Source organism: Leptosomus discolor, chromosome 9 (genome assembly GCF_034619465.1).
Source record: "Leptosomus discolor isolate bLepDis1 chromosome 9, bLepDis1.hap2, whole genome shotgun sequence".
Lineage (NCBI taxonomy): Eukaryota > Metazoa > Chordata > Aves > Leptosomiformes > Leptosomidae > Leptosomus > Leptosomus discolor.
In genome coordinates this window covers 8,190,546-8,317,399 of record NC_141399.1, presented here as the reverse complement: position 1 = coordinate 8,317,399, position 126,854 = coordinate 8,190,546, and the positions used below count along the sequence as shown (strand labels likewise).

Sequence of the window (126,854 nt, the reverse complement as noted above, 5' to 3'; positions counted from 1 at the left end):
GTCCTGGTTTGTGGCCGTCAAACGCTTGCTGTTAATTGCAGAATACCTCCCAGTCAGCTGGAGGCTGTACCCCCACTTTCTGCCCATCCGGGCTCTCTGTAGTCATGCTGAGCTCCCCGTTTCGTGCGTTTTCTGGTTATTTCAGCTCTTTGGCACCCATCCATTCTGCTGTTGGGTGGCTGGATCTCACCCTCACTGTGTATTTTCTGGTCATAGCCATCCTTGGTCGGATGCCATTTAGACTCCGGTCCAACTCATCAAACAACTTGCTTTCCGGCTCAAGGCCTTGGACTTCGCTCAAGTTAACCTCTGAGAAACCCTCTTGTCTTCAGTTTGATGCAGGAAGTGTTTGTTTTGTTCTGGCTTCTTTTCTCAGTATTATCTTTTCATTAATATATATAGAGAGTGTATACTTATGTATATATATAAGGTGTCTTAGATACACATATATATACACATATATATATATGTATGCACACTATTTATAGTTATATATATAGCTATATATGCACACTATACTGTCTATGTGTAATCACACACACATGCATTAGTTTATCTGTCTATAGGTATTGTATATCATAAAGCTTGCAGGAGTCTTGCATTCTTTTCGTCTCAGAGCTTTCTTCTCCTGGAGTTTTCACTGAGCCGTATTTTTCTGGTTTGCCCCATTTTGCCCTTTAAAATCCATTTTCCAAGAACATCTAAAATTACTAAACTGTTTATTCAATTGACTTTTAATGTCTAGAATCTTTGCACGGAAACATTCCTGGAGCAGCTATTTTCAGCTACCTTTTTCATACCTACTTGTGTTTTGTGCTACTTTCCTTGTAGTTTCCATGACAATTATCCCCAGAGTTAGAGGCAGCCTTGTCCTCGGTTGCTGTTTTGCAAAGCTGCCCTTGCTCTTGCCCATCTGAGACTGCAGAAGTTTGTGCTCAATTCAGTTTTTTATTTTCATACCTCCTGGATGTCCCACTAGCACTATACGGGTGCTGCAGGCTACCATCATATAGATTGCATTCCACTTATTGCCGTGGAAATGATTTGGAGTGAGTTGCCATCTCATCCTTGAAAGGAGCAGCATATTCTGGCTATGGAAGAGGACACATCACCCACAGAAGGACTCCCACAAAGGTTTAACTTCGCCTGGTGCAAGGTAACCCACTGCCCAACACCGATTCCCAACAGCGCAGTGGAGCCGGGTTTAGCACCCACTAGAACAAACGAGGAGGGTGGAAAGAGCAGGTTTGGGCTACCTGTGGGTGCTGGTTTGCGCAGAGCCTGAGCCCTGGCTGGCTCCTGCCCCGCCGCACCCCAGCACCAGCTCCCCGCTGGGCACAGCCTCTGCCCAGCCACATCCTCCCTCCTGGGCACGTTGCTTGGCTGCCACTCTCTTACCGCAGAGTTGTCCGGACATGAAAAGAAGTATTTTGAATATTTTGAGCCGTATATTTACTGTTTCAACATCTTTTAATATTTTTAACATCTCCTTGGTGTTTTCCTCTCGCTCATTCCCCTTTTCCTGGTTTCTTCATCCCGCCTCTAGTGACTCACAGCCGTTCCTGAATTACCGGGCAGCAATCCTTGGATACATTATCCTTATGTATTTCCTTATTATTATCTATTCAGTTTGATACATGTACCTCTGAGCTTTCTGTATGATCCACTTTCAGTCCTTCCAGTACCTCCTCACCCTTTCTGTGCATTGTTTTTTTCTTTAGTTGACTTTTTCCTTCCATTTTTCCACGCGCTGCCTCCTTTCGTTCTTACCTACTTGCGTTCTTCCTTCCCGCCACCCCCAACTTCCTCTCCTGAATCCACTTAAATGTAATCTAAAACATACTGCATGAAAGTGGAAGCCCAGAGAAATATTTGCTCTGGCTCTCGCTAGCAACTCGCGATGCCAGCGAGCTCTGAGACAGTGGATTCTCAACCCTGCAGTAAAATGAGCCTTTCCCGTAAGTCTAAAATTTGAGTCTTTCTCACAAACAGCAGTCAAAGTGATTGTCAGCTCAAAAAGCGCCTTTTAACTAAATTCAAAGGAACACATTCAGAGCAGATTTTTGCATTTCCACCAGGATAAAACTAATTACAATTACCAGCCCGTTACTGAAACAGAAAACATCCAGAATGCCACAATATTTGAAGTTATATTTTAAGGAACAAACATACCAGATCAGAGAAAAAAGCTTCAAAGTCCAAAGCGATCATCTTCTTAAACAATCTTAATTGCTTGTGAGACAAATGGGAATGAAGAACTACGGGAAAGAGAGACCCTTGCAGATAATCCACATGGAGGATGTGATCTGCGATAGCAAACGAGCTGTGGGTGATCCAGTACTGAATCGTCCCAAATAACCAACCCACCTGCCCAAATGCCACCACCTACCGACTGACTGACTTGGCTCCTAGTGTGCAAGGGAGACCGAGAGGTCCCATTTCAGGTGGTTATGGGATAATGACCGAGAGCAGCTCTTCAAAGCTCCTTAAGTGTTTGTTCGTCCTTGTAGTTGCTCTTACTCATCTTGTCCTTAGTCAGATGCAACGCAGAGTTTTGCAGCCGTGCTGGGTGACTCGCTGTGCCCTGTGGGAACAAATTATCCCAGTTCTGGGAAAACCTTTGAGAGCTTGCCAGTGGTGTGTGGCCTTCCTTGAGCGGGGAGGGACAGCTTGGTGATGTGAGATCGAGCTGCTCTCTGCAGTTTTTTCCAGTTAGCGTGAAAAGTCCACTTCTCCCTCTGGAAGGCTCTTTTTCTAGAAATAAGTTGTTTTTAAATAACGGGCTGATTAGAGCCTTGACTTGTTCCACTCTCTGCTGGAGGTGATCTCCATGGGTGCACTTTGCTAGTCTGATCCTTGCAATGTGTATTGTTCACCGTCAGGTCCAGCCCAGCCACAGGGTGGTTTGGGGTGATGTTCTTTATCCAACATGTCTCACTAGGACCTGGAGCCTCCCCATTGTAGGTATCTCTGGCAGCAAGAGGTGAACCCCACTTTCCCCAGGGTCGCTAGTGTTTGATGCTCTCCTGTCCTCGTGCTCTGCTCTGTATCCAACCCCAACACCGTGGGACAAGCCTCGGAAAGAGCTGCATTTCCAAAATGCCATGTGCTTAGGGCTGTACCCAGCAGCACAGCAGTTGGTTGTGCCAAGATGCCTGGTTGGGCTCCACCGCGTGCAGTGGCCAGTTGCCTGATTTGCACAGTGCCTATCTGCACCTCTTCCCGGGCCAGCGCGGGTGGTGGGATGGGCTGTGGAGAAGTCCAAGGGGTGGCAGGAGAAATTAGAGGAATGGAGGCGTTGGAGGACCACCCCCTACATTCACCACCCCCCGCCCCATGCACTGCAGCTTTGTCTCAAAGCGTTAGCCAAGAGCGGGGCTGAGCGTGGGACCCCTAAAACCAGGAATGGGCTGAGTGGTGGGGAGCCAGAAAGAGAAGGGGAAAGTGGCTGGGCTGGTGAGATGGGCCTGGTGATTGCAGCTGGAGCTGGAACTCCCAAACTGTGTCTTTCCACATGTGGTTGGACCTGCCGTGGTGCCCCGGGATGTGGATTTTGGGAGCAGTCATGGCTCGCTTCTTCTCGAGCTGTGGTGTTTATGGCTGGCTGTGGTTTTGACTCACGGGTCCTGTTTCAGTTTCTCCTCAGATGCAAGGTTTGGGTATGACCATTCCCTGCAGCACAGGGGTCTGTCCCCAAGGTCCGTGGGCTGGGAGGGCATTGTCACCAGTGGCTTCCCCAGGATTCCTTTCCAGTGATGATGGAGCTGTGGTGTGGCTGCTCTGCAGTGCCCTTCTGTCGTTACAAGGCAGCTGATCTTTTATTCCAAGTTAGACTAACCATGAAAAATGCGCTGGACACCGGAAAGAGATGTCTTGAGAACACAAAGCAGCTTACAAGCCTGAGAAGAGAGGAGGGAATTTTTCATTTGGCAGAATGACATGCATAGTGAGCGCTCTTGTTTTTAATAAGCTCACAAAGCTTTCTGGAAAGCCAGGGATTTTTTTTTTTTTTCCATCCTGAACACATGAGGTATTTTCATTTCATAATGAATGTATGTTATGTCCAACTTCCAGAAAGCCTTTCACATGAAAAAAGTAGCAAAGACTTTTTCAGATGCTGAAGTGAACAGGGTGGAAGTAATCATGAAACAAAGTGCTGGAATATTTTCTCTGTGCTCAGAGATTGTGTGGTATCTTCTATTGTCTGAAACAGCACCAGATAATAATCATACGTGCAAATCTCTCAGACTGGGGCAACAGGGAGAGGAGCCAATCTCTATGTCTCCATAGAGCTGGAAGAAATCTCAGATATTTCTGTTTGTCTGCAGAACAGCTGGGGACTTCTCAGACATGAATCTAATTAAGCATATTCCTTCCCACAAACACTTCAAGTCCTATTTCTGAGATCCAAATGTCTTTCCAAAATGAAGCCTTAGGAATATTGCTTTCATGCGGCGTGCTTTTGGTTTTGTTTTTTTTTTTTCTTGGTCTGGGAAAAATTAAATTACAGTTATAGGTTCAGCGCAAAGTTTACCAAAGTCAATAATATTGATTGATATCTGAGTATCAGCAGAATGCCATGCATTAATAATAGATGGATTTAATCCACAGGCCCAAGGGGGCTCCTGGCAGTGATGTGGGTATTGGAAATGGCCAGACTGGGGTGACATTTGAAACACCTGGTCCCCTCTGCCCAGCAATGAGTGTCCTCCCTGCCACAGGTACCGGAGCCCCATCCCTGCCTCCTGCCCTGCTCTGGGTCTGCAGGTGGTCAGGTTAGGACCAAAAACTCAAATACTAGCGTTTTTTTCTCTGCTCACCATATCCCAAGATTTAAAATGGAGCTTTTATTATTATTATTATTGGTAGAGAAAAGGGCTTGATGCAGCAAAGGGCTTAACTGATGCCTTGTCATTCTGCCCAGGGTGCGGAGCAGTGCAAGCCCGGGGTGCAGTGCGAGCGGCCAGGCTCCAGCCCGCAGCACATCCCTGCTCCCTCCGGCACTGGGCATACTGAGCTCCTTCAGCTGGTTTCGTGGCACCAATCCCCTCCGCGAGGCTCTGCAGGCCAGCTGCCGAGCGGGCACCCGTGCCCAGATCAGCCCCTCTGCCCCCTCGCCAAGACCCTGCGGGAGCCCCAGCCCCACCACAGCTCTGCAAACCACTAATTTCCAGTCTTGCAACCACTTTGTTTTAAATCCTGGGTTTTGGATCAACCCAAACAAGAAAGAGCTTGTTTCATTCTCCTTGTTTTGTGGCACAGGATTGGCACCGACCTCTCTGCTGCGTGTGAAAGTCCTCTCTGCATTCTTGCAGGTTTGGAGGAATCTTTTCCTGCTGATACTGCAGGGAATAAAGTAATCTGAGGAAAATCCCAGTATCGCTGCACTACACTTTTCATCCATATGCTTTTTCTTCCTGCTGTCTTTAATTCCACTCTTAATCCAGCTGATGCCAAGCATAAGGCTTGCAGGAGGCTGGTCCTAGGCGTCAGGTCCTGCTTTCTGATGGAGTTAAAGTACAGCCATGGCAAGGCTTGTCGGCAAAGCCACATACCCTAAGACCATCTAATACAACTGGAAAAAACAGATAAGCTTTCGGTCACAGGTCTCTTATATGCAACATTACTTGTCTGTGCTCCTCAGATAGTCTGATTATTTTCATTTACATATACCAAGTATAGCAAAACCCAGTGAATTCTCCTGATATGTTTTCACTCTCGTAAGAAACATGATGGGAAGTGGAAGATACGATCATCTCTCTCCCTAGTGGCATCAGTAAGTATCACACATATCAGATTAAACCCTTGACATTTTTCCAACAGTGTGAAATTTGCTTGAAGATGTTGGAAAATGAGTTATAGATGTGAAAGCAAGGCTTGGAATATGAATGCAGACACATTAACCCTAAACCTGATGTAGTTTGCTTTCCCTGATATCCTGGCGCATGCAGCTGGAGGGGCTGTGGGGGAGAGCTCCCACCACGGTGGCAGAGACTGGGGGTGAGTAGGATGTGGGCCATGAAACAGAAATGCCTTTTGGCTCTTGAATAGTGATGGATGGCTAAATCCTGCCCAGTGATCCTCAGGGATGCACCCCAGCAGTGAGGTGGGACATCACCCGCTCCAGCAGGTGCCTGGGTGGTGTCAGGTGTATTCCTGCCCCAAGGTTGGGATGCAAACCTCTCCTGCGGCAGCGCGGCCTCCGGGGAGAGCTGCCCAACAGCTTGTGCATGAAAAATACACTTTTCACTTAGCTGGAAAGACAAAATCCCTCAGGGGTTACCACAGCACCGTCACCCACCTGCAAAAAAACCTCAGGAAAGGCGAAGGTTGGGGATTTGAGGTGGCGTTGTGGGCAGGACTGAGTTTTTGACCTAGAAGTTAAGGTCAGGACTCTCATACGTCTTATGATGAAGCTGGATTTAGTTTTTTACTGCAGAAATTCTCCATCAGGTTTTCAGGTGCTTCTCCTCCCTCCAGTATGCCACAGTTGATAAGCGCACTAGGTTAACAACGCTGGATTTTCCATGCTTGAGTTTGGGATCTTCCATGTCCTGCTGGTGAAACCCAGTCCTGGTACAGTGAGCCCGTCTGAGCGTGGCACATCCCGCTTGCTCCCCTTTGGCCTCCTCCATGGTTGTGTGCAGGGCATCAGTGAGGAGAAGTAACAGAGCAAAACATGAAACAGAAAAAACATTGTGCATTTTAAGAAACAGACTCATTTAAATCCAGAGGAATTGTTGTGGCGGTGGCACTATTTGGAGCGGTTTCGATGCTCTTATTAATTTCTTCTGCATTATCCTCTTGCCCCCGTGGAGATGACCAAGACAGAACTTGATCGCAGCTGCTGCTTGTGAGTGTGGCAGTTCCTTCTGAGCCATGAGAGGAGCAGCAGCCGCTGGAGTTGCCATGGAGATGCCAAGGCTGATTGTAGGCCACCAGCGCCGGCTCGTCCCTCCTTGGGGACACGGTGACACAGCCCGACACTTGGGTGGGAGGGAACAGTACCCCCAGACTAGGCAACATTGCTGCTGGGAGAGATCGTTGTTGAAACCAGAGCATGGACCAGGTGCTGGGTGGTTTGAGAGGGACCTACGCACCGGAGTGGTGGAGCTGTTGGGGTCAATGAAGATGAGCCTGAGACCTGCGTCTGCGAATGGAGATGGGCTAACAGGAGGAGTTCACCATGCCAAATCTCTGTCCCAGATATCCTGGGTCCAGTCTTTTGTGGATGCTCTAAGGTTGGCTTCGCTGACCTGGCCGAGAGCCGCTCTGAGGGAGCTGTGGCCGTCTCTGGGTTTATGCCCCCAGCAGAGGAGGAGGAGGTGGCTCTTTGTGGGGTTCCGTTGTAGCATTGAGAAATCTGGTCTTCCAGAGTTTGGCAAGCGTGGTGTAACTTGAAATACCATATGAGCATAAATTAGCTGAGAACCCATTGATCTGTGGCAGAGCAAAGGTTGCTGTTTGGCAGCAGGTGGGTTGCTTTTATGCAACAGATATTCTGTCTTCACTTAATAAGCATCTATCAGATAAAAAGGTGAAGCAGTTGACACACAGCTCATCTATTCTTAGATCTGGCGTTTGGGAACATGGTGTCACCACTCAGATCTGACTGGAAGCAAGTACCATTTCACAGGCAGGAAGGTTCTTCACTGTTAATAAGTGTTGACTCTGTTTTAAATGCAAGATGAGCGTACGTCCTCTCTGCCCTGGCTTGAGGCTGCAGCGTGTGCATGGCCACCGCCTGCATTTTATATGCTTAGGTTTGCTCAGAAAAATCACTTGTACCCACCACTGCTCCGGGGTGTGGGGAGCCCTCTCTTCTCAGGGTCCAATGTAGGGAGAGCCCATTGGACCACCAAGGCAGTGAGTGGGGCGTATCTGCTCTATGGACACCATTCCTTTATATATATCCCACTTTATAGATATATAAAATACATGTATGTCTCCTACTTTATAGATATCCTACTCTGACACTGCAATTGTCCCCCTTGAAATACAAAGTTAGAGCAGTTCTTACAGATTTCAGTAATCTGAGTGAAGGTCAAGAATCCTTTTTCTTTCTTCTTTTGAGAACGGTAATGGAAAAAATATTGCCAGATATGGAAACAGGGTCAGAAAGTTGCGGATAAATGGGACAGAGCTTCGAATAAAGTGACAGGAGACCTAATTATGGGATTGAAGTTATGGGATGAAATAGGTAAAAATCTCACAGGAACTTGTATCTCCTTGTATTTTTGCAAGAACTTGAAATGCTTTCCTCTTCTCATCTGAGCCTTTTAGAAATGAGTCCATTTTTAGCTGAAATTTGGAGACAAGGACCAAACGGCCTTGGCATTAACCAGCACATTTCAGTTGTCCAAGAATAGCTCAAGAGGTGTTCACGTTTCCCTCCTCACATTCAGGATTGGGTGGCTGACCTTGGAAATGGGGGTGAAGTCAAGGGAAACAGTTGGGCTTTTTTCCCACTTTTTCAAATCGGAGTTTGTAATCACCACCACCACATGTCCAGTTGTACTTTCACCATCTACCCACCTCGTGTGCTTAATTTAGAAGGAGAAAATTACGTAGTACTGAGATACTATATCATGATTACAGCAATCAATTCATCCTAGCTGCTTGCCCTGCCTGGGTGGGATGGGCCACGTTTGCAAAGTCGTATTTGCACACCCGGGAGTGAGGGTTTGTGTTGCTGCTCAAGTGCTTGCCCATCCCAAAGTTCAAACTTGCTTGTGCAGATGGCATTTGGCAGGATGGATGGGTCAGCCACCCATAAACCTCAGAAATTCAGGCTTCTGAAAGGCTGAAATACAGAAACCCACAATCTGAGGGAGGAAATCGGGAATCGGGTTGAGGTTGTGTTGAGCAAATGTCCCCATGCCTCGTGCTGTGCTCTGTGAGAAGTGTAAGGAGCGTGTGCTCTGCAGGTGAGCGGAGGGCTTGGGATGCTGCTGGGCAGCGTGCTGCTGCTGCCTGGCAATTCATTTGCTCACTCCTTTCCTGGGAAAGGAACGGTAATGCATGAGTGAGAGGGAAACATTAGTTTGGGGGTATGTAGTCCACTCCCACTGTTCATGAGGCTTTTCCTTTCCCAAGGTGCTATGAATAAATAAGGCAGTAGGAAAATGAAGGCAATGTGGTTATCAGGGCTATTAGACGAAAGCACATCAGGAGCTGATATAGATCTGGATATTCTGCCTACAGTTTAATGTAGTGGCTGTTGAAGAAATCGCTTCTCTGGAAGACCATGTGTGCCGGTGGGGAGAGGGTATCTCACTGGTCCTGGGACGTGCTTATCTTTAGGAAAGAGTGTTGTGGAATCTCGCTTCACGTTGCTGAAACTTGATTACTGCCTTATCATTCAGAGCTCGAGGGATATATTCACGCTGTTATTATAATATGTTATTTCCTCACAGTTCCTCATACAAATGATGGAGGCTGTAGTGCAGAACTCTGTGTGTGCAGGAGAGGGAGAGCCTTGTGCCTCTGTAAATGAAAATCCGTCTGCTTTCTGTGCTGGAGGCAGATGCTCAGTGCAGAGCAAGTGCTGTTTGCTTTGGCTTTTGCAGAGAGCAGTGGTCAGTGAAGGTGTACAAGCTGCGTGCACCGGGAACGGAAAGCTTGCAATAACAGTTTGAGGACAGATGTGGCTCCTCTGGCAGCCCCCCCAGATCCTAAAGCTGCCCAAAGCAGCAGCTTAGGGTCCCTGGGAGATTCCCTCTCCTGCAGCAGTGCTCGTTGCTGGTTCTGTGGGGAGTGGACAGAGGTGGGAACAAACCAGAGCCATGCTGGAGGGCTCACACAGCCTGGCTGTTGCTGGTTCACCGGGACTCCCTGCCAGGACTCCTGGCAGCCCGCTCCCACTGGCTCATGGAGGGACACTGGTCCCAGGCCAGAACCTTAAACAGCTTTTTTGTTCCCAGCAAACCCAGGGACTTGAACCCCACTTTTATGCAAACAGCTGGGAACCTGCTGCTGGTGCTGGAGGAGATCCCAAGCAGTGCCGGCAGCAGAAGGAAAATAAAAATTAAAGCTTCATTGAAAGAAAAAATGGTTTTGAACAGTTTTCATTTTACTCTTCATGTCTTTAAATTGCTTCAGTATTCTAGTAATAATTCTGGGTTGTTTTGAGCTGAAAGAATCAAAGTATTTCTTTTCTGACAAGGCTGACAGGTGCTTTGACTGATGCTATCGAAAATCAGGTCTTTCAGTCTAAGAAATGTTACAACATCATTTGCATACAAACAGGGACTTAGACAAGTGCTTGAAAATTTCTTGCACTTGCAAAGCCTGACACTTGAGAGGAATAAAAGGAATTTTACTCCCTGAGCCCAGCAGATGCTCAGCAATAATGACATTCTCGTCAACATCAGTTTGAAACCCCAAACTATGAAAGTGATACTGGGAGATTTTTGCCTTTCTTCCCCTACAGACAGGCTCTCCCGGCACTCTCCTGGTCATTAACAAGCCAGGAGCATTAAAGGCAGCGATCTCTGGGGCTGCAATACAGCCTCCATGGGGAGCGGTGCTTGTTTGCTCCAGTTCTCTGTGCATCCAAAATCAACTTCGTCTCTTTGTACCTTTTGCCATAAATTACTATGTTCATAAATATGCGAAGATTTGCTTCCTCTGGGAAAAACCCTCCACCGTCACAACTGGGCCAACTGGTGAAGCCAGGCGCGCTTACTCCCATCATCGCAAATGCCGAAATAAACTGCTGGAAGCCCATGTGTCAGGAGAGGCGGCTGCGGAACAGGGCACGCTCCTCCTGCGGGAGATGCTCTGCTGCCCCTGCCCTGGGGGGCTGCCAGCGGCACTGCTGTGTACCCAGTGCTGGGGAGGGCTTCTCCCCCTTTCCCTTTCCCTTTCCCTTTCCCTTTCCCTTTCCCTTTCCCTTTCCCTTTCCCTTTCCCTTTCCCTTTCCCTTTCCCTTTCCCTTTCCCTTTCTCTTTTTTCCCCCTTGCATTTTTTCCTTTTTCACTTTTTCTTTCTGTTTTCCCCTTTCCCTTTCTCCCTTTTCCCTTTCTCCCTTTCCCCTTTCTCCGTTTTCCCTTTCTCCGTTTTCCCTTTCTCCTTTTTCCCTTTCTCCTTTTTCCCTTTTCCTTTCCCTTTCCCTTTCTCTTTCCTTTTCCCTCTCCCTCTCCCTCTCCCTCTCCCTCTCCCTCTCCCTCTCCCTCTCCCTCTCCCTCTCCCTCTCCCTCTCCCTCTCCCTCTCCCTTTCCCTTTCTTCCTTTTTCCCTTTTCCCTTTTTCTTTTTTTCCTTTTCCTTTCCCATTTCTTCCTTTCCCTTTTCCCTTTCTCTTTCCCCCTTTCCCTTTCCCTTTTCCTCCTTCCAGGCTGCCAGTGAGACACCCCCCCCAGGATGGGGCCATACCAGCACCCCTGGAGGTCTCACCAAGGTCCCCCCCCACTCGCAGACGCTGCCACCATGCTGGGGTCTGGCCTCCCCTGGCACATAAACCGCTGCCATTTCACCCGGGGCTTACCCAAGGACGAGCTTTTAATTCAACCCCTCAGTGGTGGGCGAGCAGAGGGGTGTGGAGGGTGGGGGCGGGGGGCATAGGGCAGCATTGCATCTGCTGGCCCGAAATCTTGCAGATTTTGGCCCAAGCCGTGAAGATTTTGCAGCAGCTCTCCCCAGCTCCCCTTTCCTCCCCTGCAGCCGTGTGAACAGTGTGCGCTGTGATATGCAAATATTTCACTCAGCATTTTAAAACTGTTTTTTACAAGAGTCTATGAATTTAGTAGAACTTCCTAAACAGTCATGAGCTGCTCACCAGCCACAGGAGCTGATGAAGGATGGAGCAGGCTTGGGGAGGGGGGGGAGAATTTACTATTTTGAAGAGTCATCACATAAATTATGCAGCAGCCCTAATCTGACCAGCTGCATTTGCTGTCGTGGGCCGAGAGCTCCAGAGGCTGCTGCCTCCCAGTGCTGACCAGAACCTTCCCTGCTTTGGCTTTTGGCGGGGAGTCAAGGTGAGACCTGGCCCAGGCAGACAGGGCAGGAGGACGGGGGGGGGGGCTCAGCTGGAAGCATCCACCCCGACAGCAAGAAATCTCCACTGGGCCAATATGCTAAAGGCCTTTCCTACAGGCACGCTGTGGAGCCCTTGTGTGCTGCAAATGAGCAGTAATAATTACAGAATTGAAGCATCTCCAGATGTTTTGTATACGTTTCAGTCTTCATTTATTTGTTTTCTGTGCCGAGTTACTTGGGATACTGAAAAATGTAAATAATGAATATGTGATGAGCAGCAAGAATAGATCTCTGCCCTGCCTCACTCTTCCAAAAAAGCTAATTAAACTGAGTACCAAAATAAAACCTACTTGAGTCTGCTCCAGCATCAGCCATAAAAGAAGAGTACTCATGAGCAAATAATTGACAATTAAAGCCTGACTTACAGAAAAGAAGGAAAAAAACCCCCTAATTTTGTATACAGCTGAAGAAAGCCCTTTTAAGCAGCAAGGATCTAAGCGAGGGTTGTGCTGATAGAAATGAGCTGTGGCTGGGGCGGGGGCTCGAGTGTGCTCACACCCAGGTGCCAACAAAATTGGCACAAACCCTGACCCAGAGCCACTTGTTTGAATTTTGATTTTGAAATTGAACTGTTTTGGCAGCCTCCCTTGTCCAAGGTTTTTAAGCTCCTTGTTGATGGTGGAGGTTTGGAGATGGGGAAACTGAGGCACGGCAGACAGGCAGGGCTGGCAGCTGGAGGGATCACTGCAGCTGGGGTGGGAGCGGATTGCCCAGCTGGGTTTGTTAAATATCGGGACGTGTGGTAATAAATATATACATTGCCTAATATACACATAGCCTGGCTCAGGGCTAGCTTTCTCCTGGGGGTGAAGCTGATATGGGATCCCGGTCCAGAGGACTGTGTATGAATTATATGTGTGTGTGTGTATATATATATATATATATATATATATATACACACACACACACACACACATATATATGTGTGTGTATGTATATACTGTGATCTGATGCACACTCTTCAGAGTTTAATGCTGTATTTAGACTGAATTAACTTGCTTCACAGGGCTTTGTTTATCCATTTTAATAAATCAGCTCTTTCAGCTAAATCTTGCCTTAAGAGCTGATCATATCCAGAACCTCTAAGAGAGCAGCAGATGTAAATATTTGCTTCTACAATGGGAAAACTCTCCGGAGAATGCTTTAGCGAATGACTGGGTTTGCCTAAAACAAGGAAGCTGGTAATTTGCTGAGTTATTAATAAGAAGTGAAGAAACAGAAAGGTGGAGCTGTAGATAAGGGGTTGTTGGTCACCGAGCTAAGGGACAGTGTGCCATCAGGGGGGTTAAGCCTGCGAGCTGGCTTCCTCTGCTCCTCCAGGTGACAGTGAAGCCTGGAGGCAGATGAAGCTGATGCTGTTACATGGAGGGAGCCACACAGCACAACGCTGGAGTCCAGGGCCAATGGACAGAGGCAGCAGACTCAAATAATTTAAACTTTCTCCTTTTTTTTTTTTTTTTTTTTTTCCTACTCAGAGGCCCAGACAGGCATTCTTGGCACTGAAGTGTCTATAATAGTGTCTTGCTAACAAATGAAATGTCAGTATCTAGCAGTACCTGCCTGGTAAGGAAAGCTTTTTATTTATTTTTTTCCTTTCTTTCTTTCAATATTATAAAATACTGAAATAGCTGTGGCAAACAGGAAGGTCTCTCCTAGGGGAGACTCAGGTAGGTGCCAGTGGGACTCTCCAAGGGAAGAATACCCGTATGGGAAGCCCTCCGGCTGCAGCGCTGACACCCTTCAACTGGTCAGTGTTTCCAATTTAAAAAGGAGTGGAAAGGTGTGACCTCGCACTCAGAAAAGCAAAGGGAGCTGATCAAACCGTGCTGATGTAACTCAGAAAACGGATACTGAGAGGGTCTGGGCTGGTGAAGTCGGGTGCGGTGATGGCAGGGTGGGAAAGGGCCAGCTCTCGGCCGTGGTTGCTCTGGCTCTCCCAGCAGGGCAGTGGGCTTGGCAGCACCTCCTGGGAGATGGGAGAGGTGAAACCTGGCTAACAAGACTCCCACTTCAGAGGCTGAATTAAGTTCCAAACCTTATTAAAAAAAAAAAAGTTATTATTTGGTACAGTTTATATATTTACTGATACGTCACGACTTGTGGATGCTTTTGGAAAAGGGACCCAGCTCTCCAGTGACTTGTTCATGGCCCTTAGCATCCTTGGCCACCGACTCCCCTTTGTACTCAAACAGGAGCTGAATTCCTGAATAGTTTTAAGGATCTGGGTTGAAAATGTGTTGCATAAAAGAAAAAAAAACCTTTTCAGAGAGGCCTCTGAAATTGCTCTTTGCTAATGAACTTCCCTTGGCCATGGAGGGTGGTCATCTACCAGGTGGCAGCTAATGTCTGGGAGAATGGGGACAGCCTAGATTTCAAGAATAGCGTAATTGTGTGTGAATGCAAGAACAGGGATCTTATTTTTTTTAGCCTGAAAGCACAAAGTTCATCAGATAACATGGCAGCTCCCAGCCCAGGAGCCCAGCTTAGCTCACGCTGGGGAGGGGGCTGGGGAGCAGGGACAGCGGTGGCAGAGCAGTGCCAGGTTTGGTGCTGCCAGCCCCGTGCTGCACGGGCAGGTCTTTTTAGGGTGTTGAATTGTGATGCTAAATGCATGCCCAATTCTCAGCAGCCCCCAGCCTTCGTCTGCCTGCTCTCGTTAATCAAACTGCCACCCAGTGCTGCTGTCTTTAAGCTGCACATAGGCACCTCTTCCTGAGCAACTGGGTTTTTCAAAGCCACCGAGCACTTGGGGCTCGTACACACGCCGGGAGCGCAGGCTGCTCGCACCCTCGCTTGCTCCTGCGAGCTTGGCAGTGGCTGTGGAGCCAGAGCCGCTTGCAAATATGGGATTATCTGCACATAACAGTTTCCAGACCAGGGTGCTGCTGATTATTTCTAACCTCACACTTCCTATCTCTGCATCTTTCCGCAGAGGCTCTGCTCATCCGATTATCATTTAGCTGCGCAGGTTCAAGGCTGTGAGGCTTTTGGCTTCCCGAAAAACAAGCCTCAATGTGCTGGAAGCTTCTCTGCACAGCTCCAGTGGCTTTTGGGCCAACACACTGCCCATACTGGAGTGTTTTGGGTGGTGCAGGAGCTTTACTGAGCCCCCCCCCAGCCTGCTGGGGAGAGCGGCCATGAAGGACGATGTGCTCCCGCTGCCGCCCGAGCTGCGGCCAAGCGGGCAATTGTGGATGTTGGTTTTGCAATGGAGGTAAGAGCTGCTGAAGGGAGGGGGTGTGTATCTGTGTGCTCAGGACCAGCTCGTGGGAGGCAATGCGTGCTCTGAGCCCGATTGCTGAAGGCAGCCTACACGTGGCTACGCTGGGGTGGCCGGGGTAGCCCTGAAGCAAGCCCATCCCCTGGGGTCACACCGGGTGAGCTTTGCCAAAGACTTTTTGAGGAAAAAAAAAAAAAAAAAAAAATTTTTTTTAATTGAAGAAGATTGTGTCAGCAATAGACCTGATCAGATTTTATTATTATCTTTTAAGCAACATTGACAGTGCGCCAGGCTGACTCTGGTAACGCAGCTGTCCAGGGCACCAGCAAAAAGCTTCCCACTCCCTCAGCCCCAGCACTGCGACCGATTGTCCCCTCCCGGGAAACTGGACCCTCTGACACTCATCCGGAGCTTCGAGTGGTGTCACCTTTACTCAGTTCTCGGAGACGTGAGAGAAAATGGCTGTACGTGCCCCCCGCTCCCATGGGGCGCTGGCACCCGTGCGCAGCGTGCACAGAGAGGTAAACCAGCGGGGCCAGATGGCAACGGAGCAAAATTTTACAGGCTTGTAGCTCCATCCCTCAAGCTCAGTGGGTTTGTCAGAAATGGTTAATCATACTCCAAATGGGCTAAGAAAAAAAGCTTTTTTTCTTTTTTTTTTTCCCTCCTCCCATGTGTCTCAAAGTGTATGGGACTTCTGGAGCCCATACGAAAAATAAAGGTCTGGAAGCTTGTGTTTGCACTTATATTGCTAAAATTTGTACCAAGTCAGTATTTGCCAGCGCTGTCTTTCTTATAAAATGTGACCCAAGACCTTTCTGTTGTGCTCGTGAAGGGCCTGGAGGAGTGCAGCATCACCCCAGATATTCTTATCTCCCCAATTTGTTGCCCATCTCTTCTGATTCCCATGTTGCATTAAAGCTGGGTTGCACATCAGCAGGCTGCAGGGATGCAGAGATGCTCTCCGGAGAGAAAACGATTCTGAAGAGCTGCTTCCAGCAGCCAGTGTCCCGTGCATGGGGGCACCACGATTTTGGTACAGAATTGCATGGGAAAAGGTGTTGCAATCCTGCTGCAGGGAGTCTTTAAAGCTTATTATGTTCCCCCTGGGGAGAGGCAGCAAGCAGTTAAAGGGGAAAGGCTGGGGATTAGTTTTTTACCATTTGCCTGCTGTACAAAGAGCAGCTCAGCTGTACCGGAGCTGACAGACAACATTCACTGGGCTTTTAATCACTGACAATGAATTAAATTGTACATATTAAACACCAATTATATAATAACCTGTAGTTACAGTGTCATACTTGTCGCTGAAAGCAATACCCCATCCCAACTTACCAGGTCTGTTTTGGAAAACATGGAAAAATATGTGAACTTTCTAAGAAAAAGGCTGTTATTTATAAATTACAGGTTGAAGTCTCCCCCAGTGTAAGCCAGAGGCGCACCAGGGATTTCGTCTGAGCTGCGCTGACTTACACCAGGTGAAGACTTGGCTTTTTTAACACTAAAAAAACGGGTCGGGTCACCAACCCTGGGAAAGGTGCAGGAGATGCTCCTCTGTTGGCTTTCCCTGCCCGCTGAAGCCACACCAGGGATGGGGCTGAGCTTTGTGCTTTTATGGCAAGACCAGCTGAATGAAAATCAAGTTTTCTACTCACAATTAACCAACACTCCTTAAGAGCAAAAAACATACACGTGAGACTCTTCCCTTTGGATGAATACTTCCATTTATTCCAACTGGAAAAAACATTTTTTTTTTTAAATATACTTAAGTGTCATTTCTTTTTTTTTTTTTGTTTGTTTGTTTGTTTTTCTTTTTAAAGGAATAATAATTATCACATCGTCCTTTACAAACAACAAAAAAATTCCTAGCAATAGTCTGTGGTATGGAGACATCCATCTTCAAGATTTTTCTGCATCTGCTGCTTTGAGTAGGTGCCGGGGGGCCGGCGCCAGCCCTGCAGCGGGACCCTCCTCCCAGGGTCAGGGCAGGGGCCGGCTCGGCGGAGGCGCAGGGGCACCCCGAGATGCCGGCAGTGCGTGGGGCGAGGGCGATGCAGCCGGTTAAGCCTCTCAGCCCTCCTGCGGCTCAAAGCCCAGCTTTCTCTTAACACCCTCAGGCACTAACCCACATCTTTGGGTGCCAAGAGCCCCTTTGGTCAACCCGCTCCTTCCCGGGAAGCACCGGGACAACGAGCGTTGGTTCGCAGACCCGCCGGGACGTGCCGCACCGCGCCGGCGGTACCCCAAGGGTTTAAGCACACAGAGAACAAACTCACATCCACCATAACACAATACAGCTGAGCCCTATGTAGAGAACGCTCTGCCACGGCGAGGCTGCTGTCCGAGAAGGAGCTGAGCCCACCTGGGGGATGAGCCCCACTGGTCAAAATGGCCTCAGAAGGGCGAGGGTGTCTCTCCGGGGCAGGATTAGGCCCGCGGGGAGCAGTGGGCAGTCGTTCTCTTACGTGTTAGGCAGTAGGCAATATTGAGACTTCCACTTGGTAATGAACAGCAGTTAACATAACCCAGGAGACTAGAGCACCATAAGACAAGTCTATATTCAAAACAACGTCATGCTGACATCACACAATTGCACCATTTACACTTTTATTTACTCCAAATAATAGTTCAACGTTTAGTAACTTCAGCATTCTCTACAGAGGTGTAAAATTCCTTCTCCAGCTTTGGTCATTTACAATGTTGCAGACATTTGGTAGTTCTGTTCTTTCCTATTTAATAATAATTAAAAAAAAAAAAAAAAGTCCCTTTTGCAGCTGTCAGGATTCCTGTATTGGACTGATGGAGCGTACCTGAAAATCACAGGCGTAAGCAGACTTCAAAATGCCACCAAGGCCTCTTCAGGATTTAATGAATTAGAAAATGTTCTCTTTATTTACCAGGATCAAAACAAATGAACAGAAAAAACGACTGAAAAAAAAAAAAACAACTTCTCAAAACAGATGACAACTCAAAGTCTCACTGATATACTTAAGAAATCTGATGATGAAATGGAAAGAGGGGTCCAAAGTACTGTTTGGTTAGCTCTGGCTGAAAACAATTCTGAATGTGCATGCATTTTCCCAGTGACTCCTAAGATATAGAAATTCCTCTGATATTACAAAATACAAAAATATTTTCTCCAAACTCTCATTTACATTGCATTTACAACAATCATGGAAATAAGTTAGGCTCCCACACTGTCTGAGAGACAAATTACCTACCAACATGGCTAATGGAAAACAAAAATGTGGTGGAAAGGAAAAGCTACCGGCAAACTGATGCTGAGAGTCAACAGTGGCAACCAAAACGTATGGACAAACAGAACTCAAAGGGTGGCAGTATTTGGGAGAAAGAGAAGAAACTACTGGGTAAATATTACAGGCTAAAGTGAACTTTTTTGTTGTTTTTTTATTTTCCTCCAAAGTAAGATGTGCAAAATATATTCACTGTGCCCAGGATTATGACTATTTATAGAAGCGTCTACAACCTTCTTACAGATCCCTACTCTTCGGGTCTTTTTTGTTACAATAAAAGCGCTTACATGAGCTAAAACAGTGCAAGTTTGTGAGTTAATTTACATTCTCCCAAGGTGCCTGGCAAGGATGCCATTAGGATATGATACAGTTTTTGCTCTTCTGTCTTTTCCGGCTGTGCAACTGTCCCCTGGCACCCAGCGTGGAAGACTTGGGCATGCTGTACGAGCCGTACTTGTGCAGGAGCTCCTCGCTGGTCACGTACCGCAGCCGGGCGGGTTGGGGAATTGGCTCCCCGAGGAAATAACCCTCGTTGTCAGACTCCGAAGAGGAGGAGCAGGTCGAGCACCAGTCGTATTCGGCGAAGTAGGGCCCCCATCTCTCGCCCAAGTGGTTCTGCAAGGCGAGATCCGACACCGTCCGTGGACAGTGGCCGTAGACGTCCCTGCGGGGACCCTGCTCCACCGTCTCTCTGCAGCTCCTCTGGGGCATGAACTGGTCGTAGTCTTCCCTGGCTCGCAGCGAGGGTCTCTCCTTCAGCCGGCAGCACTGCTCGCTGGCCAGGTGCAGGGCGTTATCCGACCGGGAACGGCGAGACCTCCGGGGCCGGTGCGGGCGGTAATGCCGGTCATCCTCCCGCAGGTTAGTTCGCCGGCGCGTGCGCTCGCTCATGGGGGCATGCCTCGAGCCCTCCTGCGCCCCCAGCTTGCCCCCGGGCACCACGCTGCCGTAGTCGAAGCTCTGGTGCAGCCGCCCATGCGACGACCGCTCCCGGTAGCCGAGGGGGCTGGCGAGGTTGTGCAGGTTTGGCTCCATGTCCTGGTACTGCTGCACCGACAGCAGGCTGCGGACGGACTCGGCGCTTCGAAATTGCACGGAGGAGTTCAGGGTCCCCATGTTGCTCATCTTCTCCGAGACGTTCATGCCCGAGTCTTTGCTCAGGTCAGGCATCGAGAACCTGGAGAGATGCTCCTGGCGCTTGGCTCCACCATCTGCCGAGAGGCCTTTGCAGGGAAAGGGGAAAGGAAGGAAAAAAAGAAAGTTAAGAAGGAGGATTTTCTATCAGCAGAGATGCAGGGAGAAGGCCGGGTTTGGCCCGAGACTTTCGCTTTAAAAAATAACTCGGTGGTTTAGATGCTGTCCTGAAGAGCCCTTCAAGAGGATGATTTTCTTTTTATTTTTTATTAAAAGATCAGGCAGTTCCTCCTTTGGGGAAATCACACCAATTTAAAGTGTTTTTAGTTGGACTCCAAGTTGCTTTTCACGACTTCCTTCCCCATATGTCTACGCTGTCTGTGACTTGATAGGAATAACTAGTGATGCCAGTGAGAAATTATGCGTCAGAGGTAACCTGAGGCCTCCTGCACGCTGAGATAAGTAGGGTGCCATGATCCTGCACCCACACCTTGCGCAACAATGACATGTTTTGAAGGACTGAACAATCTCAGGGGGCAGCTGAAAACGGGGCGACTAATTCAGGCTTGTCACCATGCTGTACCGCACGGGTTCCCTGAATGACACCTGTGGGGGGACCGAAGGGGCCGCCTTGGCCACGTGCATGCAGTCGAGTCTCCCAGGAGGTGAGGAAACACCCGAGCCCAAGAGGGTCTGCTAGAGCTCCCCATAAGCAGCAGGACAGTGGGGGGGTCAGGCTGTCCCTGCAGATACCCAAGGAGCTGCACATGGGCAGGAGCCAGGAACATCAGCTCCAGCTTGATGGGCTGCCCTGCTCGGGAAGGTGGCCCCACCAGGTCTCTCCCACGTGCCAGCCAGCCCTGGGCTCCTGCAAGGCGCTTTCCCAGCCCTGAGCTTCCACGAGGTGCATTCCTGCAGCCCAGAAAGCCTTCACCCGGCAGCCGAGAAGTGGTGTGTCTGCTCAGCACCAGCCCATCAACGAGAAACTCAACGCACCTCACCTCACCCTAGTCCTTGGCCTGTTTTCTGGGTGTTTTCTATCTATTTTCTGACTATCTCCACGTTGGCTTGACAACTGGCAGCAGTCAGCGCTTGCATTGCAAGCTCAGGACAACATGTTTCTCAAGCTATTTCAAAGGAAATCCATTTTATCCCAAATCAAACGCAGAGTGTTTGCTTTGGCGCTCTTCTCCCTGTCCCTCTCTGACAGCCTCCCCGTGCAGACCAAATGCGGAGAGCTGTGCACCATCAGCAGGATTTTCAACATGACGCACAGCCCTTATGCAATCACCGAGAATTTACGACTTTGTAAATTAATTAAAAAAAACAACAACCCAGCCCACAATTCAAGAATAAACTTCTTTTTCCCTTAACAAAAGCTGCTTACATTTCATCGAGAGCTCAGCTCCTTCAGCATTAGCTGCTGCCTGCCAAACCTGAACGAGAACAAGGGCTGCTGTCACTAACCCTGCTCATGAGCTGCTTCAGGGTTTCTTTGCACTCGGCCTTAAAAAGATCAACAGATGCTGCAAAGACGGGCAAGTTTTTCCAAATCCTCCCCTCCGCGGCAGAGAGGGAGAGGGAGAGCTTTAGCACTTGAGCACAAGCTGCCGCTGGGTCTTGCATGATTTGGCTTTGCTTCCCGAGTCCCAGCCGCTGCAGCCATTTCTCTCCGCTCCTTTGCTTTTCTGGTGTTAGTGGGGATGTTTCTGGAGTTTACGATTACAGAGGAAGGGAGAGTGGTGATCCCTCATCCCTCAACACCACAGGAAAAGGGAGAGGCTGGGTTAAAAAAAAAAGTTAAAGCCACATTTTGTTTCGAAAAGGACACGCTTTTCAAGCCAGCTTCGCGGGTTTTTTTCCTAAGCCACGCTGATCTCGAGTGAGCTAACCCAAGCCTGCTGACCACCCCTCTGGAAACAGTCCCGCACGCACTCCCTGTCCCCTCCGAGGACCTGCCCGCCCATGCTCCCCACTCCCGTCATGGGAGTGAGCGATTCCCGGCACACACCACCTCCCCGCTGCAGCCGTGATCTTCTGCCTTTGATCCCAGTGATGCCGTTTGTCACATCAGGCACCGCTCCCCGTGTCCCTCCTGTGCCACCGTGGAGAAGCCCAGCAGCCCCCCCGGTAACAGGCACAAAGACCTCCCGAATAGCCAGAATAACAGTGGGATTGCCGGCAGAGCTGATCTGAACATGAATCACGGCTGCTGACAGCCGAATGTGGCCTTAATCAGATCTGTCAGACAATAGCTGACGCCAAAGAAAATGAGCCCTCAGTGACATTTATGCAACCCTTCGTTACAAGAGCCAGTGCAGCTCCGCAATAAGAATGAGCCACGGCAGCGCTGTGCAGGAACAGAGCTCCGAACGCCGCGGGATGTTTCTGCGGCGTCAGCAGATTGATTTTGGCAGCATCGTTTGAAAGGGGCCGACCTCGTCCCGCCTCGCAGGGGCACGGGGTGAGCTGGTGCTTTGCTCCCAGTGCACAGCCAGCCGCATGGGACAGCACCCACCGGTCTCAGCTCCCCTGCCACGGCCATCTCTCTCCTCCGGTCCTGTATCCAGCGAGAATAAAAACGAGCATCTGGGGAGAGGCTCCTGGAAAGGCAGAGCCAGTGCTTCACAGGTTTAGTTTATGCAGGATGGGGTTCTCCACCCCCTTGCACACACCTCCAGCAGACGCTGTGATTGCTTTGTCTTTTCCTCTTCAAAGCGTTGGTCAGCAGAGAGGGAAGCAATTTCAGACGAGGAACCTGCGATACACGTACGGCTCGTGCTTGGAGCGCAAGGTTTAATCAGTGATTATTAGGTCCAAGGGATGTTTCTGGCTGTTCATCCAGACAGCCTGATTATAATTAAGCATACACATTTTAAGACTGTGAATCACTGGGAAAATGTGGATTGTAAGAGGAATCCAGCACAGAGCACATACGCTACTGTCGCCAGCACACGGAGCTCAGGGCGCGATGGAGCCCGTGCTCAGGAGGCTGCAGCAAAGCCACCCCAAGACCCAACGGCTTCATTTCTCCATGCGACAAGAGTGGGAAATGCTCCTTGCTGAGGGCCAAATCCATCTTCCCGGGTAGGTCTTGCAAACTGCACATGCACAGGCCTTTTTTTTGTGAGCCACAGCAGCAAGTGACCCAGCACGGACCGCAGCGGGGGGCCAGGGAAACTGTTTTATCTACTCAGTGGCAGCGAAGGATTTCTTCCACTCACTCAGGAGGAAAGCTGAGCTTTTACAGCATCACTGAAGGCACCGAGAGCTCCACATGGCTCTTAGAGTGCCCAGAGTAGTACCAGGTCGAGGATGCAACTCCTAACCCATGTGAAACCCAAAGGTGCCTCCAGGCTTAACTTCACCGTTACACCAATGCAAAGTGTAAAGCATCATGAGCTGGGCTTAGGCCTGGATTAGTCTTCCAAAGCTCCCTCAACGATCCTGCCCCTCTCTGCGGAGCCACAGAGCCTCAGCAAGGCATAGCGGGAGCAAGCCAGGAGCGCTCTAGTCTGACCGCAGCAAGCTCAGAGGACAGCCATAACCATTTGTCTAAAAAATTTCATCAAGAAAATATAACCTAGGAATAAAGTTTGAAAGAGCAGGGGTTGTTTAGTCTACAGAAGAGGAGCTGAAGGGGATGTAATAACAGCCTTCAAACACGGAAAAAAATGCTTGCAAAGAGGAGGGGAATACATTATTCTCCAGGTCTGCTGAACTCCTGCAAAGAAAATTTCAGCTCGGAGAAGAAGAAAACTCTTCCCGTGCAATCAAAGCAGAAGATGGCTGGGGCAGGCTCTGGCACCGGAGGTTTCCCACGCACCCGAAGGCAGTGGATGCCCAAGCACACGCAGGGAGGCTCCGGGTCTCCGGCACTGCACTGCTGTGGACGGGGCAAAGGCGGCACCCATCCTTCCCTCCTGTGGTCATTTGCCATTTCAGAGCTACACCAGTGCATTGAGGCCCAAACTTCTTGAATTACCAGTATTTATTTACAGCTGCTGCAGCTCCCACTTAATGAAGTGTTTCATCTGGGAACACAGCTAATAACCCGAGCGAGCCCTAACCTGGAAGAAAGAGTGCATGAGGGGAGACCCCACCACGCAGCCACGATTTTTTTCTAACAAGGAAACCTGAGAATCTGTTTTCCGAGGCCATCCAGGGGAGCGGGAACCCTGCTCCGGCCCGCGGTGCAGGAAGGTCATTGCCGCATCACCAAGCCCTTTCCAAAAGTGCAAACCCAGGGGTGACGTGCTGAGCCCCCACCGGACTTTTCCTTCAGCAAAATGATGCTCTGAGACACCGAGGCGCGTCCGTCGGCAGCTGCCCCAGAGGCTCTTGCAGTGGAAGAGGAGAGACGGCACCCACCGCCGCCAGCACGGTCCGGCAGCTGTCCCACGGCCAGACTGGAGCCAGCACCGCGGCGCACGCGGACACAGCGGGTTATTTTGCTGCCGTTCTCCGCTGCATGGGGCTGCCAGGCTCAATATTTCACCCCGGAGCCATGGAAACGCACGCCTTTCGGATGAGCACAAGTGAAAGCTGTAGCTCGTCTGCGGGTGTTCAATATAAAACTCGAGCTGGCTACAGTGCCGGGAACACAAAGCAGGTTTCTGGTTAACATTAAGGTTTGTTAAGAACACGCTGTACGATCCCCTCTGAACTGCTTCCCCACCCCTGTCAAGAACCACGTTTATCCCACAAAAGATCGCCAAGGGAAATAACAACCGAGTAAGCAAAGCGATGGCACAAAGGTATTCCTTGTGAGCATCACCTCTACAACCTTGCCGCAACAAAGCCCTCGGAGGTGCTTAAATCACACTGTGCGCTTTGCTAAACCAGGGCTGCAAGTTGCATTCATTCTGAATTATTAAACCACTCGGCAAACGACAGCAGAGGGGCCGCAGAGAACACGTACGCTGGGTGTGAGGCTGGGAATGAAGCTCCCCATGAGGGGAAGCAGCTCCCAGCCCCCATTAAATTAAACTCCCTGTGAAGCTGGGCTAACATGGGGTGATGCCCTGTCGCAGGCAGCATCCCACTGCAGACACAGCATCATCTGCTTCCCCCCAGCAGGGGAATGCAAAATGCCCTGACTTAGGATATTGCCAACAAACAGGGCTATGCTGACGCTTGCTTCTTGCCTTTACATTTATCAGAGCGTACATATATACCTGTGCATCGCAGCCCTCACCACCTGAGCCCCATATAGCGCCTGCTTGCACCAAAACACTGCGCCCAGGCCAGCCAGCCCGTGTTTAAATGCAGCTAGAGAGGCACAGGAGGGGATGGTGTGGCGCCTCTCGTGTCCAGCCCCCCGCGTCAGAGCCTTCTCTCTCCCACAGCACCAGGCAGGCACATCCTCACCACCCTGGGAACAGGGTTTATTTCAAGTTCAACCCCGAGAACTTAAAAAGAACTCAAGGAGAAACAGCCTGCCCAGGGCTTTGTTTATAGCTCAGCCTTGTCTCACTTCTGAATGACCTCGGGGTGTGCAGAAATAAAGCAGAACCCTTATGTAAGTGGAAATCGTGGAAAGTAAACAATTTGGGGGAAAGCAGAGCGCTCAGCCAAGCGGGTCGCAGTCCCAGCAGCCTCCCACAGCGTGCCCCCGTATGCCACCCCAAGGGCGTCAGGGCATATTGCCCACCCCATCAGTCCCTCTGTCCAGCTCACTGAAGGAAGTCCCTACACTGGTGCTGCCTGGGAAAGGGGTTGGATTTCAACCCAGAAGCACCCCTGTAACCCCTCTCGTCGGCACCACCAGCTCCTACGCCCTCCCCAGACAAGGCAGCATGGCCACCACCCCAGGTCAGGGACGATGTGCTATTGCTTTCCCTGACAACGCCTCCTTCCAGCAGTCCGTTTCAGTTCTCCCTCTGGTTTGGTTGTTACCCCATGTGCTTCGGCACGTCCGTGTGCAACACCGCAAGGGTGAAGGCGTGCACGTGGCTGGCCCCCGCAGTAAGCACGCCAAACCTCCCACTGCTGAGCGGCAAAAGGTGGGTGAGGGGGAGAAGAAATGTTCCTGGCAGTTTTATAACGTTTCGGCATTGGCCCTTTGGGATGGAAAACCTGTATCTTCACATGTTGGGTTTCAAAATGACCTGGCTTGGATTGGGGTGTGTTATACCTGGGTCTCAAAACTGCAACAAAACCCCCCAGGGATCCGATCTTTTGACTGGGAAGCAGTTTTACGCTGCCCGTGTCTGAGGGAAAGAGGGTGGGTAGGAGCATGCTGGAGAGCTGGGAGCCTCCTTTTTCTTAGAAGAAGTCAGGAACAGGCAATGTGTCATTTTCTGGCTTGCATAACTCAGCTGAAGTGCCCGAGGCAGCCGCCTTCTCCTGCCCAGGGGGTAGAGAAGCACCCGTGGGATGCAGTGCCACTGAGGATACAGGGATGGGGACCAGACCCCAGGCCCCGAGCCCCTCACTCCCATCCTTGAGGGTGTTCAGGAGCTGCTCCCAAGCCCTCGGTGCAGGAGAGGCTGGGCCATTGAATGCTTCTCTGGGAAATACAACTCTAGCCCTGAGAAACAGGGCTTTTTCTTCCCCCCAACACCCCGCTCCCTTTCAGCTCCGCCTCAGAAAGAGGAAGAAGAGGGGGGACTGGAGACAGATGATGCTGTCAGCTCACTCCGCAACTCAGATGCGCAGGGATCAGCGCTGACCCACGTGCACGTTCATATGTTTTTTCTCTCCGCTTCCTGGGTATATCACAGTTGTTGTTTAGTCCTGGAAAAACAAGCTATTTGGGGCCTTCGGGCATCTCACAACACAGATGACAGGAAAAATGTGTGCCATACATGTGAAATCACATGCCACCCTGTAACAGCACCAGTTTAACATCTTTTTTTTTGCTGGATTTATGCCTGTGACAGATGAAGCTGTTACCCTCACCCAAACTCATTTTCTCAAGGAATACTTAAAATCTATTTCTCCTTTTGCATACAACTGTCACCGTTCAACACGGCTCCTACCTCCAAAGCACTGCTGCTCTCTGCAAGCTGCACACAAAGAGACTGTTCCCAAAGAATAACATTTGGCCTGCAGGTACGTTCTTAAGTGGGCTATTTGACCAGCTGCCATTTTGTGGAAATGACTGCTTGGAATCAGCAGAGATCAGCTCTCGATTTCTAATTCAGCTGCTAGGCACATCGAGCACCTGGAAAACCTTTTTTAGAGGGCAATGCAAGCACAAGCAGAGCAAGGCAGAGCACAAGCACTGGGAGCAGGGCTGTGATGGACTTCTGGGAAGTGATTAACCTCTGGTAGGATCAGGCTTCTCCTCATGAGAAATGCTTCCTGGACAAACTCCATCCTAGCATTGTCCTGATTGCTTAATGAAGGGAGTTATAGGGTAAACACTGCTAAAGCATCAACTGTTTTGTATTGTTGCTAATGCCATAAAAAGAAAAAAAAAAAAAAAAAAGCAAAAGCAGCCAAAGGAAATAAAATATAAAAGATGATATAAAGTCAGCAAAAATGAGCTCTTTTCTGGAAAATGTACTGGGAAACATTTTTTGCTGTTTGCCTCTCCATCTAATGGCCATGTTGGGCAGGAGGACCCAGTCTTCAAGAAGCTGTAGCGGATCAGAGTCTGTCATAGCCTTTAGTTGATGGCAGAAAAGGGATTTTCAAACAGAAACGTGGAAGGAAAGGAGAGGTGCCCTCCACCGGCAGGAAACTCTGCCCTTTGCCAGTGGGCACGTTTAAATCACTTCAGCCTTTGTGGCAATTACACAAGCGCAAACCAGAGGCCAGCAGAGACACTCCCAGCTAATTCAAACCCTGAAACGGCACAAGGAGGGTCACAGCCACCTCTGCAACTCAAGTGTCTGCTGGTGCACTACTACCCACAGTGAGACAGCAGAGCACAATCGAGCACGTTAAGGGCAAGTGCCCAGGATTAACATGGTGTCAAACCTCTTTACTAAACCATGAGGAACTAGCTTTAAAGTGATTAAGCAGAGCCTGGTTGGAAAGGTGAAAACCTGAGATCTTGCAGGAGACTTGGGGTCACATAAATCACCCAATGGGTGACCCCTGGTCTGGCACTGAATGCATGACAAATATTATAGCGACAACATCTGTTCACAGGAGGCAGCCTTCTGGCCAGAGGACAGGGACTACTGCTGCACACCCTGTGAGTTATCTGCTTTTACTGACGTCTCCAGCTAATTAGTAGTTAAGGCTAATAGAAACATCACAGCAGAATCTGCTGCCAGGGAGGGACCAGCTTTTAATGTGTGCTCTGCAGGTCAGGGACTGTTTGCCCTTCAGCCTCCTATAAAAAAAAAAAAACGTTTTCAGCGATGCCATAAAATGTTAGATGGATGCAGTGTTAATTTCACTTTATAAGGTGGAGCAACTGTGCAGCATGAGAAGCTCAAAGGGATCTTGTACGTGGATGCCCGGGAGTTTCTTGCAAAGCAGAGCTGGGACATGCAGGGTGGAGGGCACGGGGTGAGCGAGACCCCCCGGGCTGTGCTGGGGGGAGCTTCGTGGGGGTGCTTGCTGGGCAGCTTGCTTGGCCGTGGCGGGGAGTGCAGGGACAGGAAAAGCCAGGCAGTGGGGTGCTCTGCCCTGACACCCCCCTGCCCAAAAACCTGCTCTCCCACAGACCTCAGCCAGGTCACCAAATCCCCCGGCCCTCAAAATGTTGCCAATTAAATGGGATGATAATTGTGTCCTCCATCATTGCACACATGGCCCTGGGGGAGCTGCCTGTTACTGCCACAGTGCCTCCAGCTCGAGCTGAGCCAGGTCCCAGAGCAAGGAAAATTATTAGAATCTTACACATTAATAAAAATGTTATCACCTCACTCTGCAGAGGAACTGCTTAAATTCGTTGCAAGCCCCATCACGCTGCACATCTGCTCCAGAAAGCAGGGAAGAAGCGAGTCGTTAAGGCAGACAGTGCCCGTAAGAAAATTCATACTAGGGCTATGTACGGAGCACGGATACCTTTGGAAGGTCTCCCTCCTAGCAGTTTAAAAAGGCATTTCTAAAATGAAAGACAGAATGATTTTCACTGTAATACGAAGGCCTCACCACGTTTTCAGTTTCTTGACCTGTATCCCCGGTAACTCCTTACACTTCAGCTCCAAACATGCAACAACCCCTCCAACACTCAGGGATTGCTCATCTGAAGTCAGTGTTGCTCAAGACCTTTTGTACTGACGGGGTTTACAAAATATGAGTTTTCAGAAACACAAACCGCTCTGGAAACGTGGAGCTTTGCTTAGAGAAACCTTGTTTTGGAGAGCAATTCCCAGCTCCCTTGCCATTTCACATCTATTTTTCCTCCATGTACATTTGAGGCTGTTTGAGCAAAACCCTCTCCAGCTCGCTAGCTTCTCCTCTCCCTGCTCTGCTTTACCACTTGCTGTTTAGGGAGATCCTGGCTGAGCACAGAGATCATTTCACACCTCGGCACAGAGCTGGCAACTTCCCTAAACAAACACACCGAAACCCAGGAGTGGGGTGAGGAGGCACGGGCGTAGCAGAGCAAACCTGTCTGTCCAGGCAGGGCAGGGCACAGAGCTCGGCTTCAGCAGTGTTCAGCTCTCCGGGGGCCCGGTGATGCTCGCCAGTGCATCCCCACCACCCGGTGCCAGCACCCCGTGGGGGACCCTCGGGACCGGGTACCAACCACCCCGCAAGGCTGCTCGCTGCCAGCGACAGCAGGACAGGCAGGCTCCATTTTCCAGGGGGGCAGGCACCTGCCCGAATCCAAGCAACGCTTGGCTGGAACAGAGAAAAGCCGGGTGAGCCACAAAGAAAAAGCAAGGCAGTACCTCTGGCGAGCAACCCAGGCTCAGTGTTTCGTTCTCGGGTAAGTTTTCTGCTGAGGGACTCGGAAGCGAGCGATAGCTGTGCCAGATGAGCGCAGCCGTCCCATCATGCAAACCACATCAGGCTGCAGAAGGACGGCGTGCACAGGGGGCTGAGCCTCCCCAGCACCGAGCTGCGGGCCACAGCCCCACCGCAGACGCGTCCGTGCACGCACACCCATCCCCGCGGCCACAAAATGAAACCCAGACACGTTTGGGGTGAGAGGACCGAGAAATATTACCCTGGGATGCGCTCATGAGAAACGGGCTCAGCCTGACGGGACAAGCATCTCGCCTGGATTTTCCCCGCAGTTTCTACCAGAGGATTGGGGAAGAGGAGAAAAAGAGCTGTGCATAGAGGGAGAGGAATTTCTTTTAACCAGCCATGTGTTCGAGGACTGCGTAACATGCAAAAGGGGTTAACCGGGCCTATTTCAAAGCATTTAAAAATATTTTTAGCCCCCCAAGGGCAGCTGACAGCAGTCCTTCAAGCTCTAAAGGCTGGAATCTGCCTCTGTGTTAGCAGCTGGCCTTGATTTTTTTACCCCCTCTTCACAAAAGAGAGGATTAAAGAGCTTGAAAACATTTGCTTTGAGCTACACGGGAAGGCCAGCCATCTCTAAAGCCCTGCATTTGCTAAGCACGCAAGCAGAGACAGAGGGGGCTGCCAGGCACACTGGGGCCAGGGAGGCACCGAGCAGTGGTCCACGAGCTGCCAGTCGCCCCCGTTAACGGGAAGACACCCGCCGTGGCACTGACCTGGAGCACAAGGGACCCCATCGCACGGAGGAGGTCCTGGGGCGGCTGCAGGGTGACAGGAGCAGGGGTGATGTACCTGTTGCGTTGGAGAGCGCGAGGGACTCCATGGAGCCGCGGGGAGTCTGCTCGGTGGGCGTCAGGTCCTCTGTGAACTTGAGGGCGTTGATGGGGTGCCGGGTGCGGCATTGCGGCGTCGGCATCCTGCCTTCCTCTTCCTCTTCGTACTTGGGGACTTTGAGACTTCCTCTGGTCTCGGGAAAGCTCTGGTTGGACATGTCGCTGTAGCTCTCCTGCGAGCGAAGCCTCCCCGAGTAGTAGTCCTCTCTGCAGTCCTGGACGAAGCTGCCGCCGTGGCTCTTCATCGCCAGCGAGGAGCTCCTCTTTGGGTTGCTGAAATGTTTCGCCCATAAATCCGGCTGCGAGCCCGGGACCTGGCTGGGGTTATAGGAGGTCCTTACGTTGCACTGACTGAGAAGCTGCAAAGGGCTTTGGGACTGACTTTGCTCCATTTTGCTCCCATAGTGATAGAGCTCATCCCGGCTCCTCCACAAGTGCTCCCTGTTGAGGCTCGGCGTCTGGCTGGCCAGGCTCAGCAAATCCATCTGCAGGGACAGCGGGTCCACGTCGGTGGAGAGGCGGTTGGAGGTGACCTGCAGCTGGTTGCATGGGCTGCGCGCCCCCTCCTCGCCTTTCCCCTTGTTCTTGCCGATCTTGGCGCTGCGGCGGGACTCCTTGGCTCGAGCGCTCTGGAAAGCCGAGTCGGAGGAGTCGGAGCCGTTGGGGTCGTCGCCGACGCTGCAAGCTCTGGAGCAGAAGATCTGCCCCTGCTTGGGCAGGAAGGGCCGTCCCAGCAGGGACTTCTTGCACTGCGCGCAGCAGAAGCAGGTCTCGGTGGCGTGCCAGTGCTGGCCGTCGTACGTCATCTGGCCCTGGTCGATACCTTGAGGGGAAGATGCACAGCGTCAGGGTTAGCCCACGGGCATCACTTCACACTGCGCTTAACGTGTGCGTGCCCGACGAGTGACACGCACCCAGGCCCGCTCTCGAAAGCCCTTCAGCAGGGTTTCTCCGAGGCGTGAAGTTAAGCCCATTTCTAATTCCTTGCAGGCTGCAGGCCTTTGCTTGGGAGTTACTCAATGCTGGGAGAAAGGCAGCAGAACCGAGCCTCAAGCTACTTCATATTAAATGGTGATATTTCCGATCATAAAGCAAAGGAATGCAAGAACTTCTCCATAAAGCCCTTGAAGTCAAAGCAATAATATGCTGCCTATTTAAAAAACCAAAAAGCCTCCAACTGAATCATAATGAGGAATTTGTGCTGCCTTGGTTAAGTATGTAACAGAGCAGATGACATCCCTGTCCCTCGCTGCTACCATGGCCCCATCCTAACTTTATTTTGGCTACTGGGGCTCCTTCTCCAGAAGGGAGCGGAAAGAGCTGGCCCCAGGGATCTGAGTGCACACCCTTGCCTTACAGCCAGCCCCCCTTGGGTTAAGTAAAAGAACTGATGCAGTGAATCTGTCCCCCGCCAGCAAAACTCGGAGGAGCACACGCCTGCCGCATGCACATCGCTCATAGCTCTTGGTCAGAGCCGTGAGCAAAGCTCCCGAGGTCTCAATTATAACGTTTATTCACTTGTTTAAGCTGCTGTTCATGGCAAAAGCCGCTGTTACCCAAGAACTGCCACGCACAGCGTAGGCTGGCCGGCACAGCGGGGTGCTGCACCGCACGTGTGCCCAGCACGTGCTTGCACACCCACCGCAGCCGTGTCGCTGGGGGTGCTGGATGCTGCCGAAGAATTTACACATGAACAGTAGGTTAACAGTCTGTTTTATTACAAGCTAAATTTGGTTTCGTGTAATTGGGGTTTTTTCCTTCCCTTATAATGAGCGAAATCCTTTTAGATAGAGCGGAGTGCTACACTTGTGGACAAAAGAGACACAAGATGGTGAGTGGGATTTTATCAGCTCCTTTTCCAATGCCCTGAAGCCATCTCGCAGAGGAAGAGCACAGCCTCCTTACTCTAAGCCTCGGCTGTCCAACCCAAGCCTTGCAAGTCTTAAGCACACACTTACCTCTGATTTATGTGGCTCCTACGCACAACACTCAGTGACTACTATGAGCAACTTGCAGCAAAATGGCTGCAGTCCCTCCTTGGCTAGAAATGTGCAGATACACACCAAAACAGGCATTTTGCCCCAAAAACCTGACAGTCGGCAGGCTCCGGACGGATGGACAGAGGGGAGGACAGCAGATGGGGGAAGCACGAGAGAAGGGAGTATGCAAGAAGCATTAACAGCTGCTTCTTCACCGCTCCGCAGCTGAGCTTTCGGGAAGGATGTGCTGCAGGTCACAGCAAACACGTCCTCCAAGTGCTTCGCTGAAACCCTGAGTTTTCACCCCCACCCCCTCCCTGTGCCATCTGGCCACTGCACAAGAGCAAAACGGTTGGGTTTTTTTTCGGCAGCCAATGAAATATTTGAACATGTGAGCTCACCTCCACGGACAAAGAAAGGGCTGCCTGCCTGCCCGCCCGCGAGCGCGTGCAAATGCTCAGCCAAGTGGCAAACAGGATCGGGGAGAGCAGCGAAGCGGCTTCCCAGCCCGCCCAGCTTACCACCCCCGAGTGCTGGGGGGACAGCTAGCCCCCAGAATAAAGTATATTTTAAATCACTGTTCTAGAAACATAGATTTGACTTTGATGCGTTATTTCTTTCCGTCTCAGATCATCTACCTGCAGGTTGATTAAAAAAGGCAAACAGAAACAATAATGATGCCTAATGAACAACCACCTTTCCTGTCAGCAGCTCATTAACTCATGCAATCCTTTGGCAAGCTTGGCTGCGAAAAAAAATCTGAGAGTTGAAGAGCCAGGCTTGTTTACAGGAAAATGAGATTGAAACGAAAAAATGTGTGCATTCGATTAGGCCAGAGAAAGCTTTCACTAGCTGCAATAGCTCCTGAGCTTGCTCTCTGATAGTCCTCCCCTCTCCGACCACAAAAAGGGATAAGCAGTGGTTTAACCAAACAAATGACCATGCAAGCTGCTTGGCGAGATGCGAGAGGGGCACAAGCCTCTTTGGATGCGGCAGGGCTGACCCCAGCCACAGGCAGTCCTGCCTGCAGCCCCGAGTCGTTGTCAAAGACCTAAAGCAACAGCTCTTGCTGCCTGAAACAACCTTCCAGGACGAGGTTTGCCCCGCACCGCGCTCGCTCGGGGTGGCACGTACCGATGTGCTGGGCGCAGGTGTCGCAGTACTCGGCGTAGAGGGACTCGAAGCAGCTGCAGCAGTAGGGCCTGCCGTCCTTCATGATGTACCTCTGCCCCCCCAGCACCGTCTCGCATTCAAAGCAGCAGAAGTGCTTCATGTGCCAGTGCCGCCCTTCGGCCTCGGTGCATTCGTCGGCAAAAATGATCTGGCGGGGAGGGGAAACACAAACGTGGAGCAGAGTCGGTCAGAGAAGGGACCTGGGAGGCAGGCACCAAGCTTCACGTCTCCTGCCCGGGCACGGCAGCTGTGCCCCTTTGTTCATACAGCCTCCAAATTTCACAGCTAACCCCACCATCCTGCGTGGGAAACTCCCGTGGTTTGGATGCAGCAGGGGCACCCATCGCTTCCTGAGGAAATCCATTAACATGCAAATGCCTCAGGACCGTGTTAGGCATGGACTACGAAGTGTTAAGGCAGAGCTCGCAGTAACATGCTTGTAAGGCCATCTGTCAGCAGGAGGGGTCGATCAGGGTAATAAACACGCTTATATACAACTTATCGATCTGGTGGACTTCTGAAGAACAGAGCAGCCGCTTACTGAAACACATTTACCCGTCTCTGAAACAGGGACCTGAGTACAAAGGATGAGTGAAAACACAAGGACAAGTGGCAGCTCTCTGGAGGGGAAAGAAGACGGATCTACCTGGCTTCTGACCATCGCCTCTTCCCCAGCCTGCGTGCTTATAAAGATGCTAACAGTCATTATACCAGTGGGGAAACTGAGGCATGAAGCACTGTTAAAGAGTGGGTTGGTGAAACAGCCATCTGAAATGGTTCCAGAAGATGCTTTCTTGCTGTCTCTACTTCCCATCCCTACCCCATCTCAAATCCCAAAGCCAAGATGTGGGACCAAGCAGTGTCCCAGCTCTGCTCCTTGGCTCTCCACCCCGGCACAGGTCACACCAAAAGCTTTACCCCTGCAGTTCCTCTTACTCCTGAGTTCCTCTTTCTCACAGTTAGCAATGGATGTTTCAGGGAAAGAAGGAGCTGAAGGAAAGACTTGTACGAGAATTTGCAAGGATAAAAAGTACATGAAAAAAATTACCCAGCCTAAGCCACAAGGAAATAGGGCCAGTCGAATGGTTAGGAGTTGTTTTTTTACTGGTAACGTTACAAATTTAATTGGATACATACGTCAATGTTCTTTATATTTGAAGAGCATATAGCCTTGGATATTTACTATTACACGCTTGCATAGATGGGACGTGGTATTTTATAGTACATATGGTTTTCCACACTATGGTTTTTATAACTTTAAAAGCCAGAACAATTTCCTTCCCCAGCCTTTTAAACAGAGATTGACACTTGAGAAATGCTCAGAGGCGACTCTGTACGGTTTCCTATATTCGTTTTGTATTCCATTTGTTCAGCTTCCTACAGCCTGTTAATCGCCTCTCTTAAAGCCTATTTCAGCTTGGCGTGTACTCAAACATTACTGTCCTGTAGGAAACACAGCACTCATCCCACCAGAGCCTTCTTCTGTGGAGACAGAGGAGAAGGGAGGACCACGACACACAGCTGGGCTAAAATCACACAGCATGGGGGCTGTGCTGTCACTGGAAATGCTCAAGGAAAGCCATCCTGGCTCCCTGCATTTAGACAAAGACCTCTCTCAGAACAGCCCTAGGCAGACTGCAACTAAAAATCCTCACCTGAAACCCCAGGAAAAGCTTGCCCGAACCCTTGGCAAAGGCAAACCATTGTATTTCGTGTGCACGCCTCCGTGTAGAGGCTCCCCATGCTAACGCACCCACCGCCGCCAGGGTGGATGGAGGGGAAATACCCTCCAGTTGGCAAGGGGAACGCCTCTGATGCCATCCCCACAAGCAGCATCCGTGGAAGGACGTATCTTTGAAGTGGAGAGAAGCTGAGGCGAGCTGGCTCTTACCTCATCACATGCCGCGCAGCGGGGCTTGAGGCACTCGGCATGGTGCCGGCCGCAGTAGATCTTCCCATCTTGGTAGAAGTAGATCAGGTCGACCAGCAGCTCGTTGCAGACGCTGCAGATGAAGCAGGGAGGGTGCCAGCAAACACCATGCCCTGCTCGTGAGGCGAAGACGGCCATGTCCCCTCCGTTGATCTGGCCGCCGCACTGTCAGAAAAGCCGGGGTTTAACGGCGAGCCCGGTGCCACCCATCGCCAACCAGCTGCTTTCACAGCCGTGGCAGAAGAAGGTGCTAATTCACAGCTCCTTCCTGGTATCTCTTAATCTCTTTTCATCCCTGTTTTGTGGCCAGAATATCAACAGCTTCCCCCCCTGCATGAGGCCAGGAGCTGGCATGACTGCTCCACATCAAATATTGCGACATGCTCTTGGCACACGCCCCGACGGACCCCAGTGCTCGTAGCTTGCGGGGGGCACAGGATGAGTGCTGCTCCTGCGGGCTTCACTTAACTTTGGTGATTAAAAAGCCACCCCGCATACACAAATTCATCAGCCACTACCCACCTGCTCGCAGATGGCTCCTGTCATGGTTACAGGGAACGGCCGGACATTGCCTCTTCCTAAATTTTCCCTCTTCCTTTGGTTGCTGAAGAGTTTGAGCTCCCTCTTCTCCTCCTCATCCAATGAATTGCAATAGCGAACCTAAAAAACACAAGCAACGCTCGGTGTTAGGGGTGTCCCTGGCTCCCCGGCCAGCGAGGCGGAGTCTCACGGGCTCTGCAAACCTCTGCACAGGGGTTGCACAAACAAACTTGGTCCTGGGCTTAGGGGAGGCTGGAGAAACACAGCTGTCTGGGCTTCAGTCATCCCAGGGTTCAGCTGAAATTTCAAGAGGTAGAGATGAGAAGGAAAGGCAGGAGGAAGAGATTGCTCTTTGGTGCTAGGTTTGTAGGAGAGTCCTAAAAGTTGGGTGCTCTGAGTCCCACCCAGACCCAGCAATCAGACTGATGGTCTTCCCGCTTTGTCCCTATGGCAGAGGTCTCACAGCAGCTTCAAAATGTTTTATTGGCATTTCAAGAGCGCAGCCCATTTTCCCTGTGTAAAGGACCAAGTTTCAGCTAGCTGGGAATTCCAACTACGCTTCCAGCGTAGGGTCAAGTTTGCACATATGCAAAACCTCCGCGTTGGAAAGTAATAGGGAAATAAGTGAAATAAAAGGAAACAAACAATGAACGATGCAATTTCCCTGAAGCTTATAAAACTCTGAGGTTTGCCTAGCTATTTTCATCCTGCAGGCTTAGCTCTTGGCTGATTGCATCTCAACGGAGAACACAACTGAAAAGCCAAGGTGGCCATGTGTAGCACCACTGCCAAATCCAGCCTCCGTCACTTTGGAGAGCAGGCTTGTGGAGCCAAGCAGGATTTTTCACGTGAGCAACCAACACACCTTGAATTTTCAAAGGAAGAAAACCGAGCATGAGGGGAAAACGGATGCAAAATCTGCCAATTTGCAGAAAACACATGCAGGCTCGTGCCTCCAGCTTGCAGCAGCACGGGCTGCAGCAGCAGCGCGCGTTCCTGCATACTTATTCCTGTGTTCTTCGGCTCTCGGAGGCTGCGGGTTTTCAGTGGCTGCCAGGGAAGGCAGGAGGGCAGGTTGGGGCCCGAGGGCGTAAGGGAGGAAGCCCCTGCCTGGTGCCTGGAGCTCCCCCGGCACTGGCAGCGCTGTGCTGTGCCTGTGGCACCCAGCCACGCGCAGGCAAACTCGTTAAAATCTGCCCTAGATGAAACAAGTTACCTGCATGTATTTTCCAGAGTGGCTTCTTCAGAAAGCAGCATGAAAATAATTTTTTTTTTTTGTTTACAACAGGAAATGTTGTGGGCTACCAGAAGCCAATGCTCTTGCTGGAGAGAACAGGACCCTTTTTGCTGCTTCACATCTTTCTTGCGAGACATAAGGAGGTTTATTTTGCTCTGACTGGTCTTGACCCAACCTCCTGCTTGCCAGGCTCTCCCAGCTCGCGAGGCTCAGCCCGAGTGAAACCCCTCCTCGGCACACGCGCTTCCACTCCCAAGGTGAGTCGGAAGCAGCACTTGGGAAAAGGCTTTTGCAACTTCGGACCTGGCTCTAGCTGATCTCAACAGCATTTCAAGGCACTTTCAACGTGGCTTTGGCCTCTGAGGGCTGAGGAAGTGCTTTTATTTCAGAGAACCGAAGAAAGATGACTTAAAAAATTTTAACTTTAGAAACAAACAACTCCCTCCCCACCTTCAACACAATCCAAGCAGGGAGCAAATATGACACTTAAACAGCAACACGACCAAACTCCAAGCAAATCCCCCCGGAAAAGCAGAAAGGGCTGAGAAAGGAGCAGCCATGCTTCCAACAAGAGCAACCCCAGGAGGTGCGTCCCCTCCCTACCCCCAGCCCTGACGGACGTCCGAGGACACTTTTCGGTTACTAACCTCATTGTCATGCGGCGGCAGCTGGTGCAAAAGCTGCTTTATGCGAGATTTTTCTCCCGGGCTGTTGACGTAGGGGACCTTGTCCTCCGGCAGGCAGCTGTAGTACTGGTGCACCTACGGAGCAAGAGAGGGGACTGCAGTGGGGCTCCCCGGCCAAATCCGTGCCCGGCCAGCAGCCACCCCCTGAGCCAACAGGCATCGGATCTTCCCAACGATTTCGAGCGGGGGAAACGCAGCCAAGCACCGCTCCGGTTTTATTGCCTTTTCTCCACCGAGAAAGAGGGGTGGCAGCCCCGGTGAGGCAGCGGAGCTCGTTACCGTTTGCTCGGTCAGCCTCCATAGCGTTAGCATGTTTCGCCGGCTGCGGGGATGTGTCGGCACCTGCCTCGGCAGGGGAGGTTAAAAAGGCTGCGCCCCGGCAGCCTCCGTGTTGCCGGCTATCTCAGCCTCCACCTCCATCAAAACCCTCCAGGCTTTTTTCTGCAGCAATTTGTGGAAATAAACAGCAGATAAAATCTGTTGGAAGGCTTGGTTTTTCTCTTTCGTCTCGGAGCGTATAATTAAAATCAACTATTAAAAAAGCAGCGTGGTGGGGCTCGGCGTGCCCCAGCACTGGAGGAGCCCGGTGGCAGCCCAGAGAGGAAGCACAGCCTGAACCCCAGCGTCTCACCTCCGACTGCCACACCTGGGACGTGCACTCTAGGGCCGGGCCAGGCACCGGGATGGGACTCACTGGCTGAGGATCAGCTCCGAAATGGCCACGGTGACATTCAATGGCTTGGGAAGATCCAGGAGAAGGTAAAGGTAAGGGAAAGCTCAGCTGAGATCGGGAGTCTCTGAAGCCCCAGGTGCCTCCGGATGCTCGGGCAGGAGCAGAGGGCTGCACGGCTTCCTTAAATCTGTGCTTGGCTGGAGAGACGCAAACTGTTTTCCTGGTGCATACAGCTTTCTGTCTTTGTCGTGCTGGGATCAACCCCCTGAGATGCTCCCTCGGCTCTCAGGCACTGCAGCGATTCATTTCAGAGCGGCTGCACTGCCTGCAGCTTTCGCAGGGCTTTTCCCAAATGACACTCGCTTTGCAGTGACTTCTGATCAGCTTTTTCCCTCGTTGTATGTTTTGGGCTTTAGCCTAGAAAGCATCACCTGGGCTGGCTTTCCCTAGAGAAGTCCCCTCTGCCCACACAACCCCACAGCATCTGCGGAATGACAAGCTACCATGGGTCACTGGGAGCGATGGGGACACAGAGGCAGGTCACACAGGGCTGGCTGGCAGGGGAGCTCGCCCACGGGCTTGCAGGCTGCAGGAGTGGCTCATACAAGGAGTTACCTTCCACAGGAAGAAATCACTTTTTATTCCGAAATAAATACTCAAAGGCATTACTCAGGAAGAATTACTCTGCATTCTGCTCACTCTCTGGTCTCATTCAGAGCTACCTGTGAGCAAAGCTGCTCCAGTGCTTGCAATCGCTTTTCTTAACTTATGGTTCCTCCCCAAATCGACCCTAACATCCACCTTTCCCCATCATCAGGATTCGCAGAAAGGAAGATCTTCTAGCAGATTTCCACCTGTAACTCTGTAGTGCTGACGACAAGGGAACTGCTCAGGTCATGAAGCTGAGGAACACGCTGAGCATATGCCCTGAGAAACCTTAAATTTGTTTTGCTAAGGCACAGCAGAAACAGACCCACCAGCTACAGAAACCGTGGAAGAAAGAAAGGCTGCTAAATATTTTGTTATGTTAAAAAGAAAACAAACTACGTGCATCAGAATACTTACTTTGCATTTATAGAGCATCCTTCATCCAGGGACACCAAAGCACATTAAAAACACTTAAATTCTTATGACATGGTACACAAGGTAGCAAATACACGCACTGGAAAGGACTATTTGCAGCATAATGATGTTAAATGAGCTCCCTGAGTTCATGCAGCTAGTCCGTAGCAAAGCTTGCAGCTGAAAATCTTCCAGCGATGCCCCGGCTGCCATACCTTTTACCGGGCTGCCAGGCTACCGTGCTGCCACACTGCACCTTCCTGGCCGGTACGGACGCCTGCTGACTTCTCTTGCCAAATTCCCCACGTGCGGACAGCCTGCTCGCTTTCCCCTGCGCTCAGGTTGGTTAGTTTGTGGTTTTATTTCTTGCAACGAAGTTTTTTTGCTCGCTGAGACCTTGAAGTTGGCAGAGTCCAGAAATGACTTTTTTTTTTTTTTTTTTTTGAAGAGCTGCCAAATTCCATCAGGCTGCTCTGGTCCCCAAAGAGATGAGCTGCAAGACGCTCACCCTGGGCGAAAAGCAGGGATGACAGTTCTTCCTTCGGCAGCCTGGGCGCTGCCTTCCCGGAGCCCGACGCGGCGGCACGTACGTGCCCAGCTCCGCTCCTGCTTCCGCTGGGAAGTTTTCCATTTAGTCTCAGCAGGTCCTCGGGAACTGGCTCCCATCACATCAGCAACATAGCTCAGCAGGGATGGGCAATTTGGTTTGAAAAGCAAAACAAAATAAATATAACAGGCTCCAACCTGTGTTCTGTTGCCTGAAATAACCCAAAGGGTTTGCTTTGGATCCACATCAGCCAAGCGGACCTTCTGCAGGGGTGCTCGTGGAGCGGATGGAGAGGAGGCAGCTGCCAGTCCTTGCCCAGTGCCCACAGGACATCTCATGGGGAGAAAACACTTTGCTTACATCTGTCAACAGCTTCCTCCGCTGTTGCCTTTACTCCCACCATCCTTCCTGGGGACCAACCTGGACCAGGGGGACGCACAGATCCTTTCACCTGGCGCATCACTCTTATCCTGAGAGGTCTGGCCAGAGCACGGACTAAGAGCAGAGAAGGACACCCCTTGCCCAGGCTGATGTTAACCCAGGCTTGTGCAAATTCACTCTCTCATCCATCACCCATTCCCCATGGGATGCACCCAGCTCCCTGGATGGGAGAGCCAAGCCCCGGAGGGACGGGGTCACAGACTGCCAGCGTCCCCTGCCTCTGTGCTCAGCTGGCTGCCGACAGCATTTCTGACCCTGCGAGTGAGCGGCTGGCAGTTGGGCTGGCACAACCCAGTGGTGATGCTCAAGAATAAGGAAAAACAAAGAAGGAAAGGGGGGATGCTCAGATCAATCTGGCTTTTCAGGGAAAAGGCCTGCAGAAAATGTTAACTTGCTGGAAAACTAAAACTGCTCAGTCTGCACTTCGCTTTTGTACAAAAGGTCACTGTTTTCCATTAAAATAACTCCTCCTCCGTCCGGCTCCGGTTCAGAGCACGCACGAGCCTTTGTAGCTAGTAAGCCCTGCAGGGCCACTGCGGCCAAAGGGCCTGATTCGGACCCCCCAAGCACCAGCAGACGGCTCCTCACTGACCTTACAGGCTCTGCAACATGAGCTGCACCCAGATAAGGAAAACAGTGTGGGCCAATGACCCAGGATGGATAACGTATCCCTTTTAAATCATTTGGTATCTTTAACTGTTTTATTATTAAATACTTCTGCTGTACAACACAGCAGTTCCACATCCTGTTATTTCCCCTCGCAACAGATCTGCTCTGGCCATGATTATCCTAACAAGCATCATTAACACACAGGAGCCATGTGTGAGGCCAGGCTAGGTTTCATCCTCAGTTTCCCCACTTGCCCCTCTTCACTGTGACCTCTGCTCCCATCTGGATGGGAGAAACCCCGGAGGAATTTGCAGAACATCAAGCTGAGTTAAAGTAAGGCTTCAGACAATGTCACGAGGCCCTGATGCCACGGGGCCGGGCTGGCCAGCGCGCTGGAAGCCAGGCTGGCTGTGGGTACTGGGTGCTATGGCACATTGACTGGCTGGGCAAGCCCTGTCCTGCCCTGGGGAGGTCTCCCAGGCACTCGGACGGGCTCAGTGCTGCGAGAACCTGGCGCAGCAGATATGCATCTTCCCAGGGTGTTATTCTCACCTTCAAAAGGAAAATGTCCAAACGCCAAGGTTTGCAAACAAAAACTGATACACGATCTGGAAATTAACAGCTGCTTGGAACTACAAGGGGAGGGCATGGGGGGAAGATAGAAATTAAAAAAGAAAGAAACCAGGAGAAAGGAAAGAACATAATGTAGAACAAGGGTAGGAAAAAGCCTTTAAAGTGGAGCCAACTTTATTCAAAGGCACTGCGGAAAGTAATTACAGTAGTTTACAAATGCCTTTGTGTTCTGCAGTCTTCCTAGGTTTGGGGTGTGTTTCCAGTTTAACTTTGACAGTTTACAAACCTACCCCGGCCCTGCTAAATAAAGGCAGGACTGCAGCTTCTCCTGGCAGTCCTAGGGGTGTCCAAAGACAAAACCCATGCCGGCACCTTTGTGGGCAAAGTCTTACACCTTCTCCTAGAAGGAAAAGTTTGCAAACAACCTGTGATTTAAGCCATTGATGAAGGATCCCTTTGATCAATGAATTAAAAGAGGCGGAGGGGAAATACCATGCTTCTTATGCCATGAATTGCTGTTGGGAAGTAACATTCGGTTGTACTCGCCCCGAGTACAACACCCCTACCAAAAGCACCCACCCAACCGGGCTGTTTGGGATGACTGTACCACTGGGATGGACTACAAAGGAGCACGCGGTGTCCCGGTGCGGCTCAGCTGATGGGTGCCGACTTGCTCAGCCATAACAGCTCCGGCACATCCAGCCGGGCAATCCTGCCTGGCTTTCATGAAACCAAACAAACTGCAAAACCAGCTGCAAGGCTTCTGCGAAGAGCCCTGCGAGGGCTGTACGTGCTGGCCTGTGTGCAGCAGAGTGCCCGAACACAGATGTCCCCCAAAAAGGGGACCTTAGTGGGTCAGCCACCACTCAGGCACAGTAAATCATCACAGAATCTGTTCAAAATCCAGGCATGCCGATATTCTCCGACATCCCCCTGTGCTCAGGAGAGCATCGTTCCCCCTGGGACCACGCCAGGGGTCCCACAGCCCTGCCAGCCCACCCCGCGCCACCCAGGGATGTACACCGCCGGGCGCAGGGAGCTGCCTGTGCAATGATGCGTGGAGCAGTGGCTGCCGGCGCATGTGTGTGTGGACACTCGCTTGTGGCCCTGTCCCCTGGCTCGCTGTGTGCGAGCTCCCACGAGCTCTGTCTGCAGTGGGAGGAAGGCGGCCAGCGGCTCCAACAAGCCTGTGCTGGCCCGGGCGAGCAGGGCTGCTCCTGCGGCTTGCCCGCTCCTCCCCAGTGCTGGCTTTTGAACGGCATGTCAGGCTTTAAATGATCTTTTACACCGAGCACTTAAAATTGACAAAGAAATTAATCTGATGATGTCTTCAGTATTTCTTTCATTCCTGCTGGCTTCCTTTGGAAAAACAAAGGGGAAAAAAACCCTAAACAGGCCACACGCAAATAACCCTTTCAATGTGTCTGCAAAACACTGCAAGTGCTCGCACACACAGGCTCACACATGAGCTCCACAGATGATAGCACGTGTGAAACTGGAAAGCGGGTTCAGTGTGCTTTGGCCCAAGTCTGGCACGTCCTCCTTTTCCGTGGCTGTTAGGATACAAGGCACTTATTTATTTCTTGAAGCAAAACAATCCTTGCAGCACGGCCAGATGCTCCGAAAGAGAGAGGAGAGTGGGAACTGCTGGCTGGGTCTGCTGAGCACAGGGATGCAACCAGGCACGCACTCCAGGAGGGAGCCAGGGTCCCCCCCGAGACCCTGCAGGGAGTAGACAGTTAGCCCCCCCAGATCCGTGAACGTGCCCTGTGTGCTGGCATGTGGCGGCGGGAGGCGGATGCAATCCCCGGCGCCAAGCGGTCCGGTGCCCCACAATGCTGGGTTTGCTCTCAGCAACCCGCTCCTGAGTCCCAGGGACAAAGGCAGGGAACAAAGGAAAAATCGTTTTCCTAAGTGCTATTTGCTCTGGCACGCTTTGTGGCTCTCCGCGCGGTTCTCTCCCACGGCTAACGGCAGCCGAGTCGTTGGAGAGCCGCTGCTCACCAGTTGAGAACGACATCCACTCCTGCCAAGCCTTTGGAGCCGTTCTCGGTCTGTGAGAGATCCCGCGGAAACATTGCTTCCTGCTGGCATCAAAGAAGAACATTTGAGTGAAGGCCGTGTATCCACAAGTTTTAGACTTCTCAAAGCACATGCCGTGATTTTTCTTGTTTAAGTAGAAATCAAATTTGGACTAAAAGGAGCCAGAAACGGCACTTTCAAAAGCATCTGCGAGTGGTCTTTGTGCTGTGACGCCCTGACCAGCCGAGCCGCTCTCACACCGCCCAGAGTCCCCTGGAGCACCAGCAATTATGATGATCATCTGCAGCACTGACCATAGCTGATAATTCCCCTGGGTACGCCACTTAAAATGCTCTTGTATTTATAAGGAACAGGGTAGCCTACTAGAATAACACCGCAACAAGGAAAAGCTGCAATTGTATGCTGGAATAAAGCTCCAGGACAAGTTTATACTATGTAGTCCGGGGTTTTTCTGTTTCCTTTCCCACTCCCTGCTTTTCCCCTGCCTCTTACCTCTGCTGACCACCACACGGCTACTTCAAATTTAAGAACTGAGCAAACCACGCCAGATGAGTGGTTTTGTTTCCGCAGCCCACCAAAAGAAGCTGATTCTCTCCCTGATAGTAAGATTGCTCAAGGACTAAATAATTTTAACAGCTTCCATCAGCTCACCAAACAAACCAAACACCCCAGGACACAGAATTGGAGCAAAAACCCAGACGTGTGGTTCTGCCATGGTTTGTTGTTTTTTTTTTTTTTGCAGCACAGGATGCTCTGCTCGAGGGCAGAGGGAATAGCTCCAGGATCTCCTAACCCTCCCCAGCTGCCCCCAAGTCACACAGCACTGGCATGGCACACGGAAAAAGCATTTCATGTGCGGGATTGCTGCTCTGTCCAGCTGGGAAGCATTCGGCACGGTCCGATGCCTGAAGGCTGGATTTAGACAGCTCCAGCCTTGAAAAGAGCCGCTAACTGCCAGGCTATTTAGATACTGAAGGAGTTCACTGGGGAGATGATGGACTTACTGCTACCTCAAAGTGAAATTAGAGAGCTTTTAAAAATGTGCTGAAATGCAGCTTTTGGGTAAAATACTACAGTGTGCACGTGTGCAAGGGGGCAGAGCGAGAGGCGATTGCTTCTGGCACCGGCTCTGCTCTGAGGATCCACCATGCTCTACTCTGAGATCAGGATCTATCAAGGAAGGCAGAGCTCTTCATGGGGATTCTATCCTTCCTCTAGTTGGCCATAAATTAGCTTAGCTGCTCCCCATTACTACGCAGGCTCGGGGCATAGGGTTGCTTTGGTCTGTCTTGTTCCTTCCTTGCTGCACGCAAAACTTTAGTCTCTTGAGGAGTGAAACAGTTTGCTGAACTTATAGCGCTCAAGAGAGGACGAGAAGGTAAAATGCATTTGACCGTGACAACAGGCACAAGTGAGGCACATGTCCCCCAGAGATGACTAGCCCAGATAATGTACCTTTTACCACACCAAGGTGGTGAAAGTGAGTATCTTTAGGTACGGTGTAAATGCATGTTCAATGTAGGTTCATCTCCACTCTTCTTTCCTCATTTCGTGACCTGAACAGCAACTGATGAAGCCTGGAGGTTTTCCAACTCAAGACCGTGCTATAGGTCTTGCAAAAGATCCAGAACAGGAATCAACACGTACGTTAGCCCCTGAATAAATTCCCCGTGACAGCTACGAGTTTCACACCACACTGCAAAGCTCTCAAGGTCCAAGCTCTAATGGCTGTCTTAAAGGAAAACGGTCCCCTGAACCTTCATGCTACTAATTTTAGCTCAGATGAGATTTTCTGTGCTGACAGCAAGAGGGAATTAAGTTCTTACGGCACATACAAGGGTCTTGAATGTTGGCATGCCGGAGCCACACAGACAGCCGCACCGCAGCTGAAGCAGAGCCCCATCTTTTGTTTAATTGGAAATCCGCGCCCATAACCAGCTGCTCCTATTATTGAGACACAATAAAGACAGAAATCCTCAAAAATCCCTTGCATTCAGAAATTCAAGTTGGCATGTCATAACCCCTTTGGATTTCTCCAAACCACAGGCCCAAGGAATTCAAGGCTGTGCATTCACGTGTATTGACACATGCCTTGCCTAAAAATGTGAAAAACACATCATAAAAGTACTTATTTTTAAGCATCTGCCCTCAAACTTATGTCAGTGCAAGGAGAATCAGCTGTCGGACTGCCAACCCCAGCAGACAAACTGGCTCCTGAAATTGCCTTCCCCTGTCTTTGCAGCCAGGCCCGGTCTGGGATTTTCCTTTGCCGAGGACATGTTTCTATCGGTGTCTGCCCATTTCAAGGCTTTTCACACTTATTTCTTCATCCAACCATCGAACGGCAGGCAGGAAAAAGAGCATTTCTCCAAGCCCACATCCCGAGCTTCTGCCTCACCTCCTGTACAGCCACCTCTCCTGTTCCTGTCTGCATCCATATCTTCCAGAAGAGAAGTCCCTCCTCTGCTGTAAGACAACTTCTCATTGAGGTCCAACCCAAGAGGGATTAGAGCCCACAGGAGCCTTTTGGCCATCCTGTGTAGCCGACTGCCATTACAAGAAACCACATTTTCTAATCACGTTGTAATTTATGGAGCTCAGTCTTGGTTTTTTACTCATCGCTCTCCCTGTTGGCAGGTTGCCGCTGAGCCTTACACCTCTGATGGTTTGAAACCTCTTCCAATTTCCTGCCTGAATGCATTTGGACCCAGTTTACATCTAGGTTCTTGTGCCAAAGTTGGAGCTTGAATAAGTGCACTTCCTCCTCTAATGCATAGGGAGTGATCATAACCCTTTGATTTGCTAGGCTGAACAAACCAAGCTCTTCTAGGCTCCTCAACAAAATAACATTTCCCGTCTGCTTCCAGTTTATACCCCTCTTTCTTGAGCAGAGATGTCACAAATCTTAGCCAGTTTTCCAGATGAATTTTTACCATACTTTAGGCAGTGGTATTGTAACAATTTTTATATTACTATCTTCATCTCTGTGTTATATTTAGAAATATATAATATTTATGGCTGTAGCGTAAAGCACTATGTAGTCCTGCACACTGATAAGCCATAATATAAGGGATAACTTTCAGCTCCACTCTTCAATGCAATGCCTGGATCATTATCTGTGAACACTGGACAAATGCTTTGTTTCTCTTCAGTAGCGGGCATTAAGTAACCAACATGATTTCCACACAGTTGACATGTACCACAGACCAGCTGATGCCTGAATCAGTGTCCAGGAATCCAGTGAGACCTTGTAGGTTTGAGCTGATTCCCCTTTAGATTATACTTAATAATTTAAGCTATGGATTGAAGGGAGCCTCCAAATTCTGAAATGACCTGTGGAAACTGCCAAAAACCAATGTCATGTTTGTTGGCCAACTTCCCCCTCGCCCCCAAAATCCTGCAAATTGCTGCGCTGAGTGAGACATGAGCACTGTCTCCCAAGAACAGTGAGGTAGGAAGGCTGTCGTCCAAGTATAATAAGAAAACTGCGTTAGTCTTTCAGGGGACCACTTACCTCCCCAGCTCATATGCTGCGTAGAGATTTTAATAAAGTAGAATATTGCAGAAAAAGTTGTTTCATTTCATCTGTTTCTTGTCAAAGAAACAAGACAGTGCGGAAGGCAGAGAAAAATTCACAGCCTGCAAATCTGTATTTTCATCCCAGCCTGACAGCAATGCCCTCAGCCAGAGCAGAGCCCACCAGCTGCTCCACGGCAGACATCAGCCTTCCAGAGGCTCTACATCATGTGCGCACACCTGACGCATCGACCAGAAAGCCACATGGCTCTCTGCAGCCTTGCACAGCTCCAGCAAGTTGCTGCAGAGGTACCTCCTTCCCTGGCGGGAGGCAAAGGGCACCCTCCTGCACCCCAGGGCACCTCCCAGCCCTGCAACATCCCGGGCACATGGTAACTCCCAGAGAAATTCAGCGTGCTGCTCTTCACCCAGGGACAACCCCCAACCCTGCATCATGGTTCTTTCACAGCCCAGAGAAGTCACACCTTGCTTTTGCCTCCTTAGTGGCTCATCTGATGGGTGAAAGGTCCCAAAAGGCAGGATAAGATATGCTGGAAGGATTTCAGTGCCTGTCTTTGGCTCTGCTTACAGCTGCTCTTCATCTCCATGGTGATTAGAGACAGGTCTGAAGTGGCAAATCTGCTAAAAGGCCCAGCAACGCAGACAGAGGAGCGTAATTAGAAAGTGTGTGTTTGTATCGAGGAGCACTGTGACCTCCGCAAGAAACAGATGCTGGAAGAACCTAAAAACACCTTAACCTGAGTAATGCATGAGATGTCAGCACCTACTGCTAGAGCTAATGGACTTACATTTTCTCCTGAGCATCCCAAACTCCCTGATGGCATGCTATTTCTTAAGAAGCACCCGAGGGATCAAAGAAGCATCCAGATCTTCTGGAATATGTCACCACCATGCTGGAAGTGGGTTTCAATTGCTGTCCATGCCACGCTGTACTCATCAGAGACCATGTCTACCCGGTCAGGTGCCACCTGTCACCAAATATCTGTATTTCTACTCAAACCTACAGGGACATGAGCCAGCTTGGGCTCCAGAAGCCACCGACATGCCTGGACAGAAGGCAGTGCTGAGAGCAGGTGGCACCAGCTTGGGTATGGTTCTCCAATGGGATTCCTGAAACCCAACTGGTTCGTGTTCCTGAAGCATGAAAGACCAGCAGAGATACTTCAGGACCATCTGCATCTGTCCATGCGCAGTGCCTTGTACCTCCTGGGAGGCACAAAGGGAGCCTCTGACATAAGGAAGGTGACAGCAAACAAGGCTGCTGCCTGATTTGCATGGTTGGATGGCACCATATGAAACACACGGTGATGCATAGTTTCAAGCAAGCACTGAGCCAGGCTTGTAAAGACAAGAAGAAAGAAAAGAAAACACCAAACAACTGGGTTTTCTCTAATCAGACAGATAATATTTACAGCCTACGGGTGGTGCCAAAATATTTCAGGAAACGTCTAAGCCCTTCTGAATAAAAGCTCAGGAAAACACAGTATTTAAGGACAGCAACTACAACAGCAACAATGAAAGCTTTCCACCCTCTCCCAGCCTCCTTACATAGTTTAAAATGATTGCCATAGCAATTATCAAGGCTAAGCTCATTTTGCAATCTCCTCTGCAAATTAAGTTCCGAGTTGAACACGTAAAAGATCAGCATAAAAACCAAATGAATCATGTAAACTACAAGGAGCAGAAATCAAGGCTCGCTTCACACAGCATGCTGAGGTCTAATCCATCCCGCTTCAATTCCTGTACCAAGACTTGAACTTCATTTGAGCAATTCCTTCCAGTAAGGCACAAACATCATGCTTGCAAAACCCAACCCCAAAGACTTTGGCCTGTTTTTCAGAGCCATCTACTAGCTTTGACTGCCTGCCCTGGACCTACCACAGAGCAGAGTGGTCCAGGAGGGCAGAACAGAAGCATCTAGTCCCCGGGGAACACTGGAGTCGCACCACTTGTTTTTTCACACAGTAGTATGGTACATCTGTATCTGTTCCCTTGCACAATCACAACAAATGCCATCCTGGAAGTATTTTGTTTCCCCCCCCCCCTCTCAATTACCAGTTACAACTTCAGACACAGAAAATCGCAAGTCCTGCAAGGATCACATCTCTATTTCATTCCATTTGTGCATTCAGACCAGACCTGTCTCTCCAAGTCTCTATAGTGAACCCAGAAACAGTGACATGCAACAAGTGCGCGCACTCCTAGAAGAAAAATCAGGGCAACTCTTTCCAAAAAAACATATTAAACCAACTTATTTCTGGTAACTGGGTGGTGTCACTGTTACCTGCTCAGGCTTCAGGCCGGGGGGGACCCACGCGTACTCTTCCAAAGCACAGCCCGAGTCGTCGTCAGAAGTCGAATTCCTCTGGAAGTCGAACATGAGCTTCGTGACAGTCTTCTCCATCTCCAGAGGCATAACTGTTACGATGTGCTCTTCCTGGGAGCACTTACAGTGAAGGCAAATCTTCCTGCAAGGTGAGGAGAGAGGAAAAACAGGAGATGACAGAAGTTGCACTTTGAATAAGAAAGCAAAGCGATTCCTGCCAGTTGCTGGCCTGCAGATACTAAACTCAAGCCTTTTTTTATGCTCAGGCATTTTCTAATGCAGGATTTGTCTCTCTCACAAGGAGGAAATAAAAGTCCATATTTGCCGTAACAACACTTGGCAATCAAGCTGAGTCAGACTGCCCAATGTTTGGGGATATGTAATTGCTTGTCCCTTTACTGCACTGCGAGGAGTATTTCCAGGGGCCAGCATGGGCAAGGGCCACGTGCCCGCCTGGTGCGGATCAGCGTGCCAGCTGGTAATTGCAGAGCAGTTACCGAATTTAGGACAGCTGAGCACTTGGCTAATACAGAAAATGGTGGATTGACTGGGAAGCTGTGAATGACAAGTCCCTTTAGCATGCTGATAGCATAAATTTGCTCATTAAAGAAGCATAAAAATTGATTATAGTCTGAACATATAAAGCTAAACTAAATTAAGGGAGGCTACAAAAACCACAGTCACACTACAACAGCATCTTAACCGCCTGGCTGGGTGGCACGTGCCACGGCTCAGCGGCACACCAGCTCACACGCTGCCAGAGAGCCGGGTGGGACGGCGGCGGGGGGGAAAGTACAAGAACTGAAAGAACAGCCCACAGGTTGCAATTTAACAGCCATTAGCTTAATTCACTGCAAATATAATTTCTTAGCATTTCTTTTAAGGGTCTGCTCCTGCACCTAGTGGTCCATGGGAGATTTTTTCCATGGGCTTGAACCTGAGTATTCATCTGGAGGGCTGCTAGGACATCAGTCCCCCTTGCCAGGGGTAACAGTGAAGGACTAACCTGGCTGAAAACATCCCCCAGCCCCATAAAAAGAGGTTAAAGAGAATGCTGATAAATCTTTTCCCTTTCTGCATATGCAATGCTCTTCCACAATATGGGTCAATAGTATCTATTTTAAAGTAACCATGCAGGATTCTGAATTAATTTGTGCTAATGAAATGCCACTGACTTATGAGGAATGAGATATGGTTTCACTTGGGCAGCAGAAGGGAGACATCTCAGAAACAAGGTACCACAAAAAAGGCAAGGGAAAAGTTACCATCGCCATTGCAGGTTTCTCTGCTATAAGGTAAAGCAAAGAAATTCAGAGGGCAGCAACAGTTAAACATCGGAGGCTTTAATTTTCCAACACCTTTCCTTCTTTTCCACCATTGCATACAAGCCAGCGAAGCATACCAGTGCTCAGATCCAGATTCGAGTCTAAATTTCCACTTGGCCATTACAGCACAAAAAATGCACTCTAGCAAAAGTCAAGAGGCTCTGTTAAGTCAACCCAGGGAGATTTGCCAGATTTTCCCATTTCCTGCCTTTCATCAGACCTAAACCACACAGCAACCCCCACACACCCCCGGCGTCTGGTTTGCGTCCAGCCGGAGAGTCTCGGCATCGCCTCTGGCTGTTACCTTAAAAAATAATCAAGCCACCATTTCATGTGAATACTTTAATTAATCAGCTACCGTGGAAGGGTGCTCTGCCTCAGCAAAGCCCCTGGTTTCTTTTCCGTTTGCATCTCACTCCACGATATGATTAGAAGCAGCTCAATATGCAACAAGACAATAAGAACAATTAATAGCTCCAGAGCCCAAAATTTGGCATTGGAGACAGTCAGTCTAACGGAGTTCAGGACTTCTTAGCTGAATTTTAATTTTCAGGATATCAAACACAAGCTTCAAAGGGAGACAAACCCAACAGTCCACGCTCAGATAGCAGCAATGCTGGGACAGGGAAAAAGCCAGCCTGCATGTTTCTGCCCTCCTCCCCACTCTAGGCATATCCCCTCCAGGAGATGGGGGATGGCAGGAGAGCATCAGAGGTCTTGGCTTTTAACAAATGAGATATATCAGGCCATCATGAGGACTTTAAATAACCGTGACAAAGAGTTAATAAGCGAGATGTACGATCAATTAGACCCCACAGGTCACTCCATGTGTCTGCATCTGCAGCTCGCACCACGTACAGCCAGGAGCGTGAGGGCCGGCTTGGGAAGCTGATTTACACCCCACCTCACTCCTGCCCCGCCCCAGGCAAGCGGGTGGTTGTTTTCTCCTGGTCAGAAAAGCAAAGGATAAAAAGGACACAGGTAGCCTGTCTACTCATCAGTGATGTCCCCAGGCCAGGACAACAGGGTCTGTAAAAACTTGAAAAACTGAGCATCTCTAGGCATGGCGTTTCTGCTGCCTCCCTGAACAAACTGTACAGGCTTCAAGATCTTGCCCCTGAGATATTCCGTTCCCTTCCTTTCCCCTCATTAAAAGCAGAAGATTAACAGCTTTAATTACAACTATTTTCTTTACATTAGGATATGTTGTTGTTTCATGGGAACAATACTCAGTGTCCTAGGAGTGTCTTTCCACTCCTATGATATGGTTTCCATGACTTCTTCGCATAGGTCTCACTTAGTCAACTTTATTTTATTGTCTTCCAGCTCGCGATAATTAAAAATAATTCCCCGTAGTAAAAACTTAATATAAAAATGTACATTTCAAATGTGAGATGAAATTGAAAAAGCAGTATGCCCCCACCGCACTCAAAGCGGAGCGGCATGAAGGGAGACAACGCACGTGCCAGCGCTCGACCACGTGCACAATGACCGGAGCGACGGTGTGCCATGGGTGCCGATGTTACGGCATCTCCACGGCCAGTGGAGAGCTAGTGGGGCTTGGAGAGGAGTGGGGCCATGGCCAGCAGCCCACCTGGCTGCTCCCACCAGCAATAGTTCGTTAGTCATTAACACGGGAAGAGCAGCAGAGCCTGGAGATGCTCAGCATGTCGGCCTGCCGCATACCTCACCATACAAAGGGTGCCACAGCCCCGGTGGAGGGGCATGTCTTGCAAAGGGAAACCCATGAGCTTGGCTCTGGCCAGACACAAGCCTCGCCTGACCACCACCAAAGCCTCATCAACAATGACTTCTGCTGCCTGTGCAGCCAAGCAGCCCCACACAACCTGAGAAGAGCACGGGCAGGTTGTTTTTTTTAAAGCAAGAAGAAACTCATGCCACTCACTCTCTGGAAATCCTGTCTTCATTCCTGAGCCTTTCTGTCTTGCTCTCATCCCAGAGAAGGGTCTGCAAGCTCATCTCAGAGGAGTACCTGCCCTGGAGATTAAAAGAGGCCTCCAGCATTGGGGAGGACACAGGGCTGGAGATATTTCGGTGCTGTTGCTAAAAGCTGGGGACATCCTGGAGCACCAGTTGACTCCAGGAGCTGAGAGCTGGTGAGGAGAAACCCAGTGATGTTGCGCTTCCCAACAAAGCGAGAACTGCTTCAGGCACAGAGGGCAAATAAAGGAGCTGTCAAGCAGCTGTAGCCTGTGGACAGGGAGGAAAGAAGAGAGGGAGATGGCCAGCACGGGCTGGGGAGCACCCAGCAGGGCTGCTCGGCACAGAGCTGTGCACAGAGCTGCCCTGCAGCAGGGCCAGGACGGTGGGAAGTAAATGAGGAGAAAAAGAACATTTCCTGGTGTCAGATTTAGCTGGAAAGGAGCCTGCCTCGAATTGACTTCACGTGGCACAACGCAGCAACGGCTCGAAAACAGATTGAAAAATTTGTTCTCCTCAAGGCCAGTGCTTCATGTGACGAAGTTACAAGATGGATGTATTTTATTTTGCAACGGCTGCTTTTATGTGATGCTCTTGGCACGGCAGCTGGTCCTCTCAGAGGAGACTCTAACCCCCATCCCTGGTTACATTGCCACCCACCCACTGGTGCAAAGGAACAGTGCAAACTGGATCCACCATGCCATGCCAGCTGCCTTATCTCTGTGGATGAAAACCAGCACACAAGGGGAATCTGAAGCAAACAGGGCTCAACACACCAAGCAGAGAACCTGGGTCCTGAGTCACTCTCGCTTGGGATGCAGAAGCACACTTCCAGCCCAGGTCCACCTACGTACAGCTCAATATGAGCCCAATTGACCTGTGAGGTCTCTGGCAGCCTCTTGTACGCCACGGTGAGCAAAGCACAGCCTCTGCCATCGCTGGAGCCTCCTGCGGCCCCTTCATCACAGCCACGGCCCCAACAATAAGTTAAACCACGCTGAAAACACTAGTGCTGTGCAAGAAGCACTGGAGAGAGCCACAAGTGTGCCCCCAGCTTTCTGAAGAGAGTCGAGGTCTCCCTGCTGTGAAAAAACAGCAATGACTCCAAACTGGGAAAGCACAAGCAGAGCTAAAAAGCCAGGGAAGAGGGACTGGGGGCAGCTTGAAGCCAAAGCAAAGCAGGTCCTTGCAAATGGCCCGTAGCTCCAGAAAGGAGCCGGCCAAGCTGGCCTCTCCCAGCAAACAGCCTGCGTGAGGGCAGTGCAGGCAGGTCCGGACTCCCCTGGGGTTGTGAGGGCAGCAGACTCCTGCCTGCAGGAAAAGCTCCTGGTCGCAAGAATTGTCTCTTCCAGCCGTGGCTGCCAGCTCGGCTGGGTGGGCACGCAGGACCTAGCGCAGCAACCACCACCAAAGCAAAGCCTGCCCAGGCTGGGCAAGGCAGATATTTTGAGAAAGGGCAGCGCAAGAGCCCAACCCTCCTGGCAACAGCAAAATGAAGGCAGAGTTTTAAATCATGGCAGAAATGTTAAAATTCCTCTTGGTCAAAGAAGGAGCTCTGCAAACAGCCCTTATCGCCCCCCCCCTCCTCCAGTGCTGCTTATCTCTGCTTCTCACTTGTTTCTTCTGGGATGGAAATTAATGGGCTGTATCAGGGAGCGGCTCCGTCTCCAGACAATGTGAGGAGCAGGAATGCCATGGCCAGCGCTGGGCCACGCGATGCCTCTGCTGCGCTCCGTAATAAAGGATTTGCATGCATTTGTGCACACATTAACATGCAAGATTTGGAATCCCTCAAAAAGCAATTGTCTGCTCAGCTCGGATAGGGTTTGTGAATGCAAAGGGGCAATTCCCTTCCTGCTTGGCTTAAGACGTATACAGCAGCCTGATTTTTTTCCAGCATTGTGCCATCATCCTGATTGCAATGAGGCTTTTGGGTCAATCATCAGTCAGTAAATCACAAGACTTCTCAGAAACAGGAGAGGCTGAGGATTTGGGGCAGCTCATGTGACCCCTGAGTCTCTTAACAAGGGAGTCTTAATATCCCTGCCTGTTATCTCCTCCCCTCATTTGAGAGCTAATGAGGCATCTTCCCACCCTGAGTGAGCTCCAGCTACACAGACCCATTTCTCCAGACTCCACAGGCAGGGCAAACACTTACCTAAACTGAAAAATTAACATAGTCCTTTCACTGCCTTAGGGAAAGCCCAGCAGCTCTTTTGCAGTATGAGCACCGCTCTCCCATTTCACAGATGGGGAAGCTGAGGCACGGGAGTACCCACAGGAAGCTCCCAGCTGTGGCTTCCCCATCGACTCCCTGGACACCAGCTTCATCAGAGGAGCCCCAAGCTTTTGTGCCCAAAACAGAGAGCTAGAGCTGAAGCTGTCTCCTTCTCCAACTTCTCTAACGCTGTATTTTGAACCAAATGCTCCCAGTAGCCCCAGTCAGCCACTGCCCATGGCCCTGAATCCCATGGACCTCAGTGACAAAGTGGCATCTCTCTAGACAAAACATTTCTGTGACTTCATAGCTCTTGCAGTCACTTCAGCTGGAAAAAAACTTATCAGTGGGAATGAATTGCAAAGACTTTGTGCTACCTGGGTTGAAAAGGAAGCTTAGTGAAAGCTTTTATCTGCCCAGCTGGGGTGCAGGAGGCTAAAGGAGGTGAATTAAACATGGGCACTTAGAACAGCAGTAATTCAAAGTCTGAGGACAAGGCGCCCTTGGTGGCCTGCAAGGACAGACAAGGGAGGGCAATGCTTTCTTGACCCAAGATGCTGTAGGAACAGTTGGCTTAAAAGATCAACATCAGGTGGTTGCAACAGAGCAGGCAGCACCATAATGCCAGGAAACCAAGGAAGAGAGAAATAAGCCAGCAACCACACTACTCCTATAGATGCAACTCCCGCAAATCTCAGTGGCCATAGGGGAACACCTGTAGCCACGCATCTCTGGAAAGGTCTGCAGTAGGTGGGGAAACACTGAGAGAATGGAAGAGCTGCAAGTCAGACTCTTCTCCATCTTCCCCATCCATCTTATCTTGTCTACCCACTTGATTTGCTCTAGGCAAGTCAGATTTTCAGTGTTGCTTTATTTTTAATCCCTTCTGACCTCCGCGGTGCCAACAGCAGCAATTGCGAAGGTATCCAGGGTGGCGTTGAAGCTTTTATTACAAACCCCATTTCCACTCCTGGAAAAATTCTCCTCTCTGGCTGAAGTTGTCCACACTCGGTCTCAGGCTGGAGCCTAATTTTATTTTTAAGACTGTAAAACTCCTTTACCATTGCAAAAGTTATTCTTCTTAATCAAGAAAAAGAAAAAGAAACAAAAAGAACTGTCCCCAGTATTGACAGTTCTAGCCAAATATGAGCAAAAGCACTCTCTGAGGATTTTCCAGTTGACCTGCCTTCATAGTGAATCAGGACCGTCAATTCAAGAAGTGGGTGGAACATCTGCTTGTGGGTCCCCACTGCCCTGTTCCCAAACCACTGCTTCCCTGCGGCACGGCCCGGGGCAGCCTCCAGGCTGCTTCCAATTTTGCTGTCTATGGTCTTAGGCACCACATGGAAGACAACAACCATGAGCACACAAGGCTGTGCTCCTCCCAGATGAGACCAAAAAATTAGGACAAAACACGACACAATGTACAAAACCCCCAAATCCCTCATCTAGGCTGTCTTGGTGCCCTCTTAGGCAAGCAAGGAACCAGGACCACAGCCCAAAACCGAGGCCAGACCTCTCAACAACACAGCAGAATGAATTCAAACATGACCAACCTTTCCAACCTGTGGCTAAATCACACTGGGGGAGCTGGGGTGCATCACAGGTCATTTTGGGGAGCCCAGGTGCACTCCAGTGCTCTGCAGTGAACACAGGTCCCCGCCTGGGCTCCAGTTTCTCCTCATGAGCTGGCTAAGAGCCCCAGGGTGCTTGAACAATCTGACCTAAACCACACTGCCAGGCTGCTCCTGTGAGCTGCAACCTCTGACACGAACCATGAAAAATCGAATGCATAAAGATGAGATGTTTAAATTAAGGGATATTAATAACTCGGCAGATCTCAGAAGAACTCTCTATTTGGAGCTCTCAAGATGTTTTGCAGAAGATGCAATATTTCTTTTCACAATAGAGGTTAGACAGAGGTGGGCAAAGTGCTATACCCATGTGAGCTGCACATCAAGCAAGGCAGAGAGAAGAGGAAAAAAGGTGCTGTGAGCCCCAGCCTGTTGCCCAGCCATGCCACCAAAAGAAAAGGTGTCCAGCAGGCTGCTCTGTCACATCCAAGAAGATGGAGGCAGCCTGCCAGCTCACAGGTTTACCACTCATCTCAACATATTTATGTTAGGTTTCGCCCCCCCCCCCCCCCCCCCCCTTAAAGGTCCAGGTCTTAGCATACAAAACCAATGACAACCACATATTTTTCCCCAGTCATGGAGAAGAAATGCAAACCACTGGTTTCCCAGCTGAAGAGAAGAACAGGCTCAGTAACAGCAATAACCCCAAAGCTCGTGGGCAAAGAAGCTGAAGTCATTCTCATGATTTTGGAAGGCACAGGGAGCCATGGGACGGGCTGTCCACAAGCTGTGGACACCCGAGAAGGGTTTGGTGTCCCCCATGGCAGGACAACCCTGATCCCAAGGCCCCGAGAGCCCAGCGGGGTCCCTGGCCAGCAGGGATGGAGCAGGGGAGGCAGCAGAGGGAACAGGAAGCAGCAGGACCCTCACCAAACTCTCCCTCTGGGCTGAGGTCAGCAGCGCTCCCCACCTGAGAGCCAATGCGTGCCTGTGCTGCAAAGCCCCTGTCCTACTTCACGGATTATCTTGTTGGATTTTTAATTGTACCATTTGCTGGCTTTTCGGCCCCAAAAGACACAGAGCTGTATCACAGGGTTTTTTTTTCTGCTGCTTACCTGAAGGAAGAAAATTGTCTCCGAGCCTGGGATTCTAGCAAGATCTAGGCTCTCCCTCTGGATTCAAAACCAGCTCTCCACAAAAAAGCCTGGCTCCATTCAGCATGTGGGTCCTCACTGCCTTCTCAAGTTTGCATAACCCCGGTCCTTTCACAGGCAGTATTAATCTTCTTGTCCCTCTCTTTCTCCCACCCTGTTCCAGGCTTGCAGCCCATCTCTCCAGCACCGGTCTCAGACAGACGGGCTAAGCTGCGCGGGTTCCTGGGGATCTGCCCCGGGGCTGTAAGTGCTATTTTAAGGGACTTCACCAGTTTGCATTTTCAGCATGACAAGCAGAAACCACGGGAAGCAGTAAACACGCTGGCAATTTGAGCGTCTCCCAGGCTGTAAGTCCTAACGGAAAAAACCTGGCTGATAGGCAAAATGCTCAAAAGCAGGATGAGTTAGGCTGAAAATCGTAATTATTTCAAAAGTTAAGGCTTAGACGGAGTCCCCTGAGACAGGCAATACCGACCCGCCTGTGAAAGCAATCACTGCCAGCCTGATCTGCGTCTGTGCCGGCTAAGCCCAAGCAAGTCTGCCAACAGCAAGTGCGCAAGGCTGGGTCGGTTTGTTAAGCTGAATCTGGCTGGTAGAAAACACGCAACGGGAGAAGATTAAAAACCGAAGCAATATATAATCTTGTTAGCTGCAGATAGTTTTACTTTACAAATCTTTATCGCAGGCTCAAGCTGGCACCCTTATAAATACAACGCAGTGATGTGAGACATGTAAGTGCTCCCACAGTAGGTCGAGTAACAGTGGAATAAAAATAAGTCAGATAAGTTACAAGATAAGAGAGCTAAAACTGAAAGGATGACACTGCATCTGGTGTGAATAATTATTTTGGCATTATTCTGTCCAGCGCTAATCCTCAACCACTCAAAAAGATTCAATCAGTGTTTAGCACCGCCAAGGAATCATGACTGCAAAACAAAGAGTAACTGGATTAAAATCTTTCTACGGTCACAGGTCACGTCTGTGTCACATCTGCTTTAAATGTTCCTTCAAGGAACAAGAAAAAAAGGAAATTTGACTTGAAAAGATTGCACTGAAAAACATAACCCCCAGGTTGCAGTCCTAGGTTGGTTTATAGTTAGGCATTCTGGCATGAAAAAGAAGTACGTAGAAAGATTATTACTTTAAAACTCTATCCTCAGGAAGGCAAAACCACCACAATAAACATCTGAACAGTAATGTCCTCATCCACAACACCAGCCTGCACGCAGCCTGCTCAGAAAATGCCTAGAGAACCCAGGCTTCCAGAAGCTGCATTTACCAGAGCAACAAAATTAACACTGAGACGAGGATTTTTTAATACTTATTCCTATTTAGAGCCAGCTGAGCTTTCCCTGATTATTTTTAAAATGAAAAATCCACTACAGTGGCATCAGCATTTCTCCCCGACTTCCTGCAGCTGCAGAAATGCAATTTAACAATTAACCTTCTACATCCATAAACAGCGAGAACAGCAAAGGCTGGGAAAAAAGCGCAGCCCCCCTCGTAGATCCCCACCAACAGCACTGAGCAAAGTTAGCACGCAGCTACGTGCATCCACAGAATGCTGCTCATTCCTCCTCCTCCTCCTCTCTTCTACTTTCTATCCCTCCTAAAAATCCACAACAACTTTGCAGTCGCTGGCAAAAGGCAGTTTCTTACCTGTTCCCGCTGACGGCGACAGCGCAGGAGGAAAAAATCCAGCGGGTTGCTCAGCCGCCCTAGTCGTGCCAGTTGCCTTTCGGCGACTGGGCTGCTCCCAGGACCAGCCCAAGCACCGCAGTGCCATAAAGCATCCCGCGCTCTCCCGGCGCAGCCCCAGACGGGCTTTTTGTCGGAGCCTTTCAGAGGCGGCACGCACCGACCGCGGCGCGTCTACGAAGGAAAACCCGCCGTGGAAAAACGTGCCATTCCTGCCCCGCGTCCTAAGCTCGGGCTTAAATCACCTCGCTCTGAAATCCAGCTCCGGAGGGTGCCCCCCCTCTCTGCTCCCAATCCAAATGAATCCAGCCGCTCCCCCCTCCAGCCCGCCTTTCGCTAAATGACCCTTCGAGGTGGCAAGAGGATGTCCAATTTGCTCGCCGAGCGCAAGGCATTAACGAGGAGAGATGCAGCCCGTGGAGAATAATTGCCGGCGCGGGAGCGGCGCGGGGCTCTGCTGTTGCATTGCTCTCCTCTCCTGCATGCTAATGAGCAATGATGTCAGCAAGCCAAAGTCACCGCATCCGGACCGCGCACCGCGGCCCGGCCACCCTCCCATTTATTTACATGGAAATCAGCCCGCTCTTAGAAATCAATAAATCCTGCAGGCTGCTTTAGGGAAAGGGAGAGGAAAAATCCTCCTCGCTGGCCAGCATGGGCGCGTTTCAAAGAGTTGGCTCCGCACCAGCAGCCCAAATTGAACGGTGTGAAGACACTAATTACCCTTCCCCAACTATCATCTTATTTGATGGTGACCGAATCTCAACTTGCTGTCAAACTTAAGGCACCGCTTCTGAGATATGCAGGCTATTAAAGCAATGATCCGCTGGCTCTGAGCAACGTATCATTTTTCTCCTGGCTTTCATTGCCCTCTTAATTATTTTCTGCAGTCATTTGCTGTGATTCCCCACTGGTTTTTAGACGCAGCATGTTTGTGCACCAGCAGAGCTAAATATTCTGGGAAATACAAGTTATTAGCGTGGCATTTTGGTTACCGCATATTTTAATACATTTTCTTTCATATGGCCCCAAGAGATGCACGATTCGCACCTTTTATGTGTATCTCAGGTGAGTACCACAAGCCCCAGGAATATACCATCCCAACGGGGATGCCGAAGCCTCCTTCCCCCTGTGTTCCCCTTCCCTCAGAAAGGAAAAGAAAATGCAGAGAAGGAGCTATGCTGCCAAATCTCTTCTGCTGCTCTTAAAGCCCGTTGCTTGGGAATTAGGTGGTCACAACTGAATCCCTAATTCAAGTCAACTGGAGGAGAGCGTACTTCTTAGCTTTTCGATTTGCAAAAAATGAGTGAAATTCAAAAACTTAGTTTCTGTGGACTCAGAAAAATACAGAAAGCAAATAAAACTTGCCCAACATGTAGTGCTTTTGTAGCACACTCCTGACTTTTCGGGCCTGGCTCTGGATTTTGGAGCCCTTGATTTTGGCAGTATTAGCTATGTTTACAGAACACAGAAGGATGCAGAAACTACAGCTGTGAGTCTTTCTGCAGTCCCAAATGCCTTAAATTATTATTATTAAGGCTCTTAAATTAGGTTTCATTATATGGAATTACACTCAAAATCTCCAGGGCGAGATCTTCAGCTGGTACAAACCAGCCCAGCTCCCCCTCGGAGCCGTCCCAACTTACCCCAGCCAAGCAGGACGGACTGGGAACGTGCAGAGACCTCATCTGGCTCAGACAACTTCAGACAAAAGAAAACATTGAGGGCCACTGAGGAATTATTTCAGCATTTACAGTTCCTTTTCTTTTTTTTTTTTTTCCTCTTTCTTTTTTTTTTTTTCCCCACTCTGCAGCTGCGAGTCCAAGAGTTGAACACTGACCCTATTACTGCATCCAGCTGGGTCGGACCATCCTTTCATGGAAGAAGGAGCAGCATCACCTCCACTTCTGCTGAGGATGGCCGCAGTGCCGAGGAGGGTCCCCTCCAACTCCTCAGAGCAATAGAACTTGCAGGAAAAAACTCCCCTGACACTTCAGCTTCCTAGACTGGCACGTTTTGCCCCTTGCAGCTTGCATCGGCATTGCAGGCAGGCTGTCAGCTTGCCTCTATGGTTAACGTGCCACGGCCCCAAGATCGTGGATTTTTCCTCTTAAATTCAGAACATGTTAATTACAATACAACAGAAATGAGACAAAATTGAGTTGGGCAAAACCAAATGAAGAAACCTGCTTCTAGAATGATAATGTTGAGCAGAAATGCTGCAGAGGAGAAATTTTCCGTGTTTACTGTAACAATCTTCCCTGCAAATGCATTGCTAAAACTATGCTGCAGTGACTAGGGGCTACAGCCAGCACAAAGAACACGTATCGTTCCATACGGCAGGTCCTGTAGGCACTAGTTTTCACTGAACACGAGTAAAATGCCTGATTTTATCTGCGCTAGCTTTCAAGGAGCAGAGGCCCTCTAGCTATAAACACTCTGGAACAAAGTGTCTATTAGCGCTCCAAGTGTCACTTGATCAGGACCGCCAGCCAGCCCTGTGCTCAGGGGAAAGGTTGGTAGGGCACGAGCCCAAGTGTCCAACCCCACTGCTTGTATGTGCTCTGTACAACTCTATCTACAGCAGCTACAATCACCCAGCACCAGCCTGACGTGGCCTCAGCACAGGGTGTACAGCGGTGTCCTTCCCATGCAACCAAGCATCCTACAGCAAAGGTGAGTTCTGCTTGGCTGTCTTGGTCAACTGGATCACCCCCAAGAAAGGGATCACACCAGAAATTGCTAACTTTTAAGTTGATCCACAAAGATAAAATGGGAGTGAGAATCTTGAGCTGATGTAGAAGATGAGTAAGACCAACACTTATAACATCTCAGCTGCATGGCTAGCTATGAGCAGAAGAGCTTTGTGTCTCCAAACAGCATGTATAATGGTCATCGCTCCTGGCAGACTTCTTGTTCCAATACTTGCAAACCTAAATATCCACAAAAACAGGCTCTTCTGAGACAAGAAATCAGATTAGAAGCTGCCACCTTTGGACGCACAACTATCTTCAGAAAGTGGAAATGAGCCTTCCCGCTTTGAAAGCTGCCAGTTTGTTGGCAATTGCTCTGTATTACTGTTACCTACTGCAAGGCTTGTGAAAAGGTCATGTGTTGGAATAACTCCAGAAGGCACACAAGATTTCTTGACGGATTCTGCATGTTACGCAGGTGAAATGGGTGTTTCATTAAGCAGCAAGAAGAATACCGAGCCGGTGGAGCACATTATCAAAGGTCACATGAAGGACTTGCACCATTATGAGGATGAATGCTGACAACTGCCAACAATAAAGCAAATGACCAGAAGTAAAATCTTAGCTACTGAAATAAAAAAGTTCAAGAGCAGGAAGCCCCCGCTCAGGTGCAGAGGTGTGAGATGGACAACGCTGCTTGTAGATGTAGCCACATCTTCCTGCCCTCTGCTGCTAGTTTTAAAGACAAAGACCCAAACCCTGTCAATTTTAAACTTTCTGCTATTTGCACAAACTCATCCCTATGGCTAATTTAACAAATCATTGTAAGGGCCCACGTTTCATAAATGCTGCATTTTATCACCTTGGTGTATCGATCAGCCATCAATCAATAGGGCTCCATGTGACACTGTTGACTTTCCCAACGACAATGAGCGACAGCAGGCTGGTGTCCTCAAGGTCACCGTGCTACTAACCTGATGAATGTCAGATCAAGTTGCCTTTCTGAATTATTTAGTGAGCATCCTCTGCTGCAGCGTGCTGAGGCAGTGCCCAGCACTGCTACCTAGGGATGTCACAGCGGCTCCAGCCGCCTCTGCCCTGAAATGCTGCCCACGGGGGATGAAGGCTGACCCCCACACTGCACGCACCACCAGCCCGTCCAGGATCGGTGGGATGGCAGGTCCCCCCCACCACTGAGCTCATCCTGGCTCACAGTGACAGGCACAATAACAGATTACTCTCCCACTGCTCTTTCTACCCACAGAAATGCAGAACTGGATACCCACAGTGGGCTTTTTTTCCCCTCCGTTCCCACGCTCACCCCTGTAATTTGCAGAGAAATCTCCGCTCGCCGAGCCAGCGCTCCCGCCCCGGTGCCAGGATGGGCCATGCCCAGCGCCGTCCCCAGGGCTGGGGGACAGCCAGAGCAGCTCTCCCATGGCCACGGGGCAGCAATAAGCAGTAGAATGAGAGACTGGAGAGGGCACAGCTCTGCAAACACTGGCGGGGAAAGGCAAAGCGATCACAAAAAGCTGTTAGCAGTAAGCAGGAAGGGAGAAAACCCTACATGGCAAGTTCCTGCCCCACTCCTCCCGGCCAAAAGCCTGGTTCTTTGGGACACACATAGGGATGTGCCCAAGGTATGGGGAAAGCTCCTTGGAGAATTCGAGTCATGAAACATAGGTCAAGACTTTAAATGAGGTTGAGCTCTCTTTTTTTTCTTCTTTCTTTTTCTTTTTAAGCAAGACCTCCTCATACCTCTCAACGCCAGAAGCAGGAATGTCTGATCTTAAAGAAAAATGGCATGGAGGGAGGGGCAGAGAGACCAACATCAGATGTGGATCATTAATCCCGAAAACTTGGCCCTCTCCACTTTTCCTCAGGGCTGCCACTTGTACCTTCACGCGGCTGCTGCCCGAGACCGCGCGAGACAGACCCGCTCCTCCCGTTGCCACCGCTGCTGCGTTCCACCCATTTTCAGCAGAGCAACGGCTAAGGATTCGTGCTGCTGGTTTGCAAGGAGCAATTTAGTTTTTAAAACACCATTGAGCCCAGCAGCAGCAGACACAGAAGGGGAGGTACAGCCTGTACGCACTGCGGCTGATTTTAGAGATAATTTTCCTGTATTTCCTACCAATCCACCCAGCGAGACAAGCTTGACCCTTGGCAGCATCCTCCGGTGCACAGGCAGAGGCGGGCAGCGAGGCTGCAGCCATGAGCACACCCGGCGCCGTCCATGTCCTCTGGCAAGCACCGAACCACACAAACACAGGGGTGACGCTGCGGGAGGACCCCGCACACCGTGCTGGCGCTCCTGAGCATCGTCGCCCTGCACCCAGTCCCCCCCACGACAACGCACCCCAAAAGGACCCTCACCCGCCGACTGTCCCCAGCCCACCACGCACCACTGGCTCGCAGACCGGCACCGCGCTCTCCGGGGTGACAGGCAGAGCACACCACAGACAGCGCTTCGATCAATCACTGTATCTCTTTTTCTCTCTCTCTCTCTCTTTTTTTTTTTTTAATCACCTTAATGCAAGAAGCTTTACAGAGCTTAACAACAATACGGCTTTTCATAGCCTCCGGCTTTAACTCAGCACTACTATGTTTTCTACTTTTGTATGTTGAAATCAAATTTGTAACCGAATGAGAGCAACAATCTGGGTGCTCATGTGTTTTTTTTTTCCCCTTTGCTAGCCTGATAGTATTCTCATCTGAAGACTTTTTAATAGTGTCCCTTAATGATGTCTACAAAAGCCTCATTAAAGCACTGTATTGTAATTTAAGCTAAATAAACTCAACGCGGTTATTTTAATGACATATTTTTCTTGGGGCCTTTCCACAAACAATAAAGCATTCGCTGAAAATATGTTACGAAGGAAACGCATAAATCTTCAGCTTATCTGGTGGTATGTTTTCCAAAGATCTAAACCTTTGATCAGCAACAAATTAATTTTCCATTTACACAAAATAGAAGATGTATTTCCAGGATAACCAACTAACCCTGCAAGTCTGCATTAACATGTGCCTTGGCAGCAGCTCAGGACTCCCTCGCTGCCGCCCTTCTCACTGCCTGATGCTGTCAGGGTCGCTGTCATGTTAGATGATTTTTATTTTATATTTTGGCTTCAAACCTGTCTAATAGGGTGTTTCGGGTCAGTAGTTATGCCCTGAGGATTTCTTGCCTTTGCTCACCGAGCTTTCCTCTGCACCAGCTATGCACCACTCAGCCGCATCCCCCTCCAAAAGCTGTGCATCCCCCAGGACCGGGGCATGGGGCTCAACCGTCTCTGTGCTCAGAGATGAGCCTCGAGCCAGCCCAGTGTCCTGGCCAAGCAACACAAGTCTGGTTTTTACCTCCCTAAACCAGACCGTGCACATTTTCTCTGTCTGCCAGCAGGATTTCGGTGTTTCCCCTGCCCTGACAGAGCACTGCACAAACCCCTGCTCCAAGCCAGGTGCCACAGGCAGGTCCCCATCCAAACTCCTCAGAAACCACCGATGGTTTAAGATGGCCATGTTTCTGCTCCCACCCAGGAGAGACATGGCTGCCTGCTTGTCACCACCTAAGAGAAAAGACCTGTTTGCTGCTTGCTCCCAAACTGTGTTAAATGACAGGGAGGTGGTAAATCCAGCGCATTTTTGGATCCACCCAATGATCCCGTAACGTGTCTGGGAGGAAATCACACATATTGGGTCATGAACAGAAACGGGCTTTCATGATGCCTTCAAGTCTTAAATTTCCCAGTGTATTTGCAAACACAGGAAGATCAGCTGTGGTCAGGAATGCACTTGGCTCCTTACCTCCTAACCGCTCAGCTGGCAGAAAGGTGCCAATATAGGCTTTTATTTCATACCTGACAGCATGAAGTAGACCTGGGTGATATAAAACCAGCTAGTGTGAGCAGACGGACTTGCATGTGTTGTTTCGGTCCACCCCAAACTTGACCCATTACAAGACTTCTACAATCCAGCTAATCTTGATTTTAAATAAAAGAAAAATTATGGGAAGTGGCATCTCACTTTAAGCCTGGGGAGTTTCCCGGCCCCAGCTCTCTTAGGATCGTGGCCCCATGCCCTGCCTGGCGTGCACAGAGCGGGTCAACGTGTCTTAGGCTATGGCGAGGTTTGCAGCCTGGCTGTCCCACTGGCTGAAGCTGGATGGAGCTCCAGTGTCCCCAAGACAGGCTGGCACTGCACACAAATGACAAGAGATGTTTGTTATTCTTCCCTTTGTTTTAATTAGTAATAACAATTTGTTATCGTGGCTTGACATTTGTTCATACTTAGGAATAAATTGCTTCCTTGAATGATATGCTGAGATTACAGCGGGCTTTCTGTGTTTGTGTTGGTTTTAGTAGCTCGTAACAAACCATGAAATTCATTACTCTTGCCACAAGCACCCATGAGATGTGCCAACCAGGGTGTGATTTATACACAGCTCAACTCATGGAAATTAGAAGGTTTTAATGTTGCCTGCAAGAAGTCAAGGGTTTGAAATTTCATACAGCTGAATTACAAAAAAAAAAAATCCCGGATGCAAGCTACTACATTGTTTTATCTGCCTAAGGAGCCTGAACATTAAAGCCAGAGTAAAAATAATTCACTAAATATTAATTAAGTGTATAATTTGAACAGCCCTTTTTAGTGATAAGCCTTCTGGCTTGCAAGCTACTTCATTCCCATCTTTTTTAAACCGCTTGGAAGCTATATAAAGGAAGATATTTAACAGCAAAACTTCTGTGCTACAATATAATTCAGCAAAACATTCCCACTGAAAGAAATCACTGTGCCTCACCACCCTTAATGGGAAAGGGCTGTCAGTCATACCCCAATCCCATTTCTCCATGCCGTGTCAAGCCTCGTACATCAAACCCAATATACAAATCGCCAGTCCCATCAAGATCATTAGAGCCGCTCAGCCCGTCAGGGAAAGGTCAGCGCGTCGCCGGCTGACGGCTGCCTGCTCCAAACGCAGCATCAATCACAGCCCTCATCAAAGGCGGCCGCGGCGGCAAGAGCGCGCAGCTGGAAACCCACATCCCTTCCTCATATAACCTGTCAGCCTCTAAACCCACTTCCCTTACTGTAAAACACGGACACACTTTTATCTTATCGTGATCTATAGGGAAATACATCTAAACCGTCTGCTGTAGGAACAGGGGGGATCAGGACCCGCGGGGAGGGATTAAGACCGTATCAGGAGAGGGGCGGCCAGATGCACGGCCCCTGACTCCAGCACCATCTCCCTTCTCTGTGGGGTCCCAGCGCTCCTGGATGGGTCCCCCGCAGGCAGCATCACAGGAGCATCCCTCCTCGCCACACAAGCCCCGGCCCCGCACACCCAGGAACAGCCTTTAGCGAAGGGTCAAAGCCACCCTGCAAGGACACGCTGGTTGCTGCCCTTGTAGCCACGCTGAGGTATAGCTCGCAGACGTCCCCAGCCAGGAGACTTCAGGGGTGCCCCGCGCTCACGGAGACACCAGCATCACTGTGCCGGGCTGCTCCTGCCCCCCACCAGCCTGACCTCAGGCGTGGTGCTCCCAGCTTGTACGAGCCCACGAGGGCACCCTGTCCGTAGCTTGAGCATCACGAGGGGTGGAGAAACTTTGCTTGCGATTAATGGGGGGACACCAGCATGATCGAACACTATGGCTCCCATCAGCCATTGCTTGTTAAACATGCTGAAAAACACAGGCCATTTCTTCCTCTTTTTTTTTCCCTGCCATGCTGTGCTGCAAACAGCATTATCTTCAAAGGGCGAAGCAAACATGTTTGCTAAACATGAGCAGACTAAACACATCAGCCTTTTAGAAGCAATTATTGCTGCTGGAGATTTAGTGAGTCCCATTGTTTTGTGGTTCAGAAAGCATTTTGCTGGCTGCTTTGGAGTGGGCTGGTCTTCAAAGCAAGCACCCTATGACAATGAGTAACCCCTCCCCAGTGAAATAAAAAACAGGTGGGCATCCAAAGGAGCAGTGTTTTCTTTTTGCTGAGCATTTAACTTACAGTGTCTCCTTCCAACAAAAGAACAGCAATTTGGGGGTCAGCTCAGCTGCTGCCAGTGGTGGTACCAAAGGCACATTGGCCAGGCTCCCATGGCAGAGGGGTGAGGACATTTCTGTAAAACAGTAGATGTTCTTTGGGTTAGAGCTGGGACCCTTTCTGCAGTGTGCCCAGAGTGGAGGGGATTGCTCTGACCAGTATTTAGACAGTTTGTACTCATATAGGGCAAAACCCAAAACATAGGGGGGAAAAAGGCAATGAAGCAAGCGCTGGACATGATTCTCTTCCCTCCATCCAAACACGCTGGGATGCTCCAGACCAGGGTGGCTCACCTGGCTGAGATCCTTGGAAATGCGGAGTTGCAGAGCCAGGGCAATGCCTCACCTTTCTGTGACCTTATTTCAGGGCAAACAGCTCAATCCTAAAATTTCCCTCCTTGCAAACCGCAATTATTCCCTTGTACCAGCTTGGAGAAGTGGAGTGGGAGCGCAGTCGGGCTCCCTGCGGTACTAAGCACTTCAAACATGTACCTCAAAAAGATGAGCAACCATGGATGGCCAAACAGACAGATGGGGGAAGGAGAAGGGAAGCTCGCGATACCGGCGAGACTATTATAATTAGTGTAATAAGCAGCAATCACAGCTCAACAGCTGCCTTCCCCTCCCTGAGCGTCTGCTACATGCACCGGCACAAACTCACGGCCAAGAAGGATTTTGACACTTGCTGTACTCCGAAAAGCTCTGCTTTGAAAAATGTTTTGACTTTGGTAAAGTTTTTATTCCATGTAAGATGCAGAGGAGAGCACTTCCCTGTTTTCTCAGCCTGTCCACCTTCACCTGAGCAAGCAGCACCCAGTGCTCACAGAAGGATCACGAAATAGGGTTTAGTTTTGATGTCAACTACAATTCTGCACATGGCTTTGAACAAAACCCAGTCACATGTCAGGTGAGATGAACTCACCATACTCAACTTTCTAAAGTTGCTGGAGCCTCAGAGATGAACCATTCTACAGAAAATGGCAAAACATGACAAAAATCATTTACCATAGGCATCCTCCTCTGAAGGGCACATGTCCAACATTCTTCTCTGAAGCACCTCTAAGATAAATTCCTTTGAAACACACTTGTCCACGCCAGGTTTATAGAAAGCTGACAGTGTGCGTACAGCACGGAATTGCTCTGCAGCTCACCAAAAGCCAAAGCAGCCCTGGTTTACAAGAGGGGACTTCTGGATAGGAGAGTATTTTAAAGGATTGGAAAGCAGACACAGTGACGTAACTCGAGTGCAGTGATCTTTTATACCAAGGGTTAATTGGTTTGGAAACTTATTTAAAATGGTGGAGAAGATACAGGGTAGATGCTCATTTGAAATCAGCTGGGGATTTAGGTGAAAACGCTGCTTGCTGGCGGCTCCCCAGCAGGGCCTGTGCCACCTGCACGGAAGCCTGGCACTGGGCATGTCACCATGCTGTGGTGCTGCCCCACGCTGCTCCTGGTTGTGGCCACAGCTCGGAATAGCCAACGTCAGATGCGCTTGCTGCTCCGCTTCAGATTTGTGCCACGTGCTAGGAAATTCAAGTGAGCCTTCTCCAAATTCTGGAGAGTCGAGGACTAAGTTCTCCAAAACACCCTCTGGTACCTCGAACAACCGCTTGCTGCTGCTGTTTTTCTCATTTTGGGAAGCCCACTGCAAGGGAAAAGAGTGACCTGCTTTACCCGCATGGCTCCACCGCCCTCACCCCTAACTACCAGTTTTAGGGCTCGGATCATCACCCACAGCCTGCACAGGGGCTGCAAAGTCGCTTATACGGCAGGCTCTGGGCCCTAAATTGCAAAATACGCTGTGGCTTAGACTCAGACTAGTTCTGAATCATTGCTGGTGCTCGTGCTCCAGGAGGGACTGCTCTTGTCGCTTCCTTTCTGCCAGCCCTTGCTCTAACAGAGGTGGTCAAGGGAAGCAGTCAGATGCTCAAGATATCTGGATATTTTGGCAGTAGGTAAGGATTCAGCTCCCACTGATTTTTAGTGGGTGTTAGACACTGAGAAAGTGTCTACTGTGAAGACATTTGGAGGTGTGAGCTCTAAGCTCTTCATGCAAGGGACTGTTTCTTACAGTGCTTAAGAAAATGAGAGCATGGAGACAACAAATAATGACAAGGAAAGCAGAAAACGCTTACATCGAGGAAATTTAACCCCTCGATGAAAGAAGCCCCACAGCCAGGCTGGGTAGGAGAGCTCAGGAGTAACTGCAAACAGGCGGTGATCTGCTGGAACCAGGATGTCAACAAGCGCCGCATTGTGAAGGCAGAACAAAGATTTCTTTAATTTCCCAGTGCAAAGAACCACATTTATACTTCCCTGACAAGCGGCACGTCGAAGCAACAAGAGGAGCAAGTGCCGTTTGCCGTGACTCTGACCCTCCCCAGCTCACCACGCGGACCAGCCCCAGCAGCTCCCATGCAGCCCCTTCCCCGTCAGCGCACCCTAATGACTGGTTACGCAGCTGAAAGGTAAGCGGCAAGTTACAGGCGTCTACGTGGGGTGCTACAAGGCGTTGCTGTGTGCAAAGTGACAAAAGGTGACACCCCAGAGGCTGAGGCGCAGCGAGAAGAGCTCTGGGCTGCGTGCCTGGCACGAGCCACACGACTCTCGTGGCTGTCGTCGGGAGCGGCAGGGCTCCTTTCTCATGCACGGAGGGGAAAAAGGTATCAGAAAGCAAAGAGTGTGGGTACGGTTGAGCCTTCCGCTTGCTGCTCTGCTGTAAGGAGCCAGTGGAAATTAACAGGGCTTTCTAGTGCATAAACGGATTGCAGAGACATCTGCAGTGAGTCTATTAGCTAATTAGTCAAGATTAGCATTTATTTTATCCAACAGGCCTTCAGGTAAAGGAGGTAACTCTCATACCTGTATATGCCCCTTTTAAACTTTTTTAGAAGACGACTCTCTCCCAGCGACAGTAATACCAAAACGAATTTTCTCTCCCCCAAGAGAGGTGCCCATGGGCGCAGCCTGAGCTGGGCACGTTGCTTGCTGTGGTTAATGGCATGGGACAGGGCCAGCATCATAGACATTTGGGCCCCAAGCCCGAATCTGGCAGACCTGTGCCACCAGTACAGCCTTTGGCATGAGCCTGAGGCCGGTCTCAGCCTCACGCCACTGATCTAGAACAAGGTATCCTAAAATCTAACACAAGACCCTGTCTCGTCTCATAGGAATATTTAATCTATCAGGCTGCTAATGCTTCAGACCTTCCTCTTACTATGGGAAGTCTAATGTCCTTTGCTGTGATCCTCTACCTGAGGATGCAACAGCCAACAAATAAACATATTTCAACCATTTAAGTAGCTTCACTTAACAGAAGTAGGAAACCCATTAGATTTATAGCACCAGAGTAATTTGATACCTTCCACACTGTTAACAAAGCAAGCATTAATTCCATTTTATCATCAGTTCTAATCTCCCTGGCATCATTTCACGCCCACAGATAACTCTCCATAACTCAGTACCTAGGGCGGCTGTTAGACACAGGCCCCCAGCTGCAGCCGATTTCCAGCGCCCTGAGAACTCAATCTCAGCTAATCCCAGCCCTTTACAGCAACTCAGACTTGAGCAATCTAAAAGAAACACATGAAGTCACTTAGGTTTATCTCTCTAATTGCCTGCCCCGCAATCAGCGGTGCAGTGTCGGCCACTTACATTCACATAAGACACGTCAGTCAGAGACATCAGACCTAAAATATTTACCATGAGCATCTGCAGAACTGTAAGCGAAACTATTGAAATCCTGCTTACTGCAACTCCAAATGCCATGCTAGCTACAAGGAAAACATCGGGGTAACAAAGCAAGCGTTCATGCCTTTCCTCTGCTCCATCTCTTTCCAGGCCTATGACTATGTAACACAGACTCCAATTCTCTCGACAGCTTTCTTGTACTGCCCAGTGCCCATACAGTGAAAATGTTAATGAATACTGTCCCATAAATATTTAATGCACATTTTCCTGCAAGTCCTGCTGTGATTGAATAGCCACCTCATTACCCAGGCCCACCTTTCTTTCATTTTTATCTTTGTACAAAATATCAAGAGCTGGAACCATACCCACACGATCGAGCTGCTGGAAACATCACTGCATAAACCAACACCAACGGGGCAAAATCCAAACACAAACTTCCAAGGAATGTAAAGAGAAATCTAACCCTGTCAGAGCAAATATTTCATCTCAGCTACCTCCTCCCAGGATTTGCAGAGAAAGAAAAGCAGAGGGGACAAGCCAGCAGTATACTTTCTTTTGAGCGCAGTTATTTGTCTGGTTTTATTGGCTTTTTCCATTGGATTTGGAGGTCCTGGCCACAACAGGGGCCCACTGCATGTACCATCTGGATACAGGCATCCCTGGGTACCACCGCGGGGCCGGCTCTGCTCCGACACTAGCCCCTGAACAGCTGCAACAGGAGCTCTGCTGCTCTCCCCCATCTGAAACTTGGAGGACATCCACGACTTGGCCGAGGTTACACAAGCAATCCAGGACAGATGTGGAAGGGAACGTGGATCACCCAGAGGCATCACCATTGCTGCTCTGGCACTGCAACAATTGTGATGCTCATCTGCGGTGTCCAAAGCACAGCTGACCACAAGATCCACCACGCTTGCATTCGCAATGTCATGATAATCATTTTGCAATCATTGGAATATCACTGGATATTGTTTTCTGGGCCATTATAATTGATGTATTTGAGACCTTCCCACCAAACTTCAGCTCAGAAGCTATTTTGCAAACGCAACCAAAAGCTGCAGTTCTCCTGGGACCACCCGAGACCACAAGAGCAACACCGAGTGCCCAGAGTCAGCCAAAGCAGGCAGCAGGGCTGGGAGCACGGGGTACAGGGTTTGCGTGTGCTGCCAAACGTGACACATGGGATTCTGAGCGCTGCCATCCAAGCACGTCCCAGCTGGAGCAAGCGCCGGTGTTGGAGACACATTCGTGCCGCTCCCTGGGGCTCTGCATCACGGGGCGATGCTCTGGCTTTCACACGGGCTATGGGAAAGGTTTCTTCTGAGAGAGGAAAGTCGTACATCCAAATTCTCGCCAAACTGCTAAAAATATAAGACTCGAAGGAATAAAGCTTTTGTATGTCAGAACCCTCGGTAATTCCTCCCAAATACATAATTTTTTGGCTCAGATGCTAAAATGTAACTGGAGGGGAAGCATTTAGTTCTGTTTTAGCTGGGAGAGTCCCAACTTTTGTCTCTCCAATTTATATATGGGAGCAGGCTCACTACACAATACATGTTTAAGCAAGCTCCGCATCAGGGAGGGTGTGAAGCTAACACTAACGAGGGCAATATCATTAAGAGTAATGAACAGTACAAAAGCATGAACAAAGAGGCTCATCTGAAGCACGGGCTGCTGTTATATGTATCACAAAGAGTCTCTAAAGCAAAAAACTAGAGTCTCTTTAATCTGAGATATGGGAGAGAGTGCAAGAAACAGTGTATGGTGGAGAATTGGTGCCAAGTGGTGAGGCTGCTGTACGGAGACGCTGGGTGGTCAAGGCAGTGCCATACGCTAACGGACGGGAAATTTAAAGGCCACGGGAGATTAAAAGATGCATTTTCTTCTCCAGAACTGGCCCTGAGACATCACCCCAGCCTCAGCCCACACAAACAGAGCATTCAGAAGACCACTTCCATGTATTTTGTTTGTCTGCATAACACTGATGCCAGGAATAAATGTACCTCTAAACTGTCTAACTTAAAATCCGCTGCCGCCAGGAGAGCCAGACCCTGGGAAGGACCAACACCGATCTCTCGGCATCACGTCCACAAATGCTGGCACATTGCCACAGCCTGCCTGAAGCAACTGGTTGGACTCACAGGTCAGCACCTCCATGAATCAAGCGATGGTGCCGTTCTGCTCAGCCTCTGGAAGCAGCTCACTTCCAAACTCTCCAAGGCATCTCTGCTGGGGAAGGACCCAGTGGTGGCCAGCAGGATGCTCCAGCACTGCCAGTGTGGTCCCCTCGTTACCATGCTAGCACCATGGCCATCCCACAGACCCCTGATGCGGCAGCACTGGGGAAGCCAGCTCATCTATGCTCCCTTATTGACCTAAGATGACAGCTGGCTTCTGGAGATGAAAAAAACCTTTTAAAAGGGAAAAGAACAGAAGCTTTTTTTTTTTTTTTCCCCTTGTCTGGGTGAACAAATAGACTCATTTAAGGTGTAAGCAGATCAAGTAGCTAATTAAGAAAATAACCAATAACTTAATCAAGATCATTAGAGGCATCAGCATGTTGCTGCGATTATTTAAATGGTAGCAGAGCAAAAATATGCTCATGCAACTGGAGCCTTCAAAGTCTCCGGTTGTATTCAGGGGGAGGATCTCATGTCACCCCATTGCTGGTGCCGCAGCCACTGAGGGAAATACTCAAATCTCCTGGTAGTTTCCCACAGACAGAACATTTAATCATCCCCCAGCCGCCACCGCAAAAATCCCAAGTGAATGATCCACATGTTGAGAGAAATTTGCCGTAAGAAGCCACACAGTCTTCTGCCCCTGGATACAGCCCCTGCCTGTTTTCCGCGGAGGGTAGAACAACGACTTTGCAGAAATAAAGGCAAATACATTGGGCCATATACTTTTTGCTTTTGGCATCTTGTGCTGACTTTGCTCCTCAGCCAGCTGTTTCTGCGACAGACTCTGCGATTTCTCTACCCAACCCCCTCAAGGGGCTGTTTGCACACCAGCACCACATCTCGCTCTCTCTAATTACTCCACCAGTTGCACAGATAAAACATCTGCTGGAAGAGCGAAGGAATCCTAAAGCACACAAGTAATTTGCACTGCCTAAACAAAGCCAAACAGAGGATGCTGTTAAACACCCCCGCCCAGCAAACAGCCCCAGGACCTCTGCCCAAAGCAGGCTGCGCTCCTCTGCATTCTCCATCAGGAATAAACCCCTTTTCCCGACAAAACATATTGTTTGTCGCAGCCTCCTATCTGCTTAATTCCTAAAGTATCCGAAAGCAATTGAATTCCACAAGTTTAAGTACTTAGAAGCTTTTGCTTTGCCTCAAAGGAATTGGACATTTTCTCCTGAATTCATGTGAACAAAGACAAAAAAAACCCCAACATCCCGAAGTTAAAAATAACCCTTTATCCTGTATTAAACACAGTTGCCCAAGGTTCAAAATTCGCATTTTGTCATTCCGCACAAATCCTTGCAACAGCTGAGAAGACACACAGCACGCCTGGAAACACGGAGCTAAGATAAGCTCCAGCCCCCCGCAGGGTTTTACTCTTTGGGGGTTTTTCAACAGAGTAAAAAAGCAGGAGCAGCTCAGGGGCTGGTGAGAGAAGTCACGTTTGCATCAAGGAAAAATTTTACCATCTCCTCTGGGTCAGATATTAGCAGTGGATACAGCACACCCCTGCTCTGGGGAGGGGGGGGCAGCGGGGCCATGGCTTGCCCCCCCCACAGCCCCTGCCTGCCCCTGGGCTCTGCCCGCAGCAACAACTGGCGCTTGCAAAGGCAGGAATCAGAGCTGAAAAAGAAAATCACTTCCCAATGCAAACATTTGTACAGCGTTAAAGCAGCTTATGCTTTCATAGGCTGTAAACTGGGCGCGATTACTTACCCAGGCTACACAGGCGTTCACTTCATGCTCTGGAAAATCCCCACGTAACGGGTAAGGGCAGAGGGAAGGATGGGCAGGATGGGCAGCAGCGAGGCGAGCCCCTTCGGTGCCGGGGACCGTGGTGCATCCTCCGTTGGCGGTGGTGCCCGGGCCAGGGGCTGCCTGCACGCCGGCGAGCGGCTGCGGTCATTTGGGGAGGGAAGGCTCCCCCGCGGCTGCCCCAGCCGGCGGAGTGACGCCCACCGCAGTTTTAGCTTATTGGTGAAAATCATAAGCTCTAATCCAATCCTGTCCCTTTACCCAAATTCAGCTCTCCACGGAGCCAACATCCCTTCCAGTTTTGACTAGCGGTACGAAAGCAAAGTTACCTTGCCAATATATAAATCACATAAAGAGAAGCAATTAAAAACCCTCACGCTCAATTTGCTTCACCTTTCTCCCCAAAAAGTTTCTTATCTACCTGCTCCAAGGGGACCACAGCCTTGCGAGTGCACTGAGAAAAGCCAGCAACTCCCAGCGTGTATCAACGGATCAAAAGTCAACAAGGTAAATATCAGGATGCCAATAAACCCAGTATTTATCAGAATGCCTAACGGTACCACTGACACATCTGGATCAGGGCTGTATCACATAAGGAGGAGGTTTATAGAAATGGTTAGCACATGGTTCCTGAAGTTATACCAAGTTCCACAAAGGTCACTACTGAATCATAAAGCGCTGCTGGCAAACAGCCTGGCTGGCCGACACATATGGTTTTCCTTCTTTTTTTTTTTTCAGACATTAGCCGTAGAGACACGTCTTTCTCTGCTGCACACAAACCTCGACGCTTGACCACAGCATTCGCTTCTGACGCTCGGGCTAAGGTGGGGGCTACTGGCAGCAGCTTGGGAACCACAGAGCTGCACCGCGGGCAGCTTCCCCCTGCAGGCAGCGACCTAGAAACCCTGCCTTCCTTTGCGAACAACGGACGGCCGGGGATAAAACCCTCTCGTGCAACTGCACATTTCGGCACTCGGTTACAGATGTGCAACCCTGGAGCAGCTCCAGAACGCGGGCCGGCGCTCGGGCGAGCTTTGAATGCGCACACACAGCTACCTCCGAGCGAGCGCTCTGCGCTCCAGGTGTCCCGGCGGGCAGGCGGCAGGATCCAGATGTGGGCAAGCCGCTCCGGCCTCTGCAGAGGCTAGCGATTCAATGAGGTCTATTCATGGAGGAGCAAGCAGGGCTTCCAGGAACACAGAGGAAGCGTTTCCGAGGGGTATTCCCATTGCAAGTCCAATAAGCCCCTTTGCATTTTAACACCCCCCGCTGCAAGTTTTAAATATAGAAATACTCAAAACATGCATTAAAAGAAGAACTTGGTTTAAACTTGGCAGTGTTGATCTAAGAACCATCCCACTCGTGAGTGGGGCTCGAAAAGCCCAGGCAGCCTTGGGGAGGGCTGAGCCTGGCTCTCTGGGAACAAAAGCAGCTTACAAACCAGGTTCGCTATGTGAGAGCCTAATTAGAGTCTGAAACCCACACAGCAAACAGACAGACTACAGAGGAAATTGGAGTCTAATTTACATGGAGAACGATTACTTACTGCAACCAATTAGTGTCAAGCTGACTGATAGACTACCCAAAATACATTCTCCCCCCCCTCCCCTGCAAGTCTGAGCTTTCCTTGCTGCTTTATTTTCCCTGGGTTGTTCGGTAGGTGAGCAGTAGCACCTCACCACTAGACATCAGATGGCAAACAGAGACCTTCGAGCTTCCCCATAACAAATGCAGAGTTAGAGCCACCCACATGCCACCCAGCGTGAGCCTCAGCCAAGCCGGAGATAGCAACAGCAGAGAGCAGCGTGATCTACTTTCCCTCCTGGTCTTAAATCCTTAAATGACATCCTGAGAGTCCCAACAAGAAATTAATCATTTATGAAAGGTGCTCCCTCTTCCTGGACACGTATTCCGCACGGGGGCTTTCTCCTCCCGGTTTGCAATCATGTTGGAGACCCTCAGGTAAGGGTTGTGTCTGCATCGCAATAGCCTTTGCAACATGCTCAGGCTGCAGGTTGCAGGTCCCTACCCACGTTGCTGGCCTCTGTCACGGAAGGAAAGCACCGTGCCACAGCATCGCTGCTGGCGCAGGGCAGTGCTGCCAGCCAGGACACCCAGCTCCAGGTACCTGCTCAGCTGCTCACAGAACAGCCCTTTCTTTGCAGACCAGTTCCCCTCCTCTGCCCGTGCTGTTCCCTGCACGCTGGTGGGACCATCGCTGCTGAGTGGCGAAATGGGGAACCCTACCACTGCCGGACGGAGCTGACATGGACAGAAAAGCTCCTCCTTGGCTGGCACCGCACGGGGGTGCCCACGGTCCCACCAGCGCCTGTGCTGGGGAAGGACATTGCCTTCAATCAGGGCTTTCCTCTCCAGCTGCCCTGGAAGAGGATGACTTCATCTCATTTCCCAAAGTACAAACCCGTCACTAATTCTGCAGAAAATTTGCCCCTTCTCTGTATCCGATTAGTCCAAAAACTGGTGAACAGACTTTAAAAACTCCTGAAGTGCACACATGGAACTGACCAAACGTCATTTATCTTCCTTTGATCATTAAAGAAGAAATGACTCTAGCATTGCTCTCCCCTTCCCAGCAACATGCTCCCTATTAACAGGACTGACTAATTGCTGTCCTTTCCTCCAAACACCGGACTGCACGTGCATTTTGAATGCACAAATGAGAACAGCATTTCAATGCAACTTGCTGTGTTATTCTTCACAAACTTCTAAGGACAGGCTCTCTGAGAAGCCTCTCTGCTCTTCAGAAAGCTCTTGTGTATGCGTGTTCAGGCACGCAAGGGCCATGTTTTGGATATTTAAGACCAGGCAATCAACCCTTCCTTTGAGAAGCACCAATATAAACCATATTTAAGGACTTTATGGGCCTTCTGTACGGATGAGATCAGCTATTCTTTTAATCTCTGCAGGCTATACATGGATACATGGCATTTTAAAGGAAACTTACCCTAAAAAGAAAACTTAGAGGAAATGCTTTGTGAAGTATCTAGTAGCTGTTTGGTAACATCTGGAGACAGCCAGGACCTTAGTGGTGTAAATCACCAGCAGGGATCCTCTGAATTCAGTTCACTTCAAGTCAATGGTGCTAAACCAATTACCACCACAGGAGCACCATCAAGAGAGGTAACACAGGACCACCTCACCTGGGTGTCCTCTGGGTACAGCCACCGCAATGCAAATCCTAGTGGCCCTGGTCTCCCTCTGCTCCCTCCTGGTTAAATTAAAAGTCTCCATTAATTACCAAGTGGATGCCATGAAAATGCATGTGAGCTCACGCTCCTCAGAATTAGGAGGTTAATCGGGTGTTTATGCTCCTGGAGTTTATCTCCTCCACATCCAACTTCTCCCCAGGGAACCAACTCGCTGCCACTTTATCTGCAGCTCTACGGACAACGCATGCTGCTTCGTTTTTAAATTCCCCTCCAGTGCTATGCCCTGATCCAGCTCTTCAGAGAAGGGGGGCTCCGCCGGCTGTAATTCCCATTAATTCTTCTTATGATTAACAGGTCAGCTCACGCCACCCTGATGACAGTGGGCTTCAGAAGTGCAACTCTATCAAAATTATCTATGCATAAAAGACAATTATTATAGAAGCAAATGCCTCGCTGAGACTTTTATCAGCTGCGCGCTTGCTGCTCGCTTTTGTGCTGCTAACGACTTTACCGGGAGCGGGGAAGGCTTCAGCCCCCTCGCTCTGCGCTGTGGTGTCTCCAGGCAGAGGAACCTCTCCTCTGCGGTGGGCGAGATACTGATTATAAAGCCGTGGAGGCAATCAGTCCCAGAGGCGCAGGGGCAGGCCGAGCACAGGGAAATTAGAGAAACCTTCTTCTGAGTGCATCCCATTAGGGCTGGCAGCAATTACACGTGCTGATCAAGTAGGTGGGCTTCTCAGAGCCCCCTCTGAAATTACTGGGTGGGGAGGGAAGGTGAGAAAAAGAAGGAAAAAAGAGAAAAACAGAGGAAAAGCAAAATAACCCTCAACAATGGTGACAGACATCACCCCGGCTGCCTGGGAACAGGGCACGGAGGAGCAGACTCCCCCCCCCACAGGCATCCCCGTGCTGGTGGTCACGCAGGGGAGACCCACGGAGATAAAAGGCAGTGAGACCAGTTGTAAAATACTTGTAAAAATGCTAACGGTCTCAGGTCCTTTCAAGCCATCTTGAGTGCTGCTAAATCACTTCTTTTATTTGCTTTCTGGTGGGATTTGCTTAAGTTTGAGCTCCCCACATTTACGCTGATACACTGCGCATCCTGGTGCAGGGGTCAAAGCCTGCAAGGACCCGCGAGCTGACCCACGCCGCAGCCATCACCGCCAAGCTCTGCAGACCATCCTTCCCCTCGTCTTTCCCGTTTCTCCACTAGTTCCATGAGAAGAAGAAACCAACTTAAAAACATCTGCCTTTCAACGTGCACTAACGGGAGCTATTGTAATAATAAAAACCAGAAGGAAAGGCGAGAACTTTAGTTGCAAGCACCGTGCAGCCTTGCAGTCCTGACCCTGAAACTCCTGACAAGGTGACACGTTATTAAGAAATATCCATATTAATCCCAACTGTAAAGCGTTATGTTCAGCCAATTAAACTGCCTGAGCAGCTGAGCTCTCCCAGAGACCTTTGTACTCTCCTTTTTTTTTTTTTTTAAAATGCCCTCTTAGGGAAAGGAATGGCTTCTGCAGAGATGAACCGCCCAGCTCCTTCCAGCCTCACCGGGTGTGTGTATAAAACGTTCTTGGCTCCTTTCAAACACTGCACATTAATCTGCGCAATGGAGCCTGTCTCCTTCAGCATTCGGATGATTTCTCTTTGAGGCGGGTAAGACAGAGCTGTTCCACTTGGCATCACATCCCCTCCCTGCCTCCTTCCAAGCCTTTTAATTTTTTATTTTTTCTTTTTTTTTTTTTTGGTATTGCCAGAATAGCTCACAAGCCGTCACCCCAGGCATGTGCAAACCTGGAGAAGAATATACTGTTGTAGGAGCCCACAGATATATGAGACAGCCAGAATGCTCAGAAACAGACCTGGAAGATTACGGTTTTAATGCATCAAACTAAGAAAAATACCACCGCTCCCTTCCCGCAGCTTAGGACACATCACTTATTTCTCCCTCAGCCATTTCTTTGCCTGTGGCTGAATTAGGAGTGACAGAAACTGTTTCTTGAATTAAGGGCTGCTGGAAACGAAACCCCAGAGAGGTCTATGGGTGGCGATTACTGGAATTTGTTCCCAAGCAATGTGAGCTCCATCGTCCCACCTCGACAAGCCTTGCACACCAATAAATCAGAGCATCCCCACCACGCAAAGGGCTGTCCGGTACAAAGCCAGGCATTTTTATTAACACCACACTTGGGGCTTGGATTTTCATGCCTGTCTGCCCAAAATTTACACGAGTGAGGATCCCTGTTGCTCAGGCTACTGCCAGCCAGGCTCCTCACTGGCTGCTTTGCACGTGCAACCGCTGCAGTGGCTGAAGCACGCTCTAAACTACCCATGTGCCACCGAGGCCCAGATTGGTGAATCATGACGTTTGTTCAATTCTTTATGAAATATTAAAATGTTGTGTAGTCGCAGTCAACAGACTTCTCCACAGCGGAAATTTCAGCTGCGGCTTTGTCTGCTGGAAAGCATAACCCCGGCTGCGCCCTGTGCAGAGGAGAGGTGCTCACTGCTGGACCGAGTGGTCCCTGGCCACGAGTCATGGTGGACATTCCCCTTCTTCACCCTTCTCTCATCATCTTGGGCACTGTCCTCCACAGAAATGCCCAGAGCCTGAGGAACAGAGCAGGAGCAGAGCAGGGAGGGATCACAGACCTCCTCCATGCCTGGTACCAGCATCTGCTTAATCACACCCAGGTTCACCACGAAAGGGATGAGCACCTCTCACCTCCTCCATGGATGGGGCTTCTCAGGAGAGCAGATGGATGGAAAGGATAAAAGGTGTCTAAGGATATATGAGCACCGTAAACACCACCAGCCGCTGGAAACCCAGTGGTCTCAGGCTTCTGTGGCACATCTTGCATTTTAGAAGCTGCAAGAGGAATGCTGTGCACTTTCCTTATTTTCAAGCATCCCCAAATTCCCAGATCCTGGTGTTTCTACAATGATTAAGCACACAGTTCTCAACACTGAAATCCCATTGAACAAAAATCCACATGTGGACTGCTCCCACAAACGAGCTGAAACCTGTACAATAAACAAGTCCATTTTACCAGGGCAGGGTTCTTCTACAACTAAAATGGAAACAAATATTGGCTTGTGAAGAAGAACAATGTCTGTGATACTTTTTTGCCGCACTTGATTAAACACAGCACACAACAAATGCGTTTTTTCCTCCTTGAACAATAAACTCGATAGTCTAAAATTAAGCCCGGCAGGGTAAGTAAGATTCTGTATAGATATCAAAAGATATCACGATTTTTTTGGAAAGCCTGACTGCAATGTATACATACTTCACCAAATCGCTCGAGTACCTCTGGCAGCAAATATAAACACAGGGAAAGCTAAAAATCATGTAGTGTTTTTATCTCGATACAGCCTACACCACAGAGTACAGCCCTGGTTTGCCTTTTCATGATAAACCAACTCTTGGCTTTTGATCATTTTAGTGTGTAACCATGGATGTACAATAGTATCATAAAAAGAAAATGAGAAGAAAAAGCCCAGTCAAAGAAGTACACCAACCTGAACCACATGCTTTCCAACCAAAGGGTATTTGTAGATACCAGAATCACCATTTCTCTTCAAGACAACTGATCCTCTTCATAAAAATATAAGAAGCCCTAGAGAAATTCTGGTTGATCGTTATTAAATGAACAGGCCTCATGCATTTTTTTCCAGGAAAATGACTGAAGCTTGGCTTTTGCATAATCCTCAAGATTATTTACATCTTCTGTAGTTTTTTCCACTGCTGCTGAATAACCAGGGCTCCTTAGAAAACCGCTGCCAGAGAAACTTAAGTCCTTTTTCTTTTTTCTCCTTTCCTCTCTCTTTTACCTGTTTTTAGACAGTCTTCGTCGCACAGGAGAGGTAAGTAGCTTAAAAACACTCAAGGCAAGCAGGCATGAGAGAAACCCCTGGGGAGAAGCTGGGAAGGGTCAGCGTTCCCACCGTGGCGGCACTGCTGGGAGGCAGCTCTCCTACCTCTCCTTGATCCCCACCTTCCAGTGCCATCTGATGAAGTGGGAGCTTGGGTTGCCTTCCCAACACTGGTTTTGGTTCTTGGCTGTGTTGTTTTTTTTTTTTCCAAGAGAAAGGCCTAAAAGAGGAAAAGAATTGTGGCTCCTCAAGGCAATGGGAGGAGGAGCCAACTCTCCTCTTCAGGGGAAAGGGCTCTGAAACACTGCAGGTTCCTTGAGTATTGGGATACTTTGGGGAGGGAATCTTGCAGGGATGCTTCAAGACAAGCACTTTGATTTCTGCTTCTGCATCCTTATTGTTTCCAGTCACACAAACTCCCTTCCCATCCTGCTTTTGCCCTATCCACTACAACGGCTGTGCACAGGGAATGAAAACAATTAAATACTCTTAAACAGGGAGGGCTGCAATTGGCATGGTAATGAGCTCATTATGCTCCTTAACATGCTTTCTAAAAATAAAATTACATCCAGGTATACAGATCTCCTGGCTTCACTGTGCCCAGGGAATTGTCTTACTGCAAATGCTCGTAACAGCCTGGTTTGGTTTTGTCCTTTCAAAGAAAACCTGGCCCCATCAGGACAACAACAAGGGCTTGGCTGATGTGCAGGGTCCCAAATTTCAGCTCATCTCAGGTCAAGGGGAAGCCAACAGACCTGGTGCTCTGCATGGCCGGACTCTATGTTAGAGCCATGGGTCAGCTCTCAACGTGCCAGGGCACAGCCAGGCTACAGGCCCCCTGCTCCACAACCAGGTGCCATCAGAGGTCAAGACCAAAGTCTCATCCCGCTCATGTGACATGCTCCCTGTCACCGTTGTGGGGACAGACATCGCCAAGGTCTGGCCTATGAGGGATCCCATCTGGCGAGCAGCGTTGGTTTGAATTTCACAGCAGCCTGAGCCGCAGAAGGCTCATTTGCAGTAATTAGAAGCACCATGTGGGCACACAGGAGGACTTCAAAGGACGCCAGTAGCCTCGACAGCACAAGTCTCCTTTTTAGTGGTCCAGAGGCAAAAACTCCCCTGTGCCCTTGAGCATCTCTTAATAAACCAAAATTATACACAATTCTTTTTTTTTTTTTTGGGGGGGGGGGGAAACCAGACAGGTCACTGCAAAACCCACTCCAGGGAAAGTTAAAGGTCATACTTTTTTTATATATCTTTTAACACTTGCAATTCACATATGCACACACATCCCCCACCCAGATGCACAGCCATACGCGCCGCTTTGCTTCCGCCGGTCTCCCAAACTGAATACAAACAAGGCTTCATGTATATTGAAATCTGTAGGAAGCTTAACATTTACTTGGCTTTTGTGTAAACACTTACGTGAATTACACAAGTTTCAGCCAAGAGGCTCGGCACCCCGCCGTGCTGAGCCGTATAATTCATTACAATTAAAAGCAGAGAGCGAGGCAATCAGGCTTGCCCGACACTGTGCTGGTATGGATTTGCTCTTCCAAACGGTTTCCCATTTGTCTTTGCAGAAGCTCAGTATCTCCAGGAGAAACCCCACCAGCATCTACCTCGTGCTGCATGGGGATGCTTCTCCTCCACCGCTCGGGCAGCCCATGCCCGTGGGCTTTGCCGCCTGACTTGCACACACGCCGCTGAGAAATCTGCGGCGAGAAATCGGCTTCGCTGAAGCCACGGCACAGCGGTGGCACCCAACTGCTGCCGAGCTGCGGGCAGCATGGACCCGGGACATGTAGGTGTCCCAGCCGCAGCCATGCCACCAAGTCAGGCCATTTTGGGCTGTGCATTTGCTTGTACCATCAGGGCGACGCCAGTGCTCACTGGAACTCACCTTGCAGGCAGGTGAGCGCTGCCCTGGGTGCGAGTTTTATACATACAGAGCGTCACGTCCTGCCAAAAGTTCTTTAATAATAATAATAATAATAATCAACAAAAGAACCCCCCACATAAGCACGTGCATCACCTCAAACTGCAAGGCAGCGTCTATTCCCCAAGTCTCTGCCTTTCTTGCTCAGTATTCATAATATGCAAAGCTATTAAACGATCCTGCGGAAAGTGCTGTGGCTTACAGTGCCGCAGACAAGTGGTGTTATCATTTGGTATTTCTTCTTTTGTTATTACAGTGAATCTTCCTACATCTCTGAAAATAATCCAATTATTGCTTACCACTGGTAAGGTCACTGTTGCTTTGAACAGAGATTTGGGTAATACTCTGATTACTCTTAAGCAAATATTGCTGGAACTTGGGCAGAAATTTCCAAGATTGAAAATCCATTTTACTGAAAACCATGGATGGAAAAATATTCACACTCTAGAGGATATAAAAAACAAAAAAAAAGGTATAATTTCTCCACCTTATTAGAAAAATATTGGTTTATCTGAAATCAGCAGCATAGATATATTCAGCTATTAAAACAATATATAATTTCTCATATCATATAACCTTCAAAATGTGGCAATCATCGAGTCTTTATTAAATGTTCACATACGGGCTCCAAAAGGTATTGAACTACTTAAGTGGAATATATGGAAAACAGCAGACTGTTTGTATCACTTGTGGGAATAAAAGAGCTCCCAGAGAAAAGCAGATATCAAAGATCAATCTGTAATAAGGAAAAGGAAGTTAACATCCCTTACAGCAGCCTCAGAGATAATTTTTCTGCATTGAGCCAACGAGATAACAGCAAAATCACACAAAATACAGATGATGCCAAGAAAAGGTGTCTATTATATTTCTTTCAGTGCAATTAATCATGGGTTCTTTACTGTCAGACCATCTTTAGGTAATGGCAAAAAAAGGGAAAAAAATACCCAACCCTTTTTTTTTTCCTCCTTAAGAAGGAATTAATCATATTGTCACTGAAAGATGGTTTTTCTGACATCACTTTTCTTGTACTGGCCAACTGATATTAGAAACAAAACACTGCTAGGGCTTGCTGTCCTTCTGCGGAAAGAGTAGAAGGATTCTCAGAATTAACCCCCGAGTGTCCTGCCAGCTGGGAACGGGCCTGTCTCAGCGATACCACCAGAAAACCCAAACTGGTGTCTCTGGACTGGGGGAAGGATGACAAATGCCAACAGCTCTGCGGGTGGCCAGGGCAGCATGACCAGCAGATGGCTTCTCCTCCTCCTCTCCACTCTGCAACCACATTGTTTGCTGGAGAGTTTTCTCCCAACACCCCCACCATACTTCTTTATCCCCTGGCTGGGATTTGTACCAGGGTCCCAGCTGAACCCCACTCAGTCTCGGTGGGTTTGGCACAGTGGCACCCCTAAGCCCTTTTCACATCTTTTTTTTTCCCCCTACTCTTGAGGCTCATGAGGTTCCCAGGGTGGATAACGCCAGGGCGGGATGTCACAGTGCTGTGCGAGTCAGCCCCGCCGGGGTGACATGCCACCGGGGACGGGTGAGTGGGCACAGGGCTGCGCCGTCTCTCTCCTAGGAAACCTGCTCCGTCTGCCTCAGACGCGCCGAAATCCCGGGGGGATAGTGAAGAGTGGAAATTGCATCAAGAAAACCTATTTAAAGCGATACCCCCACTATCATGCAGCAAAGGCAAAACAGGAGCGTGCCTCAGCCCTCCCGATGACTCCGTTCACTCCAGCGAGCTGTCTGCCGACCCAGGGAATGCTGCGGGCCTGGGGGAGATGCCCAGCACCAGCAACACGGCACCACCATCGCAAAGGCCTAATCCTGCCTTTGCCCTGCCTGGTTTTGCCTCCTGCCTTCCCGTCTTGGACCAAAAAGGGCACCAAGAAAGCTTGGAAAGGAGGGGACCGCCGCTGGGGCAGCCTTTGCCTTGAAAGGGTGCCCAGGGGAATGAGGATGCCCAGGGGATGAGCGAGACCCCAGATGAGGTGCGTCCCCCCTGACAGCTCATGAGCACCATGGGGGGCCCACACACCTCCCAGCACTGGTTTCTCACCTCTTTCCCCCTGGCTGGGAGGCAGCGAGCAGCTGCATGGGGCTTCAGGCACGTTTAGCAGTGGGAAGCGATGCTCTCATCCATACACTCAAGATGTTTTCTATTTTGAACCTCAGTCCTGATGCCTTTCTCCTGTTTGCTTCTTAATGCTTTACTCATTAATGTCCACAACCCACTCCACGGCACGGACACCTGCACGCTTTTAATTGCTCCTGGATTGCCTTGATTAGACGGCTTTCAGGGACCTTTGACTTTTCTCTCAAGAGGTATCCAAGAGATGGGCTGTAAGCTAACAGTGTCAATCCAGATTGTTGGGCTTTATTTCTTCTCGTATATACACAACAGCCAGGCTCTGCTTTGACCCTCCCTGGGCATCTACAGTGCTATGAAATCAGAGTGCAAAGGGCACAAAATACTGTCTGACAGCAACTCCCGCTTCCACTGGGCTAAAGACTCGTGCCCTCTGTGCTTATTCCTACAAAAACATAAGTTGTTAACTAATCCTCTCTTTTCTAAGTAATAACAATATTTGCATTTTTTTGCAGCGTAAGACTTGGGTTTTAGAGAAAAAGCAGCAGCCTGAAAAACTGAAACTGAATATTTAACAAATAAATGGTATTTGCGCCTTAGGAAGAGCACTGGCTATTTTAAGAACATTAGATTGTTAGGTTAAATATCACAAAACACAGAAAGAAAAATACATACAGTTTTGTGCTGCCCATTAATGGCACTAAAACCCAGCACACAGGAAAGCCCATGGGACAGGATTTTTAAAACCATTCTGTGAGCTGCAGAATAACCTCCAGGTTAAAAGTGCATTAAGATAATTACAATCAAAACATCCCTGTCACCTGGCAGTGTCTTGTACAGTGAGCAAACCCCTGAAGCCATGCTGGCACAAAAGGCATCTATCTGCCTTCCCAAATCCACATCCCAGCAAGCAAACAACACCAAACCACGTCATGGTTTTGGGGCCAGCTGCAGGACCACACCCCGGCCACCTCGCCGGGGCCGGCGCTGGCACTGGGACCTAGGACCTGCTGCTGCAAGATGCAGGCGCTGCGGGAGAGCCCAGCACGCCGAAATCCCTGGGTAGTTCCTTGCAGCATCTCCCTTTCAAAAATTGGCCTGGGTGAGACAGGCTGAGACCTAAGAAGGGATGGATGGGTCAGAGCTAAATGAAGAGATGCACCATCCGAGGAGAGGCAGGGCAAAATGCAGAGCCACGTAGCAAGCAGTGCCTGCGATTATGCTGGCACAGCATGGCCTTGACGCTGGCAAGGCTTTCAAGGAAAAAAAATAAAAAACAATAATAATTAAAAAAAACAGACTTAGCTGACAGAGCCCTTTCTAAAGAGGTCTGCACAGATTCCGGAGGAATACAAAAGTATAGTCATGTTTAACATTGTCAGCTTACAAACAGCACCTGATAGTGCTGACTGGGTACAACACCTCCCAAATAAACACCAGAATTAGGAGGACCAAGAGAGGGTCATTATGCTCGCATCTGCACTGCTGCTTTTAACCAGGGCTGCTTAAATGAGAGGAGCCCGGGGAGGCCGGTAGCACGAACAGAAAACAGTACGGGTGGATTTAATGCAGAAACCCAAGACGGCTCATTAGCACGGAAGCGAGCGTTGTCAAAGAGCTCACGTCCACACCAAAGCACCAACCTGGCGTAATTGAGCCCAGCTATTTAACCGAGAGCGAATGAGACTGTACTGCGCGGCGGCGAGACGAGAGCCTGATGCAAACCCCGTTCTGCAGGTGCTGCAGGGAGGGGATGGTGGCCCTGGCCATCCCTGAAGCGGTACCGTGCCACCATGCAGACCTTACACATCCTGAAACAGCCAGCAAACACCACGTATGGTGATTTTTCATAAATCTAGTCAAATAACCAGTTGCATAGAGCAAAGGCACGTTGAAGTAACGCTACTCGCACTGTCAAGGTTCTCATCAGGGATGAGTATGTCATGAATCGCTGCTGAAGCCAACATTAAAACGATATTGCTGTTAAGAATCCCAGGCGTCCCATTTGGTGCTCATACAACATATGGCACATGTGAATTTTATAGCTTTTGTATTAATCTGCCCAGAATGCAATCACTTTGCAAGATTTCATAAAATATTAAAATTACTGAGGATAATTTATTTTACAACTCCAGGCAAAGGCCCTGGGAATGATGAGAATCTCCCCATTAAATTCACGCAGGTCTACAACTCGCGGCCTTAATATCTCGCATCTGTTTGCTGAGTGAGAGAAAGACACGATGTCTTTCAACTCCGTTATTTGATGGATCGGCCTGAATTTGCTTATTAAGGTTCCTACAATCCATTATCACTGCAGGAAACAGAGAGGGAGGGATGATAGACTAAGCATGTTTATCAAACCATGTGAAATCCAGAGACACTCAAAACAAATCTCCACAGCCACTGCAGGAATGTGCTGCGCATCTTTATCGACAGCCCAACTGTGAATTGCACAGTTGGCTTTTAAAAATCCAACAGAAGGTTATGACGTATAAGGACAGTACAGAAAAAGACTGAATTTTCATGTCTTATGATTAATATAGCCCCGCTAGAAGCATTTCAAAAGGACTATGCTCACCTGCGCACAAAACAGTATTTGAGATATCAGCAGGTGGCCGAAATGCTCATGCACCAATGCACAAACCCAAGCAATAACGGATGGCGTTAGAAAGCAGCCGGGGCCAAGATATTCCCTGCTATAATGATTACTGTAGAAGAGAGTGATTTCTACAATATGTATCAGGAAGACTCGAAGCCAACAGCTGCTGGGAACTTTGAACAACCACAGAATTCAATAGTAAATCTCCAATGAATGGTTAACACCTTGCAAATGTCTTTTCAAGAGCAGGGAATGTTACAAAACTAGTAGCCTGTTGCAGAACTATGCACGTACAAGATACAAAGTCAATATTTCAACCAACTAATCACCAAAAAAAGAAGGGTTCATGCAAGGTCCCTTAGTCGAGCCTCTTGCCCCAAAGGGTAGGTGCATTGACCGTGCACACAGGAAGAGGCAGTGGAAGAAATCAGCTGCTGCACCACATTGTCACGCACCAGTGTGTAACAGCCCAGGTTGCGCTGATGTCTGAAAAAACAGTAATTCCTGTACCTGAAACACAGCGCACACAAACTTCTGCAAAATGTATCATTCCTTTATTTCTTATTGCAAATTGAGCTTATTGAAATCCTCCAAGCCTTGCGACCAAACAAATCATCCTATTAAACACAAACTGAAGGGAATGGGTGGAGATGCATCTGCTCAAATGAGCACACAATTGGTAGTTACTGAGCATGCAATTATGAAAACTTGAGTCTGTATCTACAGAGATGTTTCCCATTAAAAAACATCTTGGTAATACCAAATACTCTTGGACCACTTCTCCACAATGTAAAAAACTCATGTGCAAAAACTATATTCTACTTCCAAGATGCCATAAACATGAACAGCAGAAAAATAATATTATGAAAAAGAAATTTCAAAGCTCATGTTATTGCCCCAAATGGCTGCACTACAACCAAATGCACAAACAGCACTGTCCACAAAAGGGCCATCATCTGCCCAACAGCAGCCTGCAGTCAAAATCACAAATGATAAGGACAATGATGATGATAAATGAAGTTGGACTGACAATGGATGCACTCTGAATTACACTTTGATTCTATTATTTCCAGCATCCACAGCACATATGTTAAATATATTGAGAACATATCATGGTGACATGTGGATTTGTGCATTGATTTCAGAGGTATGTGGATTCACATAAACAGAGCATGAGCATGTGTTCGCTCCAGCCAAGACACTCATTTATTCTTCATATGCATTTACGGGTGGGAACGGGCTCGTCAGCATTGCTGCTCAGTTCATCCGTAATTAACATCTGGATGCCAAAAGAGAATGAAAGCTGACACAAGGCCTGAGTCTTCCAAAACTTCTGGATCCTTGAAAACTAAACACTGAATTAAATAAGGTATCTCTTGACCTGAAAAGGAGCATTTTCATTTCCAGTTTAAACATGTGCTAAATAGTACAGATGCGTTGGTCCAGTGTGTTGACCCAACGTCTCAGCTGATGAGGGATGACCTAGGAGATGGAGTGATCACACAGCAATGCAGAAACAAGCACAGATTTTGCTTTAACATCTCTTTTTTTTTTGGGAAATGATCAAGTGGAAACAGTCCTATTAAATTAAGGGGGGCTGGAGAATAACAAAACAGGAAAAGAAAAAAAAAAAAAGGGAAGCTTTCACGCGCCACCAAAACGTGACAAGGATGCAGATGGCCATTGGAGCTCAGGCTGCCTTGCTCCCACTGGCAGTCCCATGTGGGATGCTTGTTGGAGAAACACCCCTCGAGGGATAAATCAAGGCCTTGTTTGTCACACCCCAACCCGGGGCCCTGCTCTCTCCCCAGGACGATCACAGTGCTCAACTGGCTGGGATGCCAATTTTCAACTGGAACAAAAGAATCATGAATTGGCTTCACAGTTTCATTTCTGGAAACCTCAGAGCAGCTCTGTCCTTCCCCATTAGACAGCCCCATGCCGGTTGTGTATGGTTTCAGAGTCTCCTTGCTTTTACAGGTCAATCGGACGTAACTAAAAGCAGCAAATGGACAAATGCACCTGGGAAAAGTCATTAAAATATTTGCAATGTTCCCTTAAACATTCACTGTTGTGCTTTATTGGAGGACACCACATGCTCTCTGCATGCAAAGCTCTCTAAGCAAAGGAAGTAATCCTGGTCCTTCCATTAACCCGCAGCAAATCAACCTGCATCATCATGTTACACCTGTCCTGAGAAATAAGGAGGTGTTTCTCCAAGGTGCTACCCTCTCCTCAGCTCAGTTCCTCTGGGAAGTCCCTCAGCAGGGCTGGCTGTCCACAAGCACAAGCAAAACCCCACTGCCTATCCTTTCTGGAGGCTTTCTTCAAGCCCTCGGCACCAGACAGGCCACTATGATTTACCCCAGACAGGGACCCCTCTTCACAGCCCTGCTTCTTCACTGCAACTCCACCAGCCGCATATCATGTCACCAGGAATATGTTTACGATGCTCCAAATTTATAGCTTTTTTCAGAGTTCCTGGCCAGGGTTTAAAAGTTTATTGACCCAATATCAAAGCCTCAGCCATCCCCTTCGTGGTGCAAGGGCTCCCAAACCGATGCAATGCACCACTGAGGTGCATAAATCCATTGGTATAACTGAGATGTGAGCAGACATGATCACTGCTAACACCCTGGGGAGATGTGAGGTGGAAACTGGTGGACAGTTTGCTTTTGAGTAGCTGCTTGGGGATGGAGGCAAAATCCTCACGAAGCCATGGCAGGTGTGACCAGCAGCGCTGCAGTAACTGCAAGGTGAGAAGGAAGGCACACACCTCCTTTGCGAGCTCACAGCCATGCTTTCGTGCCAAGCAATTAGGGACAGACTCCATCCACCATAAACGTGCTTTTTGTTTGCAAACTAAACTAATACCACAGCAGAATCTGTTCTCACTGATGCTTCTTAAAACCAAGGCTGGAAGAGCATTTCAGCTTACTCTGAGTGGATTTGCCTTTTCTGCTCTAGACAATGTCAACACAGGTCTCTGAAATACATTTTCTCCCCCTCCAAAAAACAGACTAACCATAGTACTTTTGGTGACTTATATTTCAGTTAAGAAAAGAACCACTCTATGAATAAACCCAATTATCACCTACCAAAATCCAAAGTTGGCTACAAGAGGGCTTTCAGCAAATAAGGAAAACAAAGCCTCACCTGCTGTTAGCAGAAGGATGCTCCTTTTCTCTCCTAGATACTCTGGGCATCTGACATCACAACCGCAATAAGTCAATATACATATTATATATATTAATATTTTATATATATGTAAAAACACATATTATATATGTATCTCTCGATGCTCTGGGTCTCCAAAGGGACAGAACTGTAGACGACTCATTGACAGCAAAGCTTATGCATGCTATTTTCCACACAGTTCATGCTTTCTATCTGCCTAGCATAACTGTCTCGGGTGATTCAAATAAGAACTGAAAATCTTCCCACAAGTCTGAAGCAGCACCATCGAATTTGTAAATACCTTGGGCTCCACGGAAAGCTGTTAATGTTAATACAGGGAATCTGTTTGATGCAAATGAAAAAAGAAAAAAAAATACTCATTACCGAGTTTCTTGTAATGACAGTGCTCAAATATAACCACAACAGTCTGCTTTTGATTAGAGCAAGCCATTTAGTGCTGCTGTTATTATTTGTTGTTTCTATGGCTCCTTGGATGTGCATCACTCTTCCCAGACAAACACGGAGAAAGGCTCAAACGCTTCTTCACTGAAGTAACAAACCCTGCTGGATTCCAGCGAGGTTGAGCCCATGTGCCCCTTTGCCTCCTCCCGGCTCCAATATGGCTTTCCGTATGGGTTTAGTTTCTTTTTTTTTTTGGAGCAGGAGTGGGGTTCCCTTACACATTCATCCTCCCTGGGAACTTCCCATGTTCTCCTGTCACCTTCCAGAGGAAAATGTTCCCATTTTTATGATGTCTGGAAAAAAATCATTCCCACCTTAAGGAGAATTGTTTGGGGTTCATTTAAATCAGCTCAGTGCCATGGATGCCAAAAAGGGCCCAGATGAGCACCTCAATTTAAGTGCACGGTCCCCATCCAGCTGCCTCCAAAGTGCATCTTCTACACGGCCGGAACACAGTGACCCTGCAGGCTGGCAAAGCCATCTTCAGCCATCACAGAAGGACATTTTCCTTCAGACTTCTCAACCTAAGGCTTATTTTTATTTTATTTTTGATTTTTTTAAAAAGAAAAAACCCTAACGAAACAAAAACCTCCAGCAATCTGTCAGGTCAGAGGGTTAGAACATGGGATTCCAACTTTAATTAGCCGATGGTGGTTAACGGCCCCATAAGCATGTTGCACGCCCAGATTTGCAACCTCAGTTCTTTGGCACACGCATTCATTTGGCTGCAAGAGATGACACCAACCACCCAAAAGCGGCTGCACAGCTACAGGGTCAGTTTGTGCAGTATTAATGAAGCAATATAGATGACAAAAAATACATCCAGTGCCTGGATATATTGTATGCTCGGGGGAACTGGACTCATTTTAAACAGCAAAATAGTGATCTATTGTGTAGGATGCACATCTGAAAAGAATGGTTTCCAGATGGGACCACACCACTCATAAACAGAGATTGCAAAAAGCTCTCTTTTTAAATAAAATAGAATAAAAAGAATAGTCTATATACATATAGTATATCTATAGTACACATATATTGTGATGGCTCACATTTTCCCAAGAAGACTTCATCAGAGCTCTTTAATTTGTGTCTCTCCTGTACCTAGATTCCTTTTTTGATGATAAAGCATTTTATCAACACAGAATAGGACTTTCTGCCTCAGAAGAGGAGAATTTAAATGAGAATTGCCACACCTTGCTTTTGCCTCACCAAATTCTGCTCCCAGCTCTGGATGTCTGGGACGGATTGTGAGGCTGGAGCTCAGACAGCAAGGAAAACAAACGTAAAGTTGTTTTAATTTTTATAGTACTTCCATGTGCAGTACATAAACCCCTATTCAGAGTAAACAAACCCATTGCAGAGCTGGAGGGGGTGATAATCAGAGTACACAGATCTCAATAAATACGTCAAACTACCAAACTATCAGACTTGGCTCTTTCCTTTGCTATTTGAAAGGGACCAAACAAACACTTGGAATTAATAAAAAAATCATTTAGAAAGGCCATATAATAACGAGGCCAGTAATAAATCACATTAGCAAAGCATCCCAGTACAAACTGGCACTTGTGTGTTGGATGAACTGATCTTGGGAGAAAAATGCTATTCTCCACCCCTCTGTAAATGTTATTAAAAACTTGCTTAGTTGCCATTGACATATTGTTCCCAAAGCTGTTGAAAAACTTCCCGCTCGTCAGTGATTTATAGAAATGTTCACCATAGGTTGAAATGCCAACCAGAAGCCCCCTTGGGTTCCCATGGGGCAGGTCACCAAGTCCCCAATCCTCCTGTCCCTGGATGCCAGACCAGAGGCAGAGGGGAACCAGGACACTGAACAGCCTGAAAACTATTTTACTTATTATTACAACTCCAGGATTTGACTTTTACTCCGTTTCTCGCATCTGTTTGCCAAATCCAGCTATTTGCTTATCCATTTCATTTAACCATTATTTTCCTCTTTGATATAAACAGTTTATCGCTGGAGAGCTACTCTACACCAAATGAGGGCTGTAAGCAATATTCCACCCTCTTACTTATGTAAATACCGTTCGTTAACTGCAGGCACGAAGTGCAATGCCCCAACTGAAGTCTGCGAAGCTTAGTACCCACATTTTGGCAGAAAATCTGAGAAATGTGAGAAGGTTTGATGGGGTATTAATCAGAGGGAACCCCAGCCTGCTACCAGGGAGCTGCTGGAGCTCTAATCACCTCGCTGCACCAGCCAAGGCTCGCCGTGCACCACGAGCCACCCAAAAATGCAAAGCCATTTTCTGCAAGTCCCAACCAGTTCCAAAAAGGCATGTTTTTCTGAGTGGAAACATCGGATTATAGCAACGTCAGGACAGCTTTTTGCTTTGTGTCATCATTTTATCCCAGAGTCAGATGGAGTTTTGCAAAAGGAGTTGAGTGAAATGACCGCTAAAATATTATGGCAACTGATTTGTACCACAGATTAGCTGCTGAGGTGATGAAAAAGACGATTCCTCAGTAAAAGTGTATTCCCTGAAAGACTGATGAGGCAATCAGTATATATATATAAAAAAAACACCTTAGGAAAAATGATTTCAAATCCTGTCTAACCCCTGTTTACTTCACTAAAGACTCCAAACTCTTTCAACTATTCATCTGTGTTACTACTTCTGTTTATCAAATATTTCAATAAAGGCTTTTTCCTCTTTGTTTTTCCTGATTATTTCTATTTCCTATTTAGAGATTTCAGGCTTCAGCTTTGAACATCAGCTCCACTTTGCTGCTTTTCATCTTCCAGGCAAGCAGACCTGCCATTGATGGAAATAAGGCAACCTCTCCTCTACCTGCCTCTGGGCAGAGCCCAGAGTAAGGTGCAGCTCCCTGGATAAATGCCCTGTGAGTCACTTTGTTACTGAGGCTGGGTGCAAGCTAATTAATTGACTGTATCTGTTCCTCTGTACTCTATTTAATTCAATGCAGGCTCCCCAGAAAGGCTGGCTGCCTCGCAGTTAGAACATTCGGATGTTATAAGTTCGTGAGCCAGCATCAGTAAATAAGATGCAATTATAAAAATAAGTTGATGTGGAAAATCAACTTAAAGGGTGCTCAAGAGAAAAAGCACTTCTAGATAAAATGCCTCATAAAAATGCACATAACAGCATCCTGGCTGCAGCTCAACCAACAACCCGGGATCACATTTTATTTTGTACTGGGCGAATTACACCCCGAGACATCTCATTCTGCCTTTCCCATCACAACTGTGTATCAGAGGTTCACAGCTCTGGACCCACTCCCACTTCCCAAGCTGCTCTGGCTAGACCAGACCAGGCACGTGTGAGCCCACAGCCATTAGGAAGATGGACAGGACGAGTCTTCTCCTGTTGTGCTTCTTACTGTTTCCCAGGGTTTCTTTCTGATTTTACTGCCATGTTAATTCTCCTAAAGTCCTATGATAATCACCCTTAATCCAGCTGCCAGGATCCCAGCATTTGTTACCTTGCCATTTACTTTAAGGAAGGTGTGAAGCTGCTTTATCCCACCAGTCACAGACAGATGAGTTTCTAATTGCAGAATCATTCCCAGGTTCCTTGTTTCTACTTGCAAAGCAATTTCCACATGGGAGACGAGAAAGCCTTTGCACAAACCCTGCACTTTCACATGGTCAGCACATTTTATTGGCTGTCCTGGCAGCTCACAAAACCACTGACCACCAGGTTTACTGCCCGCCTGCAGGACCAGACAAGAGAGGACAGGTCTGTTTGCCAGTGGCTTCTTTTTTTTTTTTTTTTTTTGGTGGTCTCAAGAAATTTGAGTGGGTAAATCTCTAATCTCATCAGAGAGCTCCTGTGAATCATGGCCTCTCACTCACAGTCTGAGGTCACCAAGACATGTTTATGGTTGCAAGACCATCACTTCAGGATGCTCTGCCCTACACCTCCAATCAGTGGTGCACAAGCTGAAGGGAGGGCATCTACACCTTAGGAGAAAGCCCAGTTGCAAAGCAGGCACCAACAAGCATGTGCTCAGGGTGATACCTCTATCCTTAAGACTTTGTAATACTCTTTATGAGAGAACAAGTTTATCATAGAATCATTTAGGTTGGAAAAGGCCTTTAAGTTCAACCATTAACCTAACACTGCCAAGTCCCACTGAATCGTGTCCCTAAATGCCAACCTACACGTCTTTTAAATACCTCCAGGGATGGTGACTCAACCACTTCCCTGGGCAGCCTGTTCCAATGCTTGACAACCCTTTCAGTGAAGAAATCTTTCCTAATAGCCAATCTAAACCTCCCCTGGCACAACTTGAGGCTGTTTCCTCTCATCCTATTGCTTGTTACTTGGGAGAAGAGATCAACACTCCCCTTGCTAAGGCCTCCTTTCAGGTAGTTGTAGAGAGCGATATGGTCTCCCCTCAGCCTCCTCTTCTCCAGGCTAAATAACCCCAATTCCCTCAGCCGCTCCTCATAAGGCTTGTTCTCCGGACCCTCCACCAGCATAAAACCAAAAAGCAAAAGCAGTCAGAAGCGCCCCTCACCTCCACTTGTACCAGCAACTTCTAAAAGAGTCCTACGAACACTGTTGAGGAGCCTTGCCTGGATGAAGCTGGGATTACACCCTCCTCGTCCACAATTCATCCACAGGAATTGCTGGCAGAGTACGTGCCGGGAGACATACTGACAGGATAACTGTCTGAGCATCAGTACAGCCACACAGTTGGGTTGAAGTGTGACCCCGGGGGCTCCTGGGGCAGGTCCTGCAGCAGAGCACATGGTTCTCCTGGTGGAGCATCACCCCTGTGCCCCCTCCTCTGGGCTCCTCACCCACTCAAACTCTCAGTGCTCTCCTCCTCCTCACGCCGAGGAGCCACAGGCTCGCAAATCAGGACTGGGGACATCTCCTTTCTCCTGGCTCCAAGCGATGAAACAAACTGGCTGAGCATTTGGGCAGAGAGCTAACCCAGCGCTCATGCCAACGTGTGCCAGACACCATGGCAACTGGTGTGCTGAGCTAACTATGTCCAGCCACAATGCTTAATAACGAGGCATTATATCGCCTCATTTGAAAGCCTTTGCCTGGCTTCAGCCCCGCTCCCCGTGCTGCCTGCAAGGGGAAGGGACCACTCCAGCCATCGCTCTGCGGGGCTCTTCCCACCCCCTCCTTCCAACAAAAAGGGCTTTTTCAGTGTCAGGCAACCCACCAGTGTGAGGAGCTGAGCCTGGCAAACTCTCCACTTCTCTTTGAGGAAAAACTCGGTGCCACGAGAAAAATAGAGACGGGTGAGCTGGAGGGACAATGCTTCTCCTTGCGTCCAGCACGGCCCCTTTGCCTCTTCCCATCTCATGCGTCAGGCAGCTCGGCAAAGCATCCCGGAGTCGGTGCTGGCTCCCACTCACTGGTATCCACGCGGGACCCTGCTCGGCCGGCCCAGCCAGCACCATTGCTGCAGGTCTCTGTGTGTGGTCCTTGTTTAAGCACCATCTGTCTCGAGTTTAGCACAACAACGCTGCAGCCCCACCAATTAAAACAGGCTGCCGGAGTTAAATCGTGAATAAGTGCAAAGTTAAGTAAATGATCAGCAGTGAAGATAAATAGCACAGGGATGGGTCTGACGGGGGTGGGAGCCAGAGGGGCCGAGGCACCACGGGAGGCGAGGGCATGCACCCCAAACCAACCCCAGGCAGAGCCAGTCTTCTTCCCGGCCCTTAGACTGGTGACAGTGACATCAGGACATCACTCTCTGTCTGTCTTTAATGCAGGCTCCGCTGTTCATTGACTGCTGCGTTGCGCCTTGCTACACCAGTATCGTGACAGGGAGAAAGCAGCTGAACGTTACAGGTGAAAATGCAATTTACTGCAGATCCTCGAGTTAGGGCCAAAGCACTACCAGAAATGCAAATCCTTGTTTATTCAAGGGTAGAACAAGTTGAAAGGCTGAAACACCAGATCCAAGGGGTATCTCCTGCATGTTCCCGTCTGTTCCCCGCTCACCAACAAGAAAGTGAGCAGCGACGCAAGGCAAGTTAAAAACAACACAACCACACATGGGCACACCACGAAAGTGCAGCCCTGGCCTTCACCACGTTAGCAGAAGTGACCAGAGTGATACAACATAAAACGGTGCCCTCAAAATATAAATAGGGAGCAGACCATCTGCATTGGGTCAGGAGATGAACTTCCCAGCAAGCATTCATCATCACACTCGTGTTACCATTTGATGTGGTTTCCAGAAACCCTTAATAAAATCCAATGTGCAGCTGACCTCGATTATGTTCTCCTGCTTAAGACAAAATAAAAATCCAGAAACAACAGTTTCATCCACAGCTCTGTGAAGTCTTGAACAGAAAAATAAGAAGTTATTAAAATGAGCAGAAGGTGTCCCAGGCTTACAGAACAAGAGATAAACAAAGCAAGAGATGAACAGAGTGCATAAAGCAGTGATCACAAAGGGCTGGGCCCTGGATGGACCTGCCAGCACCCTGCCATCACCCAACCCTGCAAATTAACTGTTATCTGAAAAATATCAACTGCCATGTGCTAAAGAGTCTGCAGAAGAGCACTCTGCAGTCTGTATACCAGAGGGTCCTATGGCTGCTGCCTCCCCAGCTAACTCTCCAGGCTCTCAACCCACTATGTGCAAGTGTCAAGAGAAAACTCTGGTACGCTGTGGGGTGCTTGGGCATGCAAGGACACACATACACACACAGGCACACAACAGTAAATATTGCACAAACATGCTGAAGCATGGATTCTCCATATACGTCAAGACCCTGAGCCACTCAGTGCTTGGAAACATGTTTGTGGAAGCAGGAACGATCTCTGTAAGTAATGAGCAGCGGTGAAACAGCATTGGGTAGCAACAAATTTGCCAAAATACCACGGGACCTATTCCTGGCTGATGTAATTGAAGCAAGCAGGAGATGAACCTGATGGTCTTTACTCAAGCGAGGCTCTTCCAGCAGCCAGCAAAATGTCCTCGTGCTGCAGACTGCGGACGGTGGGGAACACTGAGCTAGCCCCTCTTGTGCCCACAGGCGTTACAGAACATTGTGACCATTGGACTGGTCAGAGGAGGAACTGAATCTGGTTTGGGGTTTGTTGGGAGCGTGTTGAAAGTGAATTAGCCCTCGTCTTTCTCGTCCTGTCGTTATCCCTCCATCACCCACTGCCAGGTCCTGGCACGTGAAGCTTCCGTGGTCCTCACCATCCATGCCACAAGGCTGTGTTAGTGTGGGTGGGAACGCTTTCCTTGGCTGTCTCCACCAGTACGAGCCATGCCAGTGGGTGGAAAAAAGCCTAAAGCACCCAGCCTGCCTGGCATCCTCCCCGTTCCAACCCTGGGCCATGTCGTACTGGAGAACAGGGTCGGGTGCTCCCAGTGCAACATGTGTGCAACAGCCTGTTTCATGCACTGAGCCCTGCAGGTCCTGCCTGCTCTCCCAGTACCACATCTACCGAGGATTTTAGGAGATGCAGGAGCTCTGCAGATGCTCTCAGAGCGGCAGCCCCACACCATGCTCCCAGTGCACTGGCTGGCCGGCTTGCCCCATGATCCGTCCATGTCCTGGGCAGGACAGGACGTGCACCCTTGCACAGCTCACTGACCCCACTGGAGATGTCCTTCTGGCTCCAGCGGGAACAGGACCATATCCTAATGCAGGGGATACACATGGAAGCCGCTCAGTGGGGATGGTTTAGATAAACATCGTATAAAATAGCTGAATCCCGATTCCTGCGCAGAAACGTATCTGTTTGTGTTTACCACCCACACACTATTTTATTAAGACATAATCTCAAACAAGAATTGTTGCTATTGCTGAAGTTTATTTTAACATATGGCTAACTGAGCCTAAGAAAAACATGTAAAATACACTTTAACGTGCTATTCTTGCCTAATGGTTTTTATAATTTTTTTAATGCCCAATATATATTTAAACATTCCAAACATGGGGGGGGGGGGCGTGTATGTTAAAAAATCGTATCAGTCACATGATGACTGCTAAATGAAAAAAGTACTGTGGCTCCTTTGTATTAGTCCAAAACCACTAGCGTTGTTTTAATTTTCAATAGGCAAAAGGTAATTTGTGGTTTCATAAATTCTGTTCAAGACATCATAATTCTTACCTGGTCACAGCTGTCAGACATTGATACGCTATACCATGGTGACGGGTTTTTAAAACCAGAGATGGATGTCTTGTAAAAATCCCGAGGCATTTAAAAGGCATAAAAATTCTTTTAGACCAGAAAAAGCCCAGTTGAAGTCCTGGCTGGGGTTAGCTGCTGTTGCTACAGTTCAACGAGGTACTTAAACACACACCTAATATTGAGCAGCGGAGTAGGCTCTGCTGCCTTTGATAAACCATCTGTGTACGCAACTTTAAGCACACGATATGCCACATAAACATGGATATCAGGACACCATTAACTGGAAACCATTTGCAGAATGAGCATCCCCGGGGTCTCCAGCTTTCTTATCCCATTTGCACACACACAGGGTGTGGGTACTCACCCCACTACTGCAGATGGGAACACCGTTTGCCTCCCCACTCCCAAGTTACTCCCCCAGGCCTTAGAAGAATGTCCAATGGTGCTGATCAGCCCCACAAAAGCAAAGTGTAATAGCACATCAGACTGATCACCTGGCGTGGATAGAAAGGCATTTCCACATAAAAGCAGTCCCTCTGCCTGGGTTGTTCAGAGCTGCTCGCCCTGCTGGAGTAGCATCCTGATGAGGGACCAGTGTGTCCCACCTAGCTGGAGAGATGCCTGTGCCTCGGCGGGGTGAAGCCCATGGAAAGAGACTGCAGAGCAGCCTAGGCTTCCCCTGCCAAAGTGGCTGGGCTGCTGTGGCCCTCCTAGCCTTCACAGCTTTGTTTCTCATCCATACGATACAGATATTGACCCAACCAAAAGTCACAAATCATAGAATTATAGTCATTTTGGTTGATAAAGACCCTTAAGATCATCAAGTCCAACCATAAATCTAACACGGTAAGTCTTGCTCCTTCCGTGAACCCATACAATAAGAACATGCCAGCGGTGCCCAGGCGGAAGACGAGCTCCCAACTCATGAGTAACCACAGCCAGAGCTGGAGAAAGCCCTTGTTGCAAGCGTGGATGACATTACACCGAAACACCTCTTCAGCAGTCCCTGCTTTTCATGCTTGGATGGACACGGTCCTAAATGTATTTATCCTCATATGAAAGCTCAGAATTTAATTGGATATATTCTAAAATATCAGCTTTGTTTCTTCACCAATAAACCAGAAAGCCACTTTCTCACATGTTTATTTGAAATAGGGATTTAGTAAGTACTAAATGCTCTCCTCTTAGCTACGGTTCCAGGCCAGGATTTAAGTATCTGTGTTACAAGACGAATTTGAGTTTTAACCACAGTAAGCACATTCTAAAAATGGAATAAAATAATCAATTCCATGTGCAAATCTCTGCCTCCCCTGGTAACCCTCCTGACCCAAATACAACCAATGCTCTGACCTGCGCAGGACAGTCCTCTCGCTGTCTGCTTAAAGAAAAAGAAGCCGGAAAGCCAAGACAGAAAACACTCCCCAATTTCTGCAGTTTTCAGCGGATTTCCCTCAAAGGACAGACCGATGGGGAGGATGAACTCAGGGACCATTTGCAAAGGCCACTTTGCACACCCACAGCATTCTTCATACAGCATTTACATATCGACTCGCATCCTGTTTTGATGTAAACTGTAATGCTACTTCACCACTGTCTGCAAAATGAGCAAATTCCAGCAGATCTGGCAAAACACTTAAGCCACCGCTTAACTTCCAGCCCAGCAGCTGCTCAATGGGGCTATTCACGGGCCCTGCATAGACTTTGGTCCTTCCCGCACCGAGCGGTGCTGAGCTCTTTTCCTGGCTGCAATCCGGAGTTCCCGGCAGGAGATATTTTCACCTCTGCCCTCTGGCTTTATCTCTTCTCTTCATGCTGCACGTGATGCAACGGCAAGGAAAAAAAAAAAAAAAAAAGGAAAATCATACAGAATGCAACGGCTTTGATTTGTTTTCAGTGTTGGCCTGAAGGCAGCCATGGTTCAGCACAAGTAATGGGCAGCAAAGGATGGTATTGCTGATCCCAGCCTGGCTCGCCACTACAGATGTAGTAGTACTAGTATTTTGTATATTCCTGGGACACCATTCAGACAGAAAACACTCAAGATTAACCTTACGTCAGGTACGGGGTTATCATTTTACCATACGTCTTTTTTATTTCTATTTTTTTAAGAGAAAAAGAAGAATTACAGCTCTTTACATCCAGTGAACCAAACTCCTTATAATTAGGGCTGCTGGTTTCCACGGTAACGAGGCTCCAACTCCGTTTTATGTGAAATAAAAAAAAAAAAAAAAAGAGTAGCTCCACTCCAGCTGTCGGTGTGGTCTGGGCACTGCAAGCCAGCGAAGGGATGGTGCTGCAGATGTGGTGGAGCTCGGCAGCGCTCGGGGCAGATCTGCTCTGGTCCCGATGCCACCACGCCGGAGGAGGGATGCACACTGAAATACTCCATCTCTGCCTGGCCAAAATCATGGACGTGGGCAAGATGTAGGCAGAGGTTTCTCCAGCTTTCCCACTGGCGCCCATGTCCCCTTGCCCTGGGACACCACCACCACCACTGTTCTCGCTGCAAGAGCAGCATTGTCCACACCCTTCCCCAAGGGTTACAGCCTCCTCTGTGATGACTTCACCTCTAATAATAACTTCCAGGGCCTTGTGGACTCCAGAGGAAAATAAACTCAAGTTATTTTTTCCTTTTACAGTGCTCTTATTTTAAGAATTTGATGTGGGTGTAAAAGAAAAAAAAAAGACACACCTATCGTAGCTGGAATAAAGCGCTGTGGGCATGATGTGACTCTGGCGAGCATGAAAGTGAATCACACGAGTAACTGCGCCGACTTTCTAAAGCAGTAATTTCCCTGGGCCAGGCTTCCGTAACAGATGTTGCCGTTTATATATGTAATTTTGTGTTGCTTTTCCAAATATATGAGAAAGAAAAAAAAACCCAACCAGCAATACAATAATCCTCATCGGCACGCCAGCACTGCTCTGCACATACACGTCTGTAATACTGAAGATGAACACATGCAAAAAATAAAATGCACAACGAATGCCTGCTGGTGCGGAGAGGCAGGCACTCAGCGGCATCGCTGCCTGCGGGCAGCTGCCCATCTGCCAAGGATGCAGGTCCCCACAGCCCCAGCATCGCTGCAGACCTCAGTTTGGGGAAAAGAAGGAGGATTTTACCAAAATTGGGTGATAACCCATCATGAAGATACGGTTTTGGTGTCACACTGAGCAGTCTGCCTGCAAGCAGTCTGCCATGAACTCCACGAAAGCCACGTGCAATGGGAAATCGATGTCGGCATCGACTTTCTCCATCAGCTTGTGGCAGATAATGACAACGTCGCCCGAGCCCGATTTGATTTCACAAATCAATACTAAGTGCTTAAGAAGGGAGCTGGCTGGAAAAGGCTTTGTGCGTGAATTTCCATGGGGAAAAAAAAAGGAATTTTCTGTTATAATTTCAACACTGACATTTCGAACAAACAAGCCCTTTTCTTTTCTCCTCCTTTCTTGGAGATGTTGTGGCACGCACACGGGATGCGGGGCCCAAGACTGCCCTGAGCTGGGCACAGGGGAGGCAGCATCTCCCGCAGAGCGGCTGTGTCCCCCCAGGGACTGAGTCCCTTGCAGAGGAACAGGATAGAAGAATAAAAATAGAGGCTCACTTCAAACAGCCACCACTTCTGAACGAAGACCTAGGCACCTGGAAAGCTGAGATGACTGAAAGCCCACAAGTCACTTCTATAAACATGGACCTGGTTATTTTCTGGCTGGCTTCTCCCTCTCCTCGTGCTTCTGGCAACCCAGTGCCAAAGCCTGTCTAGATAGCAGCCCAAGGGACATGGGCCGATGGGACAGCCCCTCTCGTCCACAGCTACACTTCATGCCCCACATAATCTGGAGGAAGCTCCTGGTCTCCATCTGTCACTAAAGTTTGGGAGGTCATTTCCAATCAAAGCACCATGGACTCATCAAGCCCTCACTATATTGTGCTCCAGCGCCAAATGTCAGGCCAGAGCTTTTCATGCAGTCAAACAGCCTGGTGACATCCATGAACCATCCATGCTAACAGGATGGCTCTTTTCAAGAGCAAAGACAATTATTTGCACAATATTGGAGAGGGAGTTTTTAATTTCTGCTGAAGAATGCCTGCAATTTTTAAATTTTTGATTTTCCAACGCTTTCCAAGAAAAATCTTTTCCTTTTTTCACTTCACCTTCAACTAAAAAGCTTTTTCCTTATCAATTAGGAATCTTAATTACAGATAAAATTGATGACAGAACCAGTTTGGCTGTAGGAAATCTGCTACCGCTACTATACTGTAAGTCAGAAGGTAAACAGGTATGACTTGCTTGAGCTTCCATGTGCTGCTTGAGATGAAACACAGCCATCAGTGCGGCCTCGGGGCTGGCACCGACCTATGAGCAGCCTGGGAAGGCCTTTCTCTCTCCCACCTGCAGGCTGAGGATGGTGTGACCTCGCTCCCGGGTTCAAAGCAACCCAAGACAGGTGGTTCCCCCACGCATGGGCACCAGTAGCCACAGCAAGTGATGCTGCGGATGCCAAAAGTTTTCTCGTGGGCTCAAAGGGAGAACAGACAAGTCACGGGACAGAAAGGCACCTGGGGACACTGAACACCTAGAAATCACGCTTGGCTTAGAAAGTCCTCAAGCTGGAAGTACTTTGGTGTGGGAGAGCATTGGAGAGACGTTCACGCCATTCTCCTCTTCCCAGCGCTGCCACAAACCCTCCCGTTTACCTGACTCACCTCCTCCTCTCTGCTCTCAGGTTGTGCTCAGCTTTGTGTTCCAAGAATCAGAGCATCTCGTAAACCACCAAATTACTGTTTGTCTGTTTTTTAGTAGAAAGAATAGAAATGCTCCATGTGAGGAGTCATCCCTTTTACTTCCAGACACTCGTCAGACCTGTTTTTTTCCCCCAAGCTTTAGCAGGTTACGAGCACCAAGGAAGTTTTGCCAAGGAAGTTTTTCAACCTAAGCCTAACATTAAATAAAGCTCAAATTCACGGGACACTCTACATAAACCCAGCAGGGACGTAATGTGGCACAAGGCATTTGCAAAATCCACTTCGGAAACCCACAGAGGTGCTTACAAAGATATCTACCCTGATCAAAGCGATTTATATTTTTCATGAGTGAGCAATTCACTTACTAGGAAAAAGACAAATTTAATTTTTAATTTGATCTCCATCAAAACAATATTTTCTTGTTGTTGCTATGACAGCTGAAATGAAAACCTCTTACCTCAGTGACAACCAGCTAACGGCATTGCCGCACATCCCCCAGCGGCAGTGGCTTGGGCAGGGAATGCAGCCACATGCATCATTTTTGGCTCTTGGTGTCTTTGATTTGATGGGGATTTTAAAAAAGGACATACTGAAGCCAAGGACTAGAAAGGCTCTTTGGAGAGGCTGAAGTGAAATAGCTATAAAACACAGGAGCCTCATAACGCCTGTGGGACCGGGGACCTGCCGAAGCCCTAAGGATCCTTCCAGGGACCCTCTGGGTTTCACACCAGGCTCCAGGGACCAGCTGCCCTGCACCATAACCCGAGCTGCACCTCTGCTCCAAGACGCACAATGTTGGGGGGAAAAAAAAAAAAAGACATCTGCTGACCATCAGTAGATATGGCAAGAGTCCAACAACAATAACAGAAAGGGCTTAAATATATAACCATTTCTTTTCCTTACACTCCTCCTCCATGGCTACCAGCCTCACAGCACTGAAGAAGTGCCCTGATGAATAAATATCTTCTTTCCCTTAGCAACAGTTAGCAACAGAGTCAAGGCTTTTTTTTCTCCTTGCTCAAAAGAAACACATCTCAAGCTAACATAGACGATTTAAACGGCAATAAATATAGGACGTGGGTGTAATCAGAAATCGCTGAAACGCAAATTGCACTTTTTAGCCTGGGTTATTTTAAAGCACAAGCAAAGCTGCAATGATCTGTAGACAGAGCACGAAGAGGGCTAGAGGGGAAAGGGAAAACGCAGCAAGATTTTGGGGGAGGACAGAAAGATACTGTCCATTCCTCCTGAGCAAAGCCCAGCTCAGGAACAGCAACGACACCTCGACGTTTGCCTTCAGCACAATTTGAGTTTCTGCAGCAGATTTCTCTGTCTACAAACTGCAAAGGTCGCATATAGTCAAAAATCTGTTAAATGCATAACCTCGGCGCACAGCAAACGTATTCTTTTCACAGCTCTATTCCTTTAACAGTTCATTTAAGACGTCTGCCTTGCATTTTTCCATTTGGTGTTGGGAAAATGTTTTCTTTCACCTGGCGCAGAGCCCGATTCAACAGAAAAAGCAAGCCCTCCCCGTTTCCATGGGGCCCTGCAGTATAAGACACAGGACTAATTTTACCCTTAACTGGGCACCTTTCGGCTCTGTCACCATGTATTTCGTCCCCTTCCCTTTTGCCCAGCCTCTTTTCCTCCCCTCGCCATTTAGAGGACGAGTTAATCTTTTGCTGGTTCATGTTGCCCTTTCCCTGATGCTGCTGGCAAGAGCAATCCCCTACCACCACCCCTGCTCCTCCAAGCGTTGTCATCACCACTACCCCTCCCCGTGCTAGCCCTCTCCCCTCAGCCGTTCCCCATCCCACCTCTCCAAGCCTTCATCCCAAAGAAAGCAAACTTCTGCTGCCACCATCCCAGAAAAGCCCCCTGAGATGCAGGTCTGGCTGGGGTTTTTGGTGACACTTTTCTGCTCTTTGTCCACCAAGAGAAATATTCCCGATTTCCATACAAATCACAATGCTGGAATCACAGCTAGACCACAGAACACAGCCTGGTTTCTACCCAAAACCAAACAAAGCCAAATATCACTAACTGGAAAACAAAACCATGGCGTGGTCCTGCTGATGAGACGCTGCTAGAGGGTAGCAGAAGGGCCCGGCGACTCCATAGGGAAAACCAGCTCTCCGGGACACCTAGCTCCAGGGACACAAGTGGGATGATGAAGAGATGGTGATGGAGCCAGGCAGCTCCAAGACACCCTGATTTTATTTCTCTAGAGACCCAGGGAGATAACAGCATTTAATTTCTGCTGTCTGACTTTTTCAGGAGAAAAATATTGTTTCGATTTTATTTATTTATGTTTTTCAATCGAAGCTGGAGATGGCAGAAGGCAGCTTCCCAGCCAAGGATGTCCAGCTCCTCCAGCTGACACTGCGTAACACCACATCCCCTCCTTCGCCCTGTTCTATTGCAATAATGGAAACCTATCAGGTGCTTTTCTCTAAATAGCTATCGATTTCAGAGAAGGAGAAGTCCTCCACTTGGTGATGAACCGAGGGCTGATTCCCATCCACTGTCAGGACAAGACACCATGCTACAACACATGTCGCAAAGCCACGCTGTATGGATTTGCAGCTAAAACAACTCGGTAGAATGATGCTGGCTGTGCCGACTGAGAATTGGGCTGGTTCATGTTTATCTATAATATGTAGATATTTAAATCCCTAAGCCTGAAGTAAAATAATTTAGAAGCTCCAGCTATAAAAGATCTGCTCCCAAATCCTCATCGCTTTTGAATCCTAGTCTCCACCACATTATATTCTTTCTGCATTTAATGTGCCCTTAAGGTGAGGATTAGGTAGGCATTTGATTATGCCTTTTATGTTTATAGCAATTCACTTCCAAACCGTTACAAACTTTAATTAAACACTACACTTTTACCACCTCAGCCTGAAGTGAGACAGAGCAGCAGAGAAAAATCTGTCCTCAAACAAAATTTACATTTCTAAAGCACCTTTTTCTGTACAAGCACCTCGGGGCTACTGCATAAAATCATCCTGAGCTGCCTTAAGATGTATCAGTGCAGACATCAAAGCAGCTCTAATACTGAGCGTCATGCAGGCCCGCAGACAGCTGAGATCACTACGTTCACAAGCAAGAAATAAAACAGATCCTGCCAAAACCAACCATCGACCCCCTCGAAAGGTGGCTGTGGGGAAAGCAAGAGTAGCAGCCAAACTCCAGCAGTAAAAACCAACCTTCACCTTGGAGAAATCTCTCAGGAAGCGGCGCCGTAGCCAAAAGCATGGCAGTCAGCACTGCACTTCATGCAGCCTGGGTTTTTTGAGCATCACTATCCAAGAGAGGAGACACCGTTGCATCCCTGTGAAGCCAAAGCGGAGCTGAGCACCCCCAGGGAGGAGGAGAGTTCAGCACAGCCAGCTCCCCAGTGCTGGGAATGACCAAGCCACCTCCAAAGGTAACCCTCCTCAACCGTAAAGACTTCCAGTGACTGGGAAATGTAACGCCATTTCTTTAAAATCTGGAGCCTTCTCTTAAGAGCTGGCTGCAGTCAGGGTCGCCCCATCCCTGGCGCAGCGAAAGGCCATGCACCGGCATGCATCATCTCTGAGGTCATTTCGCAGAAGGAACACAGTCCAAAATTTATCTCTGTTCAGTATTTAGGAGCTGACAGATTGGATTTGAAGCCAAATTTTAATTGCAGGTTGGAAATCATGAATTTGCCCCATTTTAAAGACTGGGTGCAGCAGAAATAATTTTTGGGAACTCTCAGATCAAAAAGACACCGACGATCTCATAAGATTAGCTGAGCTCTGCAGCTTTGCCTTTTGGGGCTAAGATAGAAGAATGATATCAAATTTTTATCAGCTAAGAAATTCAAGCCTAGCTTGAACACCACCACATCTCTGCAGTCCATCAGAATGAATCCGAACCGCACAAGGAGAATACTAAAAAGATTTAGTTAAAAATCTCACAGGTTGAAGCTGCAGACGCTCCTGTGCGCAGACGTACAAAATGTTGAATCAGTAGCAAGATCCTTGTTGTCTGCTTTCCTGCAACTCCCTTCCTGTCCCTTCAATGACACAAAGGGCTTCAGCCTCCAAGGATGCTGTGCTTCATTTGCTGCCTCCTCATCCCATGGGCTTCAGGGTAGCACGGGCAGATAAGATCGCTTCAGCTACGGACAGTGCATGAAATCCACCTAAGCTCCCTGCACAACAGCCCACTCCAAGCCCTTTAAACAGCTTAGGGGGGACTTAAATCATTGATCAGCCTTGCGCTTGCCCTCTGCCAGGCTGAAATTTCACTCGTTGGGTTACCATGGTTAGCAACGCCCCATTGTGCATGCACTGTCCCGCTGCTGCAAACTCATCCATTGCTCACATCCAAACAGCTTAACTCTTCCCGGATCGCACAAAGGCATTTCCCACTGAGAGCCACGGTCAGGCCAAATTTTGCCCTTCTAGCTGCAGCTGTTGCCACCAAAGAGCATGAAGAAGACGTAAAGCTGTATTTTAGGTTGCCTAAAATGCCCCGCAAAGGCCAGACCGTTTTTATTCAAAGGCTGCCATCACAGATCTTGCACTGAAGGTCACTTTCCAGGTCCCTGGGAAATTCATGTCACGTCTTCCAATGACTTCCCCAGGACCAGGTATTTCACCCCAAACCTGGAAGAACTCAGGCCAAAAAGAAAGTTTAAATACTTACTGCGTGTGCTCGAAGCGAGCGGCTGGAGCAAAAAACCAGCATTTAACAGCACTAGCAGCCCTGCAAAATTTTACAAGACACAACCCTCATGTTAGAGGATCCATTTCTTTCTTCATAAAATATATGGGGCCTTTCCACAAACTCCTTTTATTGGTCCATTTGGCTACTCACTCCTTTTATGAACTACTCAAGTTCCCGGATCATCTGGAAAAGCCCAGGAAGACAGCCGAGCTGAACCACAACGACGTGCTGGCCGTCGGTAACAACCTTCTCTGCTACCACAGCTTGGGCACCATGCATGAAAGCACAGAAGAGAAAAGCCTGCAGATGGGACAGCTGGATTTCATCACCTGAAAGGAAGCACGCAGCATCTTTTTAACCCGTTTCTTCTTACTGCCTACAAGGTTTTGGAGTTGCAAAGTTGCTAGAAATACCGCAAGCCCAGGTGCCTTTCACCTCAGCCCAAAATCCACTTGGCAGCAAACAAGCAGTTAAGACCGGGAATTTTTTTTACCAGCCTCCTACATCACTTCCATGGGGGTCCTTTAATGGATACAGTTAAAGAGCAATCCTGCACGGAGGTCCACATGCTAACATAACAGCAGATTTTAACTGTGTATTTAAGTAGTTTCATTTCTATTGACATTGGCTAAGGTGAGTCCTACGGCTCACCAGTCTCCAGCACAAGGCTGGGCTGCCCACGAGCGCAGCCTTTCGAGCTACACGTTGCCAAATCTACTTTAATCACAACAAGCTCCTGCAAAACATTCCATAACCATCATTTCCCAAGAAGCTGGGTGCCTGAAGCACCGTCCAGTGCTTTGTGGCATGGTCAGTGCTGAGAAAAGACCAGTGAAGGCTTACAATGAGCAAAAGACAAGCAGAAACATGCCTGGCTCCGCACGTCTGCTCCTGCCCAAAAACCTGGAGCCGGTGGGGCAGAACCAGGGTCCTGCAGTCTAGGCTGCGATGTTGCATCTTGCTTTTGGACGCAATCTCAGAGCTCAAACAGTTTATTCTCAGTAGCATTCTCCCAGTATCTCCCAGCTCACCAGCCCAGGCAGGAGCATCTAACTGGTGGTGGCAGCACCAGGCTGCTCTCACAGCTCTAAAACGTGCAATGTAGAATTGCCACAACAGGACAAAATACCCCTTCCCAGCTCTAGCGAGATTTCCAGAAAAGCAATTATCCAGGCACATCAATCTAACCACATTTTTATCCTACTGAGAAGGTGCTTTACAGCATGCAGGCTAGCTTGTACCCTTGAAATTATTCACATATTTCATGTCTTAGCTGTACCAAGCTCTCGTGAAATAACCAGGCAAGGGTGAACGCTGCCTGCGACAATCGCGTTGCGAGGCTGTTTTAAGCCCTGTAACAAGGAGCACTGCTGCCCTCCCAAATAGCAGGGGCTATTTTAAAAATCCTTACTATTGTAATCTTGGATTACTCCCTACCACCCAAATCCATTTCATCTTAATTAGCGCCCATTATTATAAGGCCCCTCCAACATTTCCATATTTCTCAGATCATTACAGTCCACAGACACTCAGTAGTAAAATCCACCCAGCTGTGTATTTTGCATAAACTGGTTATCTTGAACCACATGCTCTCTCACTCTTGTTACCGGCCCCATATTTTATACGACAGTGTTGACACTTCCAGCCCCTTGCGGGAGTATTGCTTTGAGAGATTTAGATTAAGCCCAATCCAAGCAGCTCACTGGGGGAGACAGAGGAAATCTGAATTCCTCTTGAATTAATGACTAAAATCTGAAAATTCAGCACGGCATCTTATGGTTTCACCAGCAAACACATTGCCCAAAGCGCAGCGCAAAATGCAGTTGCCCTGAACATTTTAACAGTGCCACAGCGAAGCCAAAGGCTGAGCACGGACTTGGCACTGGGGTTCTTTACTCTCTCTCAAAAGAGACACAAGGTGTATTAAGAGTTCAGTGAGAAACACGTCTTGGTAGTGTCTGTGCAGTTAGCTACAGGGAAAAAAAAAAAAAAAAAAAAAGAGAAAAAAGTCTGTTTCTGTTGGAAAAACCTTATTACACAAGGTGAGGACCCAATCTCCATGACTGGCTCTGGACAATGAAGCACACATCTCCATATCTGCAGAATGGGGTCCTTCACCTGCAAGCAAGCGCTTCATCTTCCAACTAATGACGGTCCAGCCAGCATCCAGCCCTGCCCCCTCATCCCTGGGGTCAGGGCTGCTCCCTGATGCATCCACCAAACTCAGTATTTCAAGTTTCCTTAAACAGCTGGTAACTTCTAAACTGGCGACAAGAATCATCTCAAGGACTTTCGCAAGAGCCCCACAACTCCACCAGCTTTGGTGCTGCCCAGAGCGAGACCACAGCACTGCAGACTCTAGCACAAACACCCCCAGCCCCCAGATGTGCTGCTTCTGTTCTAGAAGGAAGGACTCATAATTCCACATACCCTGATATTATTCATCTTTCAAGACATTTCCTTGACTTGGTGTAGTTCCCAACATCACAAGATGTCTCCACGCTCTGTGTCTTTGCAAGGAAGATGAAGATTGCAACACTTCGCCAGTCAGGGCCTCTTCATTTTCCCCTCTCAGCATGCTTCAATCCCCTCCGAAGCTCAGCGTAACACCAGGCTGAGCATTAATCAACACAATATGTGCTTCATCCAACTCCAGCAACCACTACGAATATCTGAGTTTCATATTATGTGCTGGGATTATTTTTATATATATGCCACCCTGTGTCTTTTTATATACACACTCACACATATATATAAGCAAACACACACACAGAGTATTTCATTTCTGCAAAATATGATTTAAGCATTTTTTTCCCCTTCAGGCAGCCCCGAGCAGCAGCCTCCCAGCACAGCGATGCCGAGTGCCCTCTGCTGTACACGGAGACAAATGCTTCTTTGTCTAAAAAGATGACTTTTTTTTTTTTTTTTAATACTTACAACTTTACTTTGGACAAAATATTTATTAAGATTACATTTGATCATTTTGAATGCAACATGCAATACTAACGCCACCAGATTTCTTCTGTCAGCCTGAAAGATTCATGCCTCATATAGGTTGCATCAGCAGAAAGTAAATAGGCTGGGCTGGAACTGCACGGGGTACAGGGTAAAAATGTTTTATTTATACGTTTGAAAATAGCAAAGGGAAATCAGAACAAACAATATAGCTTTATTATTCAGGCATTTATCAGATAGCCTTCACACTTCAGCAAATCGCACATCTATTAGAGGTACAAGCTGAAACTATCACATGGCAACACGAAATAATTTTTCTTTTGTAAAGCAGCAGCGTTCCTGCTACTGGAGGGAAAGATAATATTAAAACATATTCAAATGTACGTATTGGAAACCACTACATCTTGTAATAAATTATGCACTTGATATTAAAAACCCAAGCTACACTGCACAGACCCGACTTAAGAATATTAACTTTTATTGTCTTCTCGCATCCCGGATCTTCTCAAATCTGACATTTAAAGGGGCTGCGCTTCCAGCACGCAGCCTTTGTGGCACCAAACACAGATCCAATATGGCACGTAGGCAGCTCCATGATGAGCGTTCCCCTTTGTTTGGCAGGCGAGAGGAGAAAGGGAATCAGCCTTGTCCCTGCCCCACTGCCACTTTTTCAATCGTTGCGTAATCTAAAGCAAAAGCCAGACTTCCGCAGAGCCGCGGGTTTGGCAAAACCAGGGATTAAATCATCTGCAAAGAGCTGGGGCAGGTTACGAGACAACAAGCCCAGCAGCGTCTCTGCAAAGGGGTGCCCCTCCACCCAAGGCAGATGGGTCAAAGACCAACCAGGTCTTCCCCCCTGGAGCAAGCCCTGCCACGACGAGCACCCGATGCCCCGGGGAGGACGCAGCAGCGCCGCGTGGTACACAAACATCAAAACCCCAGTTATTGGCATCACGATGTATTTCTTCCCCCCTCTGTTTCACGCTCGCGCAGAAGGAGACATCTTTTTTTAACCTGTCTCTGTGCAACACCTCGGCTCTGCAAGTGGGGCCCATCTGCTCCGCCAAGCTATGCGGGCACACCTCCGCTCTGCCCTCGGAGGGCGGGAGGGGGGTCAGTGGGGTTAGAGCACCCATGGGTGCAGCCTCCAGTGGTGCCCAGGCCCCTGAGTGCTCCCACGCAGCCACTGGGTCCCCACGAGTCGATGAGCTGGCTGCCGACCCGCACAGCCACACCAGTACAACTGGTTCCCCATTCCTTCCAGTGACTCACTGCAAAACCTCTCCATTTCCAACATTTGTATTCACTTCACGGCTTGGATTTCCTAGAGGAGACAGTACCCAGGAAAACAAGCCTCCTCTGACGCCCTCCTGTAAATGTGTCCACATGCAGCTGATCAAAAATATCCCAGTTTATTTTTTTAAATGAAATCATTTACCAGAATTCTTTCCCAACAAAATGTTGGTATTTTTTTATAATGTTTCATCTTGCTGCTCTCAGGGATTCTTGTCCTAGATTCCCCATCTTGGTTGAAGGCCAAGCATCACTAGCTGAGCCAGAGGGAATATAAAAGCATCTTTCTAAGACGCTATAGAAAGGAAGAAGAATTGGACCCTGAGAGCCAATTCACTTTCATGGCTTGGGTATTTAAGGATCAAACATGCATTTGTGAGCTGACACAAGGTAAAAAGGTGGCTTTGAGACTTCACTGCATCTAAAGAAGCCTCTGGAAGCACCTTTTTACCAACTAGAGCGCAAGAGAAAACCAGGAGCAGCGATGCATCGTGGAGTGTGGCTGCTGAGCTGCAGGGACAGCGGGTGGAGGGGACAGCCAGGCTCACCGGCCACTCCTGGTGGCACCACGGGCACAGAGAGCTTGCAACCAGTGCTCCGCTTGCAAAGCAAACAGCTGAAGGCAAGGAAACAGGAACCACCCAAGACACGCTGGGGAGGTTTCCTATGGTTACTGCTGCCATGGAAATATTTTTTTTTGTTGGCTTGATGTAAATAATATCTGGCTCTTCAGCCACAGTACGCCTCCTGCAAGGTTGGGTTGGATCCTTAGACCTGCACCCCACTACTGGGGCATGACCACATCGAGCACCGGCCACCTCCAAGCTGACCTGGGAGCATCTCAAACCCAAGCTGCTTGGGGCTTTCCTCCTGGCTCCCCTGGGGCTGGTTTCAAGGAGAAGAGGAGGAGGAAAGAAAGTGGAGGGGGGGGGGAAAGAAGAGGAGAAAAAAAAAAAAAAAGACATCTTTTTACTAATTGCTCACAGCTGTGGCCAAGCAGCTCCCATTTCGGCTGCCAGGAGCTGCAACCGGCGGGGAGCACAGCGGGGTGAGCGCTCCTGCTCTCCCCAACAGGCTCCAGAGCAAGAGAAACCCCTCGCAGGGAGAGGGACTCTCCTCCATCCATCCATCCATCCACAGGCTCTGCATAGGGATTTCAATAATTATATTTATATACTCCCCTTATCAGCAAGGGCAGCCATTATGTCTTTTATCACCGCGGCGGCAGCATCTGCACGAGGGCAATTGATAGGGGATGAAATATTTGCTGTGATGGCTGAGTACAAAGTGCCTCCTTCCGCGGTAAGAATAATAATCGTAATACTTAGCTCTCAAAGCGTAAAGCTCTGGCATGAGGGCCCTGTGGAGAGCAAAGAGCCCCACACAGGGGAAGAAACAGCCTCTCCAGCACAGAGAGGAGCACCCTGAATTTTACGCACATCTCTCGGCCCTAGCATCAGTGAACCTGAGAAAGACTCGGGCCATCGGCCGCCTTGGGGCTGCACTAATGCACACCTGGAGCCCACGAGGACATGGCAGCCCATGAGAAAAAGGCTCTTCACAGCCATGCTTGCAAGCGTTACCCTGAAATTAGTTTTCCTCGCCATCAGACAATTCTGCTAATGTTACAAATTCCTGCAACATTAGATAGTGTCCGCAGAGATGCTGTGCTCGCAGGGAAGAGTCCCCAGCCTGGCTTTCCCTGCCATGGCTGGGAGATTATTCATTGGCTGGGAGATTATTCATCGGAGAAAAAAAGCAAATATCCAAATGAGCATCACAAATTGCAAAACCATCTGCCAAAGGTCTCAGCTGATACTATCGGCCGGTCCTTAAGCTCGGTGATAGACTTACAAGCCAGACAATGAAAACGCAATTGATTATTTGAAGAGTGACTCACCGGCATAACAAGGATGGATTACTGGGTGGGGGGAAGAATGCCTTGGAAAAAAAAAAAAAATAAAAGACTGCAGATTGACTTTTTAAAGGCAAACAGAAAGGGAACAAAACCCAAGAAAAACTCTTGAAAGCACTGAACAGCCCTCCACAGCAGAGAGCAACAAAGAGAAGGGCAGCACTCGACAGGCGTCAGCCAAGTAGCTGCACCCCGGCCCCCTCCAGCTGAGGATCTCGGGTATCAGCCTTTATCCACCCAGTTCAGCTTTCTCTCCAAATTGGTGCCTGGGAGCTTTTTCTCTTGCACCACATCACGCTTGTGACAAAGGCCTGTTGCAAACCCTGTATTACAGGAGTAGGAGTTTTCCCTCCCCGCCAAACACGTGCCACACACCCCGGGGTGGGCGATGGCAGCCGCAGGCGGCACTGCCGGGGCTCTGCGCTCTCAGGGGTCGGCGGGACGCATCCTGCGGGAAAGCGGACTCTCCCTGCGCACCCCTGTGGGGCCAGCAAGGAGGGCCCAAAGGGCCGAGGCTGTGGCCAGACAGCAAAACTCAGTAAGCGGACGGGGATGGTGAGAGCAAGGATGACAGCTCAGCTCTGCATGCCGTGCGACTGATGCGACCCTTCATCTCCCTCTTCCTCCCTCTCATTAGCTCAGCAGAGGATTCAGTGACCGATTTAACCTGTTACCCCGGGTTCAGGAGGATGCACAGGGAGCTCAGGACCTTACACATCCAGCAGCACTGAGCTGTTAAATCAGTTCACCACGTCCCACTAAATCACACCCTATGTGGCACCCAAACCCATAACCACAACCTCCAGCACCGACAGCGGTCTGCTTGAAGGAGATCCCCACTGCAAGCCAACCCATCCTACCTCTGAGTTTTGCGGGTCTGTCTGAGGCAATTTCTCCCTGAAAGGCTCCGTGAGGCTTTGCCGGCATCCAGCAGCACAGCCCCCATGGCCAAGGTACCAGGAAAGCGTTTGCCAGCCACTGTTCTGCCTTTGGGATGGCAAACCCCCCTTGCTCGTGCCAGGCAGAGAACATTTCACTCTTTGCATATCAAGAAGCAGCTGTAGTCATTTTTCCAAAAACTTGGTGCAAGAAAACCCCAGCAACTTTTAAAAAGATTTGTTTAGTCTAGGAGTACGATATCAGGTAAAGTCAGAATTCGGTGTTTGTCCCTCCATCACCAGTGTCGTTCACAATCGCTCCAGAAACAAATAAACCCCCCAAACCAGCCCAAAACCCATAACAGCTTATTAGTGGGTTTTCACTCCATTTTTAAAACTAGAATTGCACAAGGCCACTTCAAAACAGACGGGAAACATACCCACACTGCCCCTTCTCCAGGAGAAATTCTGCTTTTTTTGGCTTTTGCCAACAGCTCAGCTGTGATGGAGCAGGGCAGAGCCTGGCTGCAGAACAACTCCAGTTACACCAGATGCAGACTAGGGCTCTGTGTTCAGCTGAAATTTAATCAAGAAGTGTCTCAAACTCCTTTGAGTTCTTGCAATACAATCCTGAGTGGCTTGTAAAGGACTTCAAACAGGCTCCCTGGGCTTGCCCGGAAACAAGTACATACCTCACCTGCTCTTTTGTACATCACATACAAAAAATTAAAGAATTTATTTTAGGCTTTTTGCCAGGGACAACACTGCCTCCAACACTGTAATGCTCTGCTAAAGTGGATACCGTGTCTCCCAGCCAACACAAACAGGATACCTTATCAGTCTCGGCTGGTTTAAGTGCTGTTTCAGCAGCAGGGCATGAAGACGTGGAAGGGAAAGGCCAAAAAATTGGTTGGGAGTCCCCTAAATGCAACTGTACGCTCAACATTTATGAAAGGATAGATTGTCCCAGGGCAGGACGAAGCTGATCCCTACACTACAACTCACCCAAACTCCCATCCTGACGGCCTGGCTGCCCCTCAGCAGCGATGCTGTGGGAATGGCAGCGGCACAGGCCATCCCTACTTACCCTCCCCTTTCCCTACAGCAGCCCCAGGGGTTGAAAACTCAAAGGAAAAGTAGACCCTGATTCTTCAAACACTTACACAAGTGCTTAACTTCACAGGTGTGAGCAAATAGGACAGCTGAAGCCATTTCTGGCAAACAAAGTGCACATTCCAGCATCCTCCTGAGCTGAGCTTCAGTGCGCACAGCAGCCACCCATCCCAAATCATCCTGGACAGAGGCTGAAGGACACGGACTTTGTCAGAGCAACCTGGCAAGGAATGAATTCTCCTTTCTCAACTGCTTACGACAGAAAAAGCATTAAAAACAAGCTAACGATACCAAACCCTATTGTGAAAGGCTTTAAAATCAACAGACAAAACCCACCCTCGACTTTTTTGCATCCCCTCCACCATCCTCAGGAGCCAGATGGCTCCCACCCACCCCTGGGGACAGGCACAGGTCCCTTGGGGACAACAGCCTGCTTGTTCCCTCTGCAGTCCATCAGGGACTCGCCTCTGGAGCAGCGGGATGGACGGCACCGGCCAAGTTTTGCCTATTTCAGCAACTTCCCCATTGCAAAATGGAAAATTTGCTAAAACCCACTGGGTCCAGCACAGTTCGCCACAGCAGCGATGCGAGCACAAGCCCATTCAAGATAAGGTATTGCAATTCTCACATCTCCAAAGCCCTGCAAATAAACATGCAAGGAAGTGTGGAATATCCGAATCCTAAAGGAGAGAGAAGCACAAAGCATGTTATTCATGAAAGGGAAAAGCTGGGAGCGTGTGTGTGAAAGATACATAACCTACGAAAAATGCTGAAAACATATGGAAGCAATAATCTGTACTACTATTTTTTCTGGAAAGTAGAAACAAATGCTTCAGGATTCGGTGTTATTCGGTCATGTGCTGCGTTACAAATATCGTTTCTGCTCTCTGGATGAGGCATTAGGCATCAAACTGGAGACCCAAACGAGCCCCAGAATGCGTACATGAGCCTGCTGGGATGTCATTCCTGCAGGCAGGGCCAGAGCCAGGTGATTGCAGATTGAGGCTGCAAACACGCAGAGACTTTCTCACTGCTCACCTCACACGAGCAGATCATGTCCAGAGCACTGGGCACTGGACAAACCCACAAAGAAAACAAATATCCATTGCCACTAGCAACTCCCTGCCTACAGTCAACAAGGCAGGGACAGGAGTTGCAAAGGGACCTATGCACCGTCACCCAGCAACTTCAAACATCTCTGGGCTTCTGGTCAACCACTTCATTTATCAGGTTACCATCTCATGACACACATCATCCCATGTCCTTTTTTTTTTTTCCCTTGTCCATCAGCTTAGCCTAGTTCACAGGCTTTTGTGATCCAGCGGTCAGTCACAACCGTTTGGGCTGATCCTGTATCACCTGGGATCTCCAGGCAGTCTGTCCTGAGAAGCTGAAAAGTTCGTCCTTGCAGATGCTCCCAGATCTGACAAGGCCAGACGAGATCAGACTTCTGTGGGACTGGCCGCCGTAGATTATAGCAAGACGCTGATTATGGAAACAAATAAATGCTTGAAACAATTGCACAAACCAAAACTTCACTTGTTAATACGGAATATTACTGAATATTAAGTCTACAGTCACGTACATTTGCCTCGGAAGGTAAGGGCCAGGCACTACATGCTGTACAAACACATACCACTGATATTAAGACCGTGATGTCTAACAGCAATGCATGAAGAGAAGCAGACCTCTTCCCCACCAAAACGTGACTTCAAGGGACAAAGATTACACAGCACATGCAAGAAAAAGAAAGACACACCAAGAAAAAGATGTAAAACACAATCTCACACTGAAACTAAAACCCCAGAAAGCCAGTCTTTGTCTTTATGTCATGTTTATTACTGTTATTTAAGTACTTCTGCAAACCAGAAGAATAACTATGGCAACAAACACTTCTCCAAAGGTTTTCAGACACTATTTTTAAAGTTATCTTATCTGCCACAGCATCTGAATGCCTTCCCTCTGAAATCAGCCCCACGCCGCTGCCTCTGCAGGCTTCACAAACCAGGTGGTACCTCCCTCCTCCTCAAACCAGAACTCAAACACCATCTTGAGATTTAGGTGTCCTGCATCTATGGTTTTAGCTGGTGTTTTTGGAGGAGAAGGTAGAGAGCAGGGAACGGCAAGGTCTGTTGAACTGCAAGAGTATCGTTTTTTGCAAGGCTTTCTCGAGGAGCAAACAAACTGTGCCTCTGTGTGCTAAACACATGCCAATCTCCCAACACGAAGGATCCGCTATTTTAAATACAGTACTAAAGCTGTAATTTTACTTCGCCCAGCGTAAATCCAAAATTAGTTCTTCACAGTAGGCTTAACAGCAGCAAAAGCCACTCGCTCCCTTCCTGGAGCTGCCAACCATTTGTCACCTTTAAGGTTTGCATATTCACACTAATTGCACCAGGACTAGGTTATAAATTCCCTTTCCTTCCCTCCTCCCGGACCACCTCCCTCGAAGGCTTTTCTCCGCAAGACATTATGCAAAAAAGACTCCTAATGGCTATTCATTCACCAAACTCCAGTGACAGCTTTATTTAATGCCAAAGCTTGTTAACAAGCTGAATGGCACACGGTTTAATGTAATGCAGATCTGATTAGAAAACAGCAACCAGGCTCCTAAGGAGTTGGGAGATTTTTATTGAATTTGATTTCACTTTTTCCACACAAAGCCACCTTTCAAGTATCGACCTGTATTAATGAGGATTTGGTTCTGTACACCCAATTTCCATCCTCCACACCGCAGCCCACACAGATGAACTTTTCAGTCCTTACGTACTTTACTGACAACCTACTATAAAAGAAAGTGATGTGATTAGAGGAAGGAGTCATTTTGCTGTTCAGGCTACGAGAAATTGGGGGTTATACCAGCCATAGTCTGACAGCCACATCATCACGGACTTCACGCCCAAGGATGATGGAATTCAATCTTCAGTCTTTTCAGACAAACCACTTACTTTCTCGTCTTTGAGGCTAAATGATTTAAAACTGAAAATTGAATTTCTGCTTACAACAAGAGGCAGAGAGGTCTGTGGCATGCAGGAGGTCTGAGAGCTTTGAGGGCGTAAGACCCAGGCACTGGGCTCCGGTTCCACTGTGTCTGTAACACGGCGTGTTTTCAATCCCTTCCTTCCACCTAAATAGTATTAAATATGCGATGTTTTTGGAGGATAATTCACCCACTACCTTGAATTTGAATAATTGAAGAGCAAAATTAAAAAGATTCAAAACCAAACTCTAAAACCAGGGACATCATTGCATTACTTAGCAATCCCTTTCATCTTCTTTTTGCCCATCACTTGTAGTACAGAGACCAGTTTCATTCTGAGAAGAAAACAGATCTGCAGAATACAATTTATTTTCAAGTGGTTTCCCTAGCTCAGGAAGTATGCATGTACTTGCAGGAATGATAAAGTCAACCAACAGTCAAAGCCATCTCCCCATCTGAGAAAAGTGGCTTTTCAGGGAACGTATGGACACGGAAACCTTTGGCGTCTAACAAAGCAATTTGCCTCCTTGATGGAGCAGCTGCACAGATCACACCTAAAATCACAGGTAACTAGAAAATACACAGCCCTCCTGCATAATTATGCATACGGCAATGCCTGTATCAGCAGTGGTTTCAGTGCCTGCAAGCTTATAAATTCTTTTCCTTCTCCCTAAAGCATATCACCAGTTCCCATCTTTGAAGCAAAAAAAAAAGAGTCCCATTTACATTTATCAGCAAAACTCTGCTATTAAAGGATCATAAAGTTTACCAATCTCTCGTGGTTAATTGATCTGGGTTTATATCCTTCATCTGTGGATCTCCTTGCAAACCAGCGTTTTCTTCCAATCTCATTCTGCACGTTAAGGTGTCGGTGAGCATCGCCAGCAGGAGCTGGCTACACTGCCTCGTGCACAGAGGGCACAGGCTCCTGAGCATGTTTTCGACCTACAAAACTACTATTAATGATTTGCCTGCTTACTTGTCCCTGGCATTAACAGACCACTGGCTAGTATAAAATGAATGCGCTTCCTCTCTATTGTGCTCTGGCAAACAGGTTGCCTTTATTTGTTTTAATTGCCCAAGTGCCCTTATATCAAGGCAATTAAATGCAAATGTGTGCAAGAGCGCTCTCGGCTTGTCCAGTCCCCTGGGAAAGGTTACCTGGTGTAAGGTCTAACTCGGCATTGCCTGCTTGCTCAGCGGGAGCACACAAGCTTCGATGCTTCTGGGGGCTGGCCCCCACCAGTACCCAAAGCGCCCCCATCCTTCTCCTGCCCTGGGGGAGGTAACCCCTTCCTTCCCGAGAAAAGGCTGCTGCAACAATCCAAACTGCCAAAATTCTTGCCTCTGCCCGGGGTCCCTCAGAAAAGGGCAGCCAGGAGACAGCTACGGGTGGCCCTGGCAGGTTGGAGTCTCCTGCTCCCCCTCCTCCTGCACGCAGGGTTTTGTCGCGGTGCAGAGGGCACAATCTGAACAAGAGCCATGACACCACTCTCGTCTGACACTCCCCAAGTAGCTGGGTGCCTCTTCTGCTGCGCTATTTGGCCTTTGATGGCAAGCTATCGAAAATCACTTAATTCTTCAAAAGCCACTGGATAGTTGTACCCTCTGACACAGCGAAACGCAAACCACAGCATCTCCTAAGTCCTTGGAGCAGAGGAGAAATAGTTCTGGTGACCATGGCTTTTCTTCTTATCCTACATTTGAAAGTTCTCCTTGACACTTTTAAGCGTTATAAAGCGGCTCTGCAACAGACCATGGAAACCTGGGACAACTTGGGAAAACATTTATAAGCCCTGAAAAGAAGACAACCCAGGGGTGACCTTATACATCTATTAACGTACACGTGGCAGATTCAGATCATTGAGAGGGTGTCAGGAGACCACAGCTCCTGCAGCCCAGAAGGAAGGGACACCTTCACCTTCTGAAGGTCTGAGGTGGGACACAGCGCGCTTGGTTGTGCCACTGGCACCTGCAGAGGGCCAGGCTGGAGGACCACGGCGAGCTCTACCTGCTGCTGCGCATCCCTCAGGGCAGATCTCAGTCCACCAACCTGTCCCAGCCCACCTTGGAGCAAATGCCACCAAAACGATGATTTGCAAGGCTGAAGCTTAGCGTACAACTTAACGGGAATAAATCAATCCCCCTCCTCACTCTGAACCCATGCTTTAATCTGCTGAGACACAGCTCTGAGAAGTAGGGCAGAAGCTGGAAGAAGCGCCGAGCACGGCAGATGCTGGAGAAAAGGGTATACCCTATAAAATAAGGTTAAAAGGTCACCAAGGGCTGCCTGGCCTACTAAGTCTGTGCACAAGCTCCCAGAGCCCAGATTTAATATCGCCAAGTCCCAGATCGCCCATGAGAAGGAACTCATTTCCAGGCAGCACAACGTGGGGAGGGGAGAAGGGGCCGATCCAGCACGGGGCCAGGGCTTGCTGCGCCTCGCAGGCACCAGCACTGTTGGCTTTGTAAAGAGATGTAACAGAAAGAGCCAAAAATACTCCTTCATTCCTACACACACACCATTCACTTCAATAGCTAAATCTCTGCTTGGCTTCACTGAGAGGGGATAAATCCTACCAGGGGGTCACGGGGGGAGGCAGGAGTTTCACACACCGGTTTAGCGCAAACCACCCAGAAACCCTTCAGCCCCAATCCCCGTTTCCCACCCCAGGCTGTCCCCGCCAGGTGAGGGCGGCTTCAGCCCCCGGCACGACCCAGGGCAGCAGGATGAGCCCCTGACGGCTGCGGGGAGCGGACGGGCTGCAAGGTGGTAATTAGCAAACCAGTTACCCCAGTCCCAGGTCTGGATCCTGCTGCGCCCCGCACCAGCGGCGGGCACACCTGCGTGCTGCTCGGCGGGGCTGGCAAACCCACCCGCATCTCCAGAACCACCAGCCAGGGTGGGCAACGCCTTGAAGGCTAACATAAGCGCTCCCCCCCGCCCCCCCCCCCCCCCCAAAAAAAAAAGCCACATTTGGACGCCGGATGCACAGCGAGTTGGGAAGGAGCCACAAAACCCTGGGAAGGAAGAGCCAGAGGGGGGGGCCCGCTGCCCCCGAGGGGACGGGGCGGTGGGACGGGGGTCTCGCCGGGCCTTACCTCCACTTGTGCAGGGCGAAGCCGGGGCACTGGTCCCCGCAGGTGGTGCAGGGCTGGCCCCGCTCCGGCTCCCCCGACGCCGTCAGCTGCAACGAAGCGCAGAAGTCAGCCCCGGCCCCGCAGCTGCGGGACAGGGAGGGACAGGGGGCACGCCCCGAGGGGTGGGGGGCACTCCCCGGGGAAAAGGGGCACCCGCAGGGCTGGGAGAAGAAGGGGCAGGGGAGGGAGCGCGGCGGGGACGGGACAGCCGGAGAAAGGGGCGCTTGGGAGGGGACGGACACCCGCTCCGCAGCGGGGCCGTAGCCGGGCGGCGGGACGGAGCCACAGGTTGGAGCGGAGCGGGGGTGCGCAGCCCGCGGGACGGGGGGTGAAGGGAGGACCGACCCCCCCCCCCTAGCACTCACCGACCGGCCGGAGAGCCGCTTGCGGGAGCCGCGGCCGAACATGGCAGCGCCGCGCCGCGCTCCGCGGAGCCCAGCGGAGCCCAGCCCGAGTGCGCGGCAGCGGCCGCCCCGGCCCGCCCCCCCCCGGCGGCCGCCCCTCCGCCGCGCCGCGCTCCCGCCCCTTCACCCCGCCCCTCGGCCCGGCAGGCACCGCCCCGGGAGAGCCCGGCCGCCCCCACCCCCCCCCGCGGGCTGGCTCGCCCCGGGCCGGCGGCTGCGACCGGCCAGCTGAAGCGCAGTGTCTGCTGTCATCACTCCGCTTCAGAGTTAACGACCCTCCCCGGGCCCTTCCTGGCGCTGGGTGTTGTCCCGCCGCACTCGGCCAGCTCTGTCCGGCAGTGCAGTGCACTCATAATGCTCCAGAGCACGGGTGTTCATAAAAAATCTGAGCTCGAGAAGAGCAGAGGCGGGATTCTGCAGTGCCAAAGGGGCGCTGTCCTGAAGTGACAGCTCTGAGCACATTGCGGGGGACTTTTACTGGCATAGGCAAAGGCAGGGAGCAAACTGGGCTTCTGTTCCGCTCCTCATGGAGAACAGATTCAGCCCACAAACATGAGCAGGGTGCAGGAGAAACATAGTTGTGCGAAATATATTTGCAGCCTGAGATGCTGGGCCAGGACACAAAGCACCTGTTACCCCCCCGGAGCCCACGGTCCTCTCAGAGCTACACGTGGACCAGCAGGGCCCAGCTCCACCAGGAGCTGTGGAGCTGGGAGCCATGGGGCAGCCCAGGCAACAGGCTGCTCTTGTCATGTATACAATGTGCTACAAAGGGTTCCCCACAGCCAGCCCGTACCCCTGGGGGTGCGCAATCAAACAGCACATCTGGTGCAGGGCAGAGCAAAATGAAACACAGGGACAAGGCGGAGCAGCAAACATGCTTCACGGAGCACAGGGGTCCTCAAAAACTTGCCCCCAGTGGGGACGGAGAAAATTTGCCATTAACATTTCACAGCTTCACTCGGTGGTTGTGGTTGTTTGCAGACCCTGTCATCTCCTTCCCCTCCTTCCCTGCCTCTTTGTTCCTTTGCCTTATTGCCTCACAGCTGGCTAAAACCGTAATGCTTTGATAATTTTTTTTTTTAATTTAATCAGTTCTCATTTTTTTGTCAATTTTTCATTTTTGTCTTCCTCTCTAGGAGGCTGAAATGAAGCTGGGAGCTGTGTGGTTGCCTTTTGCAGAATCTCAGGGAAAAAGTTTCTGGGAAATTTTTCACTTCTTCCTTACATAAATGTTGGGCTTTCTTAAAAAGAAAAGAGAATTCTATCATGGAGAAAATTTT

General features: G+C 49.1%; 1 protein-coding gene across 1 annotated transcript; it reads right to left on the bottom strand.

Moving 5' to 3' along the window:
• Positions 1 to 18,868: 18,868 nt before the first annotated feature.
• Positions 18,869 to 125,574, bottom strand: PRICKLE2 (prickle planar cell polarity protein 2). The gene is made up of 9 exons (XM_086470267.1): positions 125,533 to 125,574; positions 125,129 to 125,214; positions 49,678 to 49,861; positions 37,870 to 37,983; positions 35,968 to 36,105; positions 35,407 to 35,610; positions 33,477 to 33,663; positions 30,323 to 31,186; positions 18,869 to 19,737 (listed from the first exon to the last, which is right to left on the bottom strand). The coding sequence occupies exons 1-9, from the start codon at positions 125,572 to 125,574 to the stop codon at positions 18,869 to 18,871; spliced, it is 2,688 nt and encodes an 895-aa protein (XP_086326393.1).
• Between the last annotated feature and the right edge of the window lie 1,280 nt (positions 125,575 to 126,854).

What these genes read in the sequence shown, in the direction of transcription:
- PRICKLE2 (XM_086470267.1), bottom strand. Translation starts at nt 125,574, where the DNA reads ATGTTCGGCCGCGGCTCCCGCAAGCGGCTCTCCGGCCGGTCG. An exon ending in CAGGAGCCATCTGCGAGCAG is followed by an intron (nt 35,611 to 35,967) that starts GTGGGTAGTGGC and finishes CTTTTCTGACAG; the next exon opens with TGCGGCGGCCAGATCAACGG. An exon ending in CACCTGCGCCCAGCACATCG is followed by an intron (nt 31,187 to 33,476) that starts GTACGTGCCACC and finishes CTTCCCCTCAAG; the next exon opens with GTATCGACCAGGGCCAGATG.